At 42.7% G+C, this 144179-nt stretch overlaps 1 protein-coding gene across 2 annotated transcripts; it reads right to left on the reverse strand.

The window, feature by feature from the left end:
- Positions 1-20200: 20200 nt before the first annotated feature.
- Positions 20201-117253, reverse strand: Tgfa (transforming growth factor alpha). Of its 2 annotated transcripts, none has more exons than XM_048353567.1 (6): positions 117139-117253; positions 85669-85722; positions 36398-36515; positions 27185-27334; positions 24448-24557; positions 20201-22905 (listed from the first exon to the last, which is right to left on the reverse strand). In XM_048353567.1, the coding sequence occupies exons 1-6, from the start codon at positions 117176-117178 to the stop codon at positions 22898-22900; spliced, it is 480 nt and encodes a 159-aa protein (XP_048209524.1). In that variant the 5' UTR covers positions 117179-117253; the 3' UTR covers positions 20201-22897. The 2 variants fall into 2 exon arrangements, with proteins under 2 accessions (XP_048209524.1, XP_048209523.1); XM_048353566.1 differs by having other exon boundaries at positions 36398-36518.
- Positions 117254-144179: the final 26926 nt, after the last annotated feature.

Raw genomic sequence — 144179 nt, forward strand, 5'->3', positions numbered from 1 at the left:
CAGCCACATAGCCTTTCTCTCTTTGTCTCCCTTCCAAATCCAGATTCTTCATGCCTTTCTCCTTGACCCTACCATATTCTTTGAACAAACTCCCCATTTAAACCCTGCTACCCTCTTGCCCACCTCAGCCCAAGAACCAGAACCTCTCATACATTCCTTTTCCAATTCCCTAGATCTCTCTCTAAACCCATTCTCCCACATTTCAGACCTGCGTATCCCGGGGGCCCCTGACTGGTTTGTTGATGGCAGCTCTCTTAGATGCTCTCCCTATGTGACAGGATATGCCGTTATTCAAGGTAACCCGGAGGAACCCAGCCATCCTGTACACATAGAAGTGAAATCTTTGCCCCCCTCCCCATACCACCTCACGGCAGGTGGAGGTGGTTGCTCTAATACCTCCATCATGCTGCCGGTTGATGGGAAAATAAACATCTATACCAACTCAAAATATGCACATAACGTCATTCACTCCAGCATCCTGATTTGGATGGAGAGAGGATTTTTAACTCTAAAAGGATCCCCTATTATTGCTCCCTGAGCAGGCAGCCATCATTCATTGTCTGGACACCAAAAGGGGAAACATTGCATTTCTTTCCTTAACAACCTTGCAGACTCACTAGCTCACAAAACAGCCACTGTCCCGCAGCAGGATGAAGCCCAACTCTTCTTCCAGACAGCCGCGATGAAAAGAACTAGTAAGGAGAAATGTAAATCAAAAGAAAAGTTAGTAAAGGAAAGGGAAATTGAAGAAATAAGAAATGGTTTTCTCTGGATAAGAGAGGATTGGAAAGTAACAATTGTCTTAAAGGTGTGTTCCATAGAAATTAAGACAAATCCCAAAAAATTTGAGTATGTAACAGATAGTATGAGTATGTCTTAAAAGATGGAGCTTGAGTAAAGTTGGTATGTAATTAAGTTGACTATGGTTTACAGTAAAAATTACCATTTCATTCTTGTTTTGTTTATTTGTTTTGTTTTTGTTGCCAGTCCTGGGGTGTGGACTCAGGACCTGAGCACTGTCCCTGGCTTCTTTTTGCTCAAGGCTAGCACTCTACCTCTTGAGCCACAGCGCCACTTCGGCTTTTTTCTATATATGTGGTGCTGAGGAATCGAACCCAGGGCTTCATGTATACGAGGCAAGCACTTTACCATTAGGCCATATTCCTATCCCCTACCATCTCATTCTTTATGTCCCATCTATGAAAGTAATTGTGTAAACTGAAGTTCACTTAAATGTTTGTTTATGTCAAGGTCCTTCAACTCAATGCCATTTTAACTCAAATGCCATTTCCCCCTGTTTAATATGTAAGCTACCTTGGATACAGAGCTAAAAGGACACCAGCTCCTGCATTCTTTGTTATAATTACAAAAGTTTAGTGACACCTACAATGTCTTAACCTCAATTAGTATACTAAAAGTATCATATGCAATTAAGCATAACTGTATTTCTATTTGATCTCCTTGTTGCTTTAATTGGGAATAAAAAGGGTTTTGTGGCAAAGACTGAAGTTCAAAGCCAGCCCAGGCAGAAAAATCCCTCTAGAGCTCCATCTCCCAACTAACCAGCAAAGAGCCAGGCTGGAGGCTTGGCTCAAGAGAATTAACCAGCCAAATGTTGGAAGTGGCATTGTGGCTCAAAGTGGTAGAGTGCTAGCCTTGAGCAGAAGTGCTCAGGGAAGGTGCCCAGGCCTTGAGTTCAAAGAAATGCCTACTGAGCCATTCCAGCAACAAGCACCTGGACCTTCAGGCCAGGCCAGATAACCAGGAACCATGGAGAGGAGGAAGAGGGCCACATCCAGGTGTCACATCCTAAATGGAGCCACTCTGTGCTTGCCCTTTCAAAATTAACCAGAGCCAGGAGTCAAGGGAAATAAATTAAAAGGCTTTCCCATCTAATGTCCATTCCTGTCTACCTTCTAACTGGACAAAAATGTACATTCTTGCTTTTGTTATTTGCTATTTCTGTTTCCTATCCATACTATAACCTCAGTGATATGGAAATTCCTCCTTCCTGGTAACAGGCCAAACTGGGATTATGCTCCAAATGTGCCCAGGGTTTGTTTTCCTGCGTCATTCTTACCAAGAGTCCTGCCACCTTGTCAGCCTTTTGCCTGATCTCACCTTTTTCAAGTTTCTCTTTAACAGGATAACAGCCCTCACTCAGGACACTACCTGGGAGCACACCAAGGCACTGCAGGCAGCTGGACACTGCCCTTCCCTGCCCAGCATGGACCTGCACCCTGAAGAACCCAGCCCCAGTGACTCCTTAATGCCCCCATGTCAGCAGGAAGTAGCCAGAAGAGACCAGGTTGTCCCTCAACTCTTTATACTCCTTCAGGGTTTCAAATGATGGGAATTTGCTTTGTTCTTGTTGCTCCCCTCACAGCCCATTCTTTTCATGTATCCAAAGATGGAATATGAAGGATTGACCCCCCCCCCCCCCTACTGCCTCAGGCCTATACAGACACCAGACAGGAATGTCAATATGGGAACCTGCTTTGATATGCAGGCAGGACATCTCACCTAGACCCAGCTGTAAACAACTGTTTACAAATGGAAAAGCTCCAACTTCCTAGACCCAGTGGCCTTTCAATAACCTGCTTCCTTGCTCAGACCCCATATAAGCCTGGTCCCAAATTCACCCCCTAGAACAACCTCCAAACCACGGGGGCTCGGGTGGGGTTAGTGGGGAGGGTTTGTGCCCATTGCTGTTCCTCAATAAACAGTCCTTGCCTGTTGATGATGGAGTCCAGCCTTTTCCTTTTCTGTTCTCCATTTTCCCAACAAGTACTCTCTCTTTTTTTGCTCAAGGTTAGTACTTTACCACTTGTGCCATAGCTCCATTTCCTGCTTTTTATTTTTTATTTTTTGAGTGGTTGATTGGAGATAAAAGATTCATGACTTTCCTGTCTGGGGCTGGCTTTGAACTGTGATCCTCAGATCTCAGCCTCCCAAGTAGTTATAGCGGCTTACAGGCATGAGCTACCAGCACCAGACTATGACTTTTTTTTTTTTTGGCCAGTCCTGGGCCTTGGACTCAGGGCCTGAGCACTGTCCCTGGCTTCTTCCCGCTCAAGGCTAGCACTCTGCCACTTGAGCCACAGCGCCGCTTCTGGCCGTTTTCTGTATATGTGGTGCTGGGGAATCGAACCTAGGGCCTTGTGTATCCGAGGCAGGCACTCTTGCCACTAGGCTATATCCCCAGCCCGACTTTTTTTTTTTAAACATGGCACAAAACATCATAAATGTGGCCAAAAGATAGCAAGAGATTGGAAAGGCATTTGTAATGCAAATAACAGACAGATAATATCACATAAAAGGATTCTGTAAGTTATAAGGAAACAAAATTAAAATGGATAAAGAACATGAATAGCAATTCAGAGAGGAGGAAACAAAAATGGCCAATTATCATATAAAAAGATTCTCAACCTTACTAGTTGTTGGGGAAAACATAGGCTGTAATTGCTTGGCATATTCACTTATCAGATCAGTACAAATGGGAAAGGTTTCTTTCTCTCTCTCTCTCTCTCTCTCTCTCTCTCTCTCTCTCTCTCTCTCTCTCTCTCTTTTTCCAGTCCTGGGCCTTGGACTCAGGACCTGAGCACTGGTCCCTGGCTTCTTTTTGCTCAAGGCTAGCACTCTGCCACTTGAGCCACAGCGCCACGTCTAGCCGTTTTCTATATATGTGGTGCTGGGGAATTGAACCCAGGGCTTCATGTATATGAGGCAAGCACTCTTGCCACTAGGCCATATTCCCAGCCCGGGAAAGGTTTCTTATATGTAGGCTAGATAAGACTGCAGAAATGGCCAATGTGAATTAATAAAATTTATTTGGAAATGGATCTACCAATATCTATTGCAATTAAATATACACAATAGTTGATGCTGTTAGTTGCCTATTCAGTATCTAAATTGTCTTTTCTTTTGGCCAGTCCTGGGGCTTGGACTCAGGGCCTGAGCACTGTCCCTGGCTTCTTTTTGCTCAAGGCTAGCACTCTGCCACTTGAGCCACAGCGCCACGTCTAGCCGTTTTCTATATATGTGGTGCTGGGGAATTGAACCCAGGGCTTCATGTATAGGAGGCAAGCACTCTTACCACTAGGCCATAACCCCAACCCCCTAAATTGTCTTTTCTACTTTGCTAGTAGTAGTCAACTATTGTGTGTAGTCATCTAAATGTAATTGAAGCCATCATGAAGAAAGTGTTACTCAGTTTCCAATAGTCCCTTGCCAACTTTCAGGGGCATATAACTCAGTTCTGACCAATGGAATGTAAAGAGTAAGCTAGTGTAGACTCTCTAAGGAGCCTTTGTTTTGCTGATAAAACATGCAAATGTGGATATTGTTACCTCTTTTACTCAACCTTGCATATGAACCTGATTGATGCCTGGAGTCGTGGATGCCGGTGGCAGCTATCTACAACCATAAGGAGACAGCATGGGAACAAGATTCCAACATGCTAATGAAACAGCAGGAAAATATACAAGAGCTTGAAGAGCTTCTGAACTAGTAACCACTATCACTCACCCCAGATAGTTGTTAGAAGAGAAAACAACAAATCCTGTTTAAGCCTTTTTTAGTAGGGTTTCTGTTGTTGGTAGCCAAAGATGATTGATTGATTGATTGTGTGTGTGTGTGTGTGTGTGTGTGTGTGTGTGTGTGTGTGTGTGTGCTGGTATTAGGGCTTGACTTTAGGGTCTTGTACTCTTACTTGGCTTCTTTGCTGTCAAGGCTGACACTACTACTTGAACCACACCTCCACTTCTAGCTTTTTGTAGATTGATTAGAGATGAGAATCTGCAGGCTTCAAACCACGATTCTCAAATTTCAACCTCCTGAGTAGCCAGGATTACAGGCATGAGCCATCAGCCTCTGGCTTCAAATATATCTTTATTTTTAATTTTTTCTCTTTGATCCCAATTTTTTTCTTTATTGTCAAAGTGAAGTACAGAGGAGTTACAGGTTCATATGTAAGGCAGTGAGTACATTTCTTATCCAACTTATTACCTCCTCCCTCAGTTTTCCCTGCCTTCCCCTCCCTCTTTCCCTCTCTCCCCATGAGTTGTACAGTTGTTTACACCAAATGGTTTTGTAAGTATTACTTTTGGAATGGCTTGTCTTTTTATCCTTTGTCTCTCTATTTTGGTATTCCCTTTCCCTTCCCTAGTTCTAATACATGTATATACAGTATCCAGGGTATTAAGATCAGATACAGTGATAGCAGGGGTAAAACTATGGGAAGGAAATATGAGAGAAAAAAAAGAAAAAGAAAAAAAAGGGTACTGTTTCACATGGCATATTGAAAATAGTTACAACAATGATATACCACTTGTTTCCGTAATGTGAGTTCATTTCACTTAGCATCATCTTAAGTGTTCATATGGGTATAGCTATTGGGCCATTGTGATCTGCTATGACTAGCCTAAATATGTACTAATTATTCCCTAGGAGGGAAATCATAGCATCCATGTTTCTTTGGGTCTGGCTCACTTCACTTAATACGATTTTTTCCAAGTCCTTCCATTTCCTTATGAATGGGGCAGTATCATTCTTTCTGATAGAGACATAGAACTCCATTGTGTATATGTACCACATTTTCCTGATCCACTCATCTACTGAGGGGCATCTGGGTTGGTTCCCTATTTTATCAATGACAAGTTGTGCTGTGATGAACATAGTTGTGCTGGTAGCTTTAGTGTGTTCTTGCTTGTAATCTTTCGGGTAGATGCCCAAAGCTGGGGCTTCTGGGTTGTAGGGGAGCTCTATGTTTAGCCTTCTGAGGAACCTCCATACTGCTTTCCAGAGTGATTGAACAAATTTACATTCCCACCAACAATGTAGTAGTGTGCCCTTGTGGCCACATTCTCTCCAGCACGTGTTATTATTAGTTTTCCTGATAATGGACATTCTTACTAGGGTGAGGTGGAATCTCAGTGTTGTTTTGATTTGCATTTCTTTTATGGCCATTGATGTAGAGCATTTCTTCATGTGTCTCTTGGCCATTCTCATTTCCTCTTCAGAGAAGTCTATTTTTAGGTCTATAGCCCATTTGTTGTATATATGTCTTTAATGAGATATACAAGATAAATATATCTTGAATAAGATATACAAATAGCCACTCTTGTAACTTCATCCTATGGTACAAAAGTACCAGTAGGTAGACATTCATGTACAATTATGTCTAACATTTTTTTTTGGAAAACACAGAACTGAAAACAGAATTTGTATCCATATCCATATGGCTAAATAAAACATAGTCTATCTGTAGAAGAAAATGTTTACAGATTAACCATTAAAAAGAATGAGTTAGTTTGACATCTATTGGTGTGGAGGGATGTTTGCAACGTATTTTTATGGGGAAAACAGCAAACTGGGGAAAACAGCAAACTGAGTATTTGATACTTATTGTATAACCCCTTACTGTGAGAACATTCTGTATATAAATGTTATGCATGTCTGCACCAGCATTGAAAGGCGCCACAGTGCCTGCAGGAATGATGGAAGTAACACGTGGGTGAAATAAACCTGGGAGAAATGAAAAGCCAGGTTCAGTATTTTCAAACTTTATTTTTATTGAACTGGGAGAGAGTGTTGACAGTGTTTTTTAACAACTTGTGTAATTACAAAATAACCATCATGGGAACCTCTGTGGAATTCTGGTACATGAATGTCTTCAGATTCAGTGTTCAGTATGGAGTGTTCTTTTTGTACTTCTTTAGCCTTACCATCAATATTAATTGGGAGAGATAATTAAGCAATGTGAATTTATCTTTAAAACTGGGGGGGCATTTATGGAATTCTTGTATACCTTCTATGATTAGCTTTGGAGTAAGTTTTTAAATAAAACTTGTGAGTCTTTCTACTTTGTTCCATTGATGTTTTGGATTCCTGGCAACATAATATAAACTTTAGAAACAACACGTAGTTTCTTTCTTTTTTTTCCCCCCACCAGTCCTGGGCTTGAACTCAGGGCCTGGGCACTGTCCCTGAGCTTCTTTTGTTCAAGGCTAGCACTCTACCACTTAAGGTACCATACCACTTCCATTTTTTTGTTAGTTTGTTTTATATGGTTCTGAGGAATCGAACCCAGGGCTTCATGCATGCTAGGCAAGCACTCTACCACTAAGCCACACTCCCAGCCCACAGGATGTAGTTCCTACTGGGAAGTTATCTAGGATTCAGATAGGAATTGTTTTGTTGTGAATCAGCTTTACCAGTATCACCATCTTAGCAATGTTGTCTTTCCATTGATTTTGAACTTCTTCAGTAGCTTTTAAAATAGTTTCTTGAGTAATCAGGCTTTATACTTCTTTTGTTGATCTTACTCTTAAGAATAGTATTCTGTTAAAAATTTAAATTTTAATTTGTTTTTAATTTTTTATTGACGTATAGCAACTGTACATATTAATGGGGTGTGATGGGATAATAAAATACATGTGTAACATCACATCAAGATAGTAATTGTTTCCATCTCTTTAAACATCTCATTTCTTTGTGTTGGGAGCCTTCCAATTTCTCTCTCATAGTTTTTGTAAAAACATAATTGTTGTGAGCCATATTCACACTTCTGTGCTACAGATGGCTAGAATTTATTTTTTTCTGTGCAACTGTTTTTTTGGCACCATTAAATCCAGTCCATACAGTTACTATTCTTCTTCCTATTTTTCCTTGCTAATGTATCAGCTTCCTGAGAAGCTAGGATTACAGGCGTGAGTCCACCAGCACCTGGAAAATCTATAATCAATCTAGTTATTTGTATATGAGATGTGGTCCAAGGCACTGAGGTTTGAACTCAGAGCCCTGAACTTTCTAGGTAGGCACTCTAACACTTGAACCATGACCTCAAATCTTTTCTTTCTTTCTTTTTTTTTTGCCAGTCCTGGGCTTGGACTCAGGGCCTGAGCACTGTCCCTGGCTTCTCTTTGCTCAAGGCTAGCACTCTGTCACTTGAGCCACAGCGCCACTTCTGGCCGTTTTCTGTATATGTGGTGCTGGGGAATTGAACCCAGGGCCTCATGTATACGAGGCAAGCCCTCTTGCCACTAGGCCATACCCCCAGCCCTCAAATCTTTTCTTGTTTTATTTATTTGTAAGATTTATTTCCTTGGTGGGCCTTGGACAACCATCCTTCTACCTTTTTCTCCTAAGTGGCTGGGATCACAAGCATGCTCAATCACGTAGCTTATTTATTTTGATGAGTCTCATTAACTTTTTGCCCTGGTTGGTTCTGAACTGTTTTCTTCCCATATCTACCTCCAGAATAGCCGAGATTACAGGTATTTACTACCATATCACACTTTATTTTTAAATGAAATCCTTTTTTTTTTTTTTTTTTGGCTTTTTCACATGAGCAACAACATGCAGTATTTGTCTTTCTGTGCCTTATTTTATTTAATGTCCTCCAGTTTCATTTTGTTGCTGCAAGTGTCAGTATTTTATTCTTTTTTTTTTTTAATGTGTTGTGGGCCTTGAACTCAGGGGCTGGGCACTGTCCTTGAACTTTTTTGCTGAATGCCGGTGTTCTATCACTTTGAACCACAGCTCTACTTCTGGTTTTTAGGAGGTTAATTGGAAATAAGAGTCTCAAGGACTTTCCTGCCCAGTCACCAGGCTTTGAACTGCAATCTCCAGATCTCAGCCTACTGAGTAGCTAGGACTATGGGTGCTGGCTTCTTCCTCCTTCTTTTTTAAATGACTAGGTAATACTCAATTGTGTTCACATGCCACATTTTATTGGACATTAATGGCCCCCTTGGTTGATTTCACATCTTGACTATTGTGATTATTGCTGTATATATGGAAGTACTGATGTCTTTTTGACACACTGATTTCATTTCCATTGGTTATATAGTCACTAGTGGTATAAGTGGATCATATGGCAGTGCTATTTTTAGGTCTTGTAGACCCTTTCCTACTGTAATCCATCCTGGCTGTATTAATTTACATCCTTATTAAAAGTGCCTGAATTCCCTTTCTCTGAATCCTTGCCAGCATGTGCTATTTTTATGTCTTTTTGATATTTGCCATTGGAACTGTGATGAGATGATCTCTCCTGTGGTTTTGATGTGCATTTCCTTAATAGTGATTTGGGGCATTTTCACCTACTTTTTGGCTATATATGTTTCTTCTTTTGAGAAACGTCTATTCAAATCTTTTACCCATCTTTAAGTTGGGTCTTTTTTTTTTACTGTTGAAGTTCTTGTTCGAGTTATTTAAAAATTCTGGACATGAATCTCTTGTCTACTGAATAGTTTGTGAGTATTTTCTAGCATGGTGCAGCTGTTTCTTCATTCTCTTCCCTGTTTCCTTTGCTGTGCAGAAGTTTTTTTTGATGCAATCCCATTTGCCTATTTTTGCTCTTGTTGACTGGGCTTTTGGCATCTTACTTAAAAAATCATTGTCTGTATTGATATATTGATGTGTTTCCCTATGTTTTCTTCTACTAAGTTGAGTTTTTGAAGTTGCTTTTAGATTTTTTTGGTCTATTTTGAGTGTGTGTGTGTGTGTGTGTGTGTGTGTGTGTGTGTGTAGTTTCAGCATACACGGAATTATCTTTGCATCTCTGGGATCAATCTCATTTGGTTTTTATGTATTGTTGAATTCATTTTACTTGTATTTTGTTGCGTTGAGTAAGGGATATTGATCTCTTGTTTGTGGTTTTTATTTTATTTTGATATTTTCATGTGCTTGGTATCAGGGTAATGCTAGCCATATAGAGTAAGTTTGGAATAGTTCCTTCCCTTATATATATTTTTTTGAGTCGTCGGAGAAAAATTGGTGTTAGTTCTTTAAAAGTTTTGTGAAATTCAGTAAGGAAGCCATGTGGGCTTGCTACTTGCTTTGGTGTGTCTATGGCTTCTTTTTGCTCAAGGCTAGCACTCTACCACTTGAGCCACAGCGCCACTTCTGGCTTCTTCTGTATATGTGGTGCTGAGGAATTGAACTCAGGGCTTCATGCATGCTAGGCAAGCATGCTACCATTAGCCCATATTCCCAGCCCGAATAGTTTATGTTTTTAAAGTCTATTTTATTTATTTATATCCCAATCTTTGTTATTTCTTTTCTTCTACTAACTTTGGGTTTGATTTACTCTTGCCTTTTTAATTCTTTGAGTGATAACAGTAGATTATTTGAAATCTCCCTTTTTTCCCTCTCTCTCCTCTTTTTTCTCCTTCTCTTTTTTCCCATTTCCCATGCTATGTGTATTCCTCTTAATCCTGCTTTTGCTGTATCTCAAATATTTTTGGTATGTTATATTTCCATCTTCATTTGTTTCAAGAAAAACTTAAATTTCCCTTTTGCTTTCTTCACTGGCCATATTGTTTAATTGCCATCTCCTCAGACAGTTTACAAAGTTTCTCTTGTTGATATATAATTGTTTTTCATTATGGTCAGAGAAGATACATGATATCATTTTGAATTTTCTCAAAATAATTGTTGAGATTTGTATTGTGACCTAATAAATGGTATATTCTGGAGAATGTTCTATGTGTTGGTGAATAGAATGTGTATTCTGCAAATGAAATGCTCTGTAACCATGTATTAGATCCACTTGGGCTATCCTATAGTTAATTCTTGCTTCTTCATTGATTATTTTTGTTTTTGTTTTAATGATCTGTCCATTGGTTCAAGTCTGTTGTTGAAGTCCCCACTTATTATTATATTAGAGTCTATTAATTCCCTTAAGATCTAATTGTGTGTGTCAGTGTTGGGTATGTATATATTTATAATTCTTCTGTCTCTGAATTATTTATTTATTTTTTTGTCAGTCTTGGGGCTTGGACGCAGGGCCTGAGCACTGTACCTGATTTCTTTCTGCTAAAGGCTAGCACTCTTCCTCTCGAGCCACAGTGCTACTTCCAGCTTTTTCTGTTTATGTGGTGCTGAGGAATGGAACCCAGGGCTTCATGCATGCTAGGCAAGCACTCTACCACTAAGCTACATTCCAGCCCCTCTTTTAATTAGTATACAATGAGTTTGTCACTTTTTATGGTTTTTGACTAAAGTCTAATTTAATTGATACGTGTTTACTGCTGCTGCTTATAAGTATAGCTACTCCTCAGGTTTTTGTTTTTTTTAAGTATGGGGTTTCAACTCAGGCCCTCATGCTTGCTTAGCAGGTTGTGTATAATTTGAGCCATAACCCTATCCCTTCTTCCTTTAATTATTTTTCAGGCCTGAGTAGCTGGGATGACAGGTATGTACTATTATACTCACCTTTTTGGCTGATATAGCTTGCTTACAGTTTTTTTTTTGGTGTGTGTGTGTGTGTGTGTGTGTGTGTATGTGTGTGTGTGTGCCAGTCCTGGGTTTTGAACTCAGGGCATGGGTGCTAAGCCTGAGCTTTTGTTCTCTACCACTTGAGCCATGGCTCAACTTCCAGTTTTCTGTTGGCTCATGGGAGATAAGAGTCTCACAGACTTTCCTGTCCATGCTGGCTTTGATCCGCAATCCTCAGCCTCTGAGTAGCTAGGATTATAGATGTGAGCCATCAGCACCTGGAGGCTTGCTAACTTTTAAAAAAGTTTTTGTTTTTTTTTGCCAGTCGTGAGGTTTGAACTCAGGGCCTGAGCACTGTCTCTGGCTTCTTTTTGTTCAAGGTTGGCACTTTGCCAACTTGAACCACAGCGTCACTTCTGGCTTTTTCTATATATGTGGTACTGAGGAACTGAACCTAGGGTTTCATGTATACAAGGCAAGCACTCTTGCCACTAGGCCATATCCCCAGCCCCTAAAAAAAGGTCTAAGAGTTACTTTATTATTATTTTCAAATAGTTGTACAAAGAGGTTTCAATTTAACAAGTCCACTTATATGTATAATGCATTCTGGTCATAGTCACCCCTTCTTTTTTTTTTTTGTCACCCCTTCTATTAATTGGCCTGGGCTGGCCTTAAGCCATGAGCCTCTTGATGCCTGTCTCCCTTTCAGCTGGGGTTTACAGGCATGAGTCACTTGGCTATCTTCTCATTCACTTTTACTTTCCCTTTGTGTATACTATCTTCTTCATCCCTTCATGAACGTTCAGTAGCTGTGTTTATCAGTCAAGTGACATTAACCCAGTCTATAGTTTTTCATTGGGGGAATTGAATCTATTTACATTCAAGCTTATCATTGACAGGTTAGGACTTATGATTTTTTTCCCTGGGGTTTTATATAATCTTTATTTCTACCTCTCTTGTTTTAGCATCATGGACAGTTTCCTTTTGTTTTTTTTTTCTCTTCTTTTTTGGATCTTCTCTACTAGTGAATTTCAATGCTTTTTATGTGTTTGTATAGTGTCAAGCATCAGTGACTTTTCTCTTTTAGATGTAGGGCTCCCGTAACTATCCCTGTGAGACTAGAATGGTGGCGATTATTCATTCCATTGCAAAGACTTTGTTTTCCTTTCACTTCTAAAGGACAGTTTTGCTGAATATAATATTCATGGTTGGCTCCCCCACAGTTCCCCTTTAGGACTTCGGATCTGACATTCAACTCCCTGCTAGCCTGTAAGGTTTCTGCTGAGAGATCTGGTGTTACTTTAACTGGGGTTGGGGTTCTTGTAGATGATTTGATGCTTATTTTCTTGTTTTCACAATTTTGTCTTCGACTTTTGACAATTAGACTATACTGTGTCTCAGAGTTGCCATTTAACAATATATCTTTTTGTTTGTTTGTTTTTGGTGGTCTAGGGACTTGAACTCAGGGCCTGGATGCTATCCCTGAGCTTTTTTTGCAAAAGGCCAGCACTCTGACACTTTGAGCCACAGTGCCGCTTCCAGTTTACTAGGGGTTAATTGGAGATATGAGTCTCACGGACTTTCCTTCCTAGGGTGGCTTTGAACCATGATCCTCAGATCCAGCCTTCTTAGTAGCTAGGATTACAGGTGTGAGCCACCAGTGCCTGGTTTATGAACTTATCTTGATCAGTGTCACCACTTCCAACATTTTTACCCATTCTTCCCCTACCCACCTTTTGTCACTCTTCTTAATAGTAATAATTATTATTATTTTGTGTTCATTCTGGGGCTTGAACTCAGGGCCTGAGCTCTGTCCTTGAGCTTTTTTCTTTCCCCTCCAAAAAATAAGTCTATATTTGAGACTCAGCTTTCACTTCTGGCTTTTTTGGTGCTTATTTGGAGATAAGTCTCTTGTACTTTCCTGCCTGGGCTGGCTTTGAAACACGATCCTTAGATCTCGGCCTCTTAAGTAGCTAGGATTACAGGCATGAGCCACTGGGACCCAGCAGTCTTCTCAAATTGTAGGCTACAAATTGGATTCTTTTTTTTTTTTTTTTGCCAGTCCTGGGCCTTGAACTCAGGGCCTAAGCACTGTCCCTGACTTCTTTTTTTTCTTTTCTTTTCTTTCTTTTTTTTTTTTTTTGCTCAAGGCTAGCCCTCTGCTACTTGAGCCACAGCACCACTTCTGGCCATTTTCTATATATGTGGTGCTGAGGAATCGAACCCAAGGCTTTATGTATACGAGGCAAGCACTCTTGCCATTAGGCCAAATTCCCAGCCCCCAAATTGGATTCTTGACTGCATTCTCCCCTGATTCTCTTCTTCATTTATCTACTTCTTTCCCCTTGACCCTACCATACCCCTTTCAAATACCCACTTCCTGGTGTTTATTTTGCTGAACTTTGGTTTGTCTTTCTAAGGAATTACACTATTTGAGATCTCCCTTGAATCTTCCATATTTCAGTTAATACATTTGGATACACTTGCATACCACCCAATGTATTTACTTATGAGTTTGTAAGCTCAATTTAGCTTCCACGTGTAAGGACTAGTATGCATCCTGTTTCTCTGTGCCAGACTTCACTCAACATAATTTTTTCAAGTGTCTCCATCTCTTTACAAATGATACAATATCATTTTTCTAATAATAGATAAGTAAAATTCCATCGTGTATATATACCATATATATATATATATATATATATATATATATATATATGATTCATTCAGTCCATTGTGGGGCATCTTGGCTGATTTTATACCTTAGTTATGGTAAATAGTGTTGTAATAAACATGGTTGTGCTGGTGGTTTTACTATATGCTGGTTTGTAATCTATTTTATGCCTTCTGTTTGGTTATTTTTCAGAGTTTCTATCTCTATTGCAGTCTTTTTTTTTTCAGATTTGGTATTTGCTTCTTCATCAATTTATCTGTGCCTTCTTTTATCTCTTTTAGTTGAGTGGATATTTTTTTCATTGGACTCATGTCATCTTTTGGAGTTTGTTTAGCTTTTTGTGTTTTCCACAAATTCTTCCATTATTCTTTGGCTACTTCCATCACATTCACAGAATGTCTTATATAGGTTTTCTGTGTTTTCATTAGTCATCTTTATCAGTAGATCTTTTAGCCTTATGTGTGAAGTTTCCTCTAGATCATTATCTTTCTGTTCTGTGGAATGATTGCTGTTTTCTATTTCTTTGATTTCATGTATATATATTTGTATTTCTGGCTTTACCTATTTGAAGAACTTTTTTGGTATTGACTTTCAGGTGCCTGAGATCTTCCTAGTGGGTTGTTCTCTGTATTCTCAATTGACTAGGCAGATGATGGGGGTGTGTCTCTCTACTAATATGGGGCATATGTCATCTTTGGCACTTTATCCTAATCTAGAATGGGTGAAATATAACCAATAGTAGGGCATGTTTGTCCACTTTTTCTATTCTTCCAGTCTTGAGGAGATATGTTTATTGGACTGGAGTTCTTCTTCTACTTGTTCAGGGCTAGGGAGGGTTAGGCACCCACCACGTGAAAACCAGATCCTCAGGCACTACACTTTTTGGGCGGAACCCTGGTGGGAGCAGGCCTCTGATTGGCTGCTGTGACCAGGAGAGGTCTTCAGCCCTTGTCCTTGTATGTGTGGTGCAGAGTTTGAGGCTGGAAGCCTGTGGTTCACTTAAGTGTACAAGCTTAGGTTTGGGGGTGGAACTCTGATATTGGAGACCTTTGGTCTCTGTCCCTTTTGGCTTGGAGTTCCCCCAGAGGTTTGCTCCTTACTCCACACTGGGGGCTGAGCTTGGGGGCTGGACTCTGGTTCAGAGCACTGTTCACTCTGTGTCCCTGTTTGTGGGTAGCTTTGCTGGAGGCCAGCCCCTCACTCAACACTAGGGGCAAGCCTGGTTTGGAGCACTGCCTTTTGTTTCCTGTTGGTCCAGAACGCCACTGCAGGCTGGCCCCACAGTCAGCAGAGAATATGGTTTGATCAAATGTATTAGGGATCTTTTTATGTTCTTGGATCTGGATGTCTATATCTGTCCCAAGATTTAACCATGAGAGGCTCTGAAAGAACAGCAATGCCTTACAGTAGCACAGCTGATAAAGCAGGGTTACATCTACACCAAAGCTTTGGATTCCAGGTCTCCTTCCCTACAAACACCAGAAGCCCTGCATCCTGGCTGGGGAGTATTTGTACGAGGGCTAAGAGAAGTCTTGCTACAGATGAGAAGTGCAATTTGACAGTGTTTCCATAGTTCCATCCTTCTGGGATGTCACAATCCCAGAATCCCTCCCTACAATGTGCAAGGGACACTAGCAGCTGATGGCCCAGCCTCAGGCTTGTGGAGCACTTCTCAAGTGTGGCTCTATATTTCCTCTCCCCTTTTGGGGGCTCCTTGTCAGGACTTGAAATAGACAACTTCATAACCGCAGACCTTGTCTGGTCCCAGGGCATCTTTGTAGCAGCACACCAACTCTGAAGCTTCCCTTGGAGCTAATTTCACTGAAAAGATATTCCCTTTCCATTTCCCTTTTAGCTCATTTTTTTTGATTTTTTAAATTCCCAAGTATTCTCTGGGTATACTTCTGCACAGCCTCAAACACCAACCACATGGTTTTTCTTACAGAATCCTGTGAGTTTTCTCACTTCCATACCTCAGATGAACCCATTTGAAAGGAGGACCAAGCCTCTATATCTCCCCAGGGGCTAACTTCTGCTAGAAATTAAGAAATACACTTAAAGCTGAAGCAAGATAGGATGTACAGAGTAGGTACTAGGCATTCTGAGCTCCAGACATATCCCTTTTCCTACACCACCTGCTCCCTGGATTTTGGTGCATTCCAGAAGGCAGGAGAGAGTGAATTAGAATTATCTGGAGAGATTTCCAAGGTCTACCCTGTGTATTCAAATTGCTCACTGATCTGGGAGAAGAGCTATTAGCCTAGTGGATCAGGCATTATGACACATAGCTTCTATCTGGTACAATTACTCCTTGTTTCTGGAGGTGAGAGTCCGCAGCAGAGAGAGACCTCAAGGCCTGCTGCAGGTAGAAAGTCCTGCAGAAAGTCAATGCAGAGTTTCAGAAGGCATAGTGAGTGCGCAGAGATTCCAAGTAGCTGCCAAGGAAAGGAGCTCTGGGCTAGAGAGGAGGTCTGGCTGTCTATTCTTCTAGTACAGAGACCAAGGAAATTGGAATCAAAGCTTGGGCCAATTGGATCCTAAAAGGCTGGATCCAAACAGTCCAGAACATGGGTTTCAAGTTGTCATCTGCATGTCACGGATAAGTGAGAAAAGGTTTGGTTGTCTGAGTTTGAAGGTGCTTGAAGTTCATAGATGCTTTTTTTCTGGGTGGGTTTTATCATAGACAGTCCATTATACCAGGGACAGACACTGGACACAGGTTCTGGGAGGCATGCAGTCTCACTGCGACTGGAAGCAAACAGAAGTAGAAGAATCACATGGCTTAGAAACAAGGCCCTGTAGATATTCTTTTTTTTTTTTTTTTTTTTTGCCAGTCCTGGGCTTGGACTCAGGGCCTGAGCCACTGTCCCTGGCTTCTTTTTGCTCAAGGCTAGCACTCTGCCAATTGAGCCACAGCGCCACTTCTGGCCATTTTCTATATATGTGGTGCTGGGGAATCGAACTCAGGGCTTCATGTATGTGAGGCAAGCACTCTTGCCACTAGGCCATATTCCCAGCCCCCCTGTAGATGTTCTGAAAGAGTGAATAGGATCTTGAGAAGAAAGATCAGCAAGAACAGCAGGCTTTTCTCTTTCTTTTCTGGTAGTTCTGGGGGTTGAATTCAGGGCCATGCACTTGCTGGGCAGGCACTCAACCACCATGCCCCCAGTCCTTTGTATTTTAGCTATTTTTTCCCATAATATCCTGCTTTTTTGCCCCATCAAGACTGGACTTCAATCCTATTTATTGTTCTTGCATAACTGGGATGACAGGGGCGTGCTGCCAGCTCTTTAATCATTGGAATGGGTTTTCTATACTTTTTTCCCCGGTTGGTTTGAACTGTGATCCTCCTGATCTCTTCCTCTTGAGAAGAAATGCATGTGTGAGCCACTGTGCCTAACTCCTTCTGTCTCTTAAGGGATGGACAAGGGCTTAATTTGGGGACAGAGACAGACTACAGAACTTGGGACAAGGAGTTGTTGGGTTTCCATCAGTAAGTTAGGCTGATCTAAGCCTTCTGGGCCCTTTATAATGGGCTCTATATGCTCATCCCTCACTACAGAGAACTTGAAACTTCTTAGGGAAGGTTCATGTCATTCAGCTGTAATCTCCCCCTTAGCTTCCTTGCTATGAGCTGCTCAGCTGTTGCATGCAACGCAGCATGCCCAGGTGGGAAGTGTGGAGGACCTGTCATATGAGATCACATATTAGGCTGGCAATGCAGAATAGTTCCTTACAGGGAGACCCTGGTGGTGGGTGGAGATCGATAGGATATAGGTAGGCATGTCTATCTTTCTACTAGGCTGAGCAGAGAAGATCCAAATAAATGCAGAAATTAACTTCTTTCACATTTACCTGAGGTAGTGAAGTTTCCTTTCTTTGCAAAGGCTCTATGGAGCTTTTCCTAAAATCACACTCCTATGCAAAAATCTGTCCCTACATCACAGTGGTTCTCAAGTTCAAGCATGTTCAGTGTTTCCTGGAGGGCAGATGGGGACTGGGCAGCTCCCAGACTTAGTAGGTCCATGCCTTGAAGGTTTGCATTCCTAACAAGTTTTCAGGTCATGCTGTGGAGCTGAGCTTATTTATTTTTCCAGTCCTGGGGCTTGAACTCAGGGTCTGGGCACTGTCCCTGAACCTCTCTGTGCTCAAGGCTAGTGCTTTACCACTTGAACCACTTCCTGCCTTTTCTTTTCATGTGGTATTGAGGAATTGAACCCAGGGCTTCATGCATGTAAGGCAAGCACTCTACCGCTAAGCCACATTCTCAGCCCTGAGCTTATGTTTTAAGACTTGAAAATCTTATTAACTCCATTAACGCAAATTTTCTACTTTAAAATTGCATGGTCTGTTTGAATTTTGTCAAGAATAATCCAGAATGATTTTTTTTGCATGTAGCCTGTCTTTCCAGTGAGATCTCAATTCCTGTGAGAAAGGGATTGCGTGTTGGCTATTTTCTCCCTATCAGTCAGTGTTGTTGGACACACAGGCAATGATATCAATTACTTTAAGCAGACAGGAGTCAATGATGGTTAATTTTTGAGTTTCCACATTTTTGCAAAAGACCATCCATTTTTTCCCTATTCATATTTACAGAGAAAAATCTTCATTTGCTCAAATAACATCTTAAGTCCATTAAAGAAACACTCAAGTCTTGATTTAGGAAAAAAAGAGTTCATTCCTTCATCCTTCCAAACAAGGTACAGTACACAACTGAACAACAATGTATATTCCTGAAAAAAAAACACACACACTATATCTTATATTGTTCTACTCTTTAAGTAAAATTCAGATATTAAGGAAAAGAGCCACTAATCACATGAACACATTACAGAAATCAAAATTAACTTACCACACAAAATAAATTAAAACATTAAATATTAACCTTTTCAGTGCAACATATACAGAAGTCAGAGTAATAAGTTCTTAAAAAACAGGGTTGTTACAATAAAGATAATGAAAACTTGAACATTTCAGTAAGTTATTATACTAGGAAGAGGAGCTGCTTTTAAGTACACACTACTGGGTCTTCTTGAAAACTTGGTAATATCAATGGCTAGAGAGAACAGGTCTTATGTTAGCATACTAAAAACAGTCAGGCATGGCGGCTCATGCCTGTAATCCCAGTATTTGTGAGGATGGAGAGTTTGAGGCCAGTGAGATCCTATTTCAAAAACAAAACAAAATCACAAACAAATCCCTAATACAACCCCAGGACATGTGCTGTTTCTAGAACTTCCTTTGAGTCTGGGCTTTTTAATGGTTTTTCCCTCTTTTTTTTTGGCCAGTCCTGGGCCTTGAACTCAGGGCCTGAGCACTGTCCCTGGCTTCCTTTTGCTCAAGGCTAGCACTCTGCCACTTGAGCCACAGCGCCACTTCTGGCCGTTTTCTGTATATGTGGTGCTGGGGAATTGAACCCAGGGCCTCATGTATATGAGGCAAGCTCTCTTGCCACTAGGCCATATCCCCAGCCCTGGTTTTTCCCTCTTTGAGTTAGGCTTGTTGGGAGAGATGAAAGCCCAGAACCTGCTAAGGGTTGGCTTCTCCTGAGCAGTGCTAGAATGTCCTTGGTACATCCTTGGCAAACTGCCTGGAAAAGCATCCAATGGTTCTCATGCCTGGGAAAGTTGGCTTGGAAACATCAGGCAGTTTCTATACCTTTAGAAAACAACCTGCCCCATGGGTGGTGGCATCCGTTCCTCCTATCTCAGACTGGGCATCAGGGTGCTGGATGTTTCTTCTGCTGGAACATATGTTATTCTCACTCCTTGCTTGGTTCCACATGCTTCCAGGTGGGGCCCCCTCTTCCAGGCTGGAGTTGGCTGGATTATGTCTTGCCATGTAGAAAAATGTTTGCTATCTCTATGCTTAAAGTCACAGCCTGAAAAGCCATGGCTAAATCCAGGCTCCATAAAGCTTTGGAGGCCTTTATACAGTTCATCTCCCCTTCCCCATGGGGGGGTTTTCATGGTTTCTGAGCCCTGCCCAGTGTGTGGCTGCTTCCCAGGGTAGGCCTCTAGAATGGTTTCCCCTAATTATAACAATTTTAAACAAATACTTGGCTTTCTGAAGGGCAGGAGCACAGGGATTGAATTCTGCAGGATGGCCTAGGAGATGCTTTTTTCTTTTTGGTTCCATTACTTGGGCTTGAACTTAGGGCCTAGCCATTGTCTCTGAGCTCTTTTGTTCAAGGCTAGTGCTCTATCACTTGACCCACAGCTCCATTTCTGGCTTTTTTTTTTTTTTTTTTGAGGGAGGTGGTTAATTGGAGATAAGAGTCTCATAGACTTTGCTGCCTGGGCTGGCTTCAAACTATAATCTTCCTATCTCAGTCTCCTGAATAATAAGGATTACAAGCATGAGCCATCTGTGCCAAGCTAGGAGATGTATTTTTAACCTGGAAAGAGAATGTTTCTTTATATCTACCTAAAGAACTACCACTGTCATGAAATAGCAGATTTGATCTCTAAAAGAGAAATCACCAAAGAAGTCAGACTGTCACTAGTACAGTGAGGACAATGGTTCAACCAGAATTGCCTCAACCCAGCCTCAGCCTCTGGCTCTTTTCAGACCTTCCAGTTTGCCAAGGACTGACTTGGAAGGCACTTGGGAGGCCCATACTTGAGCCCAATCACTGATTGGATGTACTGACACAAAGCAGGAGTTGGGCACTGGCAGCTGTGCTTCAAAGCAGAGAGAGGACTGAGACCCTTCATCTGAGACCCTCGCAGGAAAGGAGGAACCATTTCTATGTGGCTCCTTTGCAGAGTCTCTTGGATGCCAATAACTGATATGGCCTTTACATGGGACATAGATCCTTTCATCTGCGAGGTGAAGAAAGCCCCACAAAACAGGGTCACATCAGTTCATACTCTTTAAAAGCAATGAATCTCCAACAGACTAGAAAAGATCGTCTTAAACTCCTATTGTAAACTGAAGTTAAAAACACATGAAGCTCCTCCACTGTCAGGGATCTTTGTAAGCCAAGACTGAATACTCAGCAGGGTTTGATGAGAAGGTTGAGTGTGAACTGGGATCTAACACCAAGGTCAGCTGACTGGTCTCTGAGCAGGAGGCTACAAGTCAAGTCTTGATCTGCATATCTGTCATAACAGGATTTACCCAAGGAATGCAAACTAAATCAAATTTTTGTGATAATTAAAAAACCCTGCTGAGCATTTAAAAATATCTTACACACCTGTAATCCCAATACTTGGTGGCTGAGATATGAGTAAAGCAGGTTCAAGGCTAGCCTGAGCTACATAGTGAGATCCTGTCTCCAAAACAACAAACCCCACCCTGCAGCCCAAATTCATGGAGCTATGTTAAGTATATACTTAGGGGATAACTCTGAACAAACCCAATTTTTGTACTTAGTGTTTCAGGCGTGGTAATGAGTGTCAAAGAGAAGACACGGGTCAGACAGACTATTGCCTGAACTGTATAAAAAAAAAGTCAAACCATGTGAAAGTTCAATAGGAATAGAATTGGGAAGAATTGGAACAAAGACAACATTTTCTGATGGAAACTTCAAGCCAGCTTTCAGAGGTAAATTAGGTGCACTGAAGAGCTTATAGTAAGTAGAAACCTATCACTTTTCAAATATTTGTGGAGAGCTTCCTCGTATGAGTGGATGTATTATTTCACTGTTTCTCTGTTTCTAAGTTTTAATGAACATCTGAAGGGATCCACCACTTTCTACAGACAGGCTCCATGGGTCGAGCACTGATGTTCAGGAGAGCAAGTCTGCCTTCTTCCAAGGGGAAAAAATGAGAAGTTTGGTAGCATTTTTGCTAAAACAAAGTCAGCATCCTGAATGGCAAAGGGGGGTGGAGTCAGGACACTGGAATAGTTCTCTTAATCCTTGAAAATAAATAGGAAAGTTAAATTTCTCCTTTAAAAAAGAAAGCAACAAACCAACCAAGCAACCACATGGAAAGCAAAGGACTGGTCTCTTGCATGGATTCAGCCTGAAATGGCCACAGCTTGTTACTGATGCCCTTGTTGGGTGCATGAGGAAGGGAATCTATTTAATCACCAAGCATTGGAAGATGGATTATATTTATCCTGTGTACCCACACAGGCCCCCTCTGTCCTTTCTCCCAACAGAAGGGACAATCTCTGCAGCTGGGTTTGCTGGCTTTTCTACCAGAATGTGTCTAGAGATTGGCTTGCTTTGTGTCTTCCATGGCATAACCTCTGATCCCCAATCTCTGTGATCAGAACATATCCTGGGGTCGCATCTTCATCACTCCCAGGAGGCTTTCCCAAGCCTTAGATTGTCTCAGAGGCCAGTCTCACTTTTCAGCCAGCAACATACATCACTAATTCAGATGTCTGAAGGGGTTTATCCTTTTCTCATGGGCCTAAGAGATGAAAAAATTAAACCATAATCTAATAAATAAGACATTATCTCGAAGGGTGGCAATGGCTGGGAAGGTCTTCGTGTGTCCGTAGAAGACATCTGACTGGCTGGGGGAGGGGAGTCTCATGACCAGAGGACATGGTTCCACTGTCACTGGCATCTTCATGTAACAACAGGTTGCTCCCTTCTGTACTTTACTGTGCCACAAAGCAGATGAGAGGAGGCAGTGACAACCACAGCACCTCCAGGGTTCAGCGGGATTCTCTTGCCAGGAGGTGGCTCACTGGGAAGAGATACAGCCCAGCATCTATGATGGACAGGAGGAGGCAACTTCACACACCTGGACTCAGCCGCTGACAGATGTGCATACCTGACACAGGTAAACAGGAAGGATACCCTTTGCAGTTCTTGTTTGACCAGTCTTTAAATTGTGGCCCACTGATTTCTTCTTTCAAGCCCCAAGTAGACAGAGTGCTCAACACAGTCTTGAAGGCCCACAGTAGACAACAGGCTGTGCAGGTGATTGCAGGTGAGGGAGGGGAGGTCGGCTGGCATGTCTCAGGTGTCCCCAGTGTTGTTGTCCTGAAGAAGGCCTTTTTCTTTTTCTTTAATCAGGCCAAGTTCCTCTTCAGGGCTCCTCAGACCACTGGCAGGAAGGAAAAATAGGTTAAGCACTGCAGGCCAGCTCTCAGCCATACTGGGAAAAAAAGTTTGGACATGGCATTAGCCAATGTCACCATATTCTATTGGGCAGTTGGGCATGAATCCCAGTTCCTTTGGTTCAACTTCAGTTACTTCTGAAATGGTGCTTTAGTGCTAATGAAAGCCAGCAAGGCTGAGCGGGAGATGAGCTGTAGCAATAGGGGATGAGGTGGGGAGAGGGTGGATGCAACCCTGCTGTGAGGCTTCAGTTCAACCTAGCTATATAGCCAGGGCAGCTCACAAGCTGGTTCAGGGCCTAGCATGGCTTCTCCCAAGACCAACATAAACCCACTACTTTTCAATACGTAGGTCCTGAGAGTCTTCTGTGTGGCTGCATAATGAGGCAGCATGGACATAGCCCTCCGCTTCTGAGTCCAGCTCAGCCTGGACATCTGCCTGCCCTGGTTCCTTTGGAGGTGTGGAGCGGAGTGTATGGCATGGGGGCGAACCACACCTGTTCTAGGCCCAGCAGGCCCAAAGGTAGGCACACATGTCAGGGACAGGAGCCTCAGCCTTGGGGGCTATCTCTGAATGGCCAGCTCCGTTCCTGACTCAAACTTCTCACATATAGGAAGAGAAGTGGCATCCACAAGAAACTTGACTCGAAATAACTGTGCTGGAAATTAAAAAAATGCTATAAACTACTACACATTTTCTTAAAAGATTTAAACTCTCTCTTTCTCTGTGTGTATATGAGCGAGAGAGAGAGAGTGAGAGAGTGAGAGCAAGAGAGAGAGAGAGGGAGAGTGTGTAAATGGGTCTTAAATTCAAGGTTTCACTTAAGGCTGTTGCTCTACCACTTGAGTCATACCTCCACTTTCAGCTTTTTAAAAAATTGGAGATAAGAAGTTCTAGGATATGTCTGCCTGGGATAACCTTGAACCAGGATCCTCAGATCTTAGCCTTCTGAGTATCTAGGATTACAGGTCATGAGCACCGACACCTAGTCTAAACAATTTTTTACTGGTGCTATAAGAAAAAAATAGATATATCATTAGTGTTTTATTTTCTTTTTCTGTTTTTGGTTGGTCATGGGGCTTGAACTCAGTGCCTGCATGCTGTCCCTGAGCTTCTTTTGCTCAAGGCTAGTGCTCTACCACTTTGAGCCACAGCACCACTTCTGGTTTTCTGGTAGTTAATTGTAGATAAGAGTCTTATGGACTTTCTTGCCTGGGTGGTCTGGCTTCGAACTGTGATCCTCAGATCTCAGCCTCTTGAGTAGCTAGGGTTACAGGTGTGAGCCTGGCTTACCATGGGTGTTTTCTCATGGTAGTCAAAAAGAGAAGTGAGTGGGGTCTTCAGAGGCTCTCACTCTTGCTCTCCCACTAACTTATGGTGTGACCCAAGCAGGCCTTCAGGAGACTTCGATTCCCCATATCACTCCTGAGGCATACTCCTCTTCATCCTTCTGGCACGTGGGTCCCAGTTTGGAGTCAGTGGTGACTTTCTCCACCCAGGGAGTGCCTTTCTCTGAGCAGCCCTTTACCTGTCTCTGAATGGCAGCAAGCAGTCCTTCCCTTCAGGAGGGCACTAGGCTTCTCATGCCGGCAGATGAGGGCACGGCACCAATCACAGTGTTTTCGGACCTGGCAGCAGCTGTAGAGGCAGGAGATGATGTTAGGACAGCCTGGCCCATCAACTCTGGGATCCCCATCAGCCTCCCTCTAGGGGTCCCCAAAACTGTAGGGAGCTCAGGGCCCATTGGCACAGATGTTGGCCAATAACAGAGACACTAACTGACTGCTCCCAAAGAACCAGCACCCTCAATGATTGTAGTGTCTTGAGCTCCCACCCACTGCTAGCTCCATAAAGAGTGAGTTCAGAAGCAACAGGATGGCAGGGGTCCAAGAACAGCCATCAGGTCTAGGACTAGTAGCTCCATCTGGCTGAGGGCCACGGGATGCAGGGGAGCCATTCTTCAGGCCAGGCCAGTGGCAGAGCAGGAAATCTGGGTGGCTTGATTGAATTGTCCATAAAAGAGTAGGAAAATGGTATCAACAGCTTTGACTTCTTTGAGGACAAATATTCCAGTTTTGAAAAATCCAACCATGCAGAAAAGCTAGGTGGCTGGGTTCTGAAAGCATCAGAGTTAAGGGGCTCCTCTCTTCCTTTGTGGGCAGCAAGGAGGACTTCTCAGAGTTAGCAAGAAAAACAAACAAACAAAAAACAGGGAGCCTGAAAGAGCTGGGAAGAAAGCACTAAGATATCAATTACCCAGAAGCCCTGGGATATAAAGAAGGATTTCATTCCCATGTATTCTAACTTTAATGTAACACACACACACACACACAGATACACAGACACACACAGACACACACACACACACACACACACACACACACACACACACACACACACACACACTATGGATATTCTGTGTATTCATGCACTGGGGCTGGGAGAAGTTTAAAACTGACATGAGCCCGAACACTGATGAGGCAACAAATGAGCATCTGTGCCTGTCTCTTGGTGCTGGTGGCATCTCAGGATCCCCACCCCAGCTCTCTGCAACCTGCTCTGCCTTGGAATATAAAGTTTGGCTTCCTATAGTCTGAGAGAATGGACTTGATCCTGTCTAACCTGTTCCTGTTGCAGGTGGAAAATATTAGGCTGGAGAAGTTGGCTAGGGCTCTGGACCCTCCTGAGCTACAGCATCTGGGTTGGGGCCCACCTCAATACCACATCAAAAGATGGGTCTAGATTCTAGCCCTGTCAGTAGCTCTAGCTTACAGCTAGGTACCTAGAGGGGCTTGCCATGCTCACTTCCAGTTTGCAGTACACTAAGTAGTGGAATCAAGGCCTCTAGACTCCTGTAGCATGGGGTGAGCTGGTTCCAACCTGGATTCTACAACTCACCAGGGCCCCAGTACCCAGGCAGCCAATAGTAGGGTGGTTGAGGGTCTGAGTGTGGATTTTGGTGGTATGGAGCTTAGACTCTGGGAGAGACATGCACAAAAGGTATGGAGGAGTGGTGCACTTGGCAGCCTCCTTAGGAATAAGAGATGCTCTTTAGATGTCTAGATTGTTTCTGTCTCTAGAGAAGCTAGCAAAACTTCCCTCCAGGGAGGTCCACGTGAGTCCCAAGTCTTGTTCCTGAGGAGCTGGTACCCTCTTGGTCAGAGGTATGGTGAGAATACACAGCTGAGATGGCCCTGGGAAGTGAGGCCAGTGGCCTGTTAGTGGCTCCTGACCACCCCTGGGAAGCCTGCCTCTGCCTGCTTGTCCATTCTCTTGCAGACATATATTCCTAGGACCCTTACAGACAGAATGGATCTTGCTTAGGAGGAAGGAAAGGCCACCCAGCGCTGGCTTGTTCTAGAAGGGTATGAGTAACCTGTGGCCAATGGTAGGAGTTGGGGCTCTAAGATGTAACCTCACTTGTTGCCAGAACCAGATGCACATGCTTCAGATGTCTCAACAGCAGCAAACCAACAGAACAGAGTCTCTTATTTGTCTGTGTGAAACCTAGGTAATTGTGGAGGGCCCCAGTCTGGCTTCTGCATTGACATGGAGTTGTTTACTCCATCCTTGCTACAATGGCCCATCTATTTCCTGTTTCACCATGAGCAAGAGCAATTCCACAGCCCAGCAGCCTTTAACTGACCTATGAAGTCCCTGTGCATCCAATTAGGTACAAAGAGCTTACTATGTGACTTAGACTTCAGCTACTTCGGGGGGGGGGGAGGGGTAAATCTGGTCTTGGGCCAGGTTTTGGGACGAGAGCTTGGTGTTGCCAAGACTCTGACTCTGCAGAGCTGCCTGGTCGGTAGATGTGGCCAAGCAAAGTGAAAAGTGTCTCTGGGTATGGGGCTCAACACAAGCTTCTTGGAGGATACAGCACAGAAACTTGATTTTGAAGGATAAGGAGAGGTCAAGGGATGAAGGGGGAAAGGGCTGGGCAAAGTAATGGTCACCTGTCTGCAATAGTAGCAATAATGTGGCCTTTGAGGTGATTTTGCCTCAAAGAGCTGTTTCTAGCTCTTTAGAGTCACTATTTTCAAGGCTCCAAGAACAACAGCAGAGGAGAAAAGCGCCTTTGGTTTGACACTGGCCTCTGGCAGTGCACAGAAGCACAGCTGGGTCCAGCCAGGGATGCTCTAGGCCTTCATGTGGCTTGGCTACCACACCCTAACGTGAGACCTGACAGGTGTCACTGGGCGCAAGGCCCTGTCATATGTGCATGGTGTACATGCCCCTGGCGGCCTGGGGCAGCAGGTACTCACTGTATCAGCACACATGTGATGATGAGGACAGCCAGGGCCACGATGGAGACCACCACCAAGGCGGTGATGGCTTGCTTCTTCTGGCTGGCAGCCACCACGGCCAGGAGGTCTGCGTGCTCACAGCGTGCGCCGACGTACCCGGAATGGCAGCTGGAGAAGAAAGGAATGTCAGCCCACTTCTGCAGGGTCTCCTTTCCCCAGTGCACTGTGCTAGATCTTGGGAGATAACACAGCAAATGTGTTTGGGCCAAGAAAGCCATTTTGGGGGGTGAGAAAAAAAAATCTAGGTTATTTTTAACTAAATGTGTATATTCAGTATTTCTGATGAGAGAAAGAAAACATGCTTGCCTAATTGGAGACATTGCATGTCTTAGCTTTTCTGTCTTCTCTATCAAGTTTAATTAGCCTTGCAAGGATTTCCTGGAGGGCCCTGTGTGCAGAACATTCAGCAGTAGTGGGCAGGATTGGAGAAGACCCTGGTGTCTGGGCATCTAGCAATACTGGCTGACCTCCAACGAGGAAGGGTGAGGGCACCGGAAATCATGAGTGAACATGCAGGGGGCACTAGCACATTTGCTTTCATTAATGCTCCTCCCCTTCCCTCCCCCACCATGATTCTCCTAAATAGAAGCTACTTAGAATATGCACTGATCCATTTTTTAAAAATTGCCATTGAAAACACTTGACTTCAGAAGTCCTATAAAGGACTTCTGGGGAGGGCAGTCCGGTATCACATTCCAGGTTTAACTGTTTTTCCTTTTAGATATGAAAACAATAGCTATTTTCTTTCTTTTCATTTTTTAAAAAAGTGTCTATGTTACGATGAGCTAGTCTGTAACTTCCACTTGTAGATTAAAAGGCCTTCAGGGAACGAGGAGCTCTGAAAGGGGATTACTGATCCTGAGGTGCCCGCCATTGTGTCAGGCCAGCCCCAAGACCTTTACATGTGAGATTCCCCTAAGTTGTCACCTCAGCTGCCAGGCTCCAGGTGTCAGAAAAGTACTTGGGGCCATAGCATAGATGTGGACTGCTTTCTGAGAGCATAACTTTTGTCCAGTGTTAAAATTTTCAACCTTTTAATAGTGTGGAGACAGGCATTTTATAGGGTTAACATTTACAGCAAGCAGGGATGCTCAAAAGTTACTGTTGGAGGAATAGCCTGGGATACGAGGGTAGACCAGTTTTATTTTTTGTTTATTTGTTTTGTTTTGTTGCCAGTCCTGGGGCGTGGACTCAGGGCCTGAGCAGTGTCCCTGGCTTCTTTTTGCTCAAGGCTAGCACTCTACCTCTTGAGCCACAGCACCACTTCCGGGTTTTTTCTATATATGTGGTGCTGAGGAACCCAGGGCTTCATGTATACAAGGCGAGTACTTTACCACTAGGCCACATTCCCAGCCCTGACAAGTTTTATTTTAAAGGAAATGTTTAAATTCAGGTACTGGTCCTTTACTTATTTAGTGACTGTTACTGGGGCTTGAACTCAGGGCAAGGTTGTTCTTCCGTAGCTTTTTCACAGAAGGTTGGCACTTGAGCCATACCACTTCTGGTTTTTTTTTTTTTTTTTTGGCCAGTCCTGGGGCTTGGACTCAGGGCCTGAGCACTGTCCCTGGCTTCTTTTTGCTCAAGGCTAGCACTCTGCCACTTGAGCCACAGCGCCCCTTCTGGCCATTTTCTGTATATGTGGTGCTGGGGAATTGAACCCAGGGCCTCATGTATACGAGGCAGGCACTCTTGCCACTAGGCCATATCCCCAGCCCACTTCTGGGTTTTTGTTGGTTAGAAAAAAGAATCTCGGGGGCTGGGGATATAGCCTAGTGGCAAGAGTGCCTGCCTCGGATACACGAGGCCCTAGGTTCGATTCCCCAGCACCACATATACAGAAAACGGCCAGAAGCGGCGCTGTGGCTCAAGTGGCAGAGTGCTAGCCTTGAGCGGGAAGAAGCCAGGGACAGTGCTCAGGCCCTGAGTCCAAGCCCCAGAACTGGCCAAAAAAAAAAAAAAAAAAAAAAAAGAAAAAAGAATCTCATGAACTTTTCTGCCTGGGCTGGCTTTGAATTGTGATCTTCAACCTCTTCAATAGCCTAGCTACTGTAATCCTAATTATAAGCGTGAGCCACAGGTTCCTGGCATTTTTTTCCTTCGCAGTCAGAAGCTGAGCTATGGTCAAGGACCGGGACAGTCTTGAACTCATGTTCCCATTGCCTCAGCTTCCTAAGTGCTGGGTAACAGGTATGTACCAGCACACCTACTTTTGTTAAAGCTTATTTTGCTCTTCACATGATTTCTCACTTAGTCCTTGCATGAAAATGTCACGTCTTTCTGGGGACTTGAGTTTATAGCCAGGTCTGCTGCCTGAGACTGGCTCTCACATTCTCTAGGCTGCTTTGCCTGCCTGCTAGGGAGAGACTGGGGCAGTGTCTTAATAAAACCTGCCTTCTAGGTTAGCCTCTAATCTTGGAAGGGTAAAATATTTGAGAGTTTTATTTGAGTGCAGCGTGAAGTGCTTATGGTCTTTGGTAAATAAGGAAGCTGAGGAGGGCCATGGGCATGGAAAAGGCTCTCTAAGTGTCTCTACAGACTGGGGAGGAGAGATCAGGCCTTGGTCTGAGGGAGGCTCTGATGGGAAGACTTCTCTTGAAAACTGGGATTGGGGTTTCTTACATATAAAAAACACTGACTCTCATAGCTCTAAGCAATGGGACAGGGGAAAGTTTTTAATTTATTTTTTGGTGGGAGTCCTGGGACTTGAACTCAGGGCCTGGGTGCTGTCCCTGAGCCTTTTTGCTTAAGGATAGTGCTCTACCACTTGAGCCACAGTGCCACATGGACTTTGCTGCCAGGACTGGCTTCAAACCAGGATCCTCAGATCTCAGTCTCCTGAGTAGCTAGGATTACAAGTGTGAGCCACCACTGTCCAACTGTTTTGTTTTTTGTTTCCTGTGAAACAGGAAACAGCTTCCCAGTTTGGCACTGGCTCTTTGCCGCTGAGGGGAGGAGGAGAGCTCCAAGGGACCAGAGTTGAGGCTGGGAGGTGAGCTGCAACTGTTCAGGCAACACTGACATCTAAGCTGCCCATAGCTAAACAAAACTGCAAAGGGTTCTTCCAGCTCATCCTTAAGTTTTTGCCCTGTAGCCAGACGCCTCTACCTTCCAGAGGAGCCATCGGAGGTGAAATTCCTCTAGGTGTTGTTTGACACCTCTTCCCTCCTGGTCCTAATCCATGCCCATGTCCATCTAGGTTCCAGCCAGTTCAAGTCCTCTCTCCCTCGTGCTCCCAGCTCAGTGTTAAATGCGTACATCAGATCTAGCAGAGTGCATAACCTAGGCACCTGGGACACACTTGAATGTGCAAGGGGCTGCCGAGCACCTGCCCATTCAACCTCTCTTATTCTCTTGGCATGGAATCTGATTCCTCTCCTTCTTAGACTCTGTGTGTGCACACGTGTGTGTGCATGCACATGTACACGTGTACATGTGCTAGTACTGGGGCTTGACATCAGGACCTCACATTTTTGCTTGGCTTTTTCACTCAATGGTACTCCTGAACCTCGCCATCTTTTAACACCTGAAAGTCCGCATCTACTTCTTCTTTCCTCAGCCTCCTTGCCTCTGCAGGTCAGGACCTTGTTCTACAAAACAGCTTTGCAGCTGCTCTTCTGAGCTGGGAAGAAAAAAAGGTGGTGACATCCTTTTGTATCTTTAGATTTAAGTATGCTGCCTATCCTAGAAACAAGTCACCCAGGGAGAAGAGTCACCTCACCTGGCGACAAGTGACCCATGCTTGAGTCAGCTGCTGTCCTCTCCTTCACCCAGCCGGATGCCGGCTCCCACCTGGCTACCCCTTCGAATCACCTGGGAAGCTCTGGAAAATGCAAAAGCAAGGCCAGGGAATGCTAAGCCAGTTGCTCTGGGCATCTAGTGACTCTAGTGGGCAATCTGGGAAGCCCATGGGTAGAACTACCATGGGGCTGAGAACTAACAAGTTCAAACTGGCCAGTTCCTCTTCCTTTCCCCCTCTCTGAGCAGTTCCCCAGGGTAGTAGCATGGACCCTTCCTAACAAAAACTGGGCAATGTCACATCTGTTTAAGGAAGGCATCTGGATGAAATAGTCATTTTATCACAAAGGGGCACAGGAGAGGGGCACCTGGGTATTTCTTACCTCATTGGACCAATTTCCTGTTTGGAATGGGCTTGGGGAGTCAGTGACAATGGTTTGTCAAACCCAAACTGCTGGAATGCTGTTTTGTTTTGTTCTTCCGAACAAGAAGCTCCACAACCACATTGAGGCCGTTTCCCCACAAGGAGAACAAAGAAGAAAGAAGAGGATGGAGGACAGAGCCATTGCCTGGGGTGCCCAGGAAGGGTTGGGTACTTGTTTGAGCTGCAGAAGAACCCAGGGAGGCTGGGACAAAAGATGGGTGCTCCAGCCAGGTGGCTTGCCTGAGGCCTTTTCATTGTGTGTGTGTGTGTGTGTGCATGTGCGTGTGTTGCTAAAGTTTGAATTTAGAACCTCTACTTATTACTGGAGACAGTTATTACTGGAGCTGGTTATTTTTGAGATAAAATCTTCCCCTTTTGCCAGGACCATCCTGGACTGCACCCCTCCTATTTATACCTTCCACAGTACCTGTACAATAGCCACACACCATCATGCCTAGCCTTTTCTGTTGAGATGGGAGAGGAGAGGGTCTTAAACTTTTCCTGGCTGGCCTGAAACTTTAGTCTCTGAATCTCAGCCTTCCACGTAGCTAGGATTACAGATGTGAACTACTGGTGCCTGGTATAGGTTTGGTACTCAGGAGCAAACACTGTGGCTCTAGTCCTCTATGTTAACATGAAGAACAAGTTTGTCTATGAGATGCCGTTTTTTTTTTTTTCCTCTGCCCAGAACTTGTGGGTTTTCTCTAAGTCCCTGCTTTACCTAGTTCACAGTATCCTATACTATCATATATTAACACAAATGATAATGCATGTAGAGATATTTTTTTCAAGCAATTTTTTTTTTTTCTGTTGGGCCCAGTTGCTCACACCCGTAATCCCAGGTACTTGGAAGGTAGGAATGGAGTAACATTGGTTTGAAGGCAAAAGTTAGTAAAACCTCATCTCAACAGAGAATCTGGGCATAGTGGCTTGTATCTGCAATCTCAACTGTGAGGCCAGTGTAGGCAGGAGGATTACCATATGAGACCATCTCTTGGTGTATTTGGACAGTTCATGTTACACTGGGATGGTCGGTGGTAGGGAGCACTGGGAAGGTTTTCCTTGGCTGACTGTAATTTGTTGTCAAATGTCACCGTGAGAATGCTGTCAGCGAATTCAATCCCTGGAAACCTTTAGGATAGGTGAGATACTTCCAATACTTCCTTCTGGACAGAGTCACCTGGTGGCAACCCTCTCCCTTGGTTTGCAGGCTTTGCAGCCAGTAGCCAGCAGTCTGAGGAGTCTGCCTCAGGGCAAGAGGGGATATCAAGCTGACCTTTCCTGAGCTCTGCTGATGTGCTGGGTCCTAGTGAGATTATTCAAGACTGCTATAAATCATCATATCAACCATACATGTTTGAGGATGATTTTCACAGCTTTGACCATTCCTGATTAGTGATTTTGTTTTCCATTTTCTCATTGTATAGTATCAAATATCATTGTTAGGTTTTCTGGAAACTTAAATGACTATTGTTATGGGAGACAAAGTCTAACAATGTCAGTATTTTAGAAAGAGGATCCTCTTTTGAGACAACACTCTTGGCCCTTGCAGCCTCTGTATACAGCTATGGCAGATGGGGCCTTGCCTCCAGGTATGTCAGTTTTATTGACCAGAATGTTGTCTGTGTCAGCTCCCCAAAGCTTGGGGCGGTTCTTATGAGCAGGGACAGAATGTTCTGGCTTTCTCTGCACAGACTCAGAGTTTCTAGTCTGGTTAGAACATTCTTCTAAGTTACTGTCAATACGTAAAGGTATGAGGTGTGGTCCAGCCCTATGGAGCCTCTGAGCTTACAGGTAGGGAAGGGAGGTTAATCAAGCCACTCACCATAGCTAGGGGCTTGGCTTGCTGGGCTGTATGCCCTGAGAGCACTGTGCAGTGGGATTGCATGTCACACTTGCCTCCTCCTGCCCTGCCCTTTCAGAGTGAGAGCAATCTTCAGATGACCTTGACAGGGACTGACGACTCAGCTTTCAGAGTGATGCATGTGAATGAAGGGGCTCCAGTGGGTTTGCATCAACATGCCAGCCCTGGCAGCAGTGATAGGGACCAGTATGTGTGTCCGGCTATGCAGGGGAAAGGTAGGAATCAGAGAGGATGAGCCCTATCTGGGGTGATGGGTGGGTGCACCTGAGTCCCAGTCCTGTTGCCTCATGTAGGAGGCCCAGCCCAGTACTGTTATGCTTACACATATTCAAGAGTAGCTGGGTACCTTCAGGGAAGCCTGACACCATGACCAGATGTCTGCCATGCTGACAGCTAATTAGAGCCACTAAAGAACAATGTGGAGCATCTCATACTGCCATACAAAACACATCTGTCCCTGGGCCATCAAGATCCAGGGAGCAAATGAGGTGAAGACTCAGTGGTCACTGTTTGTACAGCCATGCCTCCCCCACTTGGTCTGCTTCTCCAAATTGTGTGGCCTATAGGAAGGACTTGCGAAAAGAGTCTGCAGTCAGAATCCTGAGCTAGTCACCCTAACCTTTCTAGAGGAAGGTTGATCCACAGGGATATATCTTCCTGGGAAATGGGGGCTTAGTGGTTTGAAGTGAATTTTGTAAGCTGATACTATGGGTTTGGAGGCTGGACTGACTGGACTGGATCCCATCTTGGCTACTGACTAGCTCTAAGGCTCAGAGCAAGCCTCGGTTTCTCACTTTTATAGTAAGGCAAAAATCTCTACTCCACAGGGAAGTCCTGCGGCATCTTGGAGAAGATGAATATGGAATGCTTGGTACTAAGTATGGCATGAGTTACAGCATTTGCCGAGAATTTAATATTATCACTACAAGAGATATTTATAAGCCAGGCACATGCCTGTAATCCTAGCTACTCAGGAGGTTGAGGATCATTGTTTGAAGCCCTCCTGGGCAGAAAAGCTTATGAGACTCTTATCTCCAATTAACTACCAAAAAAGCCAAGGTGCTGTGGCTCAAGTGCTGGAGTGCTAGCCTTGAGCATAAAAGCTCGAGGACAGCACCTAAGCCTTAAGTTTAAATCCTAGGACTGGCACACACACAAAAGGGGGAGGGGAGAGGGGAGAAGCAAGAGAGGAGGGAGGAGAGAGAGACAGCAGTAGACAATTATCTTCCCTAAACGAAGAGCAGGACTTAGGAGGCCAGTGACAGGACAGAATAGTCACCCACCCTCAGCTCTTGAAAGCTTCTAGCATCTAGTGGGGCCTTAGTTATAGACAGTTATTGTTTGGCTCATCTGATGGCTCAGGCTGTAGAGTGCCAGCTCTATGAAAGTTTTTGCCAGCCCCTGATCTAGTTAGAAACATGGAGTTTCTTTTCTGATATACTTTTTTTCTTTTTCTTTTTTTAATGTCAGCACTGGAGTTTGAACTCAGGGTCCCAAACTCTCACTTGGTTTTTTCACTCAAGGCTAGAACTCTACCACTTAAGCCATACCTCCACTTCCAGCTTTTTGGTGGTTAGAGATAAGAGTATCATAGGCTTTCTTGCCTGGGCTGGCTTCAAACTGCCATCCTCAGATCTCAGCCTCCTGAGTAGCTAGGATTATAGGCATATGTCATTGGCCCCTAGCGCTGACCCACTTTTGATCAGAATATGACAATGGCTTATTCTAAGTCACCAAAGAGTATATTCCCAGTGCATACCCTAGCACGGGCACTGCTGGCAGAGAGAGTATCATCTATCTATTAGCCAGGGAGCTTCTAGATACTGGGCCAAGAGGCCAAACTCCCTTTGGGGCCAGTGTTTTTCATAATGACCTGAGTACTAATAGAAACAATCTCATCTGCCCCGCAGGGGCCCCTTGTGTGCATTTTAATAAGAATGATAATGAGTAATTACAGTGTCTACTATCATCAACATCATTATAATTTGTGTTTATGGAGTAGGGAGACTTTTGAGCTCTGCAGACATTACCCAGAAGAAGCTGGTCAGTGTGCCTCCTTTCTTCTCCAGGTGGGGCTCAGAGGCACCCATGGGCCATGCCCAGGCACACACAGCCCCACCAGGACTGCAGCAGGCTCGTTTGCATTCCTCCCCTCCAGGCCCAGTGCTTCTAATAGCTTAAGCATTGTGCCCAGGGACGAAACTGCAAGAGCCAGAGTCTAAGCTCTGCTTTGTGACCTGGGCTCAGACTTTCTGTGCCTACTCAGGAGTTAATGCACAGATTGTGCTGGAAACAGAGCCTGGCATGAAGCAAAAGTTCAGAAGATGCTGGGATTAACATTTCCTATTATCGACAGCACTACATTACCATATGGTTAGATCACACGAAATGTCTCTCTCTCAACCATTTCTGATCTATAAAAATGACAATTCATATGGACCACTGCTGCTTAACTGTAAGTGATTTTTGTTTCCTAAGAGATGCTTGCTAATATCTGGAGACACTTTTGATTGCCACAACTGAGGAGGGTAGTCCTACTGGCAGCTAGTGGGTAGCAGGTGGTTAGTAGCAACATTCAATGCATGAGACATTTGCTAAAGAATTATCTGGCTGCAAGTGTCAGTAGTGGCTTGGTTGATTATAGGTCCTACATATCTATCTATCTATCTATCTATCTATCTATCTATCTATCTATCTATCATATTGTTTTAACTATGGACAAATTGTCGTTAAATATCTTCCAACCTTATGTGGTTCCCACTGCCTGGGTGTTAGAGGCTCACTCCCAGCAGGCTCTGGCCTCTAACCTTGTCTCCTCCCATCTCTGTGCTGTGGTCATCAGACCTGTAATAGCTGGGTCTTTCACATTATCTGTTCTATCTGCTTGCCCAGTAGCCAGATTCTGACTCCTGCTCTTCTCCAATGTCCTTCTTTCCTAATCTGGTCGATATGACAATCGCCAGGACCCCCTTTCTGGAGACTTGAATTCTATATGTTAGGGTTTTTAAGCAGGTGTTTCTAGGCCTTCTGCTCGGGTCCTCCAACATGAGAGATCTCAGGAGGTTGTGGCAAGCCTTATGGAGGGAAATGGTCTTTTTAACTGAATGTGGGACAGCACCATGATACCAGGAGATTAGGGGACACTTACACACATGCTGGCTTGTCCTCCTGCACCAAAAACCTGCAGGTCCCATGGAGGCAGAAGTGAGTGTGGGAATCTGGACAGTCATTAAAATGTGACACCACTGCTGCTGCCACAGGAGGGTCTGCTGGGGAAAGAAGAGAAAAGATGCTGAGGTCAAATCTGGGCACAGCTGGCATATGCATTCCCATGGCCCTCACCTGCCATTCTCAAGGCAGGTGGAGCCCCCAGATGGGCGGGACTTCCTGTCTCTAACTAGGGCTCACCCTGCAGAGCTCTCACTTGTTTCCTAATATCAAGTGCAGGACCACCTCCATCACTGCTTTCCGACTTTTCTGTGGACAGCAAAACAGTATCCCCCCAAATTCAGTGTAATTTATGATGTCAAAGTATTTTTTACAAATTTCAACCCAATGCATTTCATTTTGTAAAGTGATAGCAATCATTAAAAAAAGGGACAGCCTTTATAAAAACATGGCACCAGAAGAAACGTACAAAGGAGCCTACAAGCAGCAAAAGAATGCAGAGGCAGAATGGCTAATGATGCAGAAAGATATTCCTGATACACTAGAAGTTTAGCTAGTTGTTTCTAGCAGGGTCTGTACAGTGAGATTCAACTGGAAAGATGCATTTTTGATCTGAGGAAGTCTGGAATGGCAGGCTTCTCTTGGTGTGGGACTAGGTGGTGGAATTCCTTACATTTAGCAATGGACTCCATGGAAGTGAGGCAGAATCCTATTGGGGAAGCCCAGAGAGGGTGAGAGAAGAACCCAAACTGGGTCTCCATGCCTGTGTGGGGGTCCTCATAGCCTTGATTCTTGTGGGCTGAGGAAGGGGTACCCAGTCTCTCAGGGGCTTCCTTTTCTGGCTCCCAGCCACTTCAGGAGCGCTATCATGCCAAAGGCTCCAATGGACCTGCTGTTTAGTACAGAAGGCATTCCACCCCCATGGTTGCTTCTGCCCAAGAGACATGAGACTCAGCAGCTCCCTCACAAAGGTAGGTAGGGCAGAAATGGTCCCCATCACCTCCCTGCAGTTGGTTTGTGCTTGTGTCTTGGGCATTTGGAGAAATTCTTGAAGCTCTTGTTCTCTGAGGACGTGCAGAGAGTATTTTCTATTGTGACAGTTTACACCAGCACTAAATATCAAACTCTATTCAGAAATTATTTCTAGAAGTTTCATTATTTTAGAAATCCCATCATTCCTTTAAGAAAAGGAGATGCTAAAAATGCAAACAGGGGGCTGGGAATATGGCCTAGTGGCAAGAGTGCTTGCCTCCTACACATGAGGCTCTGGGTTCGATTCCTCAGCACCACATATATGGAAAACGGCCAGAAGGGGCGCTGTGGCTCAGGTGGCAGAGTGCTAGCCTTGAGCTGGAAGAAGCCAGGGACAGTGCTCAGGCCCTGAGTCCAAGGCCCAAGACTGGCCAAAAAAAAAAAAAAAAAAATGCAAACAGGATCAGAAATGAAGCAGGTAAGACTATAGGTACTGGTTAAAAGCAGGCACTTTGAACTCATAGAGACCTGGGTTCAAATTCTGCCTCAGCTGTGGCTGAGGGACAGCTATGCTTCAATGGCTCTGACTAACTACAGTCACCAAGGCATAAAATGTGAGACCCTATCTGAAAAACAAACTCAAAAGCAAAAGGGCTAGGAGCATGGTGAAGCCCTGAGTTCAATTCCTAGTACTACTGGATCAAATCAGACCTAATGAAACTCTGGATCTGTCTCTTTGGGCACACTTTTCCAAACTGACCTGTCATAGTCCTTTCCTCTTTACTGATGTGTACTTAGCCTCTCATCCTAAGTGGCTTGGGGAGTACTTTATAAAAACAGGTACCACAAATAAGGGATGCAAATAATAAAGGGGTGAGGTGTGAAAACGTGAAGGGGGACCCAAGGTGGAGAGAGAGGGGAGTAGGGGAGGCAGGAAGAGAGGGGAAGAAATGGAACTAGGGTAGGAGAAGCAAAGAGTGAAGAGGTGCTGGATAACAGTGGTCACACCTGTAATCCTAGCTACTCAGAAGGCTGAGATCTGTGGAATGAGGTTGGAAACCAGCCCCAGCAGATAAATCCAAGAGACTCTTATCTCCAATTAACCAGTAGAAAGCCATAGTGGAGGTATGGCTCAAGTAGAAGAGCATCAGCCTTGAGTTAAAAAGCTAAGTGAGAGTTCAAGGCCCTCAATTCAAGCTCCAGTACTGGCACAAAATAGAAAAAAATAAAAATCCCCAGATAGTTCCTTTGAGAAAAGGCCCAGACAAAACATCGCTTATTAATTACAGACATTCACTTTTGAAACTTTTTCAAAAGCTTCATTTCTTAATTACAAAGTTATACAGTGGGCTAGGGGTATGACTCAGCATAGAATGCCTTCCTTTTCTTTCTTTTTCTTTTGGTTTAGGTCTGAGACCAGGATTTCAACTTGGGACCTACCTCTTTCACTCATTGGCTATGCTCTACCAACTGAGCCATGCCTCCAACTCTTAGAATGGCTTCCTAGCAAGCACAAGGCCTTGAGTTTGAATCTTTTTTTTTTTTTTTTTGGCCAGTCCTGGGCCTTGGACTCAGGGCCTAAGCACTGTCCCTGGCTTCTTCCCGCTCAAGGCTAGCACTCTGCCACTTGAGCCATAGCGCCGCTTCTGGCCGTTTTCTGAATATGTGGTGCTGGGGAATCGAACCTAGGGCCTCGGGTATCCGAGGCAGGCACTCTTGCCACTAGGCTATACCCCCAGCCCTTGAGTTTGAATCTTAGTAAAACAGCAACCTTTTTAAATCTACCAATATATAGCTTACAAAATACACCCCGTTTAGTCTAGTACTGCGTGAGAATCATACTATTATACACACACTGCACACGACACATGCACATGAGCCTATTGTGTCCTCCAGTACAACCACAAACATCTTAAAAAGACGCATTTAATCCTACACAGTGTGCTCTGTCCTGGCCCCACCCAGGTAAGCCGCATATAGATAAAGCATGGGACAGACAGGTCCAGTCTCCTCTGACATGTCTGATCCTTTAGAGCTAGTTTCAGGTTTTTAAACTGGGGTGTACTTGGAACTTGAAAGCACATGAACAAAGAGGAGTGCCACATTGTAGCCACTCTGCTGTCACTTAGCACCCACAGGGAGCTAGCCCTAGATGGGCTTGCTGTCCTGACATGCTCTGTGGACTTGTGAGACAATGCACTTCCCTGATGCCCTGTTGGTATGGTTTGGATATGGCTTGAGTGTGTGCTCCAAAGGTTCCTGCACTGGAGTCTTGGTTTCCAGTATGGTAGTATAGGAAGGAGGCAGAGATGCCCTCTGAAGTAATTAGTTGTTCTCACAGGATCCCACTATTTCCCCCTGAAGAGTGGATTGTAAGAACAAGAGCAGTCCTGACCCCTCCAACTGACTGGCCTCATAACTGTAAGCTAAGAAAACATTTTTTTCTAAGTTTCTAGTCTTGGACATTTGTTACAGCAACAGAAAATAGTCTAATACAAAGTGTGAAGCATGTAGTGAGTGACAGGGAAGAAACTTTTCATTTCTTTTTGAGGAGGGGCGGTCCTCTATAAAGATGTTTGTTGTAGCAAAGGTAGAATGCCCCCAACCCCGGGCATTGCCAGCTCTGACAGACAAGACTGTTCCTGTGGATGTGGAGGAAGCAAGTAAGAAATGAGGGCAACTACTTCCTGAGTGCTCATCATGAGCCAGTGCCTTCCTTACCTCATGTGATGCGTTGTATAAGGCAAGAAGCCACCCAGAGACTGATTTGCCCAATAACTTTGAGAACTAGTTCGTCATCACTGGGGGGGAGGAAGAGGCGTAATGCTGCTTTCAGTTATGTTATAAAAATGAGTGCTATAAGGAAAACCCCAGTTCTCAACATCTTCCCCAAGACTGAGTCTCTTAGATTCATGCTTTTTTTTTTTTTTTTTTTTCTTTTTGAGATAGGTCATGCTATGTGGCTCAGGTTGGTCTCAAGCTTCTGATCCTATCTCAGCCTCCCAAGTGCTGAGATTATAGATGTGTACCACCATATCTGAGTTTCTCTGTTTCATTTCTTCCCATGTTTTTTCTCTCTTCTTCTTTTTCTTTTTCCCTCCCCCTCTCTCTTTCTTTTCTTTTTTCTTTTTGTGATTGTACCAGAACTTAAACTCGGGATCTTGCTTACTTGCTTAACTTTTTCCACTCAACGATGGAACTTTCCTACTTGAGTCACAGATCTACTTCCAGCTTTTGCTGGCTAGCTGGAGATAAGCTCTAGGAAATTCTCAGATCTCAGCCTCCTGAAGTAACTAGGATCATAGCTCCTAGTACCTGGCACCTGGAGTATTTTTCTTCCTGAAAACTCAAGAAAATATCAAGTGGTGAAAAGAAAGGCCTCTGGATTTAAAATGGAAATACAGTCATGCAGAAAAGATGAGAGGGTGCAGGTCAGCAGGTAAGGCTCACAGAAAGCCTGTCCTTAAAGTGTAAGAGGAGGATAGGGCAGGACAGCTCCAACCTGCTCCTTCAGGCACCACATCTGATTAGCACTGGGCTGATAAGAAAAGCAAATGTGTAGGTTTTCCAGACTCCCAGCATCTGGAATTTCAAAGATGCTCAGTTCCTGTTGTCATGAAATTTATGGGAAGCTTCCTCCAATCCAGGAACCAAACACATGTCTTGCAGACACCATTGTTCTCCAGGGAAGCTATCAAGACTTTGCCTAGAGACCACAGACCCACTAATCGGGCTTGGAGCCCAGCCCCACTCACAGGAAGAATGTCTGGAAGAGCAATCCAGGGGGCAAGGAAGCCCTGGAGTCAACTCACAGGAGGGGGTTCTCCTGTCCCAAAGAGCCAAGGAGACACCATCTGGCTAGCTCTGGCCCTGGGGTGGGGGTGGGGTGGACAGCACCACAGGGCTGAGCCCTAATTGGACTTCCGGTGGAGCTAGTGGATGATTGCTGGCTGAGGCAGTAGCTTTGCCCTTTCTTTTGCAGATGTTAAAAGTCCTGGGTCTTGAGCTTACATCATGTATAGCCAGTTCATTACTTCCTCAGAGAGCATAGCTCACTTTCTGACCATTTCATAACATCTGGCTCCTCAGGAGGAACTTCCCACCAAGGGATTCAATCTGCTCCCAAGTATTTTCACACATTACAATGGCAAGGCTGACTCATTCCTATTCAGTGAAGATGCGTGTTCAAGCACCCCAACTCCCCATAAGCCAGGAAAGGAATAAACGGACAGGCACCTCTGCATTTCAGGAGTGGAGTCTTGCTTTCACCCTAAGGCTGGGCTGGGTTCATTATGGGTCTGGGGGTTCCCTTCAGGGCATCAGCAGGCCCAGCTCAGAGCTCAGGAGGCAGTGTGCGACCCTGTAGCATTAACCAGTAGTGAAGGAACAGCTGGTGCAGACATGTCCCTGGGGAAAGGAGAGGGGTAAGAGCTACCACAGACTTAGAGGCCAGTGGCACAGGACACAGGCCCCTCTCTAGTGGATGATGGGTGAGCTGGTACCACGCCTGCTCTGGGGCTGGGGGCTGGGAAAGAGGAAGAACACCATCAAGATCGAGTGAGGTAATGATATGTTCTTACCACAGAGAGAGAGGAATCACCTTGAAGGAACCACCAAGAAACCCACAGTGGCTCTCAAATGAGCAGAAGTCGGGGGAGGACAGAAGAGTGAGTCCCCTTACATTTATAGTAGAAGTAGGAAACTCATCCTATTCTGAAGTGTTACTGACTAACAAAGGGACTCAATTTTTCTGTTTTGGGGATGTAAGTGTCCACTAAAACCAAGGGCAGGATATATAACTTTCAAATAATAGATGAAAACTGGTCCAAAAACACAGTGAAGAGTCATCATTTGAGAGAGAAAGGGCATTCATTTAAATTATGCAACCAAAAAGAAGAAAAGTGACTTTCTATTTAATTTACACTGCCATTTAACTGACACTTAATATGACAGTGCTTCACTTCCAGTTCTCTTCCCGTGGCAGAGGACAAAAGAGCCAGTTTTGTCACTCCCCTCCTCCCAGCCATGAGCTTCTCAATCCACAGAGAGACCGCCTAGATTCAGAGATCTACCATGATCCCGAACACAGATCCACTAAGCCTTCAGCAGTCCTTTCCTACACTGACACTTCATAAGCTGGCTTTCAACCACGCCCACCTCTGTGCCCCACAAAAGACTAGGAACACTGTATTCAAAACATTTAGAAGGTCCTAGAATTGGATTCTTCTCTTAGTTTTCTCTGATTTTAGGAAAATGAAGAGCTGTAGAAAGTTAGGATGTTGTTCAAGTCTGGGAAGACAAGCTTTCGAAGGCACATGATCAACTCCAAGTCATGCTGGCTTTGTGAGGAAGAGAACATGGAACCTGCCAAGTGGGTCTAGCTATTGGAAGGGGATCCTTTTAAGAGAACCAAGAGGAAGTATTACTTTATTTGGAGGAGTGGAAAATTAAGACATATGGAACTTTTTATTCACTCCTTTTGAGAAAGATAAATAGATGCAAGACAGACTTCTAGATGTCCCTGGATAGTTAACTGAGAAGTAATAGAAGTGACTGGTTCAAGATGCTACCAGGCCTTTCACTAAACATGCACCTACCTCCTAGCCAGAACCTTTGGGCAACATCACATGGGTGCCCAATAGCCTAGGTGTTTTTTTCTTAGGGTCGGGCTGAGATTCACTCTGGAGCCACTTTTGCAGCTAGGAGCAAACTCATTAAGGGAACATGTGGGCCAATTGAATTCCCCCAGAGCTTTTCCACTTGGAGCAAAACCCAAGGGCTATAATGGAACCAAATTCAAAGAAGAGTATTGCTAAAAACAAACAAAAACCAGGCAACCTACTCTCTACTTTCTACACAGCCATGAGTATGTGCTGGGAAAACACACACACACACACACACACACACACACACACACACGCACACACACACACAAAGCCAGAGTGGTCTCCACGTGGGTTCATCCTGCTTGTATTTTGTAGTCAAAGGCAAGGTTTGCATCACATTTGGTACCAATTTTTCATTCCAACAAAGAGAAGAAAATCAGAAAACATGAACAAAGCTACTTTGCTAGGCTCATATTCCATCCAAAGTTCATGGTGTGTGTGTGTGTGTGTGTGTGTGTGTGTGTGTGTGTGTGTGTGTGTGTGTGTGTGTGTGCAAACATGCAAGCCAGTACTCATGCTTGAACTCAAGGCCTTATTACACTCTCATTTGACTTTTCTTTTTTTTTGGCCAGTCCTGGGCCTTGGACTCAGGGCCTGAACACCGTCCCTGGCTTCTTCCTGCTTTCAGCACTCTGCCACCTGAGCCACAGCACCCCTTCTGGCCGTTTTCAATATATGTGGTGCTGGGGAATCGAACTGAGAGCTTCATGTGTAGGAGGCAAGCACTCTTGCCACTAGGCCATATTCCCAGCCCTCATTTGACTTTTTTGCTCACAGTTGGCAGTCTACCACTTGAGCCATACCTACACTTCTGGGTTTTTTTTTTGCTAGTTACTTGGCGATAAGAGTCTCTTGGGTTTGTTTGCCCCAGGGTTGGCTTTGAACCAAGGTCCTCAGATCTCAACCTCCTGACTAGCTAGGATTACAGGCACCTGGCAATGGGTTTAGAGTTTTAACCCAGTGTGGATTTTCTGAGGTTGGACTTTCATGATGACGATGACTGTTATTAATAGCATCCTCCATTAAGATTATCTAGTAACAAATACTGTGCTCAACATTTATAGAGAGATTCCAATTTAAACCTTACAAAAATTCCATTGGAGGGTCATTGCCAGCCCAGTGTTACAGATGAGGAAATTTAAGTGGAGCATGGTTGAGTTTGTTCAGCGTCCCTGAACCAATAAACAGAGAGCTGAAGGCTACATAAATATTGGATTTTTAAAAGCTCTTCTGTTACTTATATGCCATGCCTCATTTCAATGGGCAAGCAGTCTTTACTGCATACCTTTTGCTGCTCAGACAATTCTTTCATTTGGAGAAAAACAAATCCAGGATTACCATGAAACCCTCTGACATATCCTAGAATTAAAAGGGTTGAGTCTAAAGGCAAATGGTTTTAATTAGCAAGGAACATTTAGGAGTCAAATAAATGCCAGTGAAATCATATGGCTGAAACTCGTCTGTATGCAGCCATCTAGTACTTGTGTTCCTTTCTTCCATTCATTCACTTATTCATATTAACTTGTTTTTAAGTCATTATATAAAAGGGTTTCAATTTACTATATTGAAAGTATATGGATTTCATTTTAATCTTCTACTTGCAGTCAAACTTCTGCTGTAAACACCACTACTTCCCCCCAAATGGCACAGACAAGGAAAAGTAGGTGACATTCCCCAAGTCACTTGCCATCTGCATTCCAGACTTATTATGCATCAAAATGAGGTGCAAACAGAAGGTGCAAACATGGGACAGATTGCTTCTCCCACAGAGTTCTTGCTCAGTGTGACCCTGGAGCTCCTAACTGCTCCTTTTAGCTCAACCTTAATAAATTTAATCAAAAGAGAAAAGAAAAAAAAAGACCAAAGAAGACTGCTGGTCATGATTTAGCTTTGAAGACTGAAGCCAAAACCACCCATCTCTCTTAATATTTTAATCATTTGATTTCAAAGAGACTGAGCATTTCTTTCTTTCCTCCTTTCAAACCAGAAAGCCCCTTACTATAATTACATCTTCTTGGGTGTCAACCAACATTTTGAAAATACACTTTCAATTTCCATTCACAAAGTCAGTAAGAGTATACCTGGGGCTGGCTCTGAGTCAGAATGTGAAGGGCTCTGGGATCTACGGCTGCCAGGCGGGGAATTCTGTTTGGCTTTGTTGAGGAATAGTCCCGTTGGAGCCCAGGGCTACCAGCCTTTGCAATCTCTGTCTGCTCTCTTTATAAATACCAAAATTGTTAGGTAAAGTGGCTGGCAGGAAACCTTCAATCTACCCTCAGGTATAAAAGCTTCCTCTTGTGGAGCCTTAAATCCTAATCCCTTCAAACTCTCCACACCAGCACATGTAAACACTAAGGAAATGATGGTTTTTCTAAAATGTTGTACATTGTATGTCTTAGAACTTTCTTTTATTCTCTCCTTCCCTCTCTCCTTCCCTTCCTTCCTTCCTTCTTCCTCCCTGCACCTTCCCCCTTTGTCCCCCTTTGATAGAACCCAGGCCTCCTGCATGCTAGGCCAGTGTTCTACCATTGAACTGTACCTCTGCTGCTTATACCCAGGACTTCTGTCTGGTGCCCTTTTCATTTGCACCCTGCAGGTATAGTATCAGAGGGGCAATTGCTGTACATTCTAGGCGAGCAAACTGAAGCATGCAGAGGTGAATTTTAGGCAAAGCTCAGCAGCTTTAAAGACAGTTTTTATGTTGAATGTTTTAATTACAGAAGTGTTATAGGAGACTGGCTTTTAAGAGTCTGGATTTGAATCTGCTTAAGAAAAACCATGTTTCCATCTCATACTCTCTCATTAGGAGATACAACATATGACTCCCCAAGGATTCATTCCAGGGCTCCCCCCGCCCCCAAATCCTTAGATGCTCATGTCTGTTAGAGAAACATAGCAGTAGCTGCATATAACCTGCACATTCCCATATATACCTTAAATCATCTTTAGATTCTCTATAATATCTAATATTTTGTAAATATTAGGGAATAACAAGTTTAATGTTCAGTACAGATGTATGTTTTTGTAAATATCTTTGACTCAGGTTGGTTTAATCCGAGGATGCAGAACCCATGAATATGGAGGGCTGGATATAGTTGGAGAAAACAAGCTCACTTCAGGTTTGGCCTGTGGGGGCAGAAACGTCATTCTCTCCCACTACAAAGAACAACCAACTACAGGAAGTCCACAGCTTATTTGATCCACTCTTTGTTCCAGCCATTATCCCTGTGTCATTTTTAATTGAAAGAATTCCACCTGAGAACTTCTATGTTAGGAAATGGGGAAAAGGAGAAGGTTACAGTCTGGGCCAGAGACTCCCACAAGTTCCCCTAAATCTAGATTTGTTTTCCACCTGGTATATGGGACAAAGTACACAAACTACACTTCCTAGCTTCTCTTACAGTTAGGTAAGAGTTGATCATGTGATCAGCTTATGGACCAATGGTTCTGAGCATAAGTGATAGAACTCCAAAGGCATGGAGGAAGGGGGAGCAACAAGAAGGAAAGAGCCTGGGTCCTTGAACACCCACATGGAAAGAAGCCTACAGGGCTGGCACACCTGCACAGGGTGACATGATCAGGAAGTTAAAGTCTTATGTGACATAGCAGGGAATGTTCTTTTTATGTCAGGCCTTAAATATGAACAGCATTTAGACGTGGGTTAGAGAATTTCTGATGAGGGAGAAATCCTCATAATATATCCTACAAATTCTTTTCTTTCCTTCTCAGACACTTACCTGAAACCAATATGTCCTAAATTTACAATCTAAACTCAACTTGGCCTGATTGGAAGGTACTTTTCAAACTCTTGCTCCTCAATTTAAGGTAAATTCTGTCCATTTTCCATCCTGGAGGGGTCAGGTCAACCTTCTGAAATCTCTACAGAGAAGATAAGTCTTTAGGAGCAAAACAGTTCCTGTCCTTGCCCTGAATGTGTATGAGATTGGCTTTGTAATCAAGCAAAGTACAGATGTGCTGAGGTTAGCCACAACTCTGAATCTCAGAGCAAAACAAAACAAAACAAAAAGCAGTCAAGACACAGATGTTTTGACTGATATGACACAGCTGATGTGAATTTTCTGGGTTCTAAAAACCTTCTGATAGAAATCACCAAGGCAGGACAGTGCTAGAGTGGCTGGTGACTTCAGTCTTCTAGCCTCTGGAGACAGTCACCTAGAGCTTCTCCAAATTGCCACAAGCTTGCATTTTGTTAGCTGAAAAATCTAAACACTGGGGGAAAAGAAATGCATAACTGCCCATCTCAGAATATCTTCAGTCTATCTCATTATCCTCAGTGGTGGTGACTTTACGTCCTTTAGTATTACTGGGTAATGTGTTATGCATAAAATAATTTTTTACAGCAGGTGCTACAAAAGGGTTTCTAATTTTTTTTTTAAAAGCAGCACCTGTTTATTGTGAAAATTTTTGGAAAAAAAATCCCAGGAAAATTGTTTGCCATGCCATCTCATCACCAAGATAATGCCTTTACAGATTTAAAAATGCTTCGTTTTTCTATTACTTTTCCTTCTTGAGTCCTTTCCGTCAGGGAATTGTTTCTTTTAGCCACTTTTTCCCTATAGTGATTTATATCATACTCTCTTTTTAATCTATTGATAGTTATCTTTAATTTTTTAAAATTAAAACTTCCCTATCAATGTTGAGGATGAAATGGTTCAACTAGATTAAATAGTTAACATACTTTTACTTCTTCCTGTCTTTTGTTTTCAGCTTTCAGTTTGGATGACCACCATCTGGTTTCATAACCCTATTCCATTGTACATGTAGCTTCTCATCTAATCATTTTTGGCATCTGTACTAACATAACTAAATTGACACATTATTGGACACATCTTCCTACTTTGAGGATTTTCCTCTTGGTACAGCTGTTGTTTAGCTGATGAGGATCTTTGAACAGCCTTCCCAGTAGGATATGTAAGAAGCATGGTTCCATAATGAACTGCTCCATATCTGAGAAGATTTATGTTCTCATCCATGTCCACGGCTAGGTATTTGAATTTGGGTCACAACCTATGGATCCCACAGGTCTTCTACCAGTCAAGATGGCTTGTAGTTGATGAAAATTGGAAGCTAGATTTCGAATGTTCCTCTGTAAAGAACTTTTATTTTTGACTGTAAGACTTTTTTTTTTGTAATAAAAACTAGTAAAATCATGTTGGGTGCTGTTGTCACATCTGTAATCCTAGCTACTCAGGAAAGACATGTGAGAATCATGTTAGAAGCCAGTCCAGGCAGAAAACTCCAAGACTTCATCTCCAATTAACCAGAAAATGCCAGACTAGAGGCATGGTCAAGTAATAGAACACTAGCAGTGAATGAAAAAGCTGAGCAAGTGCATGATGCCTGAGTTCAAGTCCTGATACCAGCATACATATACAAACAAAACAAAAGAAAACTGGTTAAATTGCATTGACATCAATGCATTCAATCTTGAAAACAAATTGTGGGGGGCTGGGGATATAGCCTAGTGGCAAGAGTGCCTGCCTCGGATACACGAGGCCCTAGGTTCGATTCCCCAGCACCACATATACAGAAAACGGCCAGAAGCGGCGCTGTGGCTCAAGTGGCAGATTGCTAGCCTTGAGCGGGAACAAGCCAGGGACAGTGCTCAGGCCCGGAGTCCAAGGCCCAGGACTGGCCAAAAAAAAACCAAAAAAACAAAAAAACAAATTGTGGGCTGGGGATATGGCCTAGTGGCAAGAGTGCCTGCCTCATATACATGAGGCCCTGGGTTCAATTCCCCAGCACCACATATACAGAAAATGTCCAGAAGTGGCGCTGTGGCTCAGGTGGCAGAGTGCTAGCCTTGAGCAAAAAGAAGCCAGGGACAGTGCTCAGGCCCTGAGTCCAAGCCCCAGGACTGGCCAAAAAAAAAAAAAAACAAAACAACAACAACAACAACAAAAAAAACCAAACAAAAAAAATTGTTTTTAGCTTAACAAAGTTCTCTTTTTGACAGTGGTGTCAACCTTAGTTTGCTTTTCAAACTATCTGTATATGGGATCTCTGACTTCTATTTTTCAGCTTTCTTTTCTTCTAATGTTATTTTTGTCTTTATTCCTTTCTGATTTCTGGAAAACTTTCCCAGCTTATTTTTTTTCTTCACTCATTTAATTTACTAACATAGAATTTGTTACTCATTGGTCCATAGAAAGTTCAAATTTTGTCATTTTTTAAAATCTCTTGTAGTTTTTGCTTGTTTCATAGATTCAATATTGGTTTTAGCAATTGTCTAATACCTTTTGTCTGTTTCTTAGGAGTAGAGACATTGAGTGAAATTCTTCTAGAATGTTATTCTCATACAATGACTTTTTACCTTGGTAAGCAATTGCTTGCATCACCAGCTTTATGATGATCTTCTTCGTTTAATATCATGGTAAATTAAGGTTGGTTCTATTAGAGACTACACAGTTCTATTCAACATGTGGGGCCCAGATACAGAAAGGGGACAGTTTAATTGTAGGTTTATTATTATTTTTGTGGTACTGGGACTTGAACTCAGAGCCTCACACTTCCTAGGCAGGTACTGTAATCATTTGAGCATACCCCTTGCCCTAGCTTTTGTTATTTGTCAAAGTTTCACTTATTACTTAAGCCAACCTGGACCACAATCCTCTCTATACTTCTCATGTAGCTAGGAAGACTGAGATGCACCACTTTTATTAGTTGAGATAGAGAGGACATCTCTTTCTTGCCTGGACTGCCATTGAATCATAATCCTTCTAGTCCTAGCTTCCCAAGTAGCTAGCATTACAGTATCTAGTGTGTAGTTCTTTTAATTATCTAAGAAATCTCTTTGGTAAAAGCAGGAGACAGTTGCTATAGTCCTGTCAGGCCTATAAGAGTTTTATTTTTGGGCCTGGAGGTAGTGTCTTTTCTCTTTCTTCTCAGGCAGTCAAACTACACCAGGCATTAGACTCAACTGACTTCATACCCACCAGGGCCCTGACTGAAATCTTTTCTCGAGGCATTGATAGGCTACACACAGTCCACTCACGCTTCCATTCCTGACCCCTCTCCCCCACTTTTTTTTTTCTTGTTGTCAGTCCTAGGACTTTAACTCAGGACTGGGCTCTGTCTCTGAGCTTTTGCTCAAGGCTAACATGCTTCACTTCTGGCTTTTGTGGTTAATTGGAGATAAGAGTTTCATAGACTTTTCTGCCCAGGTTGGCTTTGAACTGTGATCCTCAGATCTCAGCTTCCTTGAGTAGTTAGAATTTCAGGTGTGAGCCACTGGTGCTCAGCATTCCTTGGCCTTTTGAAGTTGGGCTGCTGGTGTAATTCTGCTCATTATAAGTCCCTTGTTGCCCCCTTCAGCCATGTCTTCTATACTTCGCTAGGATGGTTCCAATCTGCACATTCACTGGAAGAAACTGCAGAGCTTTTAGTTCTGACAGAAGTCTAGAAATCCTGTCCTGTTCCACTGACCATTTCAATGAGAGTAAAGGGCAGCCTGGGGAGAGACAGTGGTGTGCTCTAGTCTTCAATTTCTTGTGGGTATTTTCTAGATTTTGTACACACACTGGCTATGATTGAGTCTTGTCGCTTCTTTGGATGGATGCTAGGAGTGAGTAAGTGAATAAGTGCCATCTCAGCTCTCCTGGTAGAAATCTGCAGCAAAGCCCCAGTATACTGCTCACTGTTTCAGTCTCAATGCCGAGTCTGGTTCTGTGGTGGATGTCTGAGCCTCACCCGGCCAGAATCCCCCAGAGCTGCAACCGCATCCCTTCCTAACCATCTGTCAAGATTCCCAGGGAGACAAACTCAGCGCCAAAATTCCTGCCCCTTCCATGATCTAAAGATTCTGCCTCATAAAAATGTTGGGAATTCCTGATCTAGCAGACTTCCCTCCAAACTCAGGCTGAGTGTAAAGCAATCACCATGGAACTTTGTTCTTAAAAGCAGAAATAGTAAAGGGATCCCAGACACTGGGGCCATTTTAGCACTTTAATAGCTTCTCCAGGCCATACTGGTTCAGAAACAAAGACCTCATATTTCAATGTTTTTAAATTGTTCCTTTCAAAGCAGAAGGAATGAAGCCAAGATGAGTTTCACTTCATGAAATTCTTTCTCAACCATGGAATGAAGTATCTCTGCTGACTTCCCAGCCAGCTCAGAGCTCCATGGGAGCTGAGAGGAAGGACACTTCTAGTATTTGGGGTTCACAAACCGGAGACATCTCATTCCACTTGGTGCAGTTCATTTTATTTATGAATTTTTGATGTCAGTCCTGGGCCTTGAATTCAGGGCCTAGGCACAGCTCCTGAGCTTCTTTTCCTCAAGGCTAATGCTCTACCACTTGAGCCACAACTCTATTTCTGTCTTTTTGGTGGTTCATTGGAGAATCTCATAAACTTTTCTGCCTGGGCTGACTTTGAACCACAACCCTCAGATCTCAGCCTCCTGAGTAGTTAGGATTACAGGTGTGAGCCATGGGCCCTTGGCTTGGTGCAGTTCATTTTTAAGGTCCTTCCTTAAGCTGTGTCAACACTGGCTTTTCTGAAGCCTCTGCCTATTGGTTTGAATTCTGTACAGTGCCCTTCTTCGGTACCTGAGGTCAGCTACCAGGTCTCCTCTGAGTCTGTGTGTTAAGGGCCCAGTGAGAGCCACCTCCAAGAGGGCTCCCAATGATCTTTACCTCTGGGGCCCTCAGCCTTGTGAAGTCCACTCTCAACCTGTCTCCAAGTTATTCTCTGTGCCAAATACTAAGGAAGGCATGTGATTTGAGAGGTTAGGTCATAAAAGGCACCAGAACCTCTGCCTGCCTCATGTGCTCACTCTCCTGCCTCATTTACTCAGAAAAGCTAGTTGCTGAGATACCAGGATGCTCAATGGAAAGGTGAATATGGTAGGACTGAGTTCTCTGGTCAAAAGTCACGGGAATGAGCCACTCTCTAGCCCTGTCAGGCCTGCAAAGGACAGTCTCATCTCAACTGACATCTTGATAGGAACCTCAGGGAGATACCCTGAGTCAGAGCCTCCAGCTTAGCTACTTTGGAATCCATTTAGAACTGGTGTGAGATAGCAAATGCTTATTGATTTAAGCTGCTAAATTTGGGAGTACTTTGTTACACAGAAAAAATTAATACCTACATACTCTGAGTTCCTATGTTTTGTTTTTGTTTTGTGTTGAAATTGAGGCTTGAACTCAGAGCCTTGTATCTCCTTTGGCTTTTTTGTTTGTTTGTTTAAGGCCTCTACCACTTGAACCAACCAACCAAAAACCCCCTCCCCCCAACCCTCCCTGCCCAAACCAAAACCCAAAACAAAAAACCTCAACCAGCTAGCTCCACTTCTGGCTTTTTGCTGATTAGTTGAAGATTTAAAATCTTGGATTTGTCTTCCTGGGCTGGCTTCAGACTTACTTGATCCTCAGATCACAGCCTCCTGAGTAGCTAAGACTACAGGTGTAATCCACCAGTGCCTTGTCATAAATATAATTTTTTAACTCTATTTTTTTGTTATAAAGGTGATATACAGAGGTGCTACAATTACATAAGTCAGGTAGTGGTCCATTTCTTCTTGGACAATGTCACCCTTTCCCTTGCTCTTTCCCAGTTTTTCCTGTCCATCCCTAGCCACAGGTTGTATAGTTAATTTTCAACATAGTGCCTAATGAATACCATTGTTGCATTTGTTCATCCTTTGAAAAGAAAACAAAATGACAACAAAGAAAAAAGTTCTAGTTTCCAGTTCCTGGAGTTCATTTCAATAAGTAGTATTTTTTATGATCAGATGCACATAGGCATTGTGCCTTTCCGTTTTTTTTTGCCAGTCTTGGGCCTTAGACTCAGGGCCTGAGCACTGTCACTGGCTTCTTCTTTTTTTTTGGCCAGTCCTGGGCCTTGGACTCAGGGCCTGAGCACTGTCCCTGGCTTCTTCCCGCTCAAGGCTAGCACTCTGCCACTTGAGCCACAGCACCGCTTCTGGCCGTTTTCTGTATATGTGGTGCTGGGGAATCGAACCTAGGGCCTCGTGTATCCGAGGCAGGCACTCTTGCCACTAGGCTATATCCCCAGCCCCCCACTGGCTTCTTCTTGCTCAAGGCTAGCACTATGCCACTTGAGCCACAGAGCCACTTCTGGACATTTTCTACATATGTGGTGCTGGGGAATTGAACCCAGGGCTTCAGGTACACGAGGCAAGCTCTCTTGCCACTAGGCCATATTCCCAGCCCCAATGTGCCCTTCTGTTCCTCTCCCAAGGGTATCCTCCTTTGGTCTCACTGCGCATAAATGCCTAGAGACCCGTAAAGTTATTATGTCCTGGTGTATTTTAGATACAACTTCTGCATATGAGAGAAAAATGTTACATTTGTCTCTCTGAGCTTATTTCTTAACATAGTTTGTTCTAGGTCCATTCATTTCTCTGCAAATGTTATAATATGATTCTTTCTACTGGCTGTGTAAAATTCCATTGTGTATAGACACCACATCTTTTTGGGATCCACTCATGTATTGTAGGGCAACTGAGCTGTTTCCATAACTTTAACAATTTTTTTTCCTAAGTAAGTCTAAAATTTTTACCTCAGAACAAAGTGACTTTTTTTCTTAAGTGCATTTCTTAAAATACCCCACTACAGCACAGTGGGTGACAAGAACAGCAGCAACCACAACAAAAAACAGGTGCCTAGGGTGTGGGCCCCTGTGTTGAGTCCTATACATACTATCTATGTTCATTCTTATAAAAACTTTGGGACATAGGTTTTCTTATTCTACCCATTTGACAAGAGAGTAATACAAGTTTAGAGAGGTTTAGGGCCTTTTCCAAAGGCCCCAAGCTAGAAGGGACAGCAAGAAAGTCAGAAATAGGCAACAGGATTCCAGAGGACTGATTGAAAGTTCAGGGCAAGAATACAGAAGGAAGTCATAGTGAAGCTCTATGTTTAGTCTTTTGAGAAACTTCCATACTGCTTTCCAGAGTGATTGAACAAGTTTACCTTCCCACCAACAGTGTAATCATGTTCCCTTTTGGCCATATTCCCGCCAGCAGCTGTTATTGTTAATTTTCTTGACAATAGCCATTCTCACTGAAGTAAGGTGGAATCTCAATGCTTTTTTTTTAAAATTTGCATTTCTTTTATGGCCAGAGATATTGAACATCTCTTCATGTATCTATTGGCCATTCTTATTTATTGAACAATTATAGTTGGACATGATTAATTAAACAGCAGTCTAAATATTCACAGAGTGAGAACAAAGGAGGACATTCTTAGGATAGGATCATAAGGGCTCAATAGCTGTGTGCATATGATCATATAAAATGATGCTTATTGGAATGAACTTCAAGAAATGGAGCAAGAGGTTTTTTATTGTACCGACGGTGGTTTTTTTTTTTTTCCTTTTTTTCATTGGTTTATTCACTTCTGACCTTGCTTTTGATTTCTGTACCCTTTGTCTTGTATATAAGTTTATTGATTTGGGAAGGGAAGGGGATGCACAGAAATGGTGGGACAAAGGGTGAACCAATTCAGCAATGACATCTACTAGACACTATATCGGAAATGAACTATACAACTTAGAGGGGGAGGGGAGCCTAGAGAAGAAAAACTGGGAGGGAATGAAGGAGGGGATGACTCTATTCAAAAGGAAATGTACTCATTACCTGAATCATGTAACATATCACCTTGACAATAAAATTTTAAAAAATAACAAAAAAGAATACAGAAGGAAGAAGATCTCCTATGACCCAATTTCAATAGTGGAACTAGAATCTCCATCAGCTTTGCATGCAGCCCTGGAATGCTGTTGAATTATATAATCTTGTGGCCAATTTAGGCTGAGAGCTCTTTTTCTTCTTAAACCTGAACTCACATGAAGTCATTATTCTTAACCTAAATATTCACTGTCAAATGTACTGAGGTTCATTTTAACCTGGTTGGTTAGCTTCAATCCATCATTCTAGCCTAATCATTTCCCCCCTCCTTTTGAATATTCTATTATCCAATATTTCAGCTACCATTGTGGGTGTGACACACTTATAAATTTGAGAGGATCATCTTGTATGTATTTTTTTAAATTCTTTTTTTCTTTTTCTTTTTTTTGGCCAGTCCTGGGCCTTGAACTCAGGGCCTGAGCACTGTCCCTGGCTTCTTTCTGCTCAAAGCTAGCACTCTGCCACTTGAGCCACAGCGCCACTTCTGGCCGTTTTCTATATATGTGGTACTGGGGAATCGAACCCAGGGCTTCATGTATACAAGGCAAGCATGCTTGCCACTAGGCCATATTCCCAGCCTTTGTATGTCTTTAATAAGAGTCTCAATGGATAAGTCCCAAGGGCACAGTGTGGAGTCTCCTTTCAAGGTCAATATAACACATCAATAGATGGTTTTTGAGGACGCTAGGTTAAGTTTCTTGACAGTCCCAAAAGTTCATTGGTGAGTCTGAGTAGAGTATGTGTAGGGCTCCATTCACTTAAGGAGACAACTGTCATTGTTCCATGTCATCTGCCAGACAACTACATACTTTTTTAAAACTCATATTTCTCATCCACATTGTTCAACTGGATATGTTCCCTTTATTAAATGCCTTGCTGAAATCAAACTGTATTATTTCAGTAGCATTCTTGTGGTATTTTCCCATCAGTCTTTTAATGATTTTTTTTTTTAAGTGGGCACGCTTTGTTGTGATTCCTTCTTGGTGGATTCATTTAAGGACTTTCTGTGAGTTTCCTTAGCACACTGAAGTATAACTTGACAAATAAACTCATTTTTGGTATTAGGTAAGCCTTTTTTTTTTTTACTATAATTTCTGTTCAGTCCTCTATTTCTGTTTTCTTCTTTCCTTTCCTTTCTTTTCTCCCTCCCTCCCTCCCTCTCTCCCTCCTTCCCTTTTGTGCTGGTACTGGGGATTGAACTCAGGGCCTGGGTGCTATGCTATCCCTTAGTTTTTTTTTTTTTTCTCAAAGCTCATGTTCTACTATTTGAGTCATAGCTCCACATCCAGCTTTTTGTGGTTAATTAGTGATAGGAATCTCATGCACTTTTCTGCCCAGGCTGGCTTTGAATTTCAATCCTCAGATCTCAGCCTCCTAAGTAGTTAGGATTACAGGCATAACCAATGGCACCCTGCCTGTTTCCTATTAACTACCTTTATTTTATACTTTTCTTTAGATAGAATTTATAAAAGCAAAACTATGGTCCAAAATAGTGTTTTGTTGGCTTTGTATTAGCTTTATTCTACCTGCTCCCAAGGAATGAACTATTCCATCTTTTAAAAGAGATCAGTTTCCAAATACAACTCTAGAAAGCCTCCTTTCAGGTGGCTAGCATGTAACAACAGCCACAGAATATTTGATCCCTCAACAATATGCCATTCTCCACTACGGTTGGGCACCTCTAGGGACACATCATTTTCATTGGTATCATCCATTCAAGGTTGTGTCAGGGCCTTCCTTCTGCAGATGCACGTGGGCTCTTCATCCCTCTCTGCTTTCTCACATGCTCTGAGTATAACTCAAAACCACTAGGAGCCTCCCAGCCTCCTTCCATTCATGGTGTCACATCCGTTTTTCTTTCTTTCTGAGCTTTTGGGGACTGCTTTCTTGAAATTGCTGCAACCCAGTATTTTCTTCTCTCATGGCTCTAACTTGAATATAGACAGTAGTCTGTTATCTTTTCTGGACAAGACTGCCTTCACAGAGGCAGGTGTCCCTGCTAGGATTGCCACCTTCTGACTAATCCCACAACTGATGGGTATGTAAAGAATCTTTCAGGTGTTCAATTTGTGGCATGCTGTGATTTCCAGAAAAAAATGTACTGATCTCAAGTTTGTTGTCAAACCACATTCTGTCCTTATGGTTCCTTTGAAAGTGGAATTCAGACAGAATAATTACTTGGACAAACCATCCATCTATAGAATGATGTGTGAGAATACTAACTTTTGATAATCATTTTTGCAACAAACTTAAATATCCATGTCTCTGTGAACACATTTATTGCTTTAGGGCTACCAAGCAAGCACTTTACTTCCTAACAGCACCCCACTTTTTCAGGGCATTACTTCTTGCCCCACAATTTTACTAGCTGATCACCATGATCAGAGGCCCTATTTCCCTCACAGTTGTCTCTCCTGACTGTATGATTCTTGAAAAGAAAGACAGAGAACATAGGTGGAGTCTGCACATTACAGTATTGGTTCACTGAGCAGATTCTGACATAAGATATAATTAATTTAATTCCTGACTCATGGATGCTTGGAATTACCTGTCTTATTATTCATTAAAATTCCAGCTTTCCTGCTGATTCTGTGAGCTCCCAACAACCTTTCAATGACGCTGCTTTTGTTCATGTTAGCAGGCTTTGTACTGTAGCTCAACTTAGCATAACCAAAGAATTCTAGTTGATATACACTGAACAAGGAATAGTATTCCCGAGACTTACTGATTATAATATTCTTCCTTCTCACCCTATCTCCTTTGGCCACAGGATCATGGAATTACCTGTTGAATTCACTGGAACCATGCGTTTGCCAGTTTTGACAAAACATTTTCTTAAAAAGCTCACAATGCTGAAGCTGAATTGAAAGTTCAGGTTTCACCTTTTCACTGCCTTAAGTCCAGCATTAGCTGAGGGCTCAAGTACAGATGTAGCATGGCTATGTGCTGAATCATTAGTGCTCTTTGTCCTGAACTCAGGCTTGTCCTTCCTGGGATGATAACTGGGATGATAACTTCGGACTCCTTTTACTGTTTTGTAACTGAGGACTGAAAGTCAGTCCTCCAAAGGACCCAATTGCTGCCTCCTCCCACGATATTCTGGCATTACCACTTGGTGTCTTTATTATCTTTTTCCCAGATTGCTACCTAAGGACAGACATACAGGTCAGTTTAGTGGCTATTTTGCCAAACATGTACTTACTTCTATATTTTTATATGCTCTAGACAATTTCTTGCTAGAATCCTCATAGGCCAAAGCTATATTTATATATTATGTTTACACAGGCAATAACTCCATTGTGGTTGCTCTGTGTTAGCCATTTTTCATCATTTCTCAGATGGAGTCAGGAAAGACAAGATACCTACTACTGAGTCACATCAGGGGCAATGCTGTCCTCTTCAACAGGAAGTTATACTTCACAACCATATTGCCAACTGCTAGAATTAAAGACTCAGGGTCATCTGCACATCCTAGTGTCAAGGTGATAGTATTGGACAGAAGCTCACATAGTCTTAGTGTGCCCTAAGTAGAGTTTTCCTAGTATGCTAAGTCAGAAACCTTTTACCTCCTCCCTCCCTCCCTCTCTCCCTCCCCTTCTCCTTTCCTCCCTCCTTCCCTCCTCCCTCTTCTTTCCCTCCTCCTCCCCCCTCCTCTCCTCCCTTTTCTGTCTCTCTCCTTCCTTCTCTTTCTTCCTCCCTTCCTCCCTCCCTCCCTCTTTCTCTCTTTCATATCCTGGGCTTGATCCCAGGGACTGGGTGCTGTCCCTGAGCTATTTTGTTCAAGGCTAGCTCTTTACTACTTGAGACAAAGCTCAACTCCATGTGGGGCTTTCTGATGATTAATGATAAGAGTCTCAAGGACTTTTCTGGCCTGGGTTGACTTTGAATTGTAATTCTCAAGTCTCAGCTTCCTGAGTAGCTAGGATTACATGGGTAAGCCACCAGTGCCCAGCTAGGAAGCCAGTGTTTTATAATGCCCAATAAAATGAATTTTATTTTTTAACATATAGCCAGGTGTGAGATATTTCCTGAATATAGAGGAGGGTTAGATTTTTCTTTCTGCCAATGGAGCAAAAATGTTCCCTCTAGATCTTGATGGTGAAACAATGAATATTCTGATCTGTTCCATGGTGGCTCTTCAGGGAAGGGAGGCACAGGGTGCTGGCCTCCTTTGATCCTTGTCTGGTTCCCTCTAAGATATGCTTCTCTTGATGGTACAAGATTTCAGCCCTCAACTATCTAAATCGTCTCTTGAAATACTAAGCCTTTTCCATGTGCATTCTTATAGCTGTACCTTCCTAGCTTTATTTCTTGTTTTAAACGAGTTAAAAACTGTAAAATCAATGTGTGCTCAAGGCAGAACTCAAGAGAACAGAAAAACACAAAGAAAAGCCCAAGTCATCTGAAACCCCATCATTTACAGACAACCACCGTCAGCCCTTTAGAATATAATGTTTGTCTTTATTCTGTGTCCTACTGTGGTCCAAAGAGGGAATAAACTCATGATATGTCTCCAACTTGGAGATGACTAATCTTAAATGGTTTCAGTGGCTGAAGTTTTCCATTGATGCACTGTATCAAAATCCTATCACATCAGGATGCTGAGATCTAAGGATTTCAGATAAACTATTCTAAAAGGTAGAAGTGAAGCTGTGACTCAAGTGGTAGAACACTAGCCTTGAGCAAAAATGTTCAGGGACAGTGCTCAGACCCTGAGTTCAAGCTTTAAGACTAGCCAGGGCATTGTGAAAGCTTCCCAGCTTCTATTAGGACAGATAGAAGTAGACATCTATCGACATGCATCTTTGTTGTCCTGGGAGCAAGAGTGTGACAAAGGGAGATTCTTTTCTAAGATATATTATCAAGCTGTATTTCAGATATGTGTCATAATTCACCCTCCCCTGAGGAGATATGTTTCTTTATATCTTCCTCTCATCACTGGATCTTACTTTTCATTCCCCTCTGTCAGTTTCACAGGGACTTTTCTGCCTGGGCTGGCTTTGAACTGTAATCCTCAGATCTCAGCTTCCTGAGTAGCTAGGAATACAGGCATGGGCCATTGGTGCCACTTTGTCTCTGTTTACTTCTTGGTAAAATGAGCCATTTGGTCTACATACAAGGTACCTCACAGCTCAAATTCTGATCCTATTGAAAAGGAGATGGGGGAAAAAAAAAAGAAAAGGAAATGGGGGCAGGACAGCTCTTCTAGGATGACAGAACCCCATAAAAATTCAAATGTTGCATCTATTAATTCGATTAATAATGGCATGCTTTGGGGAGAAAGGAGTGAAGAGTACAGGTACTAGTTTATAAAAGTGAGCAAAGCTGGAGGGGGGGCGGAGAATCTTAATTTTAGTACCTTCAAAGGCACAGCCCATGTGGAAAGTCTCTCCATTCAGAAGGCACGTGCAGAGCTGAGAGGCAGGTTGGAGGCTGGTTACATGGGATGGGATCGGAGAGCACGGACTATAGAGTAGCAATGTAGGAAAATGGAGTTGGAGCAAGTTTTCATAGTCCGTTTTTGCAAACTTTTTTTTTTTTTGGATCAGCTGTGGGGCTTGAACTCAGGGCCTGGGCACTGTTCCTGATCTCTTTTTGCTCAAGGCTAGTCTCTACCATTTTGAGCCAAAGCTCAAAGCTCTGGTGGTGAACTGGAGATAAGAATCTAATGGACTTTCTTGCTGGGGCTGGCTTTGAACTGCAATCCTCAGATCTCAGCCTCCTGAGTAGGTAGTATCACAGGCATGAGCCACCAGTGGCGACTGGCACAGTTTGCAAACTCTTGATGGTATTCCACAGACTCTATCCACTCAAAGTAGAGAGTGGCCTGGCTCTAAGATTCTCTCCATCCAACAGATAAAGAATACAATTAAATTAATTCAGAGGTCTTGGTCTTGACTTAGACCTTTCCATTTGGCTGAACAAATGGATGATCTTTCCTGGTGCAGGAGCTAGACCAGGGCATGAGGGCCTTCTGGGAAGGGTCAGGCACAGGAGCTGTGGGCAGGAGCTGCCCTGTCTCTCTAGGCTGCAGGTGAGGCATGGACAGGCCATGCACAGACAGTTCTGCTACAGAGGCAGACGTGTTCTGATGCTCAGTGTTGCCTGGCTGCTCCCAGAGGAAGGGGCCTGGGTGACTCCTTGGCTAAGGGCAGAGGCTGCCTTGGCAGGTGAGTGGCTTCTCCCACCAGCTGTTCAACAGAGGTGGGTGTTGGAATGCTGCTCTGAGGCACCCTGGCCACACTCAACCTGGCATTTCACACACCCATTCCTTAACCTCATTCTCTCCCATTCCATTCCTCTTCCCACACAATGTTTACTAAAATCTCTCCTCTCCACCCAATGAAGCACGAGACCTGGCTTCCCTGGGATGTTTGGGAATGTTCCCACAAGCATGGAGCCACCAGCCAGAGAACCATGATGGAGCTACCCTGCACCATCTGCTCAAGGCAGAAGGACCCCATTCTTCACCTTGGGGGGTCATGGATGTTCTCTGTGACATGACAATGACCAGGCAACATCTGAGAAAGAGCAACTTCCTTTAAAGTTGACAAAGGGGAAAAAGAAAGTCAGAGCGCCTTACAGGAAAAGCAAGATATAAGGCTGTGCCTTTTGCGTTTTGTTTGTAAAGCAAGGGAGGACTTTATAAACAAGCAAAGAGCCTATGTGACATTTGAAGATTACGGTGTCTATAGTCTGCTGTCTAGATGCATGTTTTGTTTTTTTCTATAGTCGAGGGTAAGAAATGCAGAATGTCAGGCCTCATCTGGAGCTGCTGAACCCAAGCCTGCATCTTGTCAGTTCTGCGCTTGTCCCAGTTTGATACCTGCTGCTCCAGCACACTGCTGCTTAATCTGGACCATATTTTGGAATCACCTTGGAAAAGTACCTGTGCTTGAGTCCACCCCCACACCCAGACATAATGATTTAATTGTTCTGGTGTACAGCCAGAACAATAAGCCTCAAGAAAACTTCCAGGGTGAGTGTATTGTAACTCCTGGTCTAGGAGACATGTAAATGGATTAAACCCAAAAGAAAAAAAAAAGAGAAATTCATTCCTAGACCATAAATAGAATTAGAGAAAGTTTTGTGAACGACTAGCAAAATCCACTGTCAGACAACAAACTGAACAGACAGTCACCTGTCTGATGTCTGACGTGTCTGTACCTTATTGTGTCAATAAATGACGTACTTACAAAGAGAAAAGTAAAAACATTGAATTGTGCTCTTGGGTGGTGTAGGAAGATAACATTGCTTCTGTCCCATCCTCTTCCCACCTGTGACTATTGAAAAAAAGAAAAGGTTCCTCATATAACAATTTCCAGACCATAGCAAATGGGGAATATTTTCATGCTTCGGTTTTCTTAGCACAATTTTCTTTTTGCATTGCAAATTCCTGTCGGATAATGTGCTTTGCTGTGGGGTTCCCTAAGTATAGTGGATGCTCTTGTGTTCACTTGTAGAATACAGAGTTTCCTTTTACTCACAACCTCCTTTAATGTAGTTGGACATCAATCTTCCTAGCTTAGAAAGGAGGTTTTATTTCATTGCCAGGGGATAGAACTTCCAAAAAACACAAATGTCTTTCAGCATCATGTTGAGTAAATAATCAAGGGTCTATGAATTGCTCTCTCTTTAACTTCCTGCCTTATTTTGCTTTTAACTCATAGGTGAACTATGAAAGGACATCTGCACTAATGTGCCAGCCAGCTAGGCAGGACGTCAGCCCCAAAGACAAGTCTTGGCTTACACAGTTCTTCCACGCTTTGCATGTTATCTGCTCCTGGAGTTTGCCAGCAAAAAATCAATGTGAATACATGCCTGTGGCCTAGTTAGGACTCTTCCTTTCAATTCAGGCCATTCATAAAATTGCCTCTGGAAAATATACAGGACTCCTAGTTCAAATTTCCCTAGTCATATCAGGCTTTAGACATGGTAGGACCATATTCAGTGGGAACTCTCAGGGGAAAAAACCCTCAGGACTCTGTATTCCAGAGGTGGCAGGACTTCCCATCCTCACCCTCCCTTAAGTTCTGCAAGAAGGCACCAGGAGCTCCTACCATCCCAGCAAAACACAAACAGCTTTCTGAGAATGGAATTGAGGACAATGACCAGAGAATGGATGGTGCTGCTTCGAGGCTATTTAGCAGTGGGGATCATAGGATGGAGTCTCTAGGAGAAATTCGTGTTGAGGCAGGTCTTGGGAGAAGGGTCAGGACCAGTGGCTTTCTGCTCAGTAGAGGGCAGAGGACCCCCAACTTTCCCAGCCCAACCCCAACTTCCCAGGAGAAGTCACCTCTACTATACATGTGCAAAGGAAACTCACTCCACTTAACATGGTTCAGCCAAGGCCCACCAGATTTCTGTGGATTGTTAATTGGCCAACAAAAAACTTAGTTTTTAAAAAAGTGTCTATCTGGGCACCTATCATCCTAGTTACTCAGGAGAATGAGATCTGAGGCTCATGATCGGAAGTCAGCCTGGATAGAAAAGTCTATAAAACTTCAGTGCCCAGTCCCTGAGTTCAAGCCCCAGGACTAGCAAAACAACAACAACAACAACAACACAAAAAACCCCCAAAATAACAAAAGTGTCTATTCCTTTTATCCTTTTGAAAAATTCTAAAAAGACAGAAGCATAAATGATGGTAAGTCTCCCTCTTAACCGGTTCCTTGCCAACTAGGTATCCTTCCTAGAGAAGGTGGCAGAAAGGATCTTAGAAATGACTGTTGGCCTTGTCTCCCTTCTTGGAGGGCTCTTCTCCTGAGGAAAAGGCCCTTTTTGCTCTCCTCCAGCCCCTTCAGGAAAGGTTCAAATAGAGTGGAAGATGAACAGTAGCTCTGACAGTTTCCAGTTCTCATGCTTGGCAAGTGCCAGGGTACCACTCCATACATCACGGGGAGAGAGTGCATTAGCTGCATGTCTATAGCATGTTGTGTAGCTCCCTCTCTACCCCAATATTAATGGAGCTCTTTGTACAGCATGTCTACTAGATGCCGAAGAGAATACCAGGCAGAGAGAAAAACAAAGTGATCAGGAGGGGAAGAAGAGCAATGAGGGTAGGGAAGGGGAGCCAAGGCTAGGGACAAAACCTTGGGATCCACTTCAACAAGGGGTTAGGAAAGAGAGAAGAGAAGGCGAGCTGGTCCTACATTTATTAGTGTCATTTCACAGACCTATGATGATACCTTAACAGGGACCTGAATGTGACATTTCCTCCTCCACACCTGGATGAGGTGGGGCTAAGGGAGGGGATTCTACTGCAGGAATGACTCTGCTCTGGGTTGGCTCCTGGTTGTTGAAGAGGGCCTCTGGCATCTTTGGCTGGATGGTCTCCCCTTGAGCTCAGGTGTGGGCATGATAGTTGGCTATATGTATCAATTGTCACTCTTTTTTATTACCAGACAAACAAGTACTACTTTCTCATGTCACAGACAAGGAAATAAAATCAGAGACATTAAGTGACTTGTCCAAGGCTGCTCTGCAGGTTGGCACCAGAGCCAAGTCAGAAACCCAAGGCTGTCTGTTTACTTAGCCCAGATCTTTATTTTCCCCTCCTCTTAGTGTACTTACTAGGCTTTGTTTGATGTTCCTTGATATCACTTTAGATTACTGAACTGACTGTGAAAAAGGGGTTTTCCAATTCTCAACTTTAACTTCAAAACTCAGGTCCCATTTCATAACCCTTCCACACACTGGCATAACAAGTTATAACCCCTTTGTATGCTTCTCAATTGCAGATTGTGCTTCAAATACACTCTGAAAAACAAAGGTGTCTTTCATGTGTTTCCCTGATAAAAAAAAAAAACCCAACAACTTAGCTTTTGGTGTGAATGCTAAATAAATGCTAAACTTTTCAGCAATTTGTTCCCAGTGGTTAAAAGATTGATTCATTCCATTTTAAAGTGTGGCCTACAATGACTCCTTGTAGATACAAACACAAATTTGAAAATTAAAATGTATGTATTTATTTTTAATATATTCAAATTTAAATAATGATGAATATAAAGTATGGTTCTTGTGTTTATGTAGTGTACATAAGGTATATGTAGAATTCACACAATACAACCCTAAGATGTCTGTGTGCCATGTTTATAAACATGTCATCCACTCTAGCATGAAATGATAAGTCTACTGATGACTCAGTTTCCTTCGGCAATACTTACTGTGGCTTTTGTAGGCCAGAGAGGAGGGACCCACCCTTCATTCTTGTCAAGTGGATGTGGAGACCTGGGCCATTTCACTGCATGCCCGTGCTGTCATGCTGGAGCCTCAAACTTCTCTAAGTACAAACTTTGCAGTGATTTAGAGTCTGAGTAGGAGAGATCTTCTAGAGTATTTCTAGAAAGATCTAGACCACCACGAGACACTTGAGCCCTACTGGCCCGATTTTAGGTATACTTGGGCAGCCATTTGTCAGGGTTCTGATAGCTTTTACCCTCTGCATAAGCCTTCATTTCATTTGCCTGCTTGGCAGTCACCAAAATGTTCCAGGATCTTCTGTGTGAGAATACATCACTCACTAGGCACACACCCCAAAAGGGAAAAATGCTAACAATAGTGTAGCTAGCTTCCAAAACAAATAAACTAAAAATCTATTTACTAGCCTCACCCACACTTATCAGTGTCACAAGTATGTATCTAATGATGGTAAACAAGTGTTTAAAGAGGAACACAAACTTCAGAGCAAGGAGGGAACCCTGGGGATCAAGAGAATGAGATCTGCAGAGGTGACTTCTATAGGCTGTGACTACAACCCAGATATCTGAACTTCTCACCAGGACTAATGTATAATCTTGGCTCAAGTTCAAATTGGACATTTCCTCCTTTTTCCAAATGTATTAGTTTCTTATTGGTGTTATAACAAATGACCACAAGTTTAGTGAGTGAAAACAATCCAAAGGTATTATCTTAAGAGTTTCTAGAGATTGATTTGAAATGAGTCTCAAGAGGTGAGAACTGAGGTCATCACTACTAGGGCTGGTTTATTCCAGAGACTTCTGGGAGGAAGTCTGCTCTGGCCTTTTCCAGCCTCTTGAGGTTGTCCAAATTCTTCTACTTAGATTACATTTCTGTTTTCTTCAACATATCTCCTATTCTGCGTATAACACTCTTGCTTTCTTGTGATTAGGGTCTTTGTGTTACAGTGCTCCCACCCATCCAGGATACTCTCTTCATTTCCAAGATTCTTGGCCTTATCTGCTAAGTTCCTTTGGCACATAAGGTGACATAGTCACAGTTTCTGGTGACTAGGGGAGTAACATATTTGGAGATCAGTCTATCATACCAAACAAAAAGAATTTCCTTGTTTATTCAGTCATTTGTTTCCTGTCTATACAACAACAACAACAACAAAAGATTTCCTCCAGTTTGATGGCCCTTGTAAAGTGCAAACCTGGGTAAAGCTGTGAGGGAGAGGAAAGCTACACTTTTTGTTTGGATGATCATGATCTATGAGCCAACCAAATTCAGAAATTCAAACACATGACTAATGTCTCTGAGTACAAACCCAAGCAGTATGCAAAAGTTAAACTCTAATTGAGAAATTTGGCTCCAAATTCAAAGTCCCTTGAAAGATAGGAACCTGACAAACTCCCATGACAATAGAAAACAAAATCACCAAACACTAAGCTGCCAAATATATCACTGCCATGACATGCAGGTATCCTTCAATCCTCAGACAGGTACTGGAGCACAAATCATTCCATGAGGTCTGGTGGTTCCCACACAAGTCCAGCCCACCCACTTCAAGGCAATGAAAATCTTCCCCCTGTATCTTTGACCACCTCAGCACTGGAGCTTTCTTGTGATGAACACCATTACAGTTAAACCTTGACACAAGTCTACTGATGCTTGTTTTCTTAGGATGAATTCGTAGAGCTATTTTTAGGTCCACGAGAACTGGACTTATTTTATAGCTTTATGATGAGTACTACCAGCTGGTACTCATAAAATTTGTAACCATTTACACACCCAACCTTATCTGCTTTGTATACCTACAGCAATTTTTATCTTCATTGAATTGATCAGTGAAAATAATATCATCTTAATCTGTTTTTCTTTGATGACTAACAAGGTTGGACATCTTTTTCTGTATTTATTGGTCTTGTATAGTTATTCTTATGAATTGCCTGTTCAAATAATTTGCTTATTCTCTTACGAGTATATTAAAGTTTTGTTATTGATATGTAGAAGTCCCTAGTATATTAAGGAAATGAAGCCTTTTCTTTTGTATGTATCTGTTTTCTGTATGTCTTACAACATTCTGGTTAGTTCTCCAGTTATTTTCTTAGAGAAATTTTATGCTGTTATCCTCCTGTTTATGCTTCCTGTTTAGGTATATGCCACTGCACCTAGATTTCTATTGGTTAAGACTGGGTGAGGAAGTGTCTCATAAAATTTTTGCTCAGGCTGGCCTCAAACCATGATACTCTTGATCTCTGCTGCCTGAGCCAGCTAGATTATAGACATGAGTCATTATGCTTGGCTCTTTGACATTTTAATTAACATTTTCTTGTGCCTTATTTATTTATTTATTTTTTACTTTGGTGCCAATCCTGAGGCTTGAACTCAGGGCACAGGTGCTATCCCTGAGCTTCTTTTGCTCAAGGTCAGCATTCTACCACTTGAGTCACAGCTCCACTTCCAGCTGTTTCAGTAGTTTATTGGAGACAAGAGTCTCATGGATTTTTTGGCCTTGGTTGGCTTCAAACCATGATCCTCAGACCGCAGCCCCCTGAGTAGTTAGTATGACAGGCATGGAGTGCCTGGCTTGTGCTGTACTCTTATAGGTGCTGCAGCAGAATCACCTAATTATGTTCACTTTATTCATTTTGATGCTACTGAAAGAATAACTTAGAACTCATTTATATTTCAAAAGTAATAATGGAAAGAATAGCTTTATAACATTGTACCTTCTCATCAAAGCCTAGGTTTCTATGATTCAAACAAATTACCTTAAAAGGAAAAATAAATGGTATTCTTTAAATACATTCTGAACACATCTTCTAAAGATTATTCCTACATAGTCTATATTTTAAAGCTATTTGATTGTTTCCAGCACTTTTTAAAGTTGTTGTTACTATGATTGTTATTTGGGTTCCCCCCCTTAAATTTTTATGTACATAGCACAGTACTGTGGTATTTTTGTTTGTGTATGCACACAACATACTCCAATCAAATTCACCCCGTCACTCCTCCTCATTTCCTCTTCTTGAAACAATTTCAGCACATTCCATTGTTCTATTTTCTATATGTGTATAAAGTATTTTGACCATATTAGCCCCTCTTCATCCTCTCCCTACTTCCACTGGTCCCTACCAAATAGAAGCTGTTGTTCATTTTTAAAGACTGTAGAATGCTTCATTCACCATCCTCTGATGGTAGGTAGGCGGATTCTATACCTTGGCTCTTGTGCAGCTATAAACATGGGTGTGCAAGTGTCTCTATTATCTCCATTACATGCTGTCTTATGTTCCTTTGGATATATGCTCAGGAGTTGGTATAGCAGGATCAAAGGGTAGTTCTATTTTTAGATTCTTGAGGAACCTCCATACTGATTTCCATAGTGGCTAATTTGCATTCCTGCCAATAATTCCCACATCCTCGCCAGCACTGTGTTGTCTTCATGACTGCCATTTTGACTGGGATAAGATAGGAATTTCAATGTCATTTTGAGCTATAGCTACGGATATCAAACATGCCTTCATGTATTCATTAGCTTCTTTTGAGAACTATTCATTTGTCTGTTTATTAATTGAATTATTTGTTCTTTTGATATTTAATTTCTTGAGCCTTTTGTATATCCTGGATACTAACTCTTTATCTAACATATAATTTAGCTTTGCCACCTTTTGATTATAAACTCAACTATGAACCAGATATGGTGGTACATGACTGTAGCCCTAGCTACCTTGGAGATGAAATTTGGGTAATCACAATCTGAAGCCTGGCCCAGGCAGAGAAGTTGAAGGTCCTATGTGGAAAACAAACTAAAAGCAAAAGGACTAGTGGAGTGGTTCAGTGGTAGAACATTTGCTTGGTAAGTGCAAGGCTCTGGGTTCAGTCCCTAGTGCTGAAAAAGAGAAAAAGCCTTTGGGAAGGTGAAAAAAAGCGGTTACCACCAGCTTTTGACGAGATCGGGAACGTTCAGGGTGGTATGGCCGTAGACTACCACCAGCTTTTGAAAGCCAGTAGTGGCCTGTAACTTAATACTTGATATGATATCTCCAGTTTCGAGACCTTGGCCTGAGCAGAATGGATCACCATGAAGGATCGATATCACAAATCAGGATTTTTTCCATCTTTTAAAAATTCAATTCCTACCAAATGCATTTACATATACTTCCACATATATTGTATTTATTCACTATGATGTACTTTTTTTGTATTTTTTCTGCCTTGAAAATGATCAGATATGAGAACCAAAATAGCATATTCACTGGGAGAGAGGGAGGGAAGGGATGACATTGTCCAAAAAGAAATGTGCTCATTACCTGACTTATGTAACCCCTCTATATATCACCTTTATAATAAAAAAATTAAAAACAACCCCTCCAGTATATTCTACCTTTATATAGACAACTGATTTGGGGCAATTTGCACCTTGCAGACTAGAAGCATTCTGAAAACTTGTTTACAGATTACTTGGTTAGATCTCAAAATCCTCTGAAAGAATGTTAGGGAGAGGAGGAGGAAGTTCACAGTTTCAGCTTCTGTGAGCCCCCACCACCCACCCCAGGGATGAACCTACTACTATGCTCAATGCACTGGCACCAATGTCCTTAGAATATAGATTCCCAAGCAGAAGGAGTCTTCACAATGCAGGCCCAGGGCTCCCCCAGGGCCAAAGCACTTGCTTACTTTTGAGGCATGCGACTGGGTGTCAAATTGGGGAATGGGCCAAAAGGGAGAAGAGATGTGGGGTACAGGTGTCAGATTGATGAACACAGCCTGGGAAACATGTTGGCAGAATGAAAAGCTCTAGGCTAAAGTTATTTTTTCATACTGGTCCTGGGCTTGAACTCAAGGCTTGGGCACTGTCCCTGAGCTACTTCTGCTCAAGGCTAGTGCTCTATCTACTACTTGATCCATAGCTCTTTTGGGGAGTTTATGGGAGATAAAGTCTCACAAACTTTTCTTCCCTAGGCTGGCTTTGAACTGTGATCCTCAGCTCTCAGCTTCCTGAGTAGCTTAGGATTACAGGTGTGTGACCCACCAGTGCCCAACTAGGCTAAGGTTTTTGGGACAGTCAGGGGAAAGAAAAATCAAGCAAAGAGGTTTTTCTTCAGTATCTCTCCTCTTTATCATGAAGATAAGTGGAGGGGAGGAGAAGAAGAAGGGACAACCCATGGACTGACTATAAAAGGAGGCAGGTAGGAGGGTGTGGCTTTTTGTGTGCATGTGGTCATATGGTCATATATATGAGACCAGCCATCAACCCAGTCTGTATAGAAGTCCACACCTAACATGTAATGGCTGATATTTGTTCAGACTGTTGGGTAGGGCCTTTCACATTCATTGGATCTTTATTGCCCCCCAACTGTGGCAAATGAATTCAATGCAATCCAATTCTTAGTCTGCCTCAGAGTCAGAATTCCATGATCTTTGCCTCTCCTTCCAAATGGTGGTTTTTCACTTAGATTGCATAGTAGAATCCTTTTAGAGAGATTCAAAATATGCTCAACCCTGAACTTTGCCCTCAGACCTTGTGACTTAGAAGCTCTGGGATGAAATTCATTTGAATAATACATATTTACCTTAACATTAGTCAAAATAGTATAATCTTTTTTTTTTTTTTTTTTTTTTTTTGGTGGTGGAACTAGGGATTGAACTCAGGGCCTCACACTTATTAGGCAAGTACTCTACCACATGAGCTACACCCTAGCCCTTTTCACTATAGCTTTTCAGGCAAGGTCTCAAACTTATAACTTTGTCAGTCTTGGATATAATCTTATTGTCTCTGCCTCCAAGTAGCTGGAATCATACGTGTGAATCACTACTGTTGACTTGTTTTAGAGATAGGATCATACTAAGTTTTTTCCTGGACTAACCTTGAGCCAGGATCCTATCTCTTCTTCCAAGGTAGCTGGGATTATAGGCATGCCTCATTAAGCCTGGCCCTAATCATTTTCAATATACCAAATGTCCAAAATCCAATGGATATTGTCAACACATTTCAATTTGGACTAGTCACATGTCAAATGCTCCAGAGCTACACATGGCTGCTGTATTGGTCAGGATAGTTCTTGAAAAGCTGCTGGAGATTTCTGGAGACATTCTATCTCCAGGGAGTATACCCAGGCAAGTTGCCTGAGCACATCTTTTCCTTTTTTTTTGTAATTTATTTATTAATTAAACAGAATTTTTTTTACAAGGTGTTGTGCAAAAAGGGTACAGTTACATAGTAGGGCAGTGTGTACATTTCTTGTGATATCTTACACCCTGTTTTCTTTCCCTTCCCTAGGTCAGGTAGACATATATACAATACCCAATGTACCAAGAACATATACAGTAGCCACGTGGCCTACGCCAAAGAAAATTCGCCTAGGGCTTTAAATGTAATGTCGACATTAGACAATATGTCGACAATAGTCTTATATGAACGTACATACATAGCTCATTTTGAGCTATTGTATTCCACTGAGAGGTCAATTTTTGACCTTTATATGTTGAGTAGTTGTTTGGTTTTAGTTACATAATGTTGGGTCGCTGACCCAATCCTGTGGGAAATACCATTTGACAAAAAGTTTTTGGTTTCACAGACCTGGTCTCTACTGTCTCCGCGTCACCCCATCTTGTTCTAGGCTTGTCTCGCTCAACATTATTTGTTCAAGTTCTGACCATTTCCCTGTGAATAACAATATTTCACCATTCCTAAACGCTATGTAGTATTCCATTGTGTATAGGTACCATAATTTTTGGATCTATTCATCTGTGGAGGGGCATCTGGGTTGATTCCATATTTTGACTATTGTGAATTGTGCAGCGATAAACATGGAAGTGCAAATGTCTTTTTGATATCCTGGGACCTGCTGTTCAGGATAGATGCCTAGGAGTGGTATGGCTGGGTCATAGGGTAGGTCTATATTGAGCTTTTTGAGAAACCTCCATACTGTTCTCCAAAGTGGTTGTACTAATTTGCACTCCCACCAACAATGGAGAAGGGTTCCTCTTTCCCCGCACCCCCTCCAGCATTTGTTGTTGCCTGAGTTCAGAGTATAGGCCATTCTAACTGGAGTGAGGTGGTAACTCAGAGTTGTTTTTATTTGCATTTCATTTACTACCAAGGATGTTGAACATTTCCTCATATGTTTCTTTGCCATTTTTCTCTCTTCTCTTGTGAAGTCTCTCTTTAGCTCCTTTGCCCATTTCCTAATTGGTTTATTGGGCTTGGAGGGGCTTAGTTTTTTGAGTTCTCTGTAGATGACAGATATTAGGCCTTTGTCTGTTGCTGTGCTGGTAAAGATCCTTTCCCATATGGTTGGCTGTCTTTCTGTTTTGGTGGCTATGACCTTAGCTGTGCAGAAACTTTTTAATTTGTAGTAGTCCCATTTGTCAAGTCTCTCCCCTATTTGTTGTGCCCCTGGGACTCTATTCAGGAAGTTCCTTCCTGTGCCTATAAGTTCTAGCGTCTTTCCTACTCTGTCCTTCAGTAGTTTTAAGGATTCAGGTCTGCTATTGAGGTTCTTGACCCATTTTGAGTTGATTTTGGTGCATAGTGATAGGCTTGGGTCTACTTTGAGTTTTCTGCGTATGGCTGCCCAGTTTTCCCAGCACCAGTAGTTGAAGAGGTTATGTTTATTCCACTGTATGTCTTTAGCTCCTTTGTCGAATATCAGCTGACTGTAAGAGTGCGGTTTTATTTCTGGATCTTCAATTCTAATCCATTGGTCTTCCGTCTGTTTTTATACCAATACCAGGATGTTTTTGTTATGATGGCTCTATAGTAGAGCTTAGAGTCTGGTATTGTGATACCTCCTGCACTGTTTTTTTGCCTAGAATTGCTTTGGCTATTCTAGGTCTTTTGCTGTTCCATATGAATTTATGGATTGTTTTCTCTATTTCAGTGAAGAATGTAACTGGTATTTTGATAGGATTGCTTTGAATTTGTATAACAATTTGGGCAATATGGCCATTTTCACTATATTGATTCTGCCTACCCATGAGCATGGGAGGTCTTTCCATCTCCTTGTGTCTTCTTTGATTTCCCTTATTAGATTTTTTATAGTTCTCATTAAATAGGTCCGTCATGTCCTTGGTTAGGTTGATCCCTAGGTACTTTATTATTTTTTTTGGCTACTGTAAATGGAATTGTTTCTCTAATTTCCTTTTCTGCTTGTACATTGCTGGTGTAGTGAAAAGCTGCTGACTTTTGTGGATTGATTTTGTATCCTGCTACTTTGCCAAAATGGTTTATTAGGTGTAGGAGTTTGGGGACTGAGTTTTTTGGGTCCTTCAGACATAAGATCATGTTGTCTGCGAATAGGGATAGCTTGATTTCTTCCTTGCCGATGTGGATCCCTTTGATTCCCTCTCTTGCCTTATTGCTATGGCTAGGGATTCCAGCACTATGTTGAAAAGAAGTGCTGAGAGTGGGCATCCTTGTCTTGTTACTGAGTTTAGGGGGAATGATTTTAGTTTCTCTCCATTTAATATGATGTTAGCAGTTGGTCTGTTGTATATGGCTTTTATTGTTTTGAGGAATGTTCCATCTAATCCTTTTCTCTCCAGAGCTATTAATAAGTATGGATGTTGTATTTTGTCAAAGGCTTTTTGGGCATCGATTGAGATAACAATGTGATTCTTGATTTTAGTTCTGTTTATGAGGTGAATTACATTGATTGATTTACGGATGTTGAACCATCCTTGTGACTGTGGGATGAAGCCTACTTGGTCATGATGTATAATTTTCTTGATCAGTTTCTGGATCCTGTTAGCTAATATTTTATTGAGGGGCTTTGCGTCTGTGTTCATTAGTGATATTGGTCTGTAGTTCTCTTTTTCTGTTGGGTCTTTGCCTGGTTTGGGAATGAGTATGATATTAGCTTTATAGAATGAGTTTGGGATTTCTCCCTGTTTCTATTTCGAGGAAGAGTTTGAGGAGTATTGGTATTAGCTCCTCACTAAAGGTTTTATAGAATTCGTTGGTGAATCCATCTGGGCCTGGGCTTTTCTTTGTTGGGAGGTTCTTGATTACCCCCTGTATCTTGCTGTAAGTTACTGGTTTATTTAGTTGATTTCTTTCTTCTTGGTTCAGTTTGGGCAGTTTATACTTCTTTAAGAATTGATCCATTTCTGTAAAATTATTGTTTTTTAGTGAGTAGAGGTTCTGGAAATAGTTCCTTATGATTGTTTGAATATCGTGTGTACTTGTTGTAATTTTTCTGGTGGAGTCCCTGCTTTTACGTATATGAGTCTCTTCTCTTCTTTTTTTTTGTAAGTCTTGCGAGAGGTCTGTCAATTTTATTTATTTGCTCAAAGAACCAGCTTTTAGTCTTATTTATTTGTTGAATGGTCTTTCTATTTTCAATCAGTTATCTCTTCTTTAATCTTTGTGATCTCTCTCCTCCTAGTCATTTTAGATTCGGTCATTTCTTGTTTCTCCACTTGTTTTAGTTTCATTGTGAGGTTATTCATTTGCTCTGTTTCCATTCTTTTAATGTGAGTGCTGAGGGCAATGATCTTGCCCCTCAGTACTGCCTTAGCTGTGTCCCATAGGTTTCTTTGTGATATATTTTCATTGTCATTGTGGCTTATGAATTCGTTGATTTCATCTTTAATTTGGTCTGTGGCCCAAGTGTTGGATAACAGTGTGGGGTTTAGCCTCCAAGACATCTTTTCCTCTTGAACATGAAACATTCATTGAGCATCTTTCCTGGGCCAGATTTAAAAGTATACAAGACCTTTGAACACTCATAAAAAGACGTGGTATTTTAAACAGAAGTATTGACAAAGTCTTTTCCCTAAACAGTCTGGATCGGGGCATTCACTCAGAAAGCTCTGCTATTTAAACCAAATTCTAAAAAGTCATGTCATAGGCTAAATTGATGCACACAATGTGCTTTTGAAGAATTCTTTCGGCTATATCACTTACTAACCAGTCTGTTCTACTTTTTATAAGAGCAACAATTTGGATAGTTCTCTACCAAGGCTATCATTTACATTTGTAATGTGTTCAGTAGAGAGGAAGCTTGCCCAACGAAACCCCTTCTTTTCACAGGTTGTCTGGTGCCATCTTGGCCATATCCTAAATGAAAGGGATTCCCCATCCTCCCCTGGGAGCCCTCTGTGGGCAGACACACCATTCAGATATTCGAGTTCCCTACACCGGAACTCCCTTTGTAGCCCTGTGACAGCTCATCAGGTGTATGGCTTGCAAACATTTTCACTCATTTCCTATGCTGTCTCTCCACTCTGTTGATGGTTTCCTTGGCTATACAGAGACTTCTTGACTTGATGTTAATCCATGTGTTCAGTTTTTCATTTTTGTTTCTTGTGCTTTGTGTGTGTATGGGGGTCATATCTAAAAAATTATTGTTCTGAACAAGGTGGTAGAGCTTCTTCCTCTGCTTTCACTCAATAGTAGTTTTATAGTTTCTGGCCTTAACATTTAAGCCTATTAGAGTAGATTTTCATGCATTTGCTGTTCTACAGCTCATATACAAATTTATCTTGAAGTCTCACAGATATATACAAGTTTTACTCATCAAATACTATTTATGAGTAATAATATCCTTCTGGAATTCCTTCACACAGAAGATGGCCATTCCCATACCAACTTGTTCAGAACTCTGGTGGAAGTCATTTAATTCAGGTCATAGTTTGCAGTTCTGCCAAACTTAGTCACCACTTAATCCCTCATTAATCTCAGATGCCTACCCCAATAACTCCTCAAGTTCACTTATAAAAATACTTTTAAAAAAAGTCAACTTAAATTGGGCCAAAGAACCCTTTAGTACAATCATATCCTCTTTCCCTAGGGTACCAAAGAGCTTTCTTTTAGAAAAGATAAGATTTTCTTCCATGTGCTCCCCTGGATAATTTAGAATGTAATCCCAATAGCTCTAGTTCTTCAACTAAGCACACTCTCTACTTAACAATGTAATTATTTCCCCATCTTCTTATCTTTCTACCACTTTGACTCTTACAGCATTAGCATCAAGAGAAAAAATTAGGATGAACTTTGCTATAAATAGTACCTGTCATCATCGTTGGCCTCTCCCTGAACCCTGTAGAGTGCTAGCGGCCTGCTTGTATTTCAGGTGGCAGGGGGAGGATTGAGAACATGACTTGTTAGAAAAAGGAACATGCTGTTTCTACCTCCATGCACAGGTGACATGTACCCAACACCTGAATAGGACGCTAGACGGGTCTCTGTGTTCTGCCTCACTGCCTGTAGCCTGCTTGGGGCCATCTACCCATGTATTTCCTGCATCTTGTTGCACAGATAGGACCCAAAAGAAGAGGCCTCATAATGGCCACTCAAAGGGCAGACTGAGCTTCCTCTGCATTTAGTACTGTCATTCTACAAGTAAAGCACAATTTTTGCCACCTACTAGGACAGCAGATTCTCCACATCTTCCCAACAGGCAGAGCAGAGCAAGGCTGCCTTTGATCTGTGTTTTGTTTTGTTTTGTCCTGGGGCTTGAACTTAGGGCATTGTCCCTGAGCTTGTTGCTCCTTTTTGCTCATGGTTAGCGTTCTAGCACTTGAGCTTCAGTGCCACTTCTAGGGTTTTTTTTTTTGTTGTTGTTAGTCTTGGTGGAGATGAGAGTCTCACAGACTTTTCTGCCCTGCCCAGGCTGGCTTCAAACTATAATCCTCAGATCTCAGCCTCCCGAGCAGCTAGGATTAGAGCCATCAATGCCCAGCTTGATTTGTTTTTGTTATTTTCTTTTTTTTAAAGCATGCAGGGGACCTCCTTAGCATTGAGCTAAGGGATTTATTCCATCATGGCTCATTATAACATGAAACTGTAGTGTTATCCCTGTCACCAGTTGGCCCAGATCATTTGGAGCTTGCAGATATCATCTCTTACAGGTATATTATTGCCTTTTATTTCTGTAAATCTAACTGAAAAGATTTACAACACCTGCTTATGTAGGTGTTTATTCTGCTACTGGCTTCTTCTAACCACTTGATGTCAGAGTGCTTAAGTAGCTTGTCCAAGATTACAATCCCCAGGGATATCTGGCTCTACGGTCTAACCACTGTGCTATCAAATATTTGTTGAGTTTTATGCTTGGGCACCTTTCCATCAAGCCAAAGTTAAATGATAAGGAAGGCGTAACTCCCTTCCTTGCTAATGGGAAGTGGACCTAGAGACAACCTGCACTTTGTGTATACAGAGGTACAGGCACATCACCGACAGGGACACTGGGAATACCAAAGCTAGGCATGGAGGGAGGCCGTGCAACTGTGTGGTCTTGTAGGTTCCCTTCCATGTTCGTCCAGTATCCTAGCACAGACACTGCAGCTGGACCTGTGAGGAGATCGTGCTTAGGAAGCTCCTGTTTGTGACCAGACCCAAGCTGAAGCACTACACAGAGAAGAATCGGAGCACTTCAGAGCCATGTCCATAGGACCTGAGATGGCAAGAATTAACACACAGAGGAAGATCCCATAGTTTTGTAATAAAAAGGTAAAATCGAATAAAGTCTTATTGCTATACATCCCTGAACATACAGGTATACTCATACGTATGCATATATGTATATATGTAGTTATATATCCATACCTTGTTTTAACATATACATACATGAACATCATACAACCATGTATGTATACATGCATGTGTATATCTACACATATGTATACATATATAAATATACATACATATGTATGTATGTCTATTTGCTTATGTATAAATGTATACACATATACATGTATGCATATAGGTATACGTCAGTACTGGGCCTTGACTCAGAGCCTCAAACTCTCCCTTAGCTTTCTTTTTTTGCTCAAGGAAGGTGCTCTGCCACTTGAGCCCTACACTTCCACTTCCAGCTTTTTGCTAGTTAATTAGAGATAAGAGTCTCATAGACTTTCCTGTCTGGGCTGGTTTTGAACCCTGATCCTCAGATCTCAGCCTCCTTAGTAGCTAAGATTACAGGTGTGAGCCACCAGCACCCAGCGCCCAGCTAGGAGGGGTAACAATGCCTTAGGACTTGACTGCAAGGCATCCAAGGCACCATAGAGACCATCTTGCTTCACTCTACAGGCTTCACTAGTAAGGAGGAGAAGAGCAAGAGCAACAGCAAATGCCAAGATGAGCTCATGTGTACTAAAAGGCCCTGATGTTTATGTACACTAAGTTCTTTATCCAGAAGTAGGTACCATTTCTATTCCCTTTTACAGATAAGGAAACTGAGGCACAGAGAGGTTAATTAACTTGTCCAAGATCTCAAAGCAGTTAAGTGGCAGAGGCAGACTTTGACTGTGGCCTGTCTAGTTCCCAAATATTCACAACTGTCAGACTGGGCTTAGGGCTGGGGGCCCAGAAAGGCCCAACCTCTGTTAAAACCAAATGTTGCCAAATACAGGCATTGCTCCTCTTATAATGGGGACACTTCCCAATAAATCATAAATTGAAAATATTTTAAGTTGCAAATGTATTGAATGCACAAACCTACTGAACAGCATCACTTAGCCTAGCCTACCTGAAATACATACAGAGCACTTCACATTAGTCTACAACTGGGAAAAATCTTATTGTACAGAGTCAATAATACTAAAGTGAATATCACATGTCCTTTACGAAAAAACTGTACTCTATGAAAAACATTATAAAGTTGAAAAACTGTAAACAAAGCCATTGTAAACTGGGAATCTCCTGTATTTGAAACTTCTGTGAATCAGATAGTAACCCAAGAATTTTCAGGTGGACTGCAGAGGACTTTGGCTTAGCAATCCCAGAACTGGAAAGTAAAATGATAGGGTCAGCCCATCTAGACAGTGGGGTCCATGGAGAGCTGCTGTTCTAGGGAGCGAGGCCTAGGAGCCAGGCTGCAGAGAACTGAGGTGCTCTTAAGCAAAGCTAGCATGGCAGGTCGTGTGCTCAGAGACAGCAGAGCTGTATGGGCCTCGCTGGCTGCCATGGCTTGCACTCAGTGAACACTGGCCAGAGACCTGTGGGGAAGTAAGGTGTTCACTGCTTTTGCTTCCTTTTTAGAAGCCAAGAAACGAAAGTACCTATATTTTCATTAACTAGAGATAATTAATGTTAACATTGTGCTGCTATGTTTTCTTTTTTTGTGTTTACACATATTGTTTATAACTTTGAATTGTTATATCATCTAGTTTTGATTGGCATTTTTGTTCAATGCTGATGCTCTACCACTTCAGCCACAGTTCTACTTCTCTTTTTCTTTTGCTGGGTTAACTGGAAATAAGACTCTTCCAGATTTTTTTTTTTTTTTTTTTTTGGCTAGTCCTGGGGCTTGGACTCAGGGCCTGAGCACTGTCCCTGGCTTCTTTTTTGCTCAAGGCTAGCACTCTGCCACTTGAGCCACAGCGCCATTTCTGGCCATTTTCTGTATATGTGGTGCTGGGGAATTGAACCCAGAGCCTCATGTATACGAGGCAAGCACTCTTGCCACTAGGCCATATCCCCAGCCCAAGTCTTCCAGATTTTAAAGTGCAGGCTGGATTGGAACTGTAATATTCAGATCTCAGCCTCCTTAGTAACTCAAATTACAGGCATAAGCCACCAGTGTCTGTCTTAAATGAATTCCTTTTTAGTACAGTGGAAAATAATCTAACCTCTCTAATTATTATTTATAAAAGAGATCCTTAAAAGCAAGTGTTGGGCCATAGGGCATGTGCAATTCTAAAGTTTCTGCTTCTTAGTACTATGCTATTAAGCTCACCATTAATTCTAAGCTTTTTTCCAGAAGGTTATGCTAATCACTATAGACATTAACAAAATATGCAGCCTTCTCAGGCCTCACATTAGCATTCAGTACTGCCATTCTCCCAAATATGCCAATTTGATAAAGTAAAATACATTTTATCTATCTTTCCTTAGAGAGTGTTAAGGTCTTTTGAGAACAGGGCCTGGCACACAATAAATGCTCATTTAATGAATGATTCAAAGGATCTATCTGGACTTTACATTTCCCATGTCTAAAGAGGAAATCTGCCCTATCTAAGGCCCAAGCTGTCATCTGGCCCTGTGTCACCTGACAGCCATCTTCTCTGTCTTTGCCATAGCTGCTAGGAAACCAGTCCAGGACAAAAAGCCAACTAGATTCTTGCTCCTAGGACTGAGATGAGGTCCAGAAGTGAACAGCATTAGAATCATCTCCCATAGAAGGTTCAGAAGAATGGTCACAGCCTGCTGTAGCTAAGATCCCCACAGTCCCCCTTAGGAGTGGGTGACTTGGCCCTTCCTGGATCAGAACCTTTAAGGCTGACTCTTTTTTTTTTTTGGCCAGTCCTGGGGCTTGGACTCAGGGCCTGAGCACTGTCCCTGGCTTCTTCTTGCTCAAGGCTAGCACTCTGCCACTTGAGCCACAGCGCTACTTCTGGCCATTTTCTGTATATGTGGTGCTGGGGAATCAAACCCAGGGCCTCATGTATACAAGGCAAGCACTCTTGCCACTAGGCCATATCCCCAGCCCCAAGGCTGACTCTTAATAAGCAACCCCCTCTTACCCAGGTGCATGCATGGTTGGGTTCTGATTTTGCAGGCTAAGTGCCTGCCTGGCACAGAGGTTATCTTTGGCAATGTCATGTAACAGCCACAGCCTGGAAAGTAAGGACTATAGGATTAGATTTTTTTTTTTTGTTTTTTGTTGGTGGTGCTGGTGGTGGTGGTGGGGATCAAACCCAGGGCCTAACATATGCTTGGCAAACATGTCACTGAGCTGCACATTTTGTAGGCCATCCCTGGGGCTTGAACTCAGGGCCTGGGCACTGTCCCTAGGCTTCTTTGGCTCAAGGATCATACTCTATCACTTGAAACACAGCTCCACTTCCAAGTAGTTTATTGGAGTTAAGAGTAGATGTCTAATCTAACCTAAGAGATCATTTAGATTTGTTCTTGAGTCTGTCAGTTGTAGTCAGTATATTTGCATATTTTAATATTATAAAAATTAATGAAATGTCTGTGCATAAGGAAAAAGCTGTTGTTTCTATAAATTTAGTGTTTTGGAAAGGCTTGGCAAAAATGGATTCCTGAGAAGTACTGCTGTCAAGTTAGAGGTTAATGACAAGACATATATAAAAGTCTATAGAGCCAGGCACTGGTAGCTCCTGCCTATAATCGTAGCTACTCAGGAGGCCAAGATCTGAGGATCAAAGTTTGAAGACACCCAAGGCAGGAAAGTCTGTGAGACTCTTGTCTTCAATTAACCACTATGAAGCTGGAAGTGGAGCTGTGGCTCAAGTGGTGGAATGTTGGCCTTGAGCACAAGAGCTCAAGAACAGGGCCCAGGGGCCAATGCCCCCTACCCCTGCTAGTCTCTCAAAGTGTTGGGAAAAGTACAGATCCTAAAAGATTTATGGTACTTACTCTGCAAGTGTTAAGTTCTTGTGAAGAAGTCGTATCTGGACATTACAGAAGATGTTATATGGATGTAATTCATGCAAGTAAATGATGCAGAATGTCAATATATGCATCCATCAAACACTAATAATAATCTTGAAACTGTATATAACTCTTTCATATAGTACACCTGGAATCTCTCTATCCTTAGCAACTCAACTAATTTTTAAAAAGAAATACCATTTGTGGCCCAGTTAAAGTGATTTTGTAACTCAAAGTTTGAGCAGTCATTGACTAAATCCCATCCCTTCATTTTCTTGATAGGGGAACTGAGATTCAGATTTTAGGGATTTAAAAAAAATCTTCAGCTGTGAGTCCAAAGTCCAAACCTCTTTCCCCTATTCTGAGTTTTCTCAACTACCCTGAGTAGCCTTTGCTAAAGAGGAACTGGCCCAGCCCAAAGCACCGGGTACAAGGAGGAAGTGGATGACAGTGTGGAGATACACCCTGCATAGGGGAGGAAGATTTCTCATTCCATCCTATGCCCTCTGAGCAGGTGTTAACGCACATACACATACAGGTGTGTGCTGTTTCATCTCCAAACTGAGACATAGCACGTCTCTTGTGCTACAGATACCTATTTGGAACAGGTAAACCATGTACCTGGGACAAACACGTGAGGCCTCTAATTTTAGAATGACTTCAGCTCCACGTGGGAAAGCTCTAGACAATGGAACAGGGAAGCAGTTTGAAGTTCTGAAAAGCTTTTGTTAGATGAGATGAGCAATAAGCTAATCCTTTGCTTGTTGGCTGACCCACATCCTACCTGTTTGCCCAACAAGTAAAGCCTTCCAAGATTTTTTTCCTTATAAATTTTATCTTATCTGCCTGGTTTCTGTGCACTCTAGCCCAAAATTACTATCTTAACAGATGGAAGGCCAAGAGGTACCCCTTCCCACCCCCACCTGATCTGACCATCTCCCCAAGCAAGCGGATGCTGGTGATATTTCTCTTCCATGAATAACTCCACTGTGACTTTTCCATGTCCTTTCATCATCTCTGGAAAGTCTCCCCCAGACACTAAATTAAGCAAACCCTCAAACACACCCCGATTCCAGGTGGGTGTTCTTAGACACAGGCAAGAGGAAGGAGCAGAAGCTTGGAGATCTAAAGAGCCACCCAAAGTCTGCAGATCGTGCCAGGCAGATAGCAGAGGGAAACTTGGAGTCTGGCTCCCAGGTGCCTGAGCAAGGTCTTTACCACACCTCCTCGGTCATTAGAGTGAGTCTCATGAAAATATGAGAACCAGATGGGCAGCCTGGGAACGGTGCAACATTTCTGAGGGTTAAGCAAGCAGCCACCCAACAACTTTGTAACCAGGGTGCATTCTGTCCCTTTTAAGGGGCATTAAAAAGTGTCTTTTGAAGATAGGTCATAACTCCTTCCTTTGGAGGTGTGACAGGTGTTCTAAGCTGGGGTGCTGCCATCCTGTCCCTGCCTCCAGCTAATGTTTCTCCTCATGCTTTACAAGTTGACAGCCAACCAGATTAATATTTTGTCTCCTCAATCCCAGATTCTTGACTTCACTTTGTCTGGTAGACATTATTTTTTAAAATGTATACAGTGAGCAATCAGCTGAGATTGCTCAGACCATGCTAATGAGTTCCTGTGCTTTCTGGTCCTCTGTGGGGTGGCCTCCTTGAGGACAAGACAGAAAAGGCTCACTTCTTTGGATGCTTCTAGCACTGAGAGCATTATAAACTCAATGTAAAGTAGCATCTAGTTCCAAGAGCATTAAATACAGTTGTCCCTCCTCCGGATCCCTGGGAGATTTGTTATTGGACCATTCCCCAACCCAGATAGGGAATCCACAGGCACTCAGGTTCATTATAGGAAATGATGTGCTAACTACATGTGGCCTCTATTCTTCCTCCTGTATACCTTAAGGCATGTTTGGATTACTTAAAATACTAAATATAGTGGAAATGCTTTATAAATTGTTCTACTGTCTTGTTTAATGATGGGGAGTTTTGTGGTAGGTTCACCAGAATTGCAGTTTTTCTCAACAATTTCTGATCTGTAGTTGTTTGAGTCCTCAGATGCAGAACTCATGAAGATGGAGGGCCATCTCTACATGGCAGTCACATCACCACTTCCCTGCATTGTCTCCATGGCCATCAACTCATTGCTGCACTATTTCTTACAACCCTGAGCCTCCGAGTGATTCTTCCCAACAGAGCTCTCCAAGTCCTCTCTACCAGACCATCTGAATGGCCATGTGAGAATCTTCTAGGCCATTTCTGAGTCAGGTCCCACAGGCAAGGAAACTAACCCAAACCCAAACCTGATGATTAGCTTGCCTAGTGACTTGAAAAGACTGAGACCATGTGGGCCTAAGGCCTCCCCTCCCTCCACTGTCCCACCCAAGGTAAATGTCTGAGACAGATTCACTGATGACAATCAGTTTCCTATGTTTTTGGCATAATTCTTTACCTGGGAATCTAAGAGAAAGGAAGAACCAAGAAATCTCAACAAGAAAGGCAAGGCAACCATCAAATAATAGCATGATTAGATCTCCTTCTCCCCATCCTAGAAATTTGTAAGGAAGCCACATGGGAGCAGCTTAATGTCCCGGGAACCCATGTGCAACCTTTGAATGGTATGTGGTATTCACAATTTTCTCTCTATGGATGCTCTTGTTTATTGCTAGGGCTTCATCTTGGATATCCCAACAGCCCTTTGGCATAGTGGTTGTTCATTAGAAACAAATCAAAACTCATCTTATGTTCATGATTGATTTTACATCAAGGGTGAAGCTCTTACAATTTCTGTCTTAAAATCACCATCTGCACACCATTCAATGGATGGCTCTACCCAGGACCCAGGAGTTAGGAGGGACTCAGATGTGAAAGTCACTCTGCATATGTATGGATACATTTTTACAAACATAGTGTTTATCAAGAAATATAAGTGGAAACAGTAAAGTAACTGCAAATTTAAAGGGAGCTGTACAAAATGAAATACAACATCATCTACTTTCCGCGTAAAGGCCTAAGAGATGCTGGGAGGAAGGAGGCTGGGGCGATTCTCCCATATGTTCATGTTAGAGCTCTGTGCTCTGGAAGGTGGTTTGAAGTGGGACTAACCACTTGATGGAAGCTGATGGGCCCTGAACTCCAGAAGGAGAGCTTTCCATGGTCACCCTCAACTCCTTCCACTCCCTCCCCACACCTCCCATACCTTTGCACAAAGCATGACATAGAGGAAGAGATGATGACATAGAGGTCATCATGGGCCACCAGGTGGCTTGGGCACCTTATGCATAATGATGACTGTTAATGGGGGGAAGGGAGATGGAAACAATGAAAGCCGGTGAAGTGGAGGCATTGCCTCCAGAGGGAATGGAGGAAAGATCTAGAAGAGGCAAAGAGTAAAGTACCAGGAACTTTGGGTGACTGGTTAGACAATTAGTGAATTCATGTAAACCTGTCCCTTCCCATAGACCTCTCTGATTACCATGGAGACACAGCAGAGCAGATGGGAGAAGAAGCCAGAGAAACATACCCTATGTTAACAAGGAAGCAGCAAGACTGGCAGGCTCAAGCCCTGCTAGTAATCACAGTTCACTGTAAAGCTATTTAGCAGTTCGTATTGAGGCTCACAAATGTATATGTTCCTGCTTCTGGAGGTATATATTGAGAAATAATCTAAATAAAGGGAAATTCTCTAGGCAGGAAGGTGTAGCATCATAACTGATAAAGCTGGAGGCACTTTAAATATCCAGAGGGGAATACTTAATCAGATTTCATGTGCTTACTGAACAGGACGTGGTAACATTTTAAAAGGATAGATTTCAGGATATTCCAATAACATGGAACCCCTGAGTTCTAAAAGCAGGAATTAACATGGCCGGAAGTGACCATATAAAAACACGAATGGCATAAACAAAGGCTACAAGCAGGGTACAATCATAATAGTGCTCACTTCCCTGTAGTGCTAGGATGCTGAAGGTTTGCCTCTTATACTTCCCAGGCTTGCCAGATTGTCGATTTAAAATTTTTAAAATGGAAACTAGAAAAGGAAAGAATTGCTACAAATATCAAAGCATGAACCAGGAAATAACTGAGCACAGACCTCTAGGCAGAGCAGAGAACACCGATTATTACATGAGGTAGGTAAGTGCAGATGGTTCAGAACTACTGGACCTGATAGGACCTGACTTCCAGCAAACCAGTCCACACTAGTTATCCACACAGTTGAAGGGTGATGGGAGCCAGGTGGCCTCTTGAGGGATCCAGGATAGCCCTCCTCAGGCCCACAGTTAACAACCTATCTGTGGGGTGTGTGTGCAGAAGGCCCAGGAAGGAGCTCTTCAGGTGAGACTTCAGACTCTCCAGTAGTCATATCCACAGACCACACCCCATCTGCATCCTCAAAGGAGATTCAACTCACCACTCAGGGGGGACGTGCTGTTCTCCAGAGCTTGACACACAGCCAACACAATACCTGTCAGGGAAGCAGAAAGAAAAGGTAAACGTCTGCTCAGCAAATGATTTCTTGAGAGACCTGGAGGGCAGGCCCTGGAAGAAACAAACACATGGTAGTATGGCCAACACGCAGGCCTAGCTGCCTTATTGGATGAGCTCAGTGGGAATTAAAGCACGGGGCCCCTTGCCTAACAAGCAGGGAGAAAGTACTTATGGAAGGCAGTAGATTCTTTCCTGCTGCAATCTCTCTCCAAATGTTAGGGCACTGTTTGTTTAAAAAGAAACCTCATAAATATATTTTTGGTAGGAAAATATCATAAGCTATTTACCAATTTAACCATTTTTAGTTCACTGCGGTTGACATAAAGAACGTGCCATTGTGCATGTCATGGTGTTTTCTGATTGTTGAATGCATCACTGCGCTCCACTGGGAAGGGGCTGTGTGTAGGGTGAGTGAAGTGTCTCATAGGCTCGGTGACAAAGTGTGAAATTGGGCATGGGAGCCATTGTCCTGCCGTCTCCCATGAACTTGTGCAGCTGGAACCATGTGCTGAGACACAGTTGGCAAGAGGGAAGTCCAGCTAGATGTCTGTCTCTTCTTCCCAAGGACTTGTTGTCCTAAGTTAAGGTGATACCACAAAGGTTTCATACCTCCCATTTCAGGATACACTAATTACCTGGATCTGGGGAGACAGACAGGCTCCCTCTTCTTATTTCCCACTGAGCATGTGGTAGAGTTCCCAGTCCATGGTGACAGCTGTCACCGTACTCCACCCTAAGATAACAGGGGTACATGTACCTACTCCCAACATTTTTTGTGCATCCAGATCCTACTAGATACAAAACATGGCAGGAGCAGCGACCCATTTAGAGGTGGTAGGAGATAGTAGGAAGGACCCAGGAATCAAGGCTGTAGGCCTTACTCATACTCATTGTCCCACTGGACTTCCTTTATAAGACACAGATTCTAAGAACACTAGGAAGGTCAAGACTGCACTTGCAAAGTTTGGAACTCCCAAGTTCAAGGTCAGTATGAGCATGGAGCTCTGTGTGACCCACAAGGCTACCTCTGGCAACAGATGACCTCATGTGCCCTTGTGTTACAGGACTGGAGGTTTCTGGAAACAGAGCAGCAAAATTCCAACCAAGAAGGAAGAACCTCAGAGTTCTGCAAATAATAGGAACTTCTCCAAATGGAGATACCAGAAAGACATCTCAGTGGCTACACAGATGAGCTGTGCTTCCAGCAGGTCGCTGTAGGGAGTAGATACCTTAAATCAGTGCAGAACACTAGAAAAGTCTTGTTGGCTATTCCTCAATTGCACAGGAACCATGCAACTCCTACCAGGTACCTTTCACTTCCTCACTTAAGTGTGGACTCAGGAATCCACCCTTGGAACACAGAAAGACAAAGACAAAGACACACACACACACACACACACACACACACACACATCACATCACATACACACAGCTTCTGGCTTTTGAAATAAACATCCAAAGAGCTTCCCACTGCTGGAACTAGGGCCTAGCATGGGCTTCTCTACTTCTATAGAGAGTATGGACCACTGAGTTGGAACAGGAGGTGTTGGGAGGGAAATAGATGAGAAACCCTCCTATGTGGTCTTTCTTGTAGCCCCATAGATGCTAATTTTGGAAATGAATTCTTCCTTGGGGGTCCCCTGCAAACATTTCAAAGGGTGAATTTCTAGTCTACCCACCAGTGATTGAGGCAAGAATCCCTGCCCTAGCCAGGAAGAGTCTTAGTGGCTGCTCCCTCGAAGCTGGGGAACAGTCACGTTCTGACTTTGCTGGCACTGCCACAAACCATTCTGGGCCCAAGTCAGCCAGTGATCCATAACCGCGTCAAATGATGATGACACAGGGATGTTTTGCATGCCTCTGGAGGGGGAGCGTGACTGGCCTGGCAGGAACTGTCCCTGAACTAATGAGCTCTCTTCATGCCTCCTTCCCACCCCTACCTTGACAGTCAAGGTAAACACAGCACAGTTCCTGGGCCCCACAGCAGGCAGCCTCTGGCATACAGACGAACCCCATCTCTTCAGAAAGGCAAGGGTGTGCACTAGGGCCAGTCCCCCAGCCTTGGTGTGTCACTTTGCCTCTCATTCTGCACCTGTAAGCTACCAACTCATAAAGGCATTTTAGGATTAAGATTTGCAAAACCACCATGTTCCATGGATGAAAGATGCTTCATTTTGTGAGCAGTGCAGAAGAATATGTGCTTTTGGTACCCTCCTGGAAAAGAGCTTTTTGGTGTCCTGGCTTTGTTCTGCTAGGTGAGGCGTAGGATCAGGAAGAGGGGGGCTAGGTCTTTTTCTTCTCAGGTGTGTATGTGGGTATGTTGGGAATCCACTAATTGAGTATGGACTAGCTGTAGGCCCAGAAGAGGGGTTTGCATATGTTGTCTTACTTGGTTCTCATAACTCACGATACCTCCCAGCCTCTCCCTCCTGTTCAGCTGGTGGATATCTCATTGGACAGATGGGGAAACTGAGGCTTAGAGAGACTAAGGAATTTTCTCAAGCTCCTATAGCCAAATTCAGACTCAAATTGGTCCCAATTCTGTGCTCAAGAGAGTGCTGAATCATCACACCATACTGGTCATGAAACCCTGGCAGGTATGTGCCTATTTAGGCATGACCCTTCCTGTCCTAAATGACAGGTTCAGCACGCCTCCCTCCCTTCTGGGGGCCACATTCATTTGCCTCTTGGGATTTTTTTTCCTTCTACCTCAGTCTCCCCGATAAGCCCGTACCACCAAGTTGCTGTCTAGGTATCCAGAACTCAGGCTACATGGCTGCACTTAGAAAGCCAGGGTGCAGGAGGCAGGAACATATGGCTTTGGCAGGCTCTGGGATTCATGAGAAAGAAAAGAAAGAACAAGAAGAGTGCAACTGCAGTGCTAGTTGCAGCCATAGTAGCTCAGAGACACAAGTGTGGTAGCTGCAGCCATAGGGTCCGGCCTTCTGAGTGTCCAAACCACCTGCCACTGGCCCTTGGGACAGAAGGCAGGCTCAAGGCCACCCAGCCCTAGAGGACAGGAATCCCTTTTAGGCTGCTCCTGTTAGCATCTTATTTCTGTCTAAATAGCTCCCAAGTGGGAAATCTGAGGGGAAAACCACACATAACAGAAGAAAAGATTTTATGAAAGCCTGGTCCCTCCTCCCACTCCCTTAAAAGGAGTGGGAGCCAGGGCCTGCCCTCAAGACAGGACAAGGATTGCCATGCCTATAATTCAGCTATTTGGAACACAGACAAGTTTCCAACAGAAACCATTGTAAGAAGAGAGGCCAGCCTATTCATCTGGGAGTTCACAGAACTAAAACCACCCTGAAACCCATCCATAGATGTGCTGCTAGGAAATGCAATTGAGAATTGATAGGCACTGACATTACTCTGGGTACCAGAACAGGGCCATCTCACTCCAGCCCCTTGCTCCTGAATAGAACTGGCAATCTAGACAGGTACCTAGGCTGTATTTTCAGCATCAAATACCCTGTCTCCTCAACCCATCACCTGGAGACCACCTAGTGAGTGCAGTAACCTTCAGCTCTGGTCACCCCAGTAGAGGTGCCCATGTCTTGCTTTGGCTTTTGTAGCAATCAGGATTTGATTCTAGGCTTCTGCCTACTTCACTGGATGGTAAGTCTTTTGCCTAGAACATTAAAAGCTCACTATCTCATTTGTGTTTGGAGCCCAAGGCAGGCTTCCTGTGTGAAGGGAGATTGCTGTAGGTCTTTTTGGCTGCAGGGTGCTCTGGGTCCCAAGAATGTGATGAGTACAGGCCTGTGAGTGAAGAGGGATGCAGGGCAGAAGGGAAAGAGTTAGGGAGGAGGCAGCAGCCATACTCAAGGGGCTGTCAACTTCCCTCTTTTCCTCTCCATGCTTTAGGAAGTTGGCAGAGAAACAGAGTCAGGAACTTGGGAAGTGGTGGGGGATACTTAGAGCGTGCGATCCTGAAACTGCAGGGGCAGCAGGTGGGCATAAAAATCTGCACAAATGGATCACGTAGAACCCAAGTCTTGCCAGTGCATCTTCCCTTATGGATCATATTCTCATACTTAAATTTTACCTGCATAGCAAAATTGTCCTTGTGCACAATGTTATCAATGTATCTGAATCCAAGAGACTGACAGCAGGTGGAGATGCTGCTTCAGAGCAAGAATTGACCAAGAAAGAAGAAGTGGAAAGCAGACAGCAGGCATGAAGAAGGAGGGGAGCTGGTGGGACCAGGGTTCTAGGTGTGTGCCCCTGGAGCCTTGTCCATACATTGATTAGCATGTGAAGGCCAACTCTGGCCCCGTAGCATCCTCATGGAAAAACAGCCTGGTTCTCTCTCAGGAAGAGGTGACAGTTCACATTTGGCCCTGTTCCAAGGAACAACAGGCAAAGCTGCAGAGGAATGTGTGGAAGAACTGGCCAGACAGGATTAGGAGAACTCTGGGGACAGTGAGGAATATGAACCATTGTGGGCAAATGGGCTCATGGGATACAGAGGGCTCTCCTACTACCCCAGCCTCTGGAACACTCTTCCAAAACAATGTAAATGTTTGCGAAAGTTGACATCATGTTTCAGCTGGGGGGTTCAGATGCACAGCAAAGAAGCCAGTGATAGCCAGGCACTGGTGGCTTATGCCTATAATCCTAGCTACTCAGGAGGCTGAGATCTAAGGATCGAAGCCAGTCCGGGGAGGGAAAAATCTGTGAGATTTTTTTTCTTCAATTAGCCACCTAAAAATTGGAAGTGGAGCTGTGGTTCAAAGAGGTAGAGCTCTAGCCTTGAGCAAAAAAAGCTCAAGAGACAGTATTCAGGCCCCATGATGAACAAATCGAAAGGAAACTAGTGATATACAAACCCCCAGAAGCTGGTGAGGCTTTGCTGCCTGCTCCCATACGTAGCCCAGTCAGATGGGCCTGGGTAAGGGCCATAGAAGGAGCCAGCTAGGCTTCTTGGTTTCCTACCTCCTGTGGTTCAATTATGGGATTGTCATATGGCTGATTTTTGAGGAATAATAGTAGTTATGACATTTGTGAACACTGACTACCTGTCCTAAGTCATGTACATAGTAGGTATTCTGACGTGACCATCCCTTATCAAAAATGCTTAGGAATGGGGCTGGGGATATGGCCTAGTGGCAAGAGAGCTTGCCTCCCATACATGAAGCCCTAGGTTCGATTCCCCAGCACCACATATACAGAAAATGGCCAGAAGTGGCACTGTGGCTCAAGTGCTAGCCTTGACAGAGTGCTAGCCTTGAGCAAAAAGAAGCCAGGGACAGTGCTCAGGCCCTGAGTCCAAGGCCCAGGACCAGCAAACAACAAACAACAACAACAACAACAACAACAAAAACCAAAAATGCTTAGGACTAGAAATGGGTTAGATTTCAGAGGTTTTTTATTTTTAGATTTCAGATCCCCTCTGCCCCCAGATTTTGGAGTCATTAGGAATAAGATCCAAGGGGACTTCAACACAAGGAATTTACTTGAAGTTCTAGGGTTACTAGGATGGTTCTAGGCACTGACTTCGAAATATTAAGACATTTTAAAGGCTTTCAAACATTATTTGCTTATGTTTATTAATAATTTATTGAGCATCTATAAATTTTAAAAAGAACACAAGAAAGAAATCTAAAATCTGTGACTTGCCTCAAAGTGTCAAAGTCACCTGTGACAGAGAACAATGCCATCTTCCCCATTACAGCCCAGCAGACAAGTGTGGGCTCTGTCCCATAGATGCTTCTCCTGCATTCAAACCCTGAACACCATCTCCCACCTCACCCCTCTGTTAAAGCCTGTGTCCCCAAGTCTCAGGCTCAAAAATAAACTCATCATCACCCACCTTCTCTTGTGTTCCGGGCGGGATTCAAGACACATCAGCCCCTCCCTCTCACTTACCCTCCTACACACCCAGGCATCACATGACCTCCTTATCCATCCTCTGCATCCATCCCCAGGACCTGCCCCAATCCAGGCTTCACCATCACTCCCTGGGCTAGTACGTAGATAAAAATAAAGGTTCAATAGGGCGTTGTCAAACTGGTTCTCCTACCAACAGTGCTGTGTTGTGTTGTTGTTGTTGTTTTTATCATCTGCTCCTGCTGCCATAGTGAGTTTGCCATACCATATCCTGCCTGCTTCTCCATGGGCTCCATACAGCTCACAACTCCAAAACAGAACAGAGTCCTGAGCAGAGATTGTTAAATGCATAAGTTGGTCTGAGACTTATTTCCCTCCCTTTTGCCATGCACTCTCTTGGACTCTGCTGCCTCCCCTGCCTCAATCGCTGCATACAGGCTGCCTTTTCCCAGCCCAGTGTCTTGGGTTCCAGATACTGCAGAAGCTTGACTCAAGTACTCTGAGCTGGTGCTCTTTGTCTAGCTTCTCAAGCCTACATTACAAGGTCATAAAGAGGTGAACACTCACAGAGGTTTCACCTTCTGGACAAGCATATATTACAATACACAAGAAATGCATATTGGACAGCACATTGTAGCCATGAAGCTGCTATTAATTGCTAGTTATTAACATGTGATCTCGAGTGTTTAAGGTGAGAGGCACATAAATTATCCAGATCTGACATTATACAGTGAACACACTGTACTCTAGAAATATGTTTAACTTTTATGTGTTTTGAAAAATTTGGACCTCAAGTTGTCACACCCTCTCATTTACTCATAGGAATCAGATTTGCCTGTCAAAGCCTGGAGCAAATGTCAGAAGTAATTGTCCCTTCCTCAGAGCAGTCCTTCCTTTATTCTACCTTGTGGTTTATCTAGCTGCCCCCTTAATGTGGTCCATACCTGGCCCAATGGCTGTTGCCTTGTTGGGTCTCCAGGTAGGTGAAACTGATTTTCTCTAAAGAAAATCAGAAGTCACAAGCTTGGGAGGAGAGTTGGAGGGGTGGGTGTGGAGAGCATGCAGAAGGAAAAATGAGGAAAGCCAGTTGAGCTCTTACAGCTCTATGCTTTGCTCCTTGTTCTGTGTTATTCACTATGTGAATTCACTAACTCACATACTTACTGAGAATCTACTAATGTGGCAGACTAGGTCCTGGAGATAAGGGACCAAAGTCCTTTTTTCTTGAGGTAGAATGATGGAAGGAGTGACCCTAATCAAGATGCATTATAGTCATAAACAGACATGTTGAATTTTAACCCCTTTGTACCACTATTTAAAAGACAATAAAATTATACTAAAAATAAAAAAATAAAACAAGGTGCCTTTTCTTACAACCTGTACAGTGTACTGTTCCTGGGAGCAATACCCTTTCTAATCCTTGAAAACCATTACATTGAACTCCATTACAAATGTTTGCCTACATCACCATTCCAGTTTACTGGTAAGTTAATATATGCCTTGCATTTATTTTTAATTTTTTATTATCTTTACATATTGTCAAAAGTTGCCATTTAACAAAGTAGTTTATGAATATATTTTGATCAATGCCACCCCTCTCAACATTCTCACCCATTTCTCCCCTATTTACTCCTTCCTTCGCTCTTCTTAATTTTTCCAGATATACATTGGATTCTTGTCTGCATTTCCCACTTCTGCTCTTCATTTGTCCTCTCTTTTCCCCCGGACCCCACCCCACCCCTTTCAAGAACCATCTTCCTGATGTTTTATTTTGATGAACTTTGATTTTGCCTTTCTAAGGAATTACACTATTTGAGATCTTCCTTGAATCTACTGTATTTCAGTTATTACAAATATATACACTTTCATATCACCCAATGTATTTACTTAAGAGTTTGTAAGCTCCATCTGTCATCTACGTATAAAGGAAAACATGCATTCTTTGTCTCTCAGGGGCATGACTTAACATAATTTTTTCCAGGTCTTTCCATTTCTTTACAAATGGTACAGTATCATTCTTTCTAATGGATGAGTAAACTTCCATTGTGTATCTATATCACATTTCTTGATTGATTGGGTCCACTTCAGGGCATCTGGCTGATTCTACACATTGGCTATGATGAATAGTGCTACAATAAACATGATTATATTGGTGGCCTTACTGTATCCTGGTTTGTAATCTTTTGGGTAAATGCCCAGGAATAGAATTGCTGGATCACAGGGTAGTTGTATATTTATATTTTTTGAGGAACCTCCACACTGCTTTCCAGAGTTGTCGAACAAGTTTTCTTTCCCACTAACAGTGTATTAGGGTTCCTTTGTAGATGCATCCTTACCAGCATCTGTTATGGTTTCTTTTCTTTCTTTTGGGGAGGGGGCAAGGGCTGGTCATGAGGCTTGAACACAGGGCCTGGGTGCTGTCCCTGAGCTCTTTTGCCCAAGGCTAATGCTTTACCACTTGGAGCCACAGTTTGGTGGTTAAATGGAGATAAGAGTCTCATGGACTTTCCTGCTCGGACTGGCTTTGAGCCATAATCCTCAGATCTCAGCCACCTGAGTGGCTAGCATTACAGGCATGAGGCACCAGCACCCAGCTTTTAAAGGTGTAGCCCAGGCTGCTCTTGAACTTATGCTCCTCCTGCTTCATCTTCCCCCTTGATTACATGTGTGGGCCACCGTGGCTGGCTGTTTTCTTGATAATGACCATTCTAACCTGGTGAGGTAGAATCTCATTGTTGTTTTGGTTTGCATTTCCTTTAGGTGCTTTCTATTTAAATAGTAATGTAAAATAGTCCCACTAGAATACAGAAGGTCTGTGGAGGAGTGAAGGAAGTGTGGTCTGATCTGAAGCCTGGAGTTAGGTCTGCTGAACAGGGCACAGCTGGCCCTTAGTTGTTTGGTCACCAGATGGGATGACCTGTGGATTTTTGTAATTTTTTTCCCATTCTCATTTTGTTGAAACTTCTATGACAAAACAGAAGATTTCTGTGCTTGGCAGCTCTAACGAGGCTTCAGTGTATCCCAAGAAAAGGGGAGGTGCAAAGGGGTATAGAAAAGAGCTGTAAAGCAACTTCAGTGATTTTTGTATCAACAGTTCACCTAGTCCTAGGAGTTCCCTAACCACCATGTGCCCAGGGCTCTCCCAGAAAAGGCAGTACACTCTAGACAAGGAGACCTAACTGGAGCAACACATGCCAAAGTGTTCTTGCCAGTGTCCTTGATGTTTCCTATTCAAGCTTCCATCAAATGTGTCTATCTGATCCAGGTCTCCTGAACACAACCAGGTCATTCTATCTTGCTCGTCCCCATTTCTTCCTAGCTTTCCAACCCACCCTGACCTTCATATTCTCCACCATGTCTCACCACTCCAGCAGGTAGGGGTTGTTGACACTCCCTGAGCTTCCTGAGGCTTGTGGGCTCTGGTGCCAGGAGTGGGTCACCCACTCCAGCTGGGTTACCCACCAGGGCCTCTTGGAGTTCCCTCCCCCTGCCTTCCACCTATACCCCACTTCCCACCATTTTTGATTTAGAAAAACTGATTAGTATCTTCAAGGGACAGGTTAGAATACTTGCAAAACACTTTGAGCTATTTAGAGTTGATGCTCTAATAAGTGCCCAGAACTGTCACCACACAAACAGTATCAGTACAATGTGACACAGTCACGAAAGGAGGCGACATGTGCACTTCCTGACATCCAGAAAAGCATGAGAAATAAATAACTGCTAAGCCATAGAAACCCTCCAAGAAAGAGACTGGCACTATCCTGCCCAGATAACTTGCTTCTTAAGGCCCAACAGGTTGATGAGACACGACTCTGAGACAACCTCCCCTATTTACTCCCCACCCTCACCCACATCACAACCAGCACAAAGCACAACCTGCTCACTGGCCTACTGGTGGAGCCTCTGGGTAATACATCCTTGGGAACAATGAGTTATCCCGGAGGCCAGGCACCCAGCATCTCCTGCAGGTGAAGGAGGGTAAATAAGGCCATGTGCCCTGCCTATCACAGATCTGTGCCACACCCTACATTTTTTTGGCTAGGAGGGAGCAGATCTCTTCCACAGAGTTAAGGTTTATCAAAGACCTGGCCCTGGGCTGGGTACTGAGTCAAACTTCCTCTTCCTTGGGGCCTGCTCCTGTGCAGGGAGTTCCTAGAATGGGTAGGCAGCAGGGTGTTACCAAATCCTCTCCTCTCTGGCTGGCTGGAGTTTCCAGGTTGCTGAATCACCAACAGGCTCTACCAGGGTGAGCTCTGGCACAAAGACTGTGCCAAGCTGGGGTGCTGAGGCCTGCTTCAGCTGACTGACCCTGGGATTTGAGCCTTGTGTCTCTGGAAAGGACTACACTTGAGTTTCCCGGAGTCCTAAAGGGAGGAAGAAGTGCTTAGGAGTAGACCAGAGGCAAGGCCGGGAACTGAGCTGCACACACCATAGCCAATGCACTGCATCTAGGGGCCTCAGAGCCAGAACCAGCTAGATAGAGTGTACTCACTTCCAGGAAGTACAGGAAGCAAATTTAGGAAGGTAGTGAGTTCCTCCCCAGCCTGTGTGGACACACTGGCCTAGCTCAGCTTCCCTGATTGGGTGGTGGTTCCCAGAATTGCCATTCTGTGAGCCCAGAACAGCAGTGGTTTTGCTCATACAAACCTCAGACCAGCAGAGTTACCTTCTTGGTAACTCCAGCCTACCAAGGCCATATTTAGACATCCCGCCTGGCTAGTGGCTTGCACGTAAGGTGTGAACAGGAAGGTGATAGAAAGAAGCAATCCTTGAACTCTGTCCCATTTCCTGTGTGGGTGACAACTCATCCCTTCCACTGCTCTAGACATGCGGGATATCCTGAAACACCCCGCAGAGGACATTGCAAGGGTTGGGGTCAGGCCAACATAGATACCAAGGTGACTTGGCATAAATAATCACCCATCAATGTAGCTTCAGCTTAGGTATGGGGACAATTTGGGCGAGGGGACACCATTACACCAGTGTTTAATCTCCACCCTCTACCATTGCTTTTTGACCACATAAGGTAGTTGATTAAGAAGCAAGTCAGACTGAACAGGAAACAAATCCGAACAACTATGGTTTCCTGGTGTATTTCCCTTAAGGGATAACACCCTTAAGTTCTTGTAGTCCCACATTTCTTAGCCCACATGACACTGCAGACTAGCAAAGTGAGGGGATAGTAGGAGGGGATAGGGAGGAGGAGAAAACAAGTAAGAAAGCCCTGCTTGACAAGCCCAGGCACCAGCTACTGACAGCTAAGACTTATAGCCTTTCAACTAGGCGCTGCTGACTCATGCCTGTAAGTCTACCTACTCAGGAGGCTGAGATCTAAGTATCCTAATTCAAAGCCAGCCCAGTCCATGAGGTTTCTATTTCCAATTACCCACCAAAAATCCAGAAGTGGATATGTGGCTCAAGTGGTAGAACATGAACCTTGAATGAAAACTAAGGGATAGTGCCTAGAGTTCAAGTCCCAGTACTGGCATTTGCATATTCCCCCATGTGCGTGCACACACATGCACGCACACACACGCACACACACGCGCACGCACACACACACACACACACACACACAAAAGACATAGTGCCTTCTAGTAGGAGACTTGGGTTATGGGTCACTAGGTCTAGCCTCTTATCCTGCTCCCCACAGACTCCAGCACTAGATCTAGTCACCCATAGTCCAGGACTCTTATAGCTGATAGAGTACTCACAACCCAGCCCTCATCCTGTATTTGTTTATTTTCTGCCTTGTTAGGATCAAGGGAAGGGGGCATGTGAGGGGAAGGGAATTGTTTTTAGTTCTATTTGAACACAACTTTATAACAACCCTGTGGAATCCAGATACTTTTGTACACTGTTAGAACTTCTCTGTCATAGAAGTTCTCTAAGAAATGAAGAAGAACCTTGAGTATTTTCCTCAGTGTGTGTGTGTGTGTGTGTGTGTGTGTGTGTGTGTGTGTGTGTGTGTGTGTTTACCATGAAGACAATTACCATGGATGTCCTTTTTGAAGTGACATCAATAGAAACCTAAATATAATCAGGGATCCCATCCTCAAAATATCTGGTGGAAGACCATCCAAGGCAGAGAAGACAGCAAGTGCAAAGGCCCTGGGATGGGAGTAAACTCGTCCAAGAAAGAGCAGGAATGCTAATACAGCTAGAGTAGAAACAAGGCTGGAGAAATGCCAGGGTGGATAGCTCCCATGGGAGTGTGGATTTTACTTCTTATAGGGCAGCCCCTAGATGTTGAAAAGAATAGTGAAAGCATTTGATGTATCTTGAGAGCATCACTGGGTCACTGAAGACAGGGGAGGCATTAACAAGGCAATTGTAGAATAGGAGAACCAGGAATACCACTACAGGGATCCAGACAAAGAGCATGAGAAGTAGCTGGATGTGAACATAACAGAGTCAACATGCCTGGCTGACCATGGGAAAGGCACCTCGGTCACCTCTTCCCTCTGCCTCTATGTGAACTACACTTTGCCTTCTCCTCACCATTCAGGGCTATGTTCAATGTTCAGAATTGATTCAAGCTGGGCGCTGGTGGTGCACATTTGTTTTTCTAGCTACTCAGGAGGCTGAGATCTGAGGATTGTGGTTTGGAGCTGGCTCAGGCAGAAAAGTCCATGAAACTTCTACATCTGATTAACCAGCCTTGAGCAAAAAAAGCTTAGTTCAAGTCCCAGGGCCAGCACACGCGCGCGCACACACACACATACACACACACACCCCACAGTTGGTTCAAACGTTAGTGTCTTCAAGATCTTTACCTGACTTCTCAGATGGAGGAGCCTGCCTACCTCAATGAGTTAAAAAAACAAATGAATGAATAAGAACATAGGCTTAGAGATGCCCATCGGCAAGCTTGACTATGAGAGTAAGCTACACAATAAACCTTAGCCTGATGACCTAACATCATTAAAGGCTCTCTGCATAGGTTGCCTATCATCCCTGAGTTCTTTCAGGGCTTCAGTCAGGGGCTAGGAATCTCAGGTCATCTAGGGTAACTCTTAGCTCTCTGGAAATATGCATAAAGTCCCCAGGTTAAGTCAGCCTCCATAGGAAGATGCTCAAGGCTTCCGGAAGCTTGTCTCGTCTCTCAGCCCGATCCCCTGAAGCCCACCCCACACTACTGCCTACAGGTTGCTGAAGCAGCTTGCCAGGTTCAGAGGGGATGGGCTCAGCCCTGTCCTTGGCCAGAGCACAGGTCTTCTACAGATACACAAACCTAGATATAATGCTCAACTCTGGGGGTCTATGCCCCAAGTGCAATGCCTCTGAGGCCAGGGTCCAGGCCTTTGCCCCATTCACATCTAGAGAAAACTAAATAGGCAGCTGACTCCATGGATGTGGGTATAATAATGCTACCATGGCTACAAAGGCTGCCACTATGACATGCCACATGCCCTCCAGGGTGAGAAGCACTTCCCTCTAAAGAAGTTCCTTTTGACTAGGAGGCATACAGAATGTTCCTGTCAATCACTCAGTAAGGGCTCAACCAAGGCCACTGTGAATGTCAAGCCATAGAGTCCTGTACTCAGCATTAGCAGTGATATTCTCTCCTCACTTTGAGGGAAGCAAAGTGTGTCCTGAGAGTAACAGGACATACCTCACACGCTGATTCTGAGAGGCCAGGCCTATCTAGCAGGCCTCAGTAGTACTTTTGGATGGCTGAGATTAGATTTATGGACTTCCTTTTAAAACTCAAGTGCTATTTAAAAAAATAACAAAAAGCCATGGAACGTAAGTAATCTACGTAGGGACACTTTCAATTCTGGAAACCCATGTTTTTTTTCCCCCCTCATTCTTAAGAGAAATCATTATTGGCTCATGCAAAAATGCAAATATACGGCACATACATCATCTCATGCTGAACCCACAGCAGGCATTATTCGTGGATCATAGCACAATTTACTACTGCACTTAAGTAGCAGCCTCCAGTTCCTTCTAAAACAGCCACTTCCTAAGTGATCATAATTGGGTTTGAAGATGGAATTATGTCCTACTTATGTTCAAAAGTATCTGCTGCAGGGGCTGGGAATATGGCCTAGTGGCAAGAGTGCTTGCCTCATATACATGAGGCCCTGGGTTCGATTCCTCAGCACCACATATACAGAAAATGGCCAGAAATGGCGCTGTGGCTCAAGTGGAAGAGTGCTAGCCTTGAGCAAAAAGAAGCCAGGGACAGTGCTCAGGCCCTGAGTTCACGGCCTAGGACTGGCCAAAAAAAAAAAAAGTATCTGCTACAACTGGGTACAATGGTTCATGAACGTCATCCTACCTACTTGGGAAGCTGAGATCAGGAGGATCATGGTTCAATGCTGGCTAAAGAGTTCACCAATACCCCTTCTCAACAATTAATGGCATGTACCCATCATCTCAGCTATGCAGATGCTAAGATCAGGAGGCTCTAATTTCTAAGCCAGACCTGGAAGAACAATCCATGATTCTCCATCTCCATGGAAGAAGCTGAGTGTGGTGGGATGAGCGTGGGATCCTAGCTACAGTGGGACGCAGAGAAGGATTGCAATTCAGGCCTGGGCCTGGGCAAAAGTAATCAGAAGCTGGGTACTGGTGGCTCATGCCTGTAATCCTAAGTACTCAGGAGGCAGAGATCTGAGGATCTTGGCTTGAAGCCAGGCCCAGTAGGAAAGTCCATGAGACTTTAATCTCCAATAAACTACTGAGAAAAAGCTGGAAGTGGCACTGTGTCTCAAGCAGTATAATATTAGCCTTGGGCACAAAGAGGCTCAAGGATAGTGTCCAGGCCCTGAGTTCAAATCCCAGGACTGGAAAAAAAAAGTAATTAGATAAAAAAGGGGGCTGGAGACATGGCTCAACAGCAGAGTACCTATTTAGTAAGCATGAGGCTCTTGAGTTCAAACAGCAGGATTTAAAAAAAAAATCTGGTGCTATTTCAATGATGTTCTAGGAACCAGAGGTGAAGAAAGAAAAGACTCCAGGGGTAAATTGTCACCCATAGGAACAAGAAGAAGGTGAAATGAAAAAACTGGCCAAGTTGGAAATGAAACCTTCAGCTAAAACACACATGTGTGCCCTCACTCTCACCTGCTCACACTGAATTGCCAAGAGTGAGAGGTTATCTAGAAACACCTGTTGGTGTAACTATACAATGAAAGTGAATTATACTTACCCTCCGTGGAAGGAAGACAGTGTGTAAGGATTTACAAGCTGTTCCATACTGACTTATCCACCTCCTCCAAGCAAGACTTTTTTTTTTTTTAATAAACAAAGCCCCAGATTGTCAGAAATGTTTTATCTGCAAAACTTCTGAAAATAGCTCCTTAGGTGATAAACAGCACAGGTGCAAATAGTGCCTCAGCCATTTGTGCAGGAAAGCAGAATGGAGCAGAGTGAATGTAGTCAGCAGTTAGGGCCAGGCAGGTTAGCAGCAGTTTACCAGATTTCCTAGTGCTTTCCCATTTTGCTGGAAGCCAGAGCAGTGCTTTTTCCACAGAAGTTAATGACTTCATCTTCAAGGACAAATTAGGTCTTAAGTCCACTTCTGATTTGCTCTGAGTGGAGTCAGACATTGCCACAGCCCCCAGTGGGGCTGAAGCAGGACCAAACTCGGGGACCTGACAATCATAGAGAAGGGGACCAGGTGTACTACATGAGCATGTGGCTAACCCTCCAGCGGAACTTTCCCCTCACTCTACTCACAAGTTGAGGGCCTGCCTTGTTTAAGAAAGTACATTCCAGGCAAGATGCATACCACATCCTAGTTTCTAGGATAAAACACCTACCCTCTCCCCTTTTTTCTCAAGGCTGGGAGCTCAGATAAATGGCTCATCTTTCTCAGCCTAGATCTGTCCTTGTCATGTAAACAGTTTCCTGTTAGAGCGGGGCCCTCTCCCTGCTTCAGGAGATTTCTCCACATATACTGGAGGAAAGTGAAACAGACAGAAACATTATTTCCTGATTACAGGAGAAACTCATCTATGATTGATGAAGCAAAGAGATATTTTTTTCTTACTTTTTGTCAGGCTTTACCGGGATTTGAACTTAGGCCTCACACTTGCTAGGTAAGTGTTTGGGTCATATCCCCAGCCCTTTGATTTTTCAGCTAAGTTCTTGCATCCTTTGCTCATCCAGCCTTGGACAACAATCTTCCTCTCTAGTCTTCTAGCATACTGGGATACCACCATGGCCAGTTTGCTTGTTGAGAAGGGGTCTCACCAGTTTTTTTGCCCAGGCGGATGCAGAACTATGCTTTATTGGGTAAATGAGGTGTTTGTACTGTTGGAAAGTGAGGCTTATTTCATACAAGTCAGGAGCATTCTTTATTCTCACTTCTACTTGGTCAAGCCAATAGAAATGTCTGGCCTTTTTCTGTGATGCATGTCATTGTTCAATTTGGGGTGAAGAGTCTGAAAACATGACAGCTATTAGCAAGTGTGCTAATGCAGTTCTATCTTTAGTTGGACCATAAAGAATTGGATGTGCTAATGCAGAAGTGTCAAAGACACTGCAGTCTTCTGCTATAATTTGGGGGCAGCATTGACAGGGAAGTGTAGAATAGGGGCGAAGGAGGTGAGGCCAGCACCCCAGTGGAGCCAACAGGTCACATGCTCTGTGACTCTCTGACATGCCACCCATTTGGGGACAGACTGTATCAGTGGAAGAGATCTTCCCTTTCCCTTCCTCTTTCCTGCCTTCCTATAATGAGGCTTGAACTCAGAGGCAGGCTGCTCTTGTTCAGCTTTTTTTGGCTCATGACTGGTACTCTACCAGTTGAGACAGGCCTCCAGTTCCAGGTTGTTGTTGGTTATTTGGAGATAAGTCTCATGGATTTGCCTGCCTGGGCTGATTTCAAACCTTAATTCTCCAATCTCAGTCTCCTAAGTAATTAGGATTACAGGCATGAGCCACCAACACCAGGACAGAAAGGGTCAATCTTTAAAGAAAGTACCTGTAAAAAGGCTCCCAATAACAGGCTTACTATACATCAAATAGCATATACCATGTGATTATCTGAACACATCAACTCTTGTTTGAAAGAGGGCAAAGCCCTCTATTGACAGAGGCAGCAGCTTTTCTTTTTAGCCAGCAATCAGTAAATGATCTGCATGGGAATTACTCTGTAAATGGTTTTTTTAAAAAATGTCAAGAAGCTGTTTACATTTATCCACTGTCTGCTCTAACCCATGATCAACTCCAGGCACTTCTGCATCTACAATGTTCTTTACCTTTACAATAAAATAAAAATCCGAAGTAAATTCAGGGCTTGAAGGCAAGGGCTCCATCATGGTTCTCTTTGCATTAACATCACCAAACCCAGCAGAGTACCTAATCCATAACTATAGATCTACTAAATTAAACCATCCATGAAACATATCATCTAAAAAACTTCACTTTATACTGACAGACCTTATTCTGGTATTCACTGGCTCGACAAGACAGTTATTAGGTGAAGAAAATAGCTACACTGGGTAAATTGAGAAGTAAATGTTTCATTGGACTTGGTTCACAAAAAAAGTAACTCCACTGGTACTAGTGGCTCATACCTGTACTCCTAACTACTCAGGAGACTGAGATCTCTGAGAATCACTGTGGAAAGCTAGCCTGGGACAAATCTGAGATGCTCTTAGCTCCAATTAGCCAGCACAAAGCTGGAAGTAGAGATGGGGCTCAAATGGTAGAGCACCAGCTGTGAGAGAAAAAAGTCGACTGAGAGCAAAGGGTGGCTTGAGTTCAAGCCCGAGTATCAGCACCAGAAGAAACAAAAGAAAAATCACAGCTCCTGTACCATCATTAGGCATTTCCTATATAAGACATTAGCTGAGGAGGCCACGTGCTCTGTTCTTACTATTAAAAGAGAAATACCTGCCTTTCATCTGAAATCCAGAAAATCTGACTTAGTTGAAAGGACTGTTTTGTTTACTTTTCCCTTGTTGCACGGTATGGGAAAGAGCCCTTCACAAGCCACTAAGCTCGCATTACACAATAAGTTGATGTTTTCCTAAGCATAAACCTCTTTAACTTTCAAGTGGTTCACTGGTGCGGAACCAGTCCGTTAGGCCTCAATAGAAGAAGGTCCCACCATCTTGGCCTGAATAGTGGATTAGTCCAGGAAACTGGAGTAAAGTCTTTTCTTTTTATTTCCCCCTCCACAAAGAAAGTCAAAGTAGAGCAGAGTTCTGTTTAAGTCAGGAAGACAGCTCAACTCACAGGTAATAATGGAGACATTACATGAGCGACTGGTACCATAGGGGGATACACAGTTTACTAGTAATGACCTTCAGCATGTATACACCCTGAAATGGTTTTGAATCACTCATAGTAAAGATAGATCATCTCTAAAATATATATGTGCCTAACAACAGCATCAAAATCCATGAGACAAAAGTTAATAGAATCACCAGGGGAAACACGAATCTAGTTATGGTGAAGACGTCACTCCTGAAGCAGAAATGATCGGCTTGCCAAGCACAATGGCTCATGCCTGAAATCCCAGATACTTGAAAATGGATACTGGGAGGATACTGGTATGAGGGTAGCCATTGAAAAAGTGAGCATGAGCCTATCTCAACAAATCAGTTGAGTGTGGTGGTTACAACTGTAATCTCAGCTATGCAGTAGGCCTAGGTAGAAGGATTTCAGTCCAAGTTCAGCCCTTGGCAAAAATGAGAGACCCTTATCCCCAAAATACTTAAAGTAAATAAGGGCTCAAGTTGTGGCTCAAGTGGCAGAGCACCTATCTAGCAAGAACAAGGCCCTGAGATCGACCCCCAGTACAAGAAAGAAAAAAGAATCAACTCCAGCAGGCAGAAGACACAGTTGAAGTAAAAAAAAAAAAATACAATCAATTAGTTGGATATAAAGGGCATCTACAGATGCCCTACTAAGCCATCCAAGAGCAGAACACATACTCTTCTCAAGCTCCAGTGGAATGTTCAGAAAGACAGACCACATTCTGAATCATAAGACACAACAAATTTAAAGTAATGGGAATCATAAACTGCATGCTCACCAACACAGTAGAGCCAAATTAAAAAATCGGTAACAGAAAGATAGCTGGAAAAATCCCCAAATATTGGAAATGAAACAACCTATTTCTAAACAACATGGGGGTAAAAGAAGGATCTTCAGTTACAAATATTTTGAAGCCAATGAAACTATAGATCTCTTACTGAAATTTGTGAGGTACAGAAAAAGCAGTGTGTAGAGAAAAAAATTATAGCACCAACGAAGATCTAAAATAAATGTCTTTGTATGTTTCCTGAAGTAGAAGCTAAGAAGTACACATTAAATACAAAATAAAAATTAACAAAACCTAATAAGGCTGTGTAGTTTAGTCACTGTTTTGCCCTATTGAAGGATCTCACGTCAGCCAGTACTTGTCACACTTTCCCACCAACATCCCAAAAGAGCAAAGACAGAAAACTTGTACCTTTCCCTTTAGATTCTGGGAGCATAGTCTGAAATAATCCAACTAGGGGAAAACCATGACTTTTTACGTGTTATCCTGTTTTCTATCTTGTCCTAAACAATGTCATTGATATTTCAGTTCTTACATTCTATTCACTAACATATATAAGTGTGTTACAACCTACTAAACAATATCATGCCTGGTCAGTGATGTTCCTTTTGATTCTCCAATGAATCCACATTCTAGAGAGATCTACAAGGTGTGGTCTGTGGTTCCAAACATGCAATGACATGCAATAACTTTATAGGATTCCCATTAGAGAAGAAGACTTGAGCTAGAAAGCCTCCATTTTCAGCCTCTAGCCAAGCCAAGAAACAAGGCTATTAGCCTTTCTCTCCAGGAAGAGGATCATGGTAGTCAATTCCTCCCTCTAGCACCACCTAGGTGAGGAGTGATGAGATTCCACCTTCATTCACTGTTTATCTTCCTTGTTCTTAGCATTCCCTGACCCACTTCCTGGGGCAGTAATATGTTACACCCAGGAGAGTGGGTCATTACAGCCATGATTCTCACATCAGTAGAATGGAACAGACACCACAGACCCACGAGGAAAAATGTATCATGTGACTTGAGCTTTAAACTGAGTGCAGAAAAATTATGTATTAGATGATATTAGGAAAACTAAAACACTATTTGACACAAAGCAAATTAGATCTTTACCTGAAAGTTTACACCCAGATGCATTCCCAAAGAATTACAATTTAAATCTGAAAAGGAACATCAGAAAAATACAAGAGAAAAATAGATATCAAAGAGCCATAGAAAAATCCCTTCCTATCCAGCCCCAAACTATGTATTACACAAAAGCAGAAATGGTAAAGGAACTGTAAACAGATTTTAAGTCTTAGTGAAAAATGAAAATAAAATCACACTTCTGTAGATCAAAACACAAAATGTTTTAAAGAAGATTTTTACTTTTGAAAATTCTGATCTTAACTCTTTTATGTAATTTCTTTTCTATTAGTATATATTGGTGGTACAAAGGAGTTTGTGATTTTCCCCTACAGCACACGATGTCTCCTGATCAATCCATTCCTTCTGCCACCTTCCCTGGTCCCCAAATCCTCTCACCATTTTAAGGCCAAAAAAAGTCAACAGGTTTCATTGGTATTTTTATACATGCATATAAAGTCCTTGGACCAGATGTAAGGACTTTTCCCTACCCCTCTCACTGCTATCTACCCTTCAATAGAGCCTGTTATACACTTAGTCATTCTTTAATGGATTTAAAAAAAAACTGCTTACAGATTGCTAAAAAATAACCAATCACCCAACACATTTCCTAAAGACACAAATAGGTAACAAGAAAATTAATTCAGTCTTACTAAAGTCCAGTGAAATCCAAATTAAAACAACTGGATGACACTTTGTACAGCTTATAGAAGGACAATATTTGCCACAGGCAACTGTGCTGATAAGTAAGCATTCACACATAGGTGACAGAAATCTGTGCAATTTTTCTCAAAGGCAGGGTGTCAAAGTACATTAGGAGGAAAAAGTGTGAACCCTTTGACCTAATAATCCACTTCTGAGATTTAGCCATCGAAAATAATTTAAATGTGTTGGTAATGATTTAATCATAAGATTGATCATTTCAGGCTTGAATACTGTCTCTCTACTAATAAGGGATTAATTGCTAAGTGACAGAGCTATATAATAGTATGCATTGTAGCCATAAGGATAGGTTAATAGATACATGTTTGCCATTGAAATACTCTTCTCATGGGCTGTAAATAAAAGCAGATTTTAAAACAGAATCTGCCAGATGTCATTTTGGGAAGAAAACGGGGAGTAAACAAATATCTGTAGCCATGCCTAAAAAGAAGGATGGTAGGATAACTAATAGCTAAATCTGGTTAAGGTTTCTCTTTGTTGAGTTGGATTTGGGGGTGATTTCAGCTTCTTTTGTTTGAGGATTCTGGCTTCTGTATCTTTCTGGAAGAATGCACAGGACTTTACAGAAATGCCGCTGGAGGAGGAACACGTCCTGAACAGCCCACCCAGGGAGGTGACGCCCAGGCAGCAGGCAAGTTTCAGATATGAAGTGGCCTACACTATGGCCAGTACTGGGAGAGAGGGGTCTCTGAAGGGCTGGAGTGGTTGATGAGCCCAAGGAAAGTCCACACCAGAAGGATTCCCCATCTGTGTGATCTAGGGGTTGACCTCACATCCCTACAAACTGCTCAGGCCCCAAGCTTGCTTTCATTCCAGTTCAGGGATCTATGATTCATCTCCTGAAACCCTAATTATAACACCCAAGTCTGCTATGTGCAAAAAACATCTGCCATTGTTTAAATCTGCTGCAGGGAGTGTATACAGCAAACGATCTGGCCTGATGATGCCTTCCTGTGGTACAAACTTCAACCCAGAAACCAGTGCAAAGTGGGAAGGGGTTAAGCCAGGAGTTTCCAACCAAGTCAATGAACAGGTTGTGTGTTACCATAATTCATAGGTCAATTCCTCAGGACCATTGCCATTGGGAAAGTCACAGGTCTTAAGCTTTCTCTCAGAACTGAGCAAAGTCTCCTAACTGTGTTTTTCCTTTCAAAGCCTGGCAGGGAGTGGTGTGTGTAATCGCAAACCTCATTTATCAGCTGTGGCTTCTATTGTGTCACCACATTACTCGGTACCACTTAGCCACTTAATCTCCTGGACCTCTCAGAGGTGCAGTCATTACACAGAGAATGTGGCAGACCAGGCAAGAGATGACAAAAGACCAGTGAAGCCACGTCTATTGTCTATGGGCCCAGGGGAATTGTTTACTGATCTCCTCCAAAGTCAGATGATAAAGGTCCTTAAGAACCCAAGCTGAAAGGAAGGGCTCTCTCTAGGAAGCTAATATTTTTACTTAGAAGCAGTGATCTGGAAAACAAAAGAAAAATGGAACAATTGAACAGATCATTGGAAATTCTCTCATACAAGCCCTGGCCATGCTATATACAGCAGCAGCTAATGGCCACAGTAGTGTTTGGGGGAGGTTTCTAGGCTTTCTAATGAAGCTAATGAAGCGTCCAGATGCTACTCATTAGTCTCTGTTAGAAATCACAATGCCAGTACCCACCAAACCAAAGATGGCTCCACATATTCACATCAGTACACATGTAATGCAAATAAACTAGATATTTACTCTGGATTATAGGAACAATACTCATTTCATAAAACTTATCCTTGAATTTTGTTTAATGATTTAAAGGAAATCCCCCTGTCACCATAAGTATCATCCAGAAAAACAAACTGTAAATTATATTGAAGGGCTTGGGATGTAGCTCAAGAGCAGAATGTTTAAGAAGCATGTGTAAGGGTGTGGGTTCAAACACCAAGATCATCCTTTTCCCTTCTTTTTTTCTCTCTCTCTCCCTCTCTCTCTCCCTCTTTCTCTCCCTCTCTCTCTCCTCTCTCTCTCTCTCTCTCTCTCTCTCTCTCTCTCTCTCTCTCTCTCTCTCTCTCTCCTCCCTCCCTCCCTCCCTCCCTCTCTCTTTCTCTCGGTAGAGAAAGATCCCTGGTGTTGACGTGATTAAAGTCCCATTAACTAGAGATGCAGATACAAAAGAAGTTTTTTTAACTAAAAGATTATAAATCCTTTCTAAAAATTTTAGAAATCAGAGTGGAGTTGTAAGGACAACTTACAATTATCAAAATGAAGTAAAAAATATAAAACTTGAACTAGCCATTAACAAAAAGCTGGGCTTAGAAGTTTCCCAAATCATTTCCCTCAAGCTTCCCAAAACTATTTCCATGACATTTTGACTACTAGGAAATATGAAGATGGATATTTTACAATTGTTTTATAAAGCTGTTATAAAGCTATCAAAACCTTAAAAAGGAAACAAGGCCCAGAATATTTCACAAAGCATCAAATCTAGCAGCATCTACAGAGAACAAATGACGGCACACAGACACGTATTTAAGAGGGCCTTAACACAGTTGAGGCAATAAGTAACCTTCAAACATTTGAAAAGCTACTGAATTTTGTATGTTGATTTTTGTGTGCATTGTAGATAGTGTTGCTTTGATCTAGGAAGTTTTAGGATGTGTCTTTAGGGGTGTGTGTGTGTTGGTGCTGACACTTGGGCACAGGGTCTCTGCACTCTTGTTTGGGTTTTTCCCCTCAAAGCTGCCACTCTACTAGTTGAGCCACAGCTCCACTTCTGGCTTTGTACTGGTTAATTAGAGATAAAAGTTTTACAGACTTTCCTGCCTGGGCTGGCTTTGAACCACAATCCTCAGATCTCAGCCTCCTGAGTAGCTAGGATTAGAAGCATGAGCCAGCCACACCTGGATGCATCATCTGTTATTATTATTATTATTATTATTATTATTATTATTATTGCAGTAGATATCCTTGGGGTTTTTTTCCCAAGCAAAAAAGCTCAGGGACAGCTCCCAGGCCAGGCCTGGAGTTTAAGCTTCAGAACTGGCACAATCAAAACAAAACAAAAAAATCTCCTTAAGTTCTATTTGGCACCATAAGAGAAAGTAAGAATAGTTGAAAATATTAAAAAGAAAGGGACAAAGTTACCATTATTCAAGATTATGTGATCATTTGCCTAGAAAACATCAGAGACTCAATTGAAGGAATATGAGAATTGGCAAAGCAATTAAGACATACAGTTGAAAAAGCAAAACAAAAGTTTAGTTATATGCAAGCAACAATCAATCAGAATAGGAACAGGTATGTAAAGATGGACTCTTTCTCCCTCTTTATTTCCCTAGCACCAAAAGTGTCCAGCACAGCATTGGTACTTTATAGTAGAATAAGTGAATGAACAAATCCACCATAAGGACAATAATACAAAGCAATGGAACCAAGTTGAGATTTCACAGCTAGATTCAAGTACTTGTAAGAATTTAGCATATGAGAAGATGGTCTTTCAAGTCACAGGGAGAAGGAGAGATTATTCCACAAATGGAAACTGAAACAATAACTGTAAGACTATTTCTTAAAAGGGAAATATGTGTAACCTACACCCCTAGAAAAAGTGGGCATTTGCAAACTCCTGGTGAGGAAGAAGCCAATTGTTGACAATTTATCCTAAATAATCAAAGATGTGACAGGTATTTATGTATAAGAATGTCTGCTGTTTGGTTTATCATCCTTGGCTTTAGACAATGTAAACTTGATATGTACTTGTTATTAAAAAAAAATAGCCAGTACAAGTGGGTGCTGGTGGCTCCTACCTGCAATCCTAACTACTCAGGAAGCTGAGATCTGGAAGATCACAGTTGAAAGCCAGCCTGGGCAGAAAAGTCTGAAAGGCCAATTCACCATCAAAATACCAAATGAGAGAGCACGAGTCTCTGAGTTCATGTCCTGATTTAAAAAAATTAAACATTTCAAACTAAAGCACTGTACAACTTGTCTTTTAAAATTTCATATATCATGCAAATATTCTCTTAACTAGCTACACTGTAATTACTACATTGATACATGAAGGAACTTACTTAAGGAATCTGGCAACGATTCATTCATCACCATCTTTTACATTTTTAATACATGTCAATAAGCATTTATTAGAACATTTCAATAAGTGGGATGGATGATTCAGAATTTATGTCTACTTAAAATTGGTAGCTGTGACCACAGTGGCTTCCAAAAACAAAGTATAATTTAATATTCTCAACAAAACTGTGTGGATTACTTGTAACAGTGGAAAAAGCCACTCAAAATTGCTTAATTATCACATATAATATGTATAGTGAGGATTTCTCAGCCACTAGAAATAATGTCACAACTAATGACAGAAAGGTGTTTATTATACCTTATTGTTAAGTCATCAATACAAATAAATTAAGCAGTGTGAGTTCATTAGAATTCATGTATACTCTTTTTGGTGCCAGTTCCCTGGGTGTAGTCCCTGAGCTTCTTTTGCTCAAGGCTAGAGCTCTACTACTTGAGCTACAGCTCCACCTCCACCTTTTTAGGAGTTTATTGGAGATAAAGAGTCTCACAGACTTTCCTGTGTAGGCTGGCTTTGAACCTTGATCCTCAGATCTCAGCCTCCTAAGGAACTAGGATTATAAGCATGAGCCACTAGCACCCAGTTTTCCATACACTTTTAAGGAACATCATCTAGGGTCTTAAACAAAATATTAATCATGGTTATCTTGTGGTGGCAGGATTATGGGTCATTAAACCATTCTCTTTCATGCTTTCTCTAATTTCCCAAACATTTTAGAGAGAGACAGAGACAGACAGACCTACAGAGAGAAGATATGCTTTTGCAATCACAAAACATTAAGTCATACTCGCTTTTTTTTTTTTAAACAAGAGAACAACATTCTGAAGCATTGGTGATGTAAGAATTTGTATGCAACCACCCTGATTATCATAATAAAGAGGTATTCAGGATGAAATATAACAACACAGGTGTTTGGCAACTGAGCTATATTTGGAGTATCTGAACTATACACTTCATGAGGTCACACTCAGAGGTCCCCAAGGCAGGGATGAAGATGAGGAGGAGAGAGGTCAAGCACTAGCCAACATGGTCTCCAGACAGACCATGAGGAACTAGGGCTCTGCTACTAGACATTTCAGCTAGAAAATGTTAACACATTTGAAGATTAAAACTGAAAAGGCCAAGCACTAGTAGGCTGATTGTTACATAAGAGGATTATGTGTCCAAACCCTTTTTGAGAACTCCTAACTATCTATATGTGCTTAAAGAGTGCAAACAATTGTGAAGAAAACAAAGCCCTGTGCAAAAGACAATAAGAACTTAAATGCCAGCTGGTGTGGTGGCCTGTGCCTGTAATCGTAGCTAAGAGGAAGGGGGAGGCAGAGGAAGGAGGATCATGGTTTGAGGCTGGCTTCAGCAAAAACACAAGACCCTATCTTAAAAATAACTGAAAAGAAAAAGCAAATAGGGTGGGGACAGCATGACTCAAGTTACAGAGTGCAAATGCAAGCCCATGAGTTCAAACCTTAGTGCTACCAAAAAATTAAGACAGGCCCAGGTATATCGAGTGGTATATACTCGTAACCCTAGCATTCTGGAGGTAGAGGCAGAAAAATTCAGTTTGAGTCCAGCCTGAGCTGCATAGCCAGATCTTGTCTCATCTGTGCCTTCCACCAGGAAACCTAAGGCTAAGAGAACATGTAAGACAAACACACTAGTAGTAAAAGACATAAAATTCTATTTTTAAGGCCTAAGTTTTTAAAAATGAAACTACTATGATTATTTCGACCCAATTACTTTTTAAACTGCTTATGTCATTATTTAATTCATCACATTCCCATAACGCTTCAAAAGAATTGCCCTAGATATTTAGCATTAGGCCCCAGGGAAGGTATCCTGCACATGAAGAACTCCTTGAGTTGGTTCTGGAAGTCTAGGTTTCTGACTTGCTTGACTGAAGGTAAAATATTTGTGTTTGATAGCATACAAAAGCATGCAAATCAAAAGCCACTATAAAAGTTTCCCTAAGTCTTTTCTATCTCCAAGCAATACTAAATATGTTTCCTTTAGCATAGAATTAAGTTCACTTTTTAAAAATTCAGTGACTATAAATATTTGAGTACCAGGAAAATGTTGGTCAAACTTTGGCAATTCCAAAAAGAAAAGAGTAGCATGATTGACATGACAAAGTTGGGGCACAGGATCTGTGCATCTTCTATAGATAAAGAACAAGAATGCTTAGGACAATTAAGAGCTCTTAGCAGGAGCTCTAACTGCTCTGGTCAACAAGACAGGCCTTCCAAGTACCTTTAATAGGGGTTCATAAATCGGCAGTAGCATTTATCAATGTCAGAATATACTTTAGGTACAAAGCAACAGTGACTGACTGCGGAACAGCGACTTTCAAGACTTTCAAGCTGTTCTCCCTGCTTCCTCCTCCTCTCTAGCTACAGTAGCCATACCTGGGAACTTGGAGGGGGTGGGGCTTGCAAATTCTCCCATCTACCAAATTGAGGGGGCCCAGGAACCCCTACTTCAGAAGCCTCTAGACGGCTTTGATTGAGAGACATTGCTGTAGAAGATTCTGCAGTGAGCCTGGCTCTGGTGGCTCATGCCTGTAATCCTAGCTACTCAGGAGGCTGAAAGCTGAGGATTGCAGTTCAAAGACAGTCCAGGCAGGAAAGTCCATGAGACTCTTATCTCCAATGAACCACTAGAAAACTGGAAATGGCGCTGTGGCTTAAAGTGGTAGAGTGCTAGCCTTGAGCAAAAGAACTCAGGCACAGGACCCAGGCCCTGAGTTCAAGCCCCACAACTGACCAAAAAAAAAAAAAAATTCTACAGGGATTTTGAGCATAGGAACAAACACAAGATGCCTAATTGACTGTAGTCAAACCATTTTCATTTTGGTGGATTCAGTGCCAGTTCCTTTTAGGGGCCAGTGCATAAACTAGGATCTTGTTTAAAACACACTTTGAAAAGGTCCTTGCAGATAGATCCAATGGAAAAGCCAAGTATTTTTCATATGTTACCAGAGTAACAGTAACAGGAAGCATCATTCACTCCTGTAAGGGAAGTCTCCTTTGCTGGGGACATGGAGTATTTACAGAAAGATCATTTTATCCTGGGGAAGCCAAAATTTAGGAAAGCAAATAGGGGAAACTCAGCCTTAAAGGCTTCCACATGCACTTCTCCAGCCCACACATTAGGTGAACACTCCCTAATTATGGCTGCCCAGTGTGGAAAACGTGTCCCAGGCAAATCTCCACTGTGGACCCTGAAAGATGACATTTCCATGTACCGGAGTAAAGAAACATCTCAGTTCAGTCCCTCTACAGTTCCTTCAGTCAGTCCTGAGTTCCAAAATGAAGGTGACCTTTCCCACCCCTGGCATCCTTTCTCCATTCACACCTCACTTATGGAGCTGTTAGAAAAATCATGTTCATCCTTCATAGCACTGGGGGTAGAACTCAGGACCTTACATGTTCTAGGTTAAGTGCTCTTCCACTGAGCTATACTCCCAGCCTAATTATTTTTTATAGTTTATAAACAGCTTCCCTATTTATAGTATTATCTGATTGTCAGGGCAGCCTATGAGATTGAGTTTATTGTTCCCACTTTGCAGATGAGAAAACTTGAACTTCAATAAGCTGATAATTGAATATTAAAAGGGAATTATAAATGATTTAAATATTAAAAGAATTCATGATGATCCAGGTGCTTGTGGATCACATCTGTAATCCTATTACAATTCTAGCTACTCAGGAGACTGAGATTTGAGGATCTAGACTCGAAGCAACCTGGGCAGAAAAGTCTACATTCTTCTCTCCAATTAACTACCAAAAAGCTAAAAGTGGATCTATAACTCAAGTGGTAGAGCACCAGCCTTGAGTACAAAAGCTCAAGGACAGAACCCAGGCCCAGAGTTTATGCCCCATGTACTGACTCTCTCTCTCTCTCTCTCTCTCTCTCTCTCTCTCTCTCTCTCTCTGTTTCACACACACACACACACACACACACACACACACTCATGAAGAAGACAAAGAAGAAGAGGAGGAGAAGAGGAGGAAGAGGAAGAGGAGTAGGAGGAGGAATTCATAACAGCCAAAATAACTCTTACACTTTCTTGAGTTTGTCATCTGCCAGATGATACTGGTCAGAAATCATCTAGGTAGGTTTTTAGGTTGGGTGATATTTTTCTGGCTTAGGAAGGGCGAGGAGCAGGGAGATAAGGTCAGGTAAAATAGACAAATAGACAATAACCTATAATCACACCTGGAATTCTATGGAGTCCCAAATAGCAACAAAGATGATGGTGCCAAACTTAATTAAGCTCTTACTACATGCTAGGCACCAGTCTGCATACATTAAGTATAGTCCGTAATTCTCGTAACATCCCCATTTTCCAGATGGCAAAAACAAGGAAGAGAAAAGCTAAGTAACTTATCCAAGATTCCACATCTTCTTTCTTGGCCAAGTAACGCCAAGTTCCTGCAGATCTCTACCTGTTAGCAAGGAAACTTGACATGAATGGCACTCACCACAGGAGCCATTTGGGCAAAAGTTTCCACATCCTGTCACTCACAACTAATCAGCGTTCAGCCTCCAAGTAATCAAGCCAGACTCCTAACAGCCAGTGCCTCCTCAGACCAGCATCAAGGCTTTCTAGAATCTTCCTTAGCGATTGAACACTGACTTAATTGCCTGGAGCTGCCATCAACTAATTTAAGAAAAATTAGAGAGGAAAGCAGCTTTGGAGGAAACACGGCAAATTAAATATGTATGTGGGAGGCAGCGGTTCTAGTAAATGCACAGACTTAACAGCTCTGATTTCTCTTCTAAAGAGTATAAATAAAAAGGAGTCCTTATGGGTATAAATTACTCCTACGTTTTCCCCCCTCTACTTTATTTCAATTGCTCACACTTAAAAACTGCCGGAACCAGCTTTTATGTATTGATCAATCTCTTTATGTTTATACATCTTTTTCTTAAGGAAGGAAATAGATGGAGTTGAACACTTGCCTGAGAACACTGAGGCAAAAGAGGAAAATGACCCCAACATTGAATGCAGCCTTCAAGGCTGAGCCTTAGAGGAGGGAGGCTGCCGGACGGGCCAACTTTCAAAGACTTCCTCCAATGTACTTGCTTTCACTAATTTTCTGCCTCTAATTTCCACTGAATAACCAACTGGAGGTCAAGGAGCTCAAAAGGAAACCCAGTCTAACAGCAAGATTCAGGGTATTTGACCTAATTTCTCCTTAAAGCAAAGTCCTAAGACAGGGATGAGACAATATGCTCACATTTACTACTCGTGTGGGTCCTGTGTGCCTTACTTCCCACTTCTGCAGCATGAAATTGTGATTCTTTCTCAGCTGGATGTGGTAATAATGACTTGAAATATTATAACTGTGTGCCCACACTGGTGGCTATTATAATATTACTGCTATTATAATACTCTTTTCTACCCATGAGGCTTCCCATTGTGGCTATAATGTTTCCTTGCTTTTTAACATTTTTGTTTTAAAATGAACACACACCCCCTTCTTGGATAAGGAAGGGGGAAGGCCAGCTGTCCATAATGTCACCTGTTGGTGAGTTTCAAGCTGTGAGGGCACAGCTTGGAGCATCTCCTTGAACAAACACCTATAATTTCCCTTAGATTGGGGCTGCCGCCCCTCCTGCCTGGGGCTCGTGCTCAGCATTTCCAAGGCACGATTACAGGAAAGCCCGCGAATCCCCAGCGATCTACAGGACCCTGGGCCAGGCTGCAGCTCTGGCTATGTTTTAGGGAAGGGTCCCCATGCTTAGCTCAAGTCCTAATGACCCGGTCACGACTGACCAACGTGCTTTTCAGGATTCCATTTAAGAGTATCGACGGGACAACTGAGCTCAGGAAGGCTGCAGCAGCAACCAAGATCCCCAGGTAGCTCATCCGCTTCCATCAACCAGAAGCACCCAGCAGACACCGGACAGGGACGAGAGTCGGCCAGGTGGCGCGGCGCTGTGTCCTGATAGACCTTCGAATTTGCCCGCTGGCAAAACGCACCTGCGACCCCAACCTGCCTCAGGTGTGCTGGGTTAACCTCCTCTCCCCTCCCCCATCTCCCCATTCATGTCTAAGTTCAGACTCGAAGGAAAACCGGCCGCGATCTGTCTAGGGTTTCACTCCTGCCCTCCGCTGACACTGAAACCACTTCTCCCGGGGAAGTTAATTAAAAAGAACCCGTAATCCGCACAAAAATCCAAAACCTAACCCACAGCTCGAGAGCGCCTTGAAGTTAAAAAGAATCAAGGCGCCTAAGTGGATCGGGAACGCCTGTCGGTCTGGGGCTTAGGGACAGGCAAGGGGCACGGAAGGGACTCGGGCCAGGGCCAGCCGGAGGACCGGCTCGGAGGCAGCCAGGTAAGCACAAGGTGTGGGCACGGGTGAACAGACGCACCGTCGCGGCTGATTAAAGTTCACGCCCGGCCGCACAGCCCCGGACGGCCACTGCCCTGGGACAGCCTGGCCACTCAGCTGTCCCCCTCTTGTAATTCTTTAGGGTCTCCCCTTGCTTCCCACGTGAAGCCTTCGCGTCCTTCCTCGGTCTCGCTCTCTCTCCTACACGGATGCAGAAAAGCCCCCAGAAGAGAGAAACGGAGGGGTTCACAAGGAAGCGGGGCGTCGCGGAGGGCGCGCGGCAGACGGAGTACGTACCCAGTGCGAACAGAGCGAGCTGTCCAGCCGAGGTGACCATTTTACGCGCGGGCGGCGGGCGGGCAGGCGGGCGGCGGGCGCTCCAGCCTCCGGCCCTCCCTGCGGTGCCCGACTGGCTGAGCGGCGCCGCGGCGCGCGGGGGGGAAAAAGGCGCTGGCGGGGCAGGGCCGGCCCGGCGCGGGCGGGCGGGCGGAGGAGGAGGCAGGACCGAGCGCCGCGGCTGGCGCTCACCCCTTATTGCTGCCGATCGGGCGGAAATAGGAAGGAGGTTACCGTCACCTCTCCGCCACTCGAGACTGGGGCACGGCGGACCACCCTCCTGCCCCAGTGGGGGTGTCCCCCTAAGGGATCTGGAGGCGGGGGGTGGGATCTGGGGGCGGGGACGCTACCAGCTAGCAGCCTGGCGCGGGCGGAGAGGCGGGGAGGGGCGATCCCGGACTCCCCGAGTCCCCGTAGCGCGTGCCAGTCACCCTGGCCAAGGAAAAGGCAGGAAGCGCCTGACTTCAGAGACCAGCCGCAGAGCGCCCGCGCCTCGTGCCCGCGGGCCCCGGGGTGCGGGGTCGCCGCCCGCCGCGCCGTCCCTGGAGCAATGGCTGCTTGTAGACTCTAGGTGGCAGCGCGGAGCCTCTCAGGCTCCTGCCACCTGTGCCAAGGGCCGCTCCCCAAGCAGGACACTGGAGACGCGGTCCTGGAGGGGACCCGCCAATGGAGCCAGCCACCTACTAAGATTTGGCCCAAGGAAAGGCGCTCCCTAAAATCAAACCGGGAATTTGTTAAACTAGGTTTCAACCACACCACTATCCTCATCGATTCGGGGGAACACCTGCCACCCACCAAGCCACCCTACTTTCCCTGGCTGGTACGCTGTGGAGACCAAAGAGTCTCTGCGTCTCTGAACTGATGCTGGTAATGAAGATGCGTCTGTCTCCAGGGAACCTGGTGATGTGCCATGCTACCTCCATTGTCCTCAGGAAGCTGGACCAAGAGTCACCCAAGTGGCCCTTTCAGGATTTTGTGGCGTAGGGCTTTTCCCCTGTAGGACTGGAAAATTTTTTAAAGAGATAATTTACTACCCTGTGTACTGAGAAGTACCCAACTCAAAACTGGAGGAATGGTTAGAAATTCTAGGTGGAGAATGAGTGGCTCATCGGTGCCTTGGGGACCATCCATAGGGATCAAGAGAACAGTGCCTCCCCAATAATCAGTGACCAACTATGGAGCTCACAGATTGACTCCCTCTGCCTCCTCAGCTGGGCTACACCTAGGAGGAAAATCTCTTGCACTTTATTAGGCAGGAGGTTCAGTCTCAGAGACAACTTAAGTCAATTTGTTTCATAGGAGCAGAGAAACCTAAATCCAAAAAGTAAACACCAGGACATTAATGTCGGCATGGTATGAGTCAGCTTTCTGTTGCTGTGATAAAATACCTGCGATAAGGCACTTCAAAGGAGGAAAGATTGAATTTGGCCCACAGTTTCAGTCCATGGTCACTTAGCCCTGCAGCAAGTCAGAACATCGTGACCAAGAGTGCATGGCAGCCAGGCACTGGTTGTTCACACCTACTCAGGAAGCTGAAATCTGAGGATCCTTGTTCAAAGCCAGGCCAGGCAGACAAATCTTAGACTCTTACCTCCAATTAACCAGCCAAAAACCAGGAGTGGAGATATGGCTCAAGTGGTAGAGTGCCATTTAGTGAAAAGGGATAAGAGCACAAGGCCTTGCATTCTAGCATAACCAGCACATATGCATACATTCAAATGTGCATGCACGTGCAAGCACACATGCACACACAGCATGGCAGCTGATAGAAGATAAAGCATGGGGTCCTAATCCAGCCTTCCAGGGCACTCCCCCCAGTGACATAATTTTCTCCAACAAGGTCCCTAATGTTTCTATAACCTCCCAATAATATCATGAGCTAGGATCCATGTCTTCAACACATGAGCATTGGGAGAAAAACTTAAGGTCCAAACTGTAACAGGTAAAAAGTACCAATTTTAAAAAGGGAGTTTTGAAAAGGGTACAAATTTACACTGGCCAACTATACCCTTTGTTACATTTGCCAGAGGATACTTTGCTGTTCTTTAGCCCTTAATGATCTGCACTGACAGGTGAGGTTTTGTGGTCAGTCTTGAGGTGTGTCATTTCCTTAATCCGTCACACAAGGTCTCCCTCCTTTCAGCATTTGAGGTTTTACCTCCTTCAGCTTGGCCCTGATCTGTCCTGATGTTTTTCCTGTCTTCCTTCCCAGATTAGTTGTCTTGGTGACCAGAGACAAGGAACCAGGAGCTCTTTCACCCATCTATCTAGAGTGTGACTCTGGCTAGGTTGGCTCTCTCGCCGTCTGGGAGTTAAAAAGTAGTTTACCTTTCTTCCTCCTCTTCTCCCCCATACTATCCAGGGTGAAGGAAGAGGAAGTAGCAGCAGAATCAAGCCAATGAACTTGTTCTCAGAAGAATGAGAAAATCTTTTTAATCAAGAGATAATTTTCCATCTTGTAAAACAAAAACAAAAACAAAAAACACTTAAAAATCAAAGCACATTTCTTTCTTTTCTTTTTTTGTGGTTCTAGGGATTGAATTTGGGTTCTAGGCCATAAGACAACCCCAAGAAGCTAAACCTAAAATGCATGTAATTATACACACACACACACACACACACACACACACACACACACACACTACAACTTTAAGGGAGATGAAGGGGAAAGGGAGAAAGAAAGAGGATGAATAATTTTGCAATACACTGCAAGTATATCTTAAAAACAACAGCATAAAGAACTTCAGTGAAAGCTGTTGATCAATAGGGGATGGGCATAAGGAAAGAGAAATAGACTACTGGGGGTGGGGGTTTGATGATAAAGGATAAATGCCATCTAAATAGATTATTTACAACTATACAAATAGGACAATGAAAAGAAGAAAAGGGAGAGGTGATACAGGTGAGAATGATCGGAACATATTGTAAACTTGTGTGGAAATGTTAACCATGAAATCCCCCTCTGTATAACAAATGTAAGCTAGTGAAAGAAAGAAAAAATGGAAGGAAGGAAGGAAGGACGGAAGGAAGGAAGGAAGGAAGAACAGTACTTTGGTGTCCAGGCTGGCCTGGGAATATGATCCTTCTCCCTACCAAGTAGTTTGGACCACAGGCCTGTGCCACCATGCTCCGCCCTCAAAGTACATTCTATTTCACAAGGTAACAAACAGTACAAGAAATGTATCCAATGCCTAATGTATGAAACTGTAACCTCTCTGTACATCAGTTTGATAATAAAAATTTGGGAAAAAAGTACATTCTATTTCTTGAAAATTATTAATTATCAAGCTTCCAGAGCTGATCCATATCTGTGGTCATATGACTTTCCAATTTGTTCTTGTCAAACAGATAATGAGAAGTTGAGTTTTGTTTTGGTGTTAATGTAAACATAATTTTTGGTAAATGGAAAACTGATAGGGTTTTTGAACATTTATTTGTAGAGCTAGGAGAAGGTTTAATATCCTAAATGGTTGATGCTCTGACGTTGGTACTTTATGTGTCTTATTTAATCCTCACAACAATCACACCTTGGCTAGTTTCTCCGTGTTTAGTAAGAGTAATATTTAACTCATTGGGTTTTTAAGAGAGTTAAGGGAAAAATTTATTTGTGTGTTTAGCCTGTATGCTTGATATCAACAAAGCTAGCTATTAAAGTCTCCTTCAGTGGGCACATCTTTCCCGCCTCTGTGTCTCACCTTACCTTTATTTTACCATTTTCTTACCAATGTCTTAGCTTAGGCAACACACACACACACACACACACACACACACACACACACACACACCCTTCCTAAGGAAAAGAGTTTCACATATAAACCAAGATGTATATTTTTGTTTTTGTTTTTTCTTTTTTGTGGTACTGGGTTTGAGCTTAGGACCTTGCACTTACCAAGGAGGCAGTCTATCTCTTGAGCCATACTTACAGCCCAGAACTCAGTTTTCCTAAGGAGTTGTGGAATATTTTTGCATTTTACCAATACCCAACACATTGCTCTCTGAGCAGAGTGGAATTCAGGCATTGTTCCTTGAAATTATGCACAGGATCTGGTATATTCCTTCACCTACAGACACTGTACCTTTCCCATGTGACCATAGAGACTTGCACCTCAGTGCGCATGTGTGGCCTTCCCTCCAGGAATGCTCTGATTGCCTTGCACACCCAGGCTTCAGCTGCCCTTGAGCTGGGCTAATCCCGGCTATAACAAGCCAATCATGCCTGTCCTCCCTGAGCAAACAAGAGAGCTGTGTCATGTGCTAGGCAGAGTCCAGTAAATCTCACTGTCAGTTTTCTCTTCCTTTCGTCCATGTGCTTATTATAGAGTGTATGGTTAAGAGGCCCCTCTTCACTATAATCAGCCTCCCCCTCCTTCCTGGCTCATTTGTGCAGGTGATTGTGGAGCTGTAAACACCAGCACTTCTCTGAGTGTTCAGGTCAGTGGAGCTCACTGGTTATCTCTGTAGTTGCTGGAGACAGTCAGGAATAAACAGCTAGAGTTCTTACCAGGGAGCCTACCAGGGGTCATAGCATCAGAAGAATCACATTTCCTGCAAATCTGCCTCAGAGCCGGCTCCTGGTGGCTCAGGAACTTCCCTTAGGGGCAGCAGCACATGAGAGGCAGGGACAGAGGCACCTGGCACAGAGGGCAAGGTCAGCCCTTATCTATGTGAGAAAGAAGGGGGGTGGGCAGAGAGGCTTTACGAAGGACTCTGGCCTTGTGTAGTAAGGGAGGAGATTTTAATGTGGTAAGAGATTTAGGAAAAGAAATATAACCCAAAGTGAGGTACTATCCTCCAAGTATCTGACTCCCCACCCCCACCCCCAGTGTGGCCTCAGCTGTGACTGTATCCCTTATCTGGAGCTGAAGACAAAATAGGAAACCCAATGCAGAGCTCATTTTGATGGTTTTCATCACTAGAGGGCCAGACAAGGTAAGAAGTGAGGAGAATCAATTGCTTTGTTCTCGGTGATCTGGGTGATGTTCATTCCCAGTGTTGTCCAAAGATTGGGGTTGCCACTATTTTGTATCATCTTCCTCCCGACACTTGGGTCTACCTTGGGAGTGCACATTAGCAGGGTAGGTTAAGCCTGACTCCTGCTTCCCAGAGATCAGTGTTGGGCTTGGTGGTTGGTGTTCCCATGGGACCTTATCAAGGCACTAGATCAAAGTGTTCAGGACTCTTCAATGAAAGACACCATCATCCCACAAGAGCTCATCAGCTTCTGAGATACCAGGAGAGGTGGAAAGATTCAGCACAGCTCATGGCCATACTTGGAGGCAGAGAGGCTGTCCAATTGGACATCAATGGCTTGCCATTCCCTTCTATCTCTTCTCTTTGTTAATAACCCCACAACCATGCTGCCACACCCTTCTGAACACTAGGCAAACTATGGCCAGGAGGCTCTTGAGTTCCTGTGGGCAAGTCCTACCCAATGTGCGGGTGTCCTGGGTGACGTGCATGCAGATAGGGTGGCGATGCACAAGGGAAACAGGAGAGACAGGCGAAAGAAACAGTCCAAAACCAAGGAAGGGGAAATCAAGGAATTATTTAGAGATGCAAAGGGGGCTTATTAATTTGTTTTCAGTAATGGGTTGGTCTGCCTGATAAACTCAAGAAAGTCTCCTCAAGGTCAGAGGAAAAGGGGGAAAATTGGCAGATACGATAGAAATGACAAGAAGGACAAAGCCAATGTACAGTAATCCAAACTATTTCTAACCAGGATCGGAGAAAGATAGCATAGAGCCAGCAGAAAAATCTCTTCTACCATGGCACACCAGTGGGGCTTAATGATGAGAGGATTGGTGTGTGTGTCCCATGAGTGCACGAGGCAGAGGGTTTGGGCTAAGGAGACGGGAAGTGCATGGACAGACTTCCAAGCTGTGACAGACACCCAAACCCTCCCACTGAACTTCTCATCCCACCTCCCTTTCATACTCCCATTGAAGAGACACAGGAAAGTAATGGCAGTGGGAAGAGCCATGCCATTGTTGAAAGCTGAGAAAGGATTCTGCCCATCTAGCAGACATTGTCAGAAATTTCTATAAAACACTGCAGAGGAGATGAATTTGACAGAAAGCTTTGACAACCTCCAATTAGCACAGATGAAGGAGGGAGGGACTCTACTAGAAGCTAGCAGGGCTCCACAGTTGACTGTGAGAAAGACTACCATCCACAAAAATTAGAACAAGCTGGGTGCCAGTGGCTCAAGCCTGTAATCCTGCCTACTCAGGAGGCTGAGATCTGAGGATTGCAGTTTGAAGCTTGCCAGGGCAGGAAAACCCATGAGGCTGTTACCTCCAATTAACTACCAAAAAGCCAGAAGTGGAGTTGTAGCTCAAGTGGTAGAGCACCAGCTTTGAGTAAAAGCAGCTCAGGGACAGTGCTCAGGCCCTGAGTCCAAGCTCCAGGATAATAAGATAAAATAAAACAAAATAAACCAAAACAAACTAAAAACAAAAACATTCCCCTCCCCCAAAAAAGCAAAAGCAAAAAACTCCCAGGAATGTGAGGCGGGGCTCATAAAAATCCTGACCCCCCCCCCCCCCATTTATCTGGTCCTGGTCCTGAGTGCTGTCCCTGAGCTTTTGTGCTCAAGGCTAGCTCTCTACCACATGAGCCACTGCACCCAGCTAGCTTTATGTATTCAATATGAGAGCAAAAGCTGCTTCCTTAGAGGTCCCCACAGACAACTGGCACTTAAATGTGTTTTTCTTTTTGTAAGTAGTGAGATTTGAACTTGGGACTCTACACTTTTTAGGCAGATGCTCTTCTGCTTGAGCCACTCCCTTGACCATTTTTTGTTTTGAGTAGAGATAGGTCTTCACTTTTTGTCCAGGTCAGCATGGACCTCAGTCCTCTTATTTATGCTTCCTAATATAGCTAGGATAACAGATGTAAAGCGACCAACCCAGTCTTTTCTGTTGTGATGGGGGTCTCATGAACTATTTTGCTCAGGTGGGCCTGGAAACATGATCCATTCTCAGCCTCTGCAAGCTAAGATGACAAGTGGGAGCCACCATGCCCAGCTACTAGTGAGATGAGATCTTTTGAACTTTTTCCATGGGCTGGCCCAGTACTGTGATCCTCTTGATCTCTGCCTCCTAAGGATTACAGGCATGAAACTTTAGCACCTGGTTCTTAATTGTTTCTTTCCTCTACTTTCCATCCCATCCCTCTGCAAGCCCCTCATGTTCCAGGCACTTGGTTATGCATGAAGGACTCAAGTAAATCATCTTTGACTTTGTAGAGCCAATCAAGGGAGGAGAATCAGGATGTCTCCCAAGGAAAAACATTCCAATCGACATTTGCCCCACAAATGCCAGAGATAAATGAAGTAATATCCATGGAATTTTGAGAGGAAATGACTGTGACACAAAATTCTGTTTCTTACCTAGTGAGATATTTCAGATAAGAAGCTATGAAACTTTAAACTCTTCACCAGCCCAACTAAAAAATATTCCACAGAAAATATTCCAGCTAAGTAATCAAAGCCAACAATATAAAAGAAATATGACAAAAGCAATATCAGTGAATAATGAAAGTGGTAAAAATGAATGTTGAGCCCAATTTTGGATCTTTCCTATGTTGTGGTACTTACTGTTGTTGCCAAGATGATGGGCCTTCCCTTCCTGAAAACAGAATTCCAGCTTTTTTTTCTCCCAGCATGCTTTGGCCCACAGGATAAGGCAAGATAATCCCTTGGCCTTTGCTGATGATTAGCCTACAGGTGGACAATGTGACTAAGTTTGGCCAGTGAAATGTCAAAGTCAGTCTCTGTTAGGCTTTTGGGGAGAAACTTGGATTCTCTCTCTGTCTCCATCTCTTTCATTTAAAAATATACCATTTAGCAACAGATAATGGAGATATAATGGATAAAAACTAAGTAAGATACATTTAGGTGATTTAATGGAATTTGTCTAATAGATACAAATCAAAATGTTCTATGCTGTAAATATATGTATTTCAAGGATTTTTTAAGGAGATTTTAAAGAAGTACTTATATGCTATCTTTCACATAAAACCTTAATAAGCTCAAGAAGAAGAAGCTCAAGAAGAAAAAAATATTTTGGCCATGGTTTCTGATTATAATACAATTAGATGAGACCTTACCAACAAAAGGACAACTTAAACATTTAATCACTTAAACATAAACAAAAGAGACAGATGCTGGTGACTCCTGTAATCGTAGCTGCTCAGGAGGCTGAGATCTGAGGATTGAGATTCAAAGCCAGCAGGGGCAGAAAAGTCTATGAGGCTCTTATCTCCAATTAACTACCAGAAAACTGTACTGTGGCTTAAGGTGGTAGAGCACTAGTCTTGAACAGAAAGCTTAAGGACAGCACCCAGGCTCTGAGTTCAAGCCCCACAACTAACAAAAAAATAAGATAAAATATAAATTCTTTGATCAAAGAGCAAAATTAAAACTATGTTACAGAATTCTATAAAACCTTCAGTGAGGAGCTAATACCAATATTCCTCAAACTCTTCTGTGAAATAGAAACAGAGGGAGAAATCCCAAACTCATTCTGTGAAGCTAATATTTTATTTATCCCCAAACCAGGCAAAGACCCAACCAAAAAAGAGAATTACAGACCAATATCACTAATGAACACAGATGCAAAACTCCTCAACAAAGTATTAGCTAACAGGATCCAGAAACTGATAAAGAAAATTATACATCATGATCAAGTAGGCTTCATCCCATGGACGCAAGGATGGTTCAACATCCGCAAATCAATAAACGTAATTCACCACATCAACAGAGCTAAGACCAAGAACCATATCATCATCTCAGTCGATGCCCAAAAAGCCTTTGACAAAATACAACACCCATACATGTTAAAAGTCCTGGAGAGAACAAGAATAGGGGGAATATTCTCTAAAACAATAAAAGCCATATACAACAGACCAACAGCTAATATCATATTAAATGGGGAGAAACTAAAGCCATTTCCCCTAAACTCAGGAACAAGACAAGGATGCCCACTCTCCCTGCTTCTATTCAACATAGTGCTGGAATCCCTAGCCATAGCAATAAGGCAAGAGGAGGGCATCAAAGGGATCCACATTGGCAAAGAAGAAATCAAACTATCCCTATTCGCAGATGACATGATCTTATATCTGAAGGACCCAAAAAAAAAAAAACTCAGTCCCCAAACTCCTAGACTTAATAAACCATTTTTGCAAAGTAGCAGGATACAAAATCAACCCACAAAAATCAGCAGCTTTTCTGTACACCAGCAATGTACAAGCAGAAAAGGAAATTATGGAAATACTACCATTTAAAATAGCTAAAAAAAGAATAACTTACCTAGGAATTAACCTAACTAAAGACATGAATGACCTATTTAATCAGAACTATAAAAATCTAAGAAGGGAAATCAAAGAGGACACAAGGAGTTGGAAAGACCTCCCATGCTCATGGGTAGGCAGAATCAATATAGTGAAAATAGCCATATTGCCCAAAATGTTATACAAATTCAATGCAATCCCCATCAAGATCCCAGCTACATTCTTCACTGAAATAGAGAAAACAATCCATAAATTCATATGGAACAGCAAAAGACCTAGAATAGCCAAAGCAATTCTAGGCAAAAGAAGCAGTGCAGGAGGTATCACAATACCAGACTTCAAGCTCTACTATAGAGCTATCATAACAAAAACATCCTGGTATTGGTATAAAAACAGACCTGAAGACCGATGGAATAGAATAGAAGACCCAGAAATAAAGCCGCATTCTTACAGTCAGCTGATATTCGACAAAGGAGCTAAAGACATACAATGGAAAAAAACATAACCTTTTCAACTACTGGTGCTGGGAAAACTGGGCAGCCACGTGTAGAAAACTCAAAGTAGACCCTAGCCTATCACCATGCACCAAGATCAACTCAAAATGGATTAAGGACCTCAACATCAGACCTGAATCCTTGAAACTACTGAAGGACAGAGTAGGAAAGACACTAGAACTTATACGCACAGGAAGGAACTTCCTGAATATAGTCCCGTGGGCACACAGATAGGGGAGAGTCTCGACAAATGAGACTACTACAAAATAAAAAGTGTCTGCACAGCTAAAGACATAGCCACCAAACTAGAAAGACAGCCAACCATATGGGAAAGGATCTTTACCAGCACAGCAACAGACAAAGGCCCAATACCCGTCATCTACAGAGAACTCAAAACACCAACCCCTCCAAACCCAGTAAACCAACTATTAGATGGGCAAAGGAGCTAAAGAGAGACTTCACAGGAGAAGAGATAAAAATGGCAAAGAAACATATGAAGAAATGTTCAACATCCCTGGCAGTAAAGGAAATGCAAATAAAAACAACCCTGAGATACCACCTCACTCCAGTTAGAATGGCCTATACTCTGAACTCAGGCAACAACAAATGCTGGAGGGGATGCGGGGAAAGAGGAACCCTTCTCCACTGTTGGTGGGACTGCAAACTAGTACAACCACTTTGGAGAACAGTATAGGGGTTCCTCAAAAAGCTCAGCATAGACATACCCTATGACCCAGACATACCACTCCTAGGCATCTATCCTGAACAGGTCTCAGGATATCAAAAAGACATCTGCATACCCATGTTTATTGCTGCACAATTTACAATAGCCAAAATATGGAAACAACCCAGATGCCCCTCTACAGATGAATGGATCAAAAAAATGTGGTACCTATACACAATGGAATACTACATAGCAATTAGAAATGATAAAATATTGGTATTCGCAGGGAAATGGTCAGAACTTGAACAAATAATGTTGAGCGAGACAAGCCTAGAACACAGAGAACAAAGGGGCATGATCACCTTGATGATATATGATTGTTAGGGGGGGGGGGAACAGTAGAGACCAGGGCTGCGAAACAAAAAACTTCTTTTCAAATGGTATTTCCATAGGTTTGGGTCAGCGACCTTACATTATGTATCTAAAACCAAACAATTACTAAACATAAAAAGGGCTAGAATAGAACTATCAGTGGATCACAATAGCTCAACAGTTATGTACATATGATCATATAAGATGAGGATAAGCAAAAACAACTCCAAGAGAAGGACACAGGAAGACTATTGTTGACGTTACATTTAAAGTTCTAGGTGAAATTCCTTTGGCATACGCCATGTGGTTACTGTATGTGATTTTGGTACACTTGGTATTATATATATGCCTACCTGATCTAGGGAAGGGAAAGAAAAACAAGGGTGTAAGATATCACAAGATATGTACTCACTGCCTTATTATGTAACTGTACCCCTTTTGCACAACATCTTGTCAACAAAATTTAATTAAAAAAAAACGAAAAAAAACTATTTTACAAAATAATTACAAGAATGGGAATCAAAACATTTGGGATTCAGCCAAAGATGTATACAGAACAAAACTTGTATGTACACTTCTTTTATTTTGATTATATAGACCCTGGGCTTAGTAGTCAAGTCCTGTCCCATTTGAACTACACCTACAGCCCTTTTTACTTTAGTTTGTTTTTAGGTAGGATCTCACTCTTTTGCCTGGGCTAATTTCAGACTATGATCCTCCTACCTGTCCCCCCTGCATAGCTAAGATTACAAGAATACAGCACTGTGCCTGGCCCACAAATTTTCTTTTATTATTAAGAAGTAATAAAACAAAATGAAGTTATCATCTAGTGGAGGTAGAAACAAAAGAATAAAGTAAATCAAAGGAAAGTAGAAAAATAAGGTCACTAGGTAGAATATGAATAATTAAAACAATAAAAATCAGAAAATGACTGCATAAACATCTTTGGAAAAAAACAACAAAACCAAGGCAAGACCAATCAGAAATAATGCAGAGAAAAAATTAAAAAATGTACGGTGTTGGGAATAAAAAGAGGAATAGAACCTGTGGGAAGTTCAAAAAATTAATGTTAATTAACTTGAAATTGAATTTGTACATGAAAAAAGTTTTCTCAAAACACAAAATTGGCCAAATGAACTTAGGAAGAAGTAGAAATGTCAAGATAGCTAAATAATGATTACTCAAGAAAAGATTTATCTTCCATAGACTTAGTACATTGCTATTAATCATTAATGAATTTAATATTCTTGCTATTTAAAGAACATAAAAGAGGACAAATGCAATCCTAATTAAAAGTGTTTGTTGGTACAGATCCTGAGGCTTGAACTCAGGGTCTGGGCACTGTACCTGAACTTTTCTGTTCACTTGAGTCACAGCTCTGCTTCCAGCTAATTTGACTTAAGATGTCAGGAGGGCAGAGACAAAAAGCTTAATAAAATGGCACTGATGTAAGTTTTATTATTTCTTTCTGTCTACTGGTTTTTGGTTTGGTTTGTTCCTGTTTTTCTAGGAGTTTAAGGCACATCATTAGAGCATCGGTTTCAGAGTTCTCTAATTTGTTGATGTAGGTACTCATAAATACAAATTCCTCTGAGTACTGCCTTTGCTGTGTCCAAGGCAGTTGGTATTTCCTGTGTTCATTTATATTGAATTCCAGAAATGTTTGAATTTCCCTTATCTCTGCAATGATCCACTGATCATTCAGCAATGAATTGTTCAATTTCCATGAGTTTGAGTAGTTTCTGTGATGGTATTTGATGTTGAGCTCTAATTTTATTCCTCTGTGGTCTGACAGGATACTGGGAGTGATTCTGATTTTCTTGAATCTGTAGAGATTTGCTTTGTTACCTATGGATGTGGTCTATTTCGGAGAATGTTCCATGAACTTCCAAGAAAAATGTATTTTGTGATGCTGCTGGGTGAAAGATTCTATAGATAACTGTTAGGTCTAGCTGGTCAATGCAGTTATTTTGTTCTGAGTTTTTAGTTTGCTGGAGGATCTATCTAGAGGGGACAGTGATGTGTTGAAGTCACCAACAATCAATGTGTTTGGATCTATGTGTGTTTGTAGGTCAAATAGTATTTGATGACATTGGGAGCTCTGACATTTGGTGCATATATATTGAGAATCATTATGTTCTCCTGATGGAGAGTTCCTTTTCTTAATATGTAATGTGCTTCTTTGTCTCTCCTTATAGATTTTAATTTAAAGTTGATTTTATCTAAAATTAGTATTGCTACGCTGGCCTGTTTATGAAGGCCATTTCCTTAAAAGATTTAGTTCCAATCTTTTTTAACCTTAAGAAGATCTTTGTTTTGTCCAGTTAGATGTGTCTCTTGTAGGCAGCAGATTGATGGGCCTTGCCTTTTGATCCACCAGCCACTCTATGTCTTTTGCTTGGAGAATTGACCCCATTAATATTAAGTGTTAGAACTGAGAGGTATGTGTTAGCTTGTGTCATGTTACACCCACATTTTCTTCCATTATAGGTAATTAATCCTTTCTCTCTGACAGCTTTAAGTATCCTTTCCTGGCATTTGTACAAAACTCACCCAGTTTAGAATGGCCATTATCAAGAAAACAAGCCATAATAGATGCTGGAAAGGATGTGGCCAAAACACTGTTGGTGGAAATGTAACTTGTTTAACTACTCTGGAAACCAGTGTAGAGGTGCCTCAAAAAATTAAACATAGAACTACCCTATAACCCAGGCATTTACTAAAAGATTACAAGTCAGGGTACAGTAAAGCCACAGTATAGCCATATTTATTGCATTACTATTCACCATAGTTAATATATGGAATCAGCGTAGCTGCCGCTCAGTGGACAAATGGATCAAGAAAATGTGGTATAGATACATAATAGAATTTTATTCATCTATTAGAAAGAAGGAGAGTGTACCATTTGTAAAGAAATGGAAACCTGGAAAAATATTTGTGAAGTGAAGTAATTTAGGCTCAGAGAGACAAAGAATGCATGTTTTCCCTTATGTGTTGAAGCTAGAATTAGTTTATAAACATCTAAGTAAATACATTGGGTGGTATACAAGTATATACAAATGTATTGACTGAAATATTGTGGATTCAAGGAGATCTCAGTATAATTCCTTAAAAAGCCAAAATCAAAGTTCAGCAAAATAAACAGGAAGTGGGTACTGGAAAGGGCTAAGGTGGAGAGTCAAGGGGGAAAAGGTAGACAAGTGAAGAGGAGAAGAGGGGAAAGTTCAGATAAGAATCCAATGTACATTCTACGAAGTTAAGAAGAGTGAGGGAAGGTGTGGGAGAGATGGGTGAGATGGTTGAAAGAGGTGACATTGATCAAGATGCTTGATTAAATGTCAACTCCTTTGTACAACTTTTTAAAGATAATAAAAAGTAAATTGAAAAATGCTACTCCATCAAGACCAAGTGTTCCTAAAAGTAATACACCATAACCAAGTAGACTTTGCTCCACTAATTCAGGCAATCCTCTATGGAAATAAACTAACTTTCAAAATCAAAGATAAAACAAATTTATCTTTAGAATTCTAGAAAAAGTTCTTAGTAAGGCATTCATTGGTATAAGGGATACATACCTGTGTCAAATCATTATTAAAAAAAATCCTTTATAGTAAAATATTAGAAGCATTCCTCTTCAAATGAGGAACCAAATAACTTTACCACTATTTGTACCAATATTGAAGCTTGAAGGCTTTTAAAAAAATTCACAGCTAATGTTCTACTACCTGAGCCATAGCTTTACTCCCAGATTTTTGCTGGTTAATTGGAGATAGGATGCTCATGCTCAAGCTGGTCTGAACTTTGATCCTCAGATCTTAGCTTCTGAGTAGCTATGATTAGAGGGCATGAACCACTTGTGCCTGGCTTCATTTTCTAAAGAATTTGATTTGGTGGCAAGGAATCTTAAGATTCTTTCCCTTTTGATCGGAAGCAATCCCTTTATTATATTTTGTAACTATTCAAGTGTTTTATATTCTATTCTTGATCTCACCTACTCTCCTATTGCATTCTGTATTAATGATTTGTCACTGTCTCCCAACGTCTTGCTGTCTTGCATTATTTTCATTTCATAATGTATTTTTTAATTGTTATTGTAAAGATGATTTGCAGTGGGTTATAGTTACACAAGTCAGGTATTGAGCTCATTTCTTTATAAACAGTGTCATCCCTTCCCTCAGTTTCTTCCCATTTTTCCCTTCTAACCCCCACCACAAGTAATATAGCTCACTTTCAATAAAGTGTCTAGGGAATACTATTGCTGCATTCATTCACCCTTTGTCCCACCATTTCTGTACTCCAGCCTTGCTGTCCTCAATACAGATAAACTTGCATCAAAGACAGAAGGTAAAGAAAACACAAACAGCAACAAAGGAGAAAAAAAATAACAAACAAAAACAGTGAAATAACAAAAACCTCTTATTTCCATTTCTCAGAGCTCATTTTGGTAAATATCCTTTCATATGACCATAGCTATTGAGCCTTTGTGATCCTCTTCTAAGAGGATCCTCCTTTTCTCTCATTGTGTGAACATCTAATATATTTTTTTTGTCTTTTACTATTCAGTATATTTACTTGTAGATTTATAGGCACTTGCTAGTCACAACAAATGAGGGGAAGCATGCAACCTATGTTTCCTTGGGCTTGGCTTACTTCACTTTATATAATTTTTTTCCAAGTCTTTCTATTTCCTTAGGAGTGGGGCAATATCATTTTGATGGAAGCATTAAAATTCCATTGTATGTATGTACATACATACACACATACATACATACATGCAGACATATCAATACGTATCACATTTTCTTGTTCCATTCATCCATTGAGGGGCATCTGGGTTGATTGTATATCTTGGCTATGTCAAACAATGCTGCAAAGACCATGGTTGTGCCGATGGCTTTAGTGTGGGCTGGTTTGTGGTCACTTGGGTAAAAGCCCAAGAGTGGGACTGCTTGGTTATAGGGAAGGATTATTTTTTGAGGAATCTGCTTTCTAGAGTGGTTGAAAAAGTTTATATTTCCACTAACAGTGTTTCCTTTTGGATGCATCCCCACCAGCATCTGTTATTGTTTGTTTTCTTGATAATTGCCATTCTAACTGGGATGAGGTGAAATATTAATGTTGTTCAGATTTTTATTTCTTTTATGGCCAGAGATGTTGAACATTTCTTCATGTGTCTATTGGCCAGTCTTCTTCTTCTGAGTCTCTCTTTAAGTCTTTAGCCCATTTATTAATTAGGTTGTTGTTTCTTCTTCTTCTTCTTCTTCTTCTTCTTCTTCTTCTTCTTCTTCTTCTTCTTCTTCTTCTTCTTCTTCTTCTCCTTCTTTTGCAAGTCCTGGGGCTTGAACTCAGGGCCTGGGCACTGTCCCTGGCTTCTTTTTGCTCAAGGATAGCACTCTACTTCTTGAGCCACAGTGCCACTTATGGCTTTTTCTATTTTATTTGGCAATGAGGAATTGAACCCAGGGCTTCATGCATGCAAGGCAAGCACTCTACCACTAAGCTATATTTCCAGCCCTTGGGTTGTTGTTCCTTTGATCTCTAAGTATCTTTTATATATGAGGCCATTGTCTGATGCATAGTTAGTAAAAAAAAAATCTTCTCCCATTCAGTGGGATTTTTATTTATCTTGTTAGCTATATCCTTTGCCATGTAGAAACTCTTCAACTTTATATAATCCTATTTATTCAGTCTTTCTTTAATTTGTTGGGATTCTGATAGTTACTTAGGAAGTTTTGCCCCATTCCTAGGAGCCCTAGTGTTTCCCCTATCCCTCCCTGTAATTTTTTCATGGTATCTGGCCTTACCTTGAGGTCTTTGATCCATTTAGAATTGATTCTGGTGCAGGGTGATTTATAAGGGTATAGCTTCAATTTTCTGCATGTATATAGCCAATTTTGTAAGCATCATTTGTTGAAGAGGCTGTCTTTCTTCCAACCTATGTTTTTGGCTCCCTTATCAAATATTAGGTGGCTGTAGGTTTGTGGGTTCATTTCTGGGTCTTCTATCCTGTTCCATAGGTCTTCAGTCCTATTCTTTTGCCAATACCAAGATGTTTTTATAGCTTTGTAATAGAGTTTGGATATTGATATTCCTCAAACACTGTTCTTTCTGCTAGGGATTGTTTTGCCACATAATGTATTATAATTATACTTTAAAACATATACACTCAGGAGTCTGTCCTACAGGAAAGTTTTCCCAACATTTTTACAGTGGTGTGACAGGCTAATAGGAAAACATGTGCATTTTCCCTTGATTTGATTTAATATACATTACTGGACCTATGGAGGCCACATGCATAGAGAATCTAAGGAAAACATGAACTGTCTTCCTTCTGAGCCCATATATTAACTTTTATATCAATATCCATGCTTTTCTCTTTTTGTGATTGCTTTTGTAGTCTTGGGACTGGAGCTCAGGATCTTGTGGTGAGATAAGGGCTCTTCCACTGAAGCCACATACCACATCTAAGTCCCCTTTTTTCTTCAGTTTTGAGATAGGGTCTCAAGCAAACTGCCTGGGGTAATCTTGAAGAGTGATCCTCCTTTTCCCGAGTAGATGGGACCACAGGCATGGGCCATCACCCAGAGCTTTATCTATACACCTAACTGTGCATTTTCTTATAGGTGCTAAGTGACTGGTTAAAGCTCATGTTGGATTGCAAGGTAACCACATCTAAAGTAAATGTTCATCTACAGTTACCCAAGAACTTTTACCTTCATTCTTTAAACCAATTGAAATGAATTGTGATGGATTATTTACAACATACCTTTGAAGAATGTACAGTTTGATCCAAATGCAGTCCCTCCCCTGTAAGTATACTAGTACATGTGCACAGAAAAATAGAAGATTATAGAAATACCAAAATATTTATCTACTTGTATCTGGATGGTAAATTTAAGTACTTCTTTGTCTATTCTTCGCTTGGATTTTTCTTATTTAATTCTGATCACCATGAATCTATTCCACTTTTGTAAAAAGAAATCAATTTCTTGGGGTGAGGGGAGGAGTTTTACTTGTTTATTAATGACACGAACAAATTTTTTGTGAATCAGAGTATGAGAAGAAACATTTTCTCAACTCTTTATTGTTTTTGGTGTGTTACTGCCAGGAAATGACTTGGAATTGATATATTTAAACTTAATTTTCATGAACATTTTCTTCTTACATTCTTAATTACAGGCAAACAACAAAATAAGAAATTGCAATTTATGGCATTTGCCAATTTCCATGGGATAAACTTTCTTTTCCTGGTGCATCTTAAGCTAGCCATGTTAAGTCATCGGACACAAGGTAGAATATCCGGCTGTCTTTACAAAGTATTTCTCCAACATGGGTAGCATAGATAAAAATAACTTTAAGAATGAAATCAATTTTTTTTTTCAGAAAGAAATGCAGGAGGGCAGTTTGGTGGGATTGAATTAGAGCTGAGTAGATCTCTCTTTTGTTCTCTCCCACCCCTCCACCCCCACCCCCCACCCCCTGATATAAGGATGGATGTTCCACAGGGTCAGGAAGGTGGAGCTTGAGCACCAACTGTTAGTGCTGCACACCATCGGAGAGGGAAGCAGAGCCTTTGGGGCTCATCTCACTCCCTAGACATAGACGCCTCAGTGTGAACTGGACTGTGCTGGGCAGATACTGCTTGCTTGTGGAACAAGGGCCCTGTGTCTGCCACTGTCCAACACAAAGGACAGAGGTCTCCTGTTTACTTTGGATTTGATATGTTAAAATGGGAGTCAGCAAACACACTTGAGTTTTCCCTCTTTTCTGTTTCCTACAAAAAACCAAATTGTAGTCTGTCACAGATATTTTTTGGCATCTTCTGGGAATAAAATTCAATCAGACTAGATTGCTGAATGAGTCTTAAAGAGTGTCCCTTGTTTACTATTTGTTTTTGTTTTATGGCTTAAAGGTTAAGAAGTAGCAGCTACTGACTAGGCTCCTGTATTGTCCATTCATTTCCTAGGAAAAGGGGCATTTCTCCTTCCTGGGTCAGCTGGACCAAGTGACCTTTGACCTTTGTTATGAAACTCCTTATAAGCTGAAGCGTCCACACAATCCTAAACACACATCTCTCTTCTCCCTCTCATCTTACCTCTCACCTATTGTCTATTCCTTTCTTGTCAGATATGCATTCAAATATACACCTCTTAGAAAAGTAGACCTCCAGGGTGATAGAAGTTTTATTAGACATATCATAAATGTCAAGGTGGTCCTACATTGAAAGACTATGTGAGATTATGGGAAATGAGTCCTTGAAGACTACTATGACATGGTACAAACTGTTCGAATCCTAGTGCAAGTGGTGGCTTCAAGAGCAACTTTGTAAGCATTTCTGATCATTATTTTCCTCACCTGTAAAATGGGGCCATCATAATACTAAGCACATAGTCATTGCAAAAGTTAAATGGGATGGTGTGAGTGAAAAGTATAAATAAACCAGAGCCTGACACTGGGAAGAAAATACTCAGTGCATCATGGCTGTTGTCACTGCTTTGACTTGCAGCTGTCATCACATTGTAGTGTAACAGGCAGTTACAGAGTTTTCTCAGCTCAGGAAGATGGGGTTAAATTAGTACATGTTGAGTTAGAGATTTTATGTCTGATGGTAGCTTGTTCTTGAGTAACTACCATAATATTGGTAACTATCAAAGGGGATAGAAGCAGAAGTCTTGAAGAAGGGCCTTTTCACTCTGTGTATGATGCTGCCCTTGGCATCTGACATGCTTTATCTGCAGTATGAGGTTGACAATGACCCTCTGTGCTGTATAGATACTCTTGGCAGGAGTGTGGTGTACACATGAATGGTATGGAAAGGGGAAAGTATGGCTACTCATTTTCCCATGTTCTGTCTTAACAACTGTAACCCGTGAATGACATCAACAGAGGTGGCTATCTGAAGTAACATTTACTTGTTATATTCCAGATCGCATCATAACATTTGGTGTGATGATTAATTTTATATACCCACTTGACTGGGTGAAAGGACGCCCAAGTAGCTGGTAAAATATTGAGTGTCTGTCTATGAAGGTGTTTCCAGAAGAAGTTAGTATCTGAATAGATAGGCTGAGTGGGAAAAACTCACCCTTGTCAATGTGTGTAGAGTTTATCCAGTCTGTTGAAGGATGAATAGGACAGACATGGAAGAAGGGTGAATTCTCTTCTGTTTGTTTTGGAGCATCCAATTCTCCTGCCCCTGGACATTAGTGTTCCTCTTTCTTGGATTTTCCATCTTGAACAGGGATTGACATAATCAACACTCACTTCTTTCATATTGGACTCATTAAACATTAACTTCTCTGGTCCTCAGTCTTAAATTTAGGCTTGAACTGAAACTACATCATCCTGACCTTCAGCTTACAGATCTGAGACTTCTAAGCCTCTAACTTCTCATAATGAATCTCTTCCGAAATATCTCTATATTGGTCTATTAGGGAAACCTGACTCATATACCTAATCAGCCCTTAGGAATCCTATACAGAGCTGACACTCTAAGGATCTGACAGAAAGAAGGAATCCCTGTGTACCACAGCAAGGGCTTCCCATTTCTTTGTAGTCCTAGTTTCTATTGGCTAGAAACATAGAAAATAAGATAAGCCCTAATTTCTGCCAGCAGGATCATAGAAACAAAGTAATTGGGCAGATTTCAAGATCTAATGGAAGGAACTATGTGTAGAGCGTTTGCCTAGCATGCTCCAGGTTTCATCTCCAACACTGCGAAAATAACTAAATAAAATTAATTAAGATCACACAAAGAAATTCCCCAAACTTAAGTCATTCCTTTACATAACACAGTTTCAGAATCCCAGTAGAAATGAGCATTGACTTCCCATACAGGTAGGTGAGTGATGTTTAGATCAGAGGTGACTTCTGAGAAGTCGTCAGAAAACCAGTTGGTAGTAGCATGCGATCCACACAACCTCTCATACTAATATCACTCTCATCGCCTCCCTCTCTCCTTTCCCCTCCCCTCTCCTCACTGCCTCCCCTCCCTTCCTTGTGTCCTTTTCCTGCTTTGTTTTCTCCCATTTACCCCCTACTTTCTGCCCCTTCCTTTTTCTCTCTGTTCACCAGAAACAGAAAAAAATGATGTGACTTTGATTTCATTGCAGTGAGGAAAGTTTAATATATTTAACCTACATTTTAATAGATGATGTGGATAATTTACCTGTTTTAATGAAAAACACTAAACTTGGGTGATCTTTTCCACATGTGACTCATCTGGCTTTATTTACTCCTTTTTAATGTCTATAGTGTTCTTGGTTGACAACCATGATCAATATACTCTTACCAAGAGTAAGAAATACATTTCTTAGTCTTAGATGGGTAGATTTGAGGGTTTTAATTTTTTTTCTTGTGAGCATTTACAAAGTTATGGTATCTGTTAGAGTCCCTTAGTAGGAAATAACTTGGCACAATCCAATTCCTGCCCATGACACAGCCTTCACCTATGCCCTGGAACTGCACTCCAGAGCTCAGAAATAAACGTGCTTGTCCAGGCCTTTGTTTTAATATCACTGGAGATCCGGCCAGCCAGTGATCACAGGCCTCCTGTGGATGCCAGACAGGCAGCCAAGTGACCTGCTTCTCTAGGTGGGCAGGACACTGGAATTCCCCTGGATGGGACAGGTCCACTGGTATTGCTGTTGGATCACACCAAACAAGATAACCAGAATTTCCATCTTCTAGTACTGCTTCCAAAGAGCTATACTTATTCCATGTGATCCTTCCACCCATGCTATGAGGTGAAGCTGCTAATATCACTCTCATTTTAAAGATGTGAAACTGGCACTCAGAGAGAGTAATTGTGTACAGGCTAGAGTCACCCAGCCAGCAAGCATGACAGCAAGAATTCAAAAGATTCTCCAACTCTAGCTCCCAGTAGAGTCTCAGTCCCCCCTTAGTCCTTTCCATCACACCTGGCATGCACCAGTGGAAAGCAGCAATTGCCTGTTTTACAGCTCCATCTCTCCAGGGGAGAACAGCACCACCACCAGGACAAAGAGGAATTAAGACGTGGTCCTGGGTCTGGGAATATGACTGAGTGATAGAGTGCCTGCCTTGTATTCATGAAGCCCTGGGTTTGATTCCTCAGTACCACATAAACAGAAAAGGCCAGAAGTGTACTCAAGTGGCAGAGTTCTAGCCTTGAGCAAAAGGAAGCCAGGGACAGTGCTCAGGTCCCGAGTCCATGCCCCAGGACTGGCAAAAAAAGAAGAAAAAAAAAGACGAGGTCCTGTGGTAAACTTCATCTTTCAGATCTCAGAGCCTCCTGGTCCCCTTGGATTTCCCCTGCTAGCTCAGCTGTTTCCTGTAATGACTGCAGGACACCCCCCCCCTCTTTCCTTGCAAAGGATAGCAGACAGGCCTCATGATCACAATTTAATAGAAATATTAGCACACAGATTCACATAAAGGACGGAGCAACCCTTTGGCCTTTCTGCATTTGTGTTTGTATGAGAGCCCAGCTTTTCTGAGGTTTGCTAGATAGTGGCAAGAGTAGCTAAGTAGTTTCTGGCAAGAGCTGGGAAGCTCTTGATTGTTAAATACCAATGGAACTGGTAGAGTTTAGAATGAATATAAGCTTAGACTTTATCTCTGTTTAAAATGTGAGACTTGGCTGGGCACTGGTGGCTCATGCCTGTAATCCTAGCTACTCAGGAGGCTGAGATCTGAAGATCACAATTCAATTCCTAGAGATTCTCATCTCCAGTTAACTACTAAAAAGTTGGAAGTAGAGCATTGGCTCAAGTGGTAGAGCACTGGCCTTGAGAGAAAAAGCTCAGGACATGCCCAGGCCTTGAGTTCAAGCCCCAGCACCAGAAAAAAGAAAAAGGAAAACTTATTTGTGAATTCTTAAGTGAGTGAAGGTTACGCCATGGTTTTCCATTTGTTTTTAATTTTTGTTATGAACAGAAATGTGGCTTTGCCCATTCTTATTTTTAAAACTTGGAAGAAGAGGGGGAACAGGAGAAGAGGCAGGGAGTAGGAGAAGGGGAAGAAGAGAAGGAAGGGAGGGAGGAGGAGGAAGAGACCATTCTTGAAAACTAGTTGGAAGCATGACTGTGGAAAGAGACAAAGGTGCAGGTAGAGAACCTGGTGAGTCAGGGCTGGAGGAATGAGGAGAATGCCCTCCCTTGGGAGGGGCTCTACCTGCGCACAGTCACACAGCGGAATCACAACACCAAATATGTTCTCACATGCTTATGGTGCCAGTGGTGTTTGGAAAGAGTCCAAAGTTAGAACAAAGAACAGTCTGGAACATGTTCAATGATTTACTTGTAGAGATCCTTCTAAGTAACCCAAAGATTGGGAGATATCTCTGAATTTCATGGTTCTTACAGAATTCAGACTGATATCTGTAGGATTATGGTTCAAATACAACCCAGGAAGAATAGTCTTTTATACTCTATCTTCAAAATTACCAGCAAAAAGCTGGATTGGAGGTGTGGATTAAATGGTACAAATACCACTTGCATATTAAATTTATTAAATGTGAATTCAAATTTTAAAGAGTTGTTCAAATTAATTAACATTGAACATGAAAATAAACATAAACTAAGATTTCACCTTATATTATCTACAAATTGAGAGACACTAATAAACTAAAGATAATAATATTGCAAAATATCTGACATAAACATTACATGACAAGAGATGCTGAATGGCTTCTTATCAGATCAAATAGACTCTAAGCCGAGAAATATTACTGAAACAAAGAATATTTGATGATGATGATAGAATAACTCATTTGGAAGAATACAAGAAAGTATAATAATTACAAAGACATATTGGCTTAATATACTTTCACTATGTGTGTGAGATATTAATACATAAAGACATAATTAAAACTAAAAATACATAGTTTTTCAGTACTGCACTTCCAATAACTTTTGAACAGCTAGTAAGAAACTCATCAGGTCTATCTATGGAAGGCTTGAACACCATTAGACAACTTAACTGACATTTATGGAGCTGCTAATCCTATAACATCAAAATACACATAAAATTCACTTTAAGCTCTTGTCAGCATTTCTTAGGAAATAATAAACAAATATCACAAAATATAAGAGATTAGAAGCCGCCATTCTGGGATCAAAAAAATGTGGCACATATACACAATGGAATTCTATGCCTCTATCAGAAAGAATGACATTGCCCCATTCGTAAGGAAATGGAAGGACTTGGGAATAATCATACTAAGTCAAGTGAGCCAGACTCAAAAAAACATAGACTCTATGGTTTCCCTCATTAGTAATAAATAATTAGTACACGTCTGGGGTAGTCCTAGCAGATGATCATAATAGCTCAATAGCTATATACATATAAACACATAAGATGATGCTAAATGAAATGAATTCCAAGTTATGGAAATGAGTGGCTTATCATTGTTGTTGTTATTTTCGGTGTATCATGTGAAATTATGCCATTTTCTTTTGTCTTTCTTCCCCAAGGTTTTAACCCTGATGTCACTGTAACTGACTTTGTTACCCTGGGAATTGTGTGTTTATTGAAACTGGGGAAGGGAAGGGGAGCATCAAGATAGAGAGACAAAAGGTAAAAGGCAAACTAGTGCAACAGCAATACTTACAAAACTGTATGCTGTAAACCAGCTGTACAATTCACTGGGGGGGGGGAGGGAAATGGGGAGAGAAGGGGGCGGAAAATGAAGGAGGAGGTAACAAGTTTGACAAGAAATGAACTTTCAGTAATCAGATATCTCCAATAAGGCTAGGATTTTCTAGGTGACATAGAAGACTTGGCCAATAACTATCCCTCACAAGTGCATTCTCCACTCTTGTACACATGTTACCACTGTTTTCCATGCCTCTAATTTGTCCTGCCTCATCTTCCAAAAATTACTCTGGTCCCTTGATCTTAAAGGGGAGCTGCTGGGTGAAGATCATCCATCTTCTGTAACTTCTTCAGGCTGACTCGGGTGCTCACCCTACCTAGCCAGAAACCTATAACCTTAGCCTACTTTACCAAGGGGTTGCCAGGATTAGCTGTACATTAGGAGATTTACTCCAAACTGAAAATTACATACAACCGTTAACTTTTAACAATCGTACAGACTTTTTTAGCACTTGGTTTGCAAAAACATTTTCCTGACTGGCTGGGGAAACTGATCTCTGATGACATAAAAATGCCTAAATTACCTTTGCAGGCCTTAGACAGATCTCAATAAGGACACGATCTCAGGGCCACAAGCTTCCTTTCCTGAACAGATGTGCCAACTCAAAATTCACTGCCAACTAGGGATTTTAGCAGATGCAGGGGGTTGGGATTTTAAACTATCCCCCCATTTGACAACCTTAGTTTTTTTTTACTATTCACTATTACAGATGACTGGCAAGTTCCTGTCCAATTACTTAGTAGACACGGCCATGAGAAAGGCATGCTTACAGACTATTCTCCCATGACCCCGGGCTCTGATTAACTTTTGAAGGACCAAACACAAGTGACTCTAGGATCTGACACCATGTCTTCTATCCAAGCAGTGGCTTACTGCCTCTGGATGCTCCATCACTTTTGTCCCAGTGTGACTTTTCCATGCTGGGATAGATGCACCTTTTGCATTTCCCTTAGTCAGTCGCTGGACTTGAACTCAAGGTCTGAGTGCTGTCCCTCTGCTCTCCAGCCCAAGGCTAGCTCTCTGCCACTTTGAGCCTCAAAGCAACTCTAATTCCCAGCTCTCTGTTGGCTGATTAGAGATGAAGACTCTCACAGGAAACTTTCTCTGCCTGGGCTGGCTTCTATCATGAGTCTGCACATGAGGCTATATTACTTCAATTAAAAGCAATAAGGTGATTAACCCAGAAGTAATTTTTTTTTTTTTTTGGCCAGTCCTGGGCCTTGGACTCAGGGCCTGAGCACTGTCCCTGGCTTCTTCCCGCTCAAGGCTAGCACTCTGCCACTTGAGCCACAGCGCTGCTTCTGGCCGTTTTCTGTATATGTGGTGCTGGGGAATCGAACCTAGGGCCTCGTGTATCCGAGGCAGGCACTCTTGCCACTAGGCTATATCCCCAGCCCCCCAGAAGTAATTTTTAAGCATGAGCTTACCTGGAACTTATTAAGGGTCAGAGTTACACCTGACAGACTTGTAAATATCATCTGTCCTTCTCTGTGAGCCCGCTGGAAACTGTTACAAAAATCTATAGACAAACTGGAATAGCAATGATTGCTTACAATCATTTTGGCAGCCCTAAGTTTTCATTTTCCCAATTTGAACAACTTTACTTCCAAATCCATTCTTGATTTTAAAAGTATTTTTATTAACTTCTGCTGTAACATTTACACTTTAGCTTTCAATTGCATTTGAAGAACTCTGAAACCTACTGGCACTAGGCACAGCCATTGCCTCTGGATGGCTCATTTTAAAAGGGCCATTTTAATTATTTATTTATTTATTTATTTATTTATTTATTTATTTATTTATTTTTGCGGTTTGAGTTACTGCCTAGAACACTACTGAACTCAAATGATGGTTTTCCCTTAATGCAAGAATTACAAGCACCAGAACTGGAAACCAAGGTTCCAGACCTTTACTTAAAAAAAAAACCAAAACATCCAAATTGCGAAATAGCATAGAAATCAAATGACATCATTCAGATAAGCTTTTTAACCCTCTTTTAAAGACTTTTCCAATTTTTAATACATCCCAAGGGGCAGTTTTAGAAATACCAAACAAGTCATCACATTGCCCATTTTACCATCAGGTTTCCAATGTCCATCTGCAAGGAAAAGACAAAGATAGGCCTCCATTGGCCTGTCCTACTGAATGGGCATATAGGCATCTGACTCTTTAGGGCTTGATGAACTGCCTTTGTGCTAGCTTACTCTTTTTCCACCATGTGTGGACTCCCCCCAGGGCTTGTCTCACCATGCATGGACCAGCTAAGCTGCACCTTTGCCAGTTCACCCCTCAACCCCGAGTATAGCACACAAGCCCATCCTGTTTGCCTGTCCTTTCCTCTTGATCTCTGAATGAGAAATCCAAAGCAGTTGTTTAACAGTAATAAACGTGAATATCCAAATTTCTGACATTTCGTCCCCAATTTTTAAACAGTGGAGGGAAATAAATTTCAAAGTCCCAATGCCTTTTGCTAAGCCAGATAACTTGACTACAGTGCAAACAGCTGAATGCATTAAGATAGTGATATTTTTCAACTGCAAATTAA

The sequence above is a fragment of the Perognathus longimembris genome, chromosome 8 (assembly GCF_023159225.1).
Source record: "Perognathus longimembris pacificus isolate PPM17 chromosome 8, ASM2315922v1, whole genome shotgun sequence".
Taxonomy (NCBI): domain Eukaryota; kingdom Metazoa; phylum Chordata; class Mammalia; order Rodentia; family Heteromyidae; genus Perognathus; species Perognathus longimembris.

Excerpts from the sequence above, each read along its gene's own strand:
- Tgfa (XM_048353566.1), bottom strand. The coding sequence starts at position 117,178 with ATGGTCACCTCGGCTGGACAGCTCGCTCTGTTCGCACTGG. Across the intron at positions 85,723-117,138 it reads GCTCGCTCTGTTCGCACTGG|GTATTGTGTTGGCTGTGTGT; the intron begins GTACGTACTCCG and ends CTTCCCTGACAG. Across the intron at positions 27,335-36,397 it reads GAGGACAAGCCAGCATGTGT|CTGCCATTCCGGGTACGTCG; the intron begins GTAAGTGTCCCC and ends TTTCTTCTCCAG.